This window comes from Pelobates fuscus, chromosome 1, assembly GCF_036172605.1.
Source record: "Pelobates fuscus isolate aPelFus1 chromosome 1, aPelFus1.pri, whole genome shotgun sequence".
NCBI classification, from domain to species: Eukaryota; Metazoa; Chordata; class Amphibia; order Anura; family Pelobatidae; genus Pelobates; species Pelobates fuscus.
In genome coordinates, this window is record NC_086317.1 from 284,934,180 (window position 1) to 285,065,293 (window position 131,114).

The following is a 131,114-nucleotide window of genomic DNA, read 5'->3' on the forward strand; positions in this document are numbered from 1 at the left end:
GGGCCGCCGGCCGCAAGGTGAGTAATCACCTCAGAGTGTGCCTCCGGACTGGCCACCCGGCGGCACTGACATGCGGCCGGCGGCCACGATTTTATTAAAATATAGAGAGCAGGGCTCCCTCTCTCTCTCCAGACCCCAGGTGCCGCGGCCCACTGGGAAATTTCCCGGTATCCCGTTGTTGTGACTCTGTCCTCTCTTGGTTTTCCTCCTATCTCTCCCAACGCTCATTTAGTGTCTCCTTTTCCAAGGATACCTCCTCCCCTCGCCCTGTCTCGGTTGGAGTTCCCCAAGGCTCTGTCCTTGGTCCCCTTCTATTTTCTCTTTATACTGCCTCTCTTGGAAAACTTATTGCCTCTTTTGGATTCAACTACCACCTGTACGCTGATGACACTCAGATATACCTCTCCTCACCGGACCTCTCCCCGGCCGTCCTGCAACGTGTCACTGCTTGCCTCTCTTCCATCTCTGACTGGATGTCGTCACGCTTTCTCAAACTTAACCTCTCTAAAACTGAACTCCTTGTCTTTCCTCCTCCTAATACTGATCCTCCTCTCTCACTCTCCCTTCAAGTCAGTGATATCCACATAAGTCCATCCCTACAAGCGCGCTGTCTTGGCGTCATACTTGACTCTGGTCTCACCTTTGAGTCTCACATCCAGTTTGTTGCCAAGTCCTGTAGGTTCCAACTCAAAAACATAGCCCGCATCCGCCCCTTTCTTACGCAAGATGCTACCAAGGAGCTTGTCCATGCTCTAGTAATTTCCCGCATGGATTACTGTAACCCTCTCCTGATTGGTCTCCCCAAAAGCCGTACTGCCCCGCTACAGTCTGTAATGAATGCTGCAGCTAGACTGATTTTCCTATCCAGTCGGTCCTCTCACACCTCGCCCCTCTGCCAGTCCTTACATTGGCTCCCTGTATCCTATAGGAGTAAATTCAAAGTGCTAACCCATACATTTAAAGCACTGAACAATTCCAGCCCCTCTTATATCTCTTCACTGATCCAGAGGTATGCCCCTCCTCGTACCCTCCGCTCTGCCCGCGACCACCTCCTGACCGCTGCTCGCACCCGTACGGCCAACTCACGCTTGCAGGACTTCTCACGGGCTGCTCCTCTCCTATGGAATAACTTGCCTACTGCCATCAGACTCTCCCCTAGTCTTCAATCATTTAAGAAGGGCCTTAAATCCCATCTCTTCAGGAAAGCGTATGGCCTCCCAGAGTAATCTCTCCCTTACATACCTGTCCCTATGGAATAGTGCTTTGCTCTCTCCTCCAGCTCTGCTTCACTCCTACTTGATATTTCCTATCCTAATGTTTCTAATACCCCACCTCCTATAGACTGTAAGCTCATTTGAGCAGGGTCCTCTTCAACCTATTATTCCTGTCAGTTTTCTTGTAATTGTCTTTATTGTTACATCCCCCCCCTCTCAAAATATTGTAAAGCGCTACGGAATCTGTTGGCGCTATACAAATGGCAATAATAATAATAATAATAATAATAATGGGGCCGCCGGCCGCAAGGTGAGTAATCACCTCAGAGTGTGCCTCCGGACTGGCCACCCGGCGGCACTGACATGCGGCCGGCGGCCACGATTTTATTAAAATATAGAGAGCAGGGCTCCCTCTCTCTCTCCAGACCCCAGGTGCCGCGGCCCACTGGGAAATTTCCCGGTATCCCGTTGTTGTGGTCGTGACTTAAATATGAATATTAATCTCTTAATACATAATAATTAAGCAATATGGAACAACATTAATATTTTTATAGTTCATGGTATTATGGTCGAATATGTGGATAGAAAATACACAAAACTTTGTAATATTAAATGTATATTTAATATAACTATAATAAATAAACAGATGCTAGCAGAATATCAATTTACCACACTAATTATACAATACAATACTACACAAAACGCTATTGGTTGCTAAATGTTATACAAAAGGCTATTACAGTTGCTATCTATTACAGTGGATTCATATTACTTACTAGGCCCCAGCCCTTTGGCTGGGGTTAAGTCAGAGCTGCTTATACTCGAGTCAATTGTCTGTATTATGGCAATTTACATTGCCATAATACAGACTGGGGGCTGTGGGGGCTGGCAGCGAGCGCTTACCTCTCTTGCAGCTCCTGTCAGCTCCCTCCTCCTCTGCGCTGGTCCGTTCAGCACCTCTGTCAGCTCCCAGTGTAAGTCTTGCGAGAGCCGCGGGGTCATAGTGCGGCTCTCGCGAGACTTACAGTGTGAGCTGGCAGAGGTGCTGAACGGACCGGCGCGGAGGAGAAGGGAGCTGACAGGAGCTGCAAGAGAGGTAAGCGCTCTCTGCCAGCCCCCCCCCCACTGAACTGCCAATGCCACTGGACCACCAGGGAGTGAGAGCCCCCTTCCTGCCATGTATCAAGCAGGGAGGGGGGGACGAAAAAAAATAAAATAAAATAAAATATTAAAAATAATATAATAATATAAAAAAAAATAATAAAAAAAATCATATAACGAAAAAAAATATTATAATAATTAAAAAAATAATAATAAAAATGCCCACCCCCCACCAAGGCTCTACATCACACTCTGCATCAAACACACTGCACTCATATACACGCACTCACACACACACACACACACACTGCACTCCAACACACACACACACACACACACACTGCATTCCAACACACACACACTGCACTCCAACACACTGCACACACACACTGCACTCATACACACACACTGCATTCATTATATACACACACTGTAAATAAATATTCAATTAACATAATTTTTTTTAGGATCTAATTTTATTTAGAAATTTACCAGTAGCTGCTGCATTTCCCACCCTAGTCTTATACTCGAGTCAATAAGTTTTCCCAGTTTTTTGGGGTAAAATTAGGGGCCTCGGCTTATATTCGGGTCGGCTTATACTCGAGTATATACGGTAGTTAAAATAATTTTACTCTGACATCATGACTGCATTCTAGAAGTTCGCAACCAGTGCATTTAAACGTTAACGCACTAATGTAGGATATGTAAATGAGACAAAGTAGAACTGTCTCCATATTGCTTGATTAACTGAAGCCTACAGCTTTTAGAGTTAGCCGGTTGCTTAAAGGGACACTCTAAGCGCCAAAACAACATTGACTTAATTAAGTAGTTTTGGTGGATAGATCATGCCCCTGCAGTCTTACTTCTCAATTCTCTTACTCAAATTCAGTGCAGTCAATAGATATTATAAGAAAAAGTAGGGGCTATTTTGTCTTGTTTTTCCTACACATGACAAACCTTGACAAAAGCCAGAGCTGCCACTGTCAGGTTTTGTGACTTCCCCTTGCCATCACTACTAATGGCTGTGAAGAAAAAGGCATTGTCTATGGAGGCTCCAGCAGTCTCTCGGGAATGTCCATAGACAGCAGTGTTGTACAACGCCGATATGGACTCCTGACAAAAGAAGGGCATCATGATGGCTGGCTGCACATTGAGTGGGCTCCCAGCCTGACTCATACACTCTGCCTGAATTACAGACAGACAGCTCACTACAAAGCCTAACATACTGCTACTTGATGCCCCGTGGGAAGTTTCTGCAACTCTGAATGACTTACCTGCTAGATTTTCCCATGGAGTCCCCATTGCTGCCTACCATCGTTGCCGGGCGTGTGAAATGGCCGATCGCCTACCCTGCGCGACGCTGCAACACGTGAGGTCTGACACATACCTCGTTCCCCCTCCTCTGGACCGGTGGGGGATAACTTGGTCCCCACTGGGGCACGCTCACTCTCTCGCATCGACCTGCAGGCTAACTTGGGACCTACGCGGCACAGCTCACACTTGCCTGTCCCCAATGTTTCCTCTTCTTCAGAGCCGGGGTCCCAACTGGAGGTAACCCCCACTGCCATCTATGTACCCAGGGGCCAACCGGATCCTGGAAACCCATGGGCCAATGATCATGCTGAAGGGATCAATGGACTTTAGGCATGGGCTCCCACCAAGGCCTTGGGCCAAAAATACAGGGGACGGAGACCTTGTGGACCCATATCCCATCTGCAGGAAATGGAACCCGGCCCCCACAGACCCAGAAGGTGGAAGGGTGAAGAGGGATCAAGTGTGCCTTACCCATTATGGCGTGACTTACCCAAATACCTGAGGGGACTGCCATATACCGGAGTCAACTGACAGCTGGGCTTCCCCTGAAGGATGTCATACAGATTGGCTGAGTCACAGTTTCATCTGCTAACTCCATCTGATTAGCATACGTATTGTTTTATTTTATTTAGGCCTGTTGCCCACCTATTTTAATTAGACACCTCATTGATAACATTTTGCCAACATGACACATTCCTAGTTGGGCTCTCTGATGCAGTCTAGAGCCTGTAGATGCCAACACCAAGCGGTTCCACTAGCCTCAGAGTCTACCCACTTCCTCTCTATGTCACACTATTAGCCATACTCCATATAGCCATGCGCACTATCACTCACAGAGAGCACTTTACATGTCTGCCTAACTGTCCTCTAACAAGTAACCAGAGTTTAGAATCTATTCTGTCTTTTCTTTCTTTAAAAATGTGATAAAATATTGAAATGCAATGTAGCCACCTCGCACTGTCATAATGTGCTTGCTCTAGCTGTCATGGCATTGCAAGCGTGCTTGGGAATTTACTGCACAACAAAAATAAAGATTTTCAAAAAAAACAAAGAAGCGCCAGAAGCTGAAAAAAAATGTCTGTCAGTGTGTCTGTATGTGTCTGTCTGTGAGTGTGTGTGTGTGTCTGTCTGTGAGTATGTGTGTGTGTGTCTGTCTGTGAGTGTGTGTGTCTGCCAGTGTGTGTGTGTGTCTGTGTGTGAGTATGTGTGTCTGTCTGTCAGTGTGTGTCAGTCTGTGAGTGTGTGTGTCTGTCAGCAAGTATGTGTAAGTATGTCCGTGTGTGTGTCTGGCAGTGTGTGTCTGTCAGTGTGTCTGTCTGTCTGTGTGTGTCTGTCTTTGAGTGTGTGTGTGTGTCTTGCAGTGAGTATGTGTGTGTCTGGCAGTGAGTATGTGTGTGTGTCTGTATGTGTGTGTTTGTCACTGAGTATGTGTGTGTGTCTGTCAGTGAGTATGTGTGTGTGTCTGTCTGTCAGTGAGTATGTGTGTGTGTGTGTGCAGCCCACATAAACTTAAACCTTGTTTATGTGGCCCGTGCCACACTTTGAGTTTGACATGATTGTAGGGAGTCTGTGTGAGTCACCGCCAGGGAGGTGTGGCTAGGGATACATAAACAAAGGGATTTAACATCTAAATGACAGAAAATTGAGCAATGAAACTGCGAGGGCATGATTTAGACATAAAAACCACTTAATTGAGCTAATTTTGATCTGGTGATTAGAGTGTCCATTTAATATTGGGTTTTTTTAGGGGACACCTAGTCCAAGCATACAGGGAGTGCAGAATTATTAGGCAAGTTGTATTTTTGAGGATTAATTTTATTATTGAACAACAACCATGTTCTCAATGAACCCAAAAAACTCATTAATATCAAAGCTGAATATTTTTGGAAGTAGTTTTTAGTTTGGTTTTAGTTATAGTTATTTTAGGGGGATATCTGTGTGTGCAGGTGACTATTACTGTGCATAATTATTAGGCAACGTAACAAAAAACAAATATATACCCATTTCAATTATTTATTTTTACCAGTGAAACCAATATAACATCTCAACATTCACAAATATACATTTCTGACATTCAAAAACATAACAAAAACAAATCAGTGACCAATATAGCCACCTTTCTTTGCAAGGACACTCAAAAGCCTGCCATCCATGGATTCTGTCAGTGTTTTGATCTGTTCACCATCAACATTGCGTGCAGCAGCAACCACAGCCTCCCAGACACTGTTTAGAGAGGTGTACTGTTTTCCCTCCTTGTAAATCTCACATTTGATGATGGACCACAGGTTCTCAATGGGGTTCAGATCAGGTGAACAAGGAGGCCATGTCATTAGATTTCTTTTATACCCTTTCTTGCCAGCCACGCTGTGGAGTACTTGGACGCGTGTGATGGAGCATTGTCCTGCATGAAAATCATGTTTTTCTTGAAGGATGCAGACTTCTTCCTGTACCACTGCTTGAAGAAGGTGTCTTCCAGAAACTGGCAGTAGGACTGGGAGTTGAGCTTGACTCCATCCTCAACCCGAAAAGGCCCCACAAGTTCATCTTTGATGATACCAGCCCAAACCAGTACTCCACCTCCACCTTGCTGGCGTCTGAGTCGGACTGGAGCTCTCTGCCCTTTACCAATCCAGCCACGGGCCCATCCATCTGGCCCATCAAGACTCACTCTCATTTCATCAGTCCATAAAACCTTAGAAAAATCAGTCTTGAGATATTTCTTGGCCCAGTCTTGACGTTTCAGCTTGTGTGTCTTGTTCAGTGGTGGTCGTCTTTCAGCCTTTCTTACCTTGGCCATGTCTCTGAGTATTGCACACCTTGTGCTTTTGGGCACTCCAGTGATTTTGCAGCTCTGAAATATGGCCAAACTGGTGGCAAGTGGCATCTTGGCAGCTGCACGCTTGACTTTTCTCAGTTCATGGGCAGTTATTTTGCGCCTTGGTTTCTCCACACGCTTCTTGCGACCCTGTTGACTATTTTGAATGAAACGCTTGATTGTTCGATGAGCACGCTTCAGAAGCTTTGCAATTTTAAGAGTGCTGCATCCCTCTGCAAGATATCTCACTATTTTTGACTTTTCTGAGCCTGTCAAGTCCTTCTTTTGACCCATTTTGCCAAAGGAAAGGAAGTTGCCTAATAATTATGCACACCTGATATAGGGTGTTGATGTCATTAGACCACACCCCTTCTCATTACAGAGATGCACATCACCTAATATGCTTAATTGGTAGTAGGCTTTCGAGCCTATACAGCTTGGAGTAAGACAACATGCATAAAGAGGATGATGTGGTCAAAATACTCATTTGCCTAATAATTCTGCACTCCCTGTATGTTTACAAAAAAACATAGATAAGACATTTCAGGAGAAATTAACACGTTGGGTTACTAAGGAGTGATAACACATGTTAATGAGGGGGTGCCTCTAACTGACTATAACCGACTTTTTATATCCATGTAACCTTTAAATGTTAATGGAAATGTTTATATTATCAGAACATTTACCACTTTGCTAACAAATGTTATGAACTATAACTGAGCTGCTAAAGACCCAAAAGGGTTAAAATAAAGTCAGAGAAAGATTAACCTTCTGATGATATGATTTATTCACAGAATTCTCCTGTAACAACATACATCACCCGTAATTCATTTCTCACGTCAAGCAAACATTCTGAACTAACTCCCAAATTGAGCTTTTTTTTTTTTTACGTGAACTCATTACAGGTGAACAAACAGAGAAAATCAGAATGCAAAGTGAGGGGAAAAGTCCCTATTGCAGTCTGTCGCGCTCTTAAGATCAAGATGGTAAAAATACGTAAGTAAATGAATTCATTATGATCATTAAGACTGATTGATATTTTTTATATATATAACCATTCCTGCATAGCAATGTTCCAATGTGTTGGGCAATATTACAAATGACAAGTGGAAATGTATGTTGCTATCAATTTTCTCTGTGTATGCACAATCCAAAATGCATCTCCTAGCATTTAAACACAGTAATTTTATCTGATCAGACATAGAGGCTGCATAAGACTTTTGCCAACTTTGCATTTTTTTTCATACCATTTTACATAAATATAAATCACTAGAGTTTACCTAAGCTTTAAAAGAGTTAATTTTAAAAGACTCCAAACAACTGGAAAAGATTTAAAAAAACAAAACAAAACAAAAAAAGTTATCTGAATCCAAAAATGCATTGAAATGCAAAAGTTAATAAAACTAACAAAATCTAATAAGAAAAAAAGCTTTTTGGTTATCTCATCTAAAGATGAGTCATTAGTACAAGGGACAGGACTGGGAAAATAACTCCAGGAAGCGACTCTATCAGAAGCAAGAGTACATCGGAATATTACAGCCTGGCAGGAACATTAAAGGATTGTGTTAATTTTAGCTTAAGTCCAGTTTAATTAAGATTCTTTACTGGGTCTTTGAAACCTGGGGCTATTAGGAAGTGACCTTGGCGTGTGAAATGGCATATGTATGCTATGTAAAAAAAACATGTTTTTAAAATACTGTGCAGTTTTTGCTTTGGCGACACAATTCTTTTCAACAGTCAGATCTTCTTTTTATCTTCTGACCAAAATTTTGTTTCATCATCCTTGGCAAATAATGCAAAACACACTTATACAAAGCAATATGGGGTTATACAACTTCCTTTAAAATGACAAATAAATCGTGTCACTTTATTTTTCCATTTGCTTTGCTTTGCTGTCTGCTCTGCTAGGGTCAATCTAAGAAAACATAATTCTTACATCTATTCAGCATCTTACTCTGCTGGGATTTTTTTCCTTCTTTAAAAAGTAATGTTAGGTTATAAAAATATAAATACAAATGCTATTTTTGTAATTTCTGTTCTATTTCTGTTAGTGTGGATTACTGAAAAAACTATTCAGTGCTGTGCTAATATTGGCATGTGAATCATCTAAGGATGAGTTTACTGTGCCTTATCATGTCTATTAATGACCTTGATTTAATATTTTTGGATAAACATGTATAACGATTTAGTACTTTAGTATTTAGTCATTTTTTTCTAAACTGTCCCCATGAAATATTTGTTGGTCTTCTCTAGATGGAACAGACACCAAATGCTAATTTTATTCATAGATCTCAAGACACATCCCGTGGTCGTGGACAAGATGTTAGTCTGTTTGAGAATGGTCAAATCATTGGCATTCATCAAGCAGAGAAAACATCTAAGGAGATTGCAGAAACTACTAGAATTGGGTCAAGAACTATCCAACGCATTATTAAGAACTGGAAGGATAGTGGGGAACCATCGTCTTCGAGGAAGAAATGTGGACGGAAAAATAGATTTTCCTGAAATGATTGCATGATTGAAATTAAATGCCACATGGACAAATTTCAAACTACCTGAAAAATATATTTTATCAGCCAAACCAAAACATTTTTTTGTGTATAAATATACAAGAAACTACATATTAAATTGCCACTGCCTTTCCAATGCAATTGGGAACCTTGAGACACTGCTAAAGGTCTAATGAGGTACTTGAGTTTGCATTTAGAATTTATTAAATTCATTAAATAATAGATCACTGAACTCATTTTTCTGTTGGATAAATGACTGTCAAACTAATCACATTCAAATTATTTGAGTCCCTGTCAAAAAATATTAACGTGATTATTTACTAAAGTTAAAACTGTCAAGAATTCAAAGATAATTCAAGGTGAATTTCAAACTCCAGGAATGCTAGATCAAAATTGCTAAACTGAATGCAGAACTGACTGATAATTATTCCAATTCTATTTTGGCCTTACACCGTTGGTGTTCTACAAGAATCAGCGAAGGCTTCCTTCGCTCACTTGAAAGAATCTCTACTAGGCTTCCTTCGCTCACCTTCCCTTCACAGTCTCAGAACATTATTCCCTTTACAGTAGCATGCCATCTGTCTCGTGATGAAACATTTCCTTATCGTTTACCATCCTCCATGTCTCATCATTTATGGCACAAACTCTCTACATTAGCTATATTAACATCTTTCTAGCTCTTTACGAAAATCAACCTCTCAGATAATTGTTCTATAATGACATTAATACTAGTTTTATTTTTTTCACTAGCAGGACCATCAAGTAGCATAAGCAATTTAATAAACGTTGGGTTAAAGTTATAATATGTGCATAGCTGACGGTATTTTAAGTTTTGATAATAGTTTGATAAAACCATTTGCTAGAGTACACATCCAGTTATTGGAAAATAAAGAAAAAATCGAAATCAGATCAAATGTGTTAATTAGGATCTGCTTCGGAATGTATATATATAATGTTAAATTACAGTATCTGATGTTTGTAATAGTTGCTAATAGTTAATTTATTCTTAATTTATTTTTAGCTTTTTTTCTGTTCCAAATAAATATGCTAGATAGAACTAATTGCATTAAAGAGCCATAACCTAACCTTCTTATGCTCCATGTGAGCCAAATATTGCACCCCATGCACCTGGATGATAACATCTCGAATTAAAAATTAATTTTAGTGCCTATGTAAGATGTACTGATCAAGTGGAAGAGATCCTAGTTATGAATCTCAATTAAGGATGGCAAGAACAGTTCATATTGGTCCACTGACTACATCAGTCATTTGTTAACTTTAGTCCACTTTCTTGCTGAGGATTCCAAAAGAAAATCTTGCAGCACCATCTAGTGGCAGATTTGAGAATTGTTAGAACAAAATTCCATGTGCTATAAAGCATAAATTTGACCTCTGTGGAAAGCCACATAATCATTAATGGGATGTGGGTGCACTAGTCACTGTAAATATACACGTTGCCTTACATGGCAAGTTATGCTATAACAATGGAGACTGAACAACGTGAAACAATTTATATAACACTACTCCCTGTTACATTTCCTCTCTAAACCACAATATGACCTTCTCTTGTCCTGTGTTTGATACACCTCTGCTAATTCTCTCCTACAGGACTTTTCGTTTGATGCATTATTTCTGTGGAATGCTCTACCCCAGGGTTGCCCAAAAGGTACATCCCAAGATGTTGTAGAACAGGGGTCCTCAAACTCCGGCCCCCCCAGATGTTGCTGAACTACAACTCCCATGATTCTTTAAATTACATAAATAGCCAGAGAATCATAGGAGTTGTAGTTCATCAACATCTGGGGGGCCGGAGTTTCATCAACTCCCATGATGCTTTATATGCCTTTAGAATGCTTTAAAATGGCAAAGAATCATGGAAGCTGTAGTTTTAAAACCTCTGGGGATCTACCTTTCGGGCACCCCTGTTCTTCCCTGTCCTATTAGACTTTCTTCTGGAATCCAGTGCTTTAAGAAATCACAAAAAAAAACATTAATTTTCCAATTCATCAGAATTTAGGCTGATTAGCAGGCTGTTCGAAGTCCAGTCATTTGAGTTCCATCATTAGTATCATATATTCAATAAATATATAAATGTATATATATATTTTTGTTTACCTATGAACCTATCTCTATACTGCAAATTATATACATAATATTTTTATTTTCCAGTACACTGACTAGCCCATTTCCATGCCTTTTTGGATTGTCTAAATATTTTTCACAAATATTTTTGCATGAACAATATTTGAGCAATCTGAACCTCCACATGGACAACTATCAAAATTCATCAATGGTGACTGGTCATCTGCAATGACGTTAGGACATCATTAGGATATGAACGTGTCCTAATCTTGTTATAAAAGGGACAGAGCTATAGCATCTGGTAAAGGTGTCTGAGGGCGTATAACTGATGAGGCAAGGGTACCAGATAAGTGGCACAGCGCAAGGGAAAGCAAAACTAATAATAGAGAAAATTAACAATTCATTGTTTTTTCTTTAAGGCATGAATGATCATTAGACTCTCCTAGAATTACTCAAAATTAAACCTTATGTGCAAGTACACACATATATGGAAATTTAAACTATAGACTACAGTAGGATAATATTGTATAGTAAGCTGGGAAAGAGCATTTGTGGACTGTCCATAAAGGCAGGGAAGACTCAACAAATAAAGGAGTTGACTGTGCATTCAGACAAACATAAAAATGTGCAATAATATTGCTGGTGATTTCTCTGTAACATGTCAACCACTGTAATTCTTGCTGAATATGTTATATCCAAAGTTGTTAAATATTGTTTTATTCACAATTAATTGATATCTCAATACTGTGCTCAGTTCACGTAACCTGCTTATTGTTAAAGACACTTCAGGGTAAGATTGTGGAATGTTCAGAATAAAGACATAATGTAGCACTTTTGCAGGAGGCTTAGATCTGTCACAAAATATGAAGGTCTTGTTTGTCACTTGTTTGTGAGAATTTTCAATAGAGGGGACAGCTGAATATCTCTTTATATGGTGAATTGATTAGCATTTTAACCCGGATGCCAAATAAGGTGATTGCCAAAGATTGTGTTATACTGCACACTCTGTGAAGCCATTTTGTCTGTTGCTCTGATCTGGACTACGTTAATCATGATTAATATTTCTGGCTCATTGTTCATGCTCTTGTAGTTTCTCACATTGGTTACTGCAATTCTGACCTAGTTAGTCTTCCTAGTTCATGGGTCCTCAAATTCAGCCCTCCCCCCCTCTCCCCCCCAGATGTTGCGGAACTACAACTCCCATGATTCTCTGGCTATCTATGTAATTCAAAGAATCATGGGATTTGTAGTTCAGCAACATCTTGGGGGCCGGAGTTTAAGGACCCATGTGGTCTTACCTCACTACAGCTCCTAATGAATGCTGCTGCCTGAATGCAGCTCCTCTCACACCTAGCCCCTCTGTCAAGCCTTACACTGGCTTCCTGTACCCAATAGCACTCCATTCAAAATACCAATCCTTATGGTTTGACAACTTACCTGGGTCCCACCTAAATGAGAAGACCGAACGTTGGGGCTGCAGCTTAATATATCCAAATTATTAAAATAATCGTCATCATTATAACTTCAGAGTTTAACAAATTTCCTTCAATTTTGATTGTTCAGAACAAGTCCTTTAAACGCTTTAACTTTTCTCCTAGTTTGGATGATACATACTAACGATATTTAATTATCCTTATAAAGATTCAATTTAGCATATATATTTTTAATTTTATAAAAGGAAAAATATTTCACTTGTGTTGAGTTCTTGTGCCAGTTGTGTTGGGTTTAGTAAGGGCAATGGTTTAATTATGCCCTGAACACTTTAATCAATAGTATTAGCAGTGTATTACATTTTTTTTCAACATACATGAGAATCCCTTGAAAGAATATTGATTGCACAGTATCAATATTCTGCTATTGAACTTTTATATATCGTATCTGTATCTTTAAATCTTAATTGTGTGACACATGATTTGCTTTTCTAACCTCACACATCTTGACTCACTGTTTATTTACTATGAAGTGAATTAGGTTTATTGCTATGAATTTTTCCACATTTGTTGCTCTGCATGTTAATAATTATTTGGAAAGATTCTGCTGTTGGACATGTTCCTTCCTGCTCCTGCTACTGTATCCTGACACTTACATTTTCCTTTTTTTGAATGTTATTATAACCTTGAGGCTTCGTAATGCTTCAGACACTTTTCACCTTTTGATTGATTGTGTGTGCCTTGATTCATTTGTTATTGCTTATCCCGATGAATACTTATACTTGTACTAAATAGGGTTTAGATTTTCTCCCATTTTTACCATATATAATCCATTTTATTAGGACCACAAGCCAGGCTCATACAATTCTTACAACTCTATATGAAACATGTAAAGGCTATTAATTAAAGTGTGAATTTCAAATTGTAAAGGAAAATATCTGAACTAGAAGCATAGTTTAGGAACTTAGCTAGTTTGGCTTTAAATTTAAAATACACTTTGAATTCTCTATTTTGTGAATAGCCCTTTTACATCTTATGTCATCCTCCATCTTTTGCAATTAAAGATCGCTCGTTCTAGAAGGGTATGCCAATCTTCAGGCTATAGCAGCTATTGTTTAAAGGGACACTATAGTCACCAGAACAACTACAGCTTATTGAATTTGTTCTGGTGAGTAGAATCATTACCTTTAGACTTTTTGCTGTAAGCACTGTCTTTTCAGAGAAAATGCAGTGTTTACATTGCAGCCTAGTGATAACTTCACTGGCCACTCCTCAGGTGGCTGTTAGAGATCCTTCCTGGGTCATGGCTGCCTAAAATGCATCCAAACATCCAGTGTCTCCTCCCTCTGCATGCAGACACTGAACTTTCCTCATAGAGATTCATTGATTCAATCCATTTCTATGAGGAGATGCTGATTGGCCAGGACTGTGTTGAAGTACACACATAGTACACATTTCCCACCAGTTGGTTCACAAATCAAGTGAGAAAAAATAACCAATAGAAAGAGGAGCATAAATAAAGTCTATATTTATTTATTAAATAAATAATCTATATATGCACTGAACAAAATTATAAACGCAACACTTTTGTTTTTGCCCCCATTTTTCATGAGCTGAACTCAAAGATCTAAGACTTTTTCTATGTACACAAAATACCTATTTCTCTCAAATATTGTTCACAAATCTGTCTAGATCTGTCTAAATCTGTGTTAGTGAGCACTTCTCATTTGCCAAAATAATCCATCCACCTCAGAGGTGTGGCATATCAACATACTGATTAGATAGCATGAATATTGTACAGGTGTGCCTTAGGCTGGCCACAATGAAAAAGGCCACTCTAAAATGTGCAGTTTTACTGCACCCCGGGGGGGGGGGGGGGGGGGGGTCCAAAAACCAGTCAGTATCTGGTGTGACAACCATTTGCCTCACACAGTGCAACACATCTCCTTCGCATAGAGTTGATCAGGTTGTTGATTATGGCCTGTTGAATGTTGGTTCACTCCTCTTCAATGGTTGTGCGAAGTTGCTGGATATTGGCAGGACCTGGAACACGCTGACGTATACACAGATCCAGAGCATCCCAAACATGCTCAATGGGTGATATGTCCGGTGAGTATGCTGGCCATGCAAGAACTGAGATGTTTTCAGTTTCCAGGAATTGTGTACAGATCCTTACAACATGGGGCCATATATTATAATGCTGCAACATGAGGTGATGGTCGTGGATGAATGGCACAACAATGGGCCTCAGGATCTTGTCATGGTATGATGGTATAAATGCACCTGTGTTCGTTGTCCATAACATACGCCTGCCCATACCATAACCCCACCACCACTATGTTGACATCAGCAAACAACTCACCCACACAATGCCATATACGCTGTCTGCCATATGCCCTGTACAGTGAAAACCGGGATTTATCCGTGTGAAGAAAACACCTCTCAAAAGTGCCAAACGCAATCGACTGTAAGCATTTGCCCACTCAAGTTGATTACGACCAGGGCCGGCCTTAGGGGTGTGCGAGCTGTGCGGCCGCACAGGGCGCCATGGAGCAGGGGGCGCCGTGCGGCCGCACAGCCGGCCGGGATTTAAAAAAAAAAAATAATAATAATTTTTATTTTTTTTTAATTTGCAGCGGGGGCGGAGCTTACCGAGCGGCGGGGGCGGAGCTAAAAGCGCCGGAAAACTGCTGCAGGGGAAGCAGGAAGGAGTCCCTGCTTCCCCACCAAACAGTCACCAGGAGCTGCACTGCCTCCACAATGAACTCCACAGGTAACTGTGGGATTGTCAGGTGAGTGTGACTCTCTGCCTGTGTTTATTACTGTCTGTGTGTGTATGACTGTCTGCCTCTGTGTGTCTGTGTGTATGACTGTCTGCCTGTGTGTGTGTGTCTGTGTATGACTGTCTGCCTGTGTGTGTCTGTGTGTGTGTCTATGACTGTCTGCCTCTGTGTGTGCCTGTGTGTATGACTGTGTGTGTCTGTGTGTATTACTGTCTGCCTCTGTGTGTGTCTGTGTGTATTACTGTCTGTGTCTGTGTGTATGACTGACTGTCTGCCTGTGTGTGTCTGTGTGTGTGAGACTGTCTGCCTGTGTGTGTGTGTGTATATATGACTGTCTGCCACTGTGTGTCTGTGTGTATTACTGTCTGCCTCTGTGTGTGTGTCTGTGTGTATGACTGTCTGCCTCTGTGTGTCTGTGTGTATGACTGTCTGCCTCTGTGTGTCTGTGTGTATGACTGTCTGCCTCTGTGTGTCTGTGTGTGTGTGTATGACTGTCTGCCACTGTGTGTCTGTGTGTATTACTGTCTACATCTGTGTGTGTGATTGTGTGTATGACTGCTTCTGTGTGTATGACTGCCTCTGTGTGTATGTCTGTCTGCCTCTGTGTGTATGGCTGTCTGCCTCTGTGTGTCTGTGTGTATGGCTGTCTGCCTGTGTGTGTCTGTGTGTATGACTGTCTGCGTGTTTGTGTGTATGACTGTCTGCGTGTGTGTGTGTGTATGACTGTGTGTGTCTGTGTGTATTACTGTCTGTGTCTGTGTGTATGACTGACTGTCTGCCTTTGTGTGTCTGTGTGTGTGTGTATGACTGTCTGCCTGTGTGTGTGTGTGGATGTCTTCCTGTGTGTGTGTATGGCCGTCTGACTCTGTGTGTGTGTGTGTGTCACATACAACCAATACACGCATATCACACACTGTTAATACACCCATTACAAATATCACACATAGCATACATATCACACACAGTCATCACACCTACTATCACATACACAGACAACACAAACATTACAGCATACATGGATGACGGAGGGGAGGGGGGGCGCTGTAAAGATTTTTCGCACAGGGCGTCTAACTGCCTAAGGCCGGCCCTGATTACGATGATAAACTGCAGTCAGGTTGAGACCCCGATGAGGACGACGAGCATGCAGATGAGCTTCCCTGAGATGGTTTCTGACAGTTTGTGCAGAAATTCTTTGGTTATGCAAACCGATTGTTGCAGCAGCTGTCCGGGTGGCTGGTCTCAGACGATCTTGGAGGTGAAGATGTGGAGGTCCTGGGCTGATGTGGTTACACGTGGTCTGCAGTTGTGAGGCCGGTTGGATGTACTGCCAAATTCTCTGAAACGCCTTTGGAGATGGCTTATGGTAGAGAAATAAACATTCAATTCACGGGCAACAGCTTTGGTGGACATTCCTGCAGTCAGCATGACAATTGCACGCTCCCACAAAACTTGCAACATCTGTGGCATTGTGCTGTGTGATAAAAACATTTAGAGTGGCCTTTTATTGTAGCCAGCCTACGGCACACCTGTGCAATAATCATGCTGTCTAATCAGCATCTTGATATACCACACCTGTGAGGTGCAGGGCCAGATTAAGAGCCCAGTGGGCCTGGTGCTGACAATTATGATGGGCCTAATTACAGAATCATATTGACCAAAAACAGTAAAACACTCCCAAGCGTCATGTATCTGATGGAGATGGTGCTGGAGAGAAAGAAAACAGCAGCTATAAGAAAACACATACCCTATGCTAATCTCTCACTTATTTATGTTTTCATCTTTCAAGTAAATCCATAACCCCTAACAGCAGTGTCCAGTCAAGCAGGAAGTCAATGGGCACGGTAAAAGGGTGTGCCATTGACACAAATCATGTAACCTGCCAAAAGGGGCGAACATGCCCAAAAAGAAGACATGTCTGCCCAAAGAATTAGAAGACCAGCCTGGCATGAATGCATGTCAGGCTGCCTGCCAATCATTCAGCTGGCCAATTAAGGGCATACTATGCAGACAGCACCCTGAGCTTGGCATAAATGCATCTAATGATGCGCTCGCTCAACGCTTTCTAAGGACTGTCCCCTAGCACTCACTGGTCCACTTACCTTCTTACTAGCAGGCAGAAGGTCCTGGTATATAGTCTGGGACAGAGAAAAGCTGTATGTAGTGAGTGTAGAAGAAAGGGAACATGCCACAGTGTTAGAGAGACCAAAGTCAGCATTACCTTAAAGGATCACTAAAGGGTCAGGAACAAAAACATGAACTCATGACCCTATAGTGTTAACACCACTATCTAGCCCCCTTGGGCCCCTCATGCCTCCATAAATATAGCAAAATCTTACTGTATTCAAGCCTGAAGCTGTAACTCTGCATGCTGTTAGACTCAGAAAAACAAGCAGTCTGCTGACATCATTAGAAGTGGTGGCATGATCCAATCACAGTGCTTCCCCATAGGATTGGCTGAGACTGACAAAGAGGCAGATCAGGGGCAGAGCCAGCATGATTCAAACACAGCCCTGGCCAATCAGCATCTCCTCATAGAGATGAATTGAATCAATGAATCTCTTTGAGGAATGGTCAGTGTCTGCATGCAGAGGGAGGAGACACGGAATGTTTGGATGCATTTTAGGTAGCCATGACCCAGGAAGAATCTCTAACAGCCATCTGAGGAGTGGCCAGTGAAGTTATCACTAGGCTGTAATGTAAACACTGCATTTTCTCTGAAAAGACCGTGTTTACAGCAAAAAGCCTGAAGGTAATGAGTCTACTCACCAGAACAAACTCAATAAGCTGTAGTTGTTCTGGTGACTATAGTGTCCCTTTAACCATATTCATTGTCAGCCAGTTCACACAAGTTTTGTTCCCATACATCCCTCTTAAGTTTCCATACTTAAGTAAGAGTATGTGAAAAGTAGTTAGGGTTGCAACATTTCTTGGAAAAACATACCGGCCTTGCTAATTTGCATAATTTAATATGTATGGATGACATCACATTATGTAAATCACAAGGAGTGACATAAGAGAAAATGCTGTAAAATCACAAAAACACTACTTAGTTTGATTCTGCTGTATAGATGGATTCCTGTGTCCCCATGTGTCTGTCATAATGTCTCCCAATGTCCCTTAGTGTCTCAGTGTATGTCTCCTTGCAGCCTTTCCCCCCATCCCTTACTTCCCTGAGCTGTAGGCTGTCTCTGCAGGGTGGGAGCTGCTGTCTGGACTCTCTGTAGCAGCACCCCTGCAGATCAGTGAGTAAAGATAGGCAGGGAGGGATATGCTGGAACTTCCTATCCCTGCCTGTCTCATACACAGTGACCCCTACTGGCCAGTGCTGGTATTGCATAGTATTCTCTTGTTTATACTGAGAAAAATACCAGCATTTGTATTGCCAGTATCACTGCAATATTGGCACCAGCCAGGCAGCCTCAAATACTGGCTGTGCCAATAAAATAAAAGCCAGGTGGAATCCCTAAGAGTAGTGTGTGGGGAAAAAAAAAATGTAAAAAAAAAAAAAGTAATTTTTTTTTTTTTTTTAAATCAATGGGCCTATTCCATGGGCCTGGGCCTGGAGCTGCAGCTCCATCAGCCCCTATGTTAATCCGGCCCTGGTGAGGTGGATGGATTATCTCTGCAAAGAAGAAGTGCTCACTAACACAGATTTAGACAGTTTTGTGAACAATATTTGAGAGAAATTGTCCCTTTGTGTACATAGAACAAGTCTTAGATCTTTGAGTTCAGCTCATGAAAAATGACTGCAAAAACAAAAGTGTTGAGTTTATAATTGTGATTAGTGTATATACAGCAGAACGCCCAACTGAAAACCACTCCCAAGTTTTGAGTGGCTTAAAGTGCCACTCCAGACTATATCGCTCTGGGAAGATCAGACCTGTTGTGTACCCTGGATCCTAACTCTCATTAACCACATCTAAACTGAATAAACCTCCACCAGCCTCCAGAATCAAAACCTTTCATTACAGCACTTATGCCACATTTAAAAACAAGTGCTCGTTTTTTAATGTACATGCTTCCACTTGAGGTATGGCGAATGAGGGCATTGGGGAGGTGTTGGGGTCATATTGACCTGCACAAGCTTTTCTTCTCACTGTCTGCTCGTTCAAAAAGCCAAAAAGTGCATTGTTTCACAGCTTTTGATTGAGGATCATGTCCTCGGTAAATGGTATGGAATCATAGGATACCATCATTTTAATGGAAAGTATATGATCGATTTTCAATAATCAATAATATTCCATCTGATATATATCGGCTCCTAATAAGCTTTTAAAGGCATTACAGGTATTATGTCATTCTGAACCGATAAACGTCTTATGGAGAGCCGTTAAATTGCCAACACATGTATTTGGCTAATAATTAAGGCCATGGTTTAAGCTTCAAAATAAGGACATTTCCATGGTATATAGCATATTTAAGAAGTATAATATAACACTGTGTTCTTCAAATCACTTCTCAGAAATCACCAGGAGTTTGGAACTTTGTGATAGCTCTTCTTTAGCACAGGAAAGTTTATACATTTTTGTTCATTCTTTGTATTCTCTTATAGCTTGTTTTGGTGGATGAGAACACTATACCAAAACAAGGTGTTATTGTTATTTGTTCTGAAGAACAGATTTAGTCTACTTTGTCCATCACTTTGGGTATTTCCGTCCTTTCTTTTGCCATTATGTGCTGCTACTCATACTATAATAACAGAAAATTATATTAAAATCATACAGGCAAAACAGACAAGTAAAAAAAAAAAAAAAAAAATAAAGTGTGGTAGGCCTAATTGTTAATTGTTTATTTAACATATCTTTATGTATATCAATAGAAAAGTCCAGAATCCTATGGACTTTTAAAGTTGTCTGTTACCTTTATAATAATTTGTTACACTGACATTTTATTAAAAAGGCTTTAAAAGCAAACAGAGTCTTCAGAGTGTTAACAGTGCGGGAATGCACACTTTTGTTAAAGGAAAACAGTTTGCATATTCAGGATTTCACAGAGAACTTTTTCTATATTTTTTTTCTGCTTGCTTATAAACGGTCTACAAATCTACTATAATTAAGTGATATAGCGGGACTATCAGTGAGTGCTAAATGAGCTGGCAGGAGACAGGGCATGCCACTGATGAGACAGGATGCATACACTATAGGGGGCAAAAGGAGAAATCAATTTGTTTTTCTCATTATAGAAAAAAATATTTCTAATCTAAAACTGCTCATCTAGTAAAATGATTTCCAGCTGAGATGCTCAGGACCTGGGCATAGACCTGTCACATGGATATTTTGGAAATATGATGAGGCAGATAAAGTTTCCAATGCAAAATAGTGTAATACTAATAATTTATTTCACAATATAACCGAAAAAAGGTTGCATTCATAGCCTAGCTAAGGAAATATTACCAACGTCGTAAACCTGACTCACTTTAAAATGTTCACATAATTATAAGGAAGATATACCGTATGTTATGTTTCAAATTGATTTGCACTATACATTTTTTTTTTTTAGGTCAGTGGTGAGATAGGTCTCATTAGGTGAGCATTAGGTGAGCACATGTACCAGGGTCAAAATGATCACCATTATGACTGGGCGGGGTCTGCATGTTAAAAGGGGCCCAGGTCAAACCATTGCAAAACCATTTTTTAGTATGTTGCGGATTAGGCAAAGTACTAAATAGCTATTAAATGCCTTGCTGTAGGGTGTAGGGGTGCAATGCAGAGCCATGAATTTTTATACAGTAGCACAGTTTACATAGAAAATAGTGCCCTACTTCCACTCCCGGCCAAGACTAACTGTGCAGAAAGCAACATGGTACCAATAGCACAGAGGTTTGGGGGCTTGTAGTGCAGGGCCCGTCACTCCTCCCAGCTATCACTGAGAGCCCGCACGGGAGGAAGCAGAACAGCCTGAGCCACCACTGGACCCGAGGGAAAGTCACCCTCCTGCACCTAAAAGGTAGGAAACAGGAGGGTGACTTAAATATTATGTGTGTGTGTGTTTGTTTGTATGTATGTGTCTGTGTCTGTCTGTCTGTATGTATGTGTGCCTGTCTGTCTGTCTGTATGTGTGCCTGTCTGTATGTATGTGTCGTGTGTGTATGTATGTGTCTGTATGTATCTGCCTGTGTGTGTCTCTGTATGTATGTATGTGTGTGTCTGTTGGGGGTGTTAGAGGGGGGAGATGGAGGGGGGGATCAGTTTCGCACCGGGGCCCTATGGGTTATGTGTACGCCACTGTATAGAAGGAAAGGCTTGTGACTGTTCCCCCAGCAAAACGTGTCTGCCTGCATTCACTTTCCACCCTCTCCAAAGAAAACAGGCAGGGAAGCTTCGAATAAATACTTTATAGCTACAGTGCACCTGTATGTGTATACCTTTTTCTATATCCTGCGTGTGTGTATTCTATCTGCGTCTATTTATATTTCATGTGCATGTGTATACCTGCATGTGCCTGTCTGTGTATGCTTGAGTCTATTTGTGTGCCTGTGTCTGCCTGTATGCGTCTGACAGACCCTAGCGAAGTCCATGTATAGAGAGAGCTTTAAGCACTCCTCGCTTTCAGAAAAGATTTAGAGTGCTGCCACCAGGTTACACGACATGTTCAATCAATGAGCCACGGACCCAATAGTGCATTTAATGTAGCCTGCGCCCACTAGAGGCTCAGACCACATGCTCCTCCCTACAGAAAGGTAAGCACACTCATTGCAATCATGTCTGTTGCTTAGGGCGGGTTGCATGGAGTGATGATGAAGGGTTCCATGCTTGTATTCTTGCACTGGGGCCCAGTGGTTACTAGTTACACCCCTGCACTAAATGTAGCATTTCCACAGAAAAAAATAAATCCTTTGTACTTTGGTGAATCAACATGACAATGTTTATGTATAGATAAATTCAACATCCATTGCTTCATATCTTCAGAATTATTTTTTTGTTTTACACTAGACACATTTAAAATGGAAATTTTATACTTCTACTGTACGGCATAGTAGCATACCTGTAAGGAACAAATAAAATTATACCAAATTACAGCTTTTACCAAGAGCTAAAGGACATTGACAAATGCCAATTTGGTAGGAAAAACATATGCATTTATTTCTGTCTAGATTCCCACAGTTCAGTTTTCAAGGTTGCCAGTGTGAAATCTTTGTAACAAAAAAGCTGATCATCAACATAAAACAGTTTTGAACTGTAACATACTGGTGTTAAAAGGACCACCCTAGCCACCATAACAAATTGAATCAAAATTAAGTTATTACAGAGCAAAATAAGGGCCACCAGGAGAGCAAATCTGGGTGATTTCTGAATGCTGCCAGACGCCTTAACCCAGATGACACATTGCGGCCTACAGCTGGAGGCGAACGCGGGAGACGTGGCCAATCTCCCTGCTGACTGATCCGCTGGAAAACGCTGCTGTGGTCGGGATCCCCATTTCCTCCCCCCCTCCCCCACGGGTACGGGTTATCCCGGCAAATTCAAGCAGTCTATCCCACGAAACTGTAAGTGGAATCGAGTGCCCTAACACCATCTCAAATGGTCTTCAAGTTGCACTACCTGATCCAAGATGGTAGAGGCTAAGATTGCTGCAGATACACAAAGCCGACTAAAGACGCTCGAGCAGCGTCTGGAGGATCTCTTCGATAAATTCTGTCAAAAGCTGCAGAACAGAAGGGTCCAATCTCTGAGGGAGCAGCAAATGCTCACTAAGCAGAGATGCCCACCCCCTGAAAATTCGTACCCTGTAGCTGGCGGGAGATGGAGACCATACACAGCGCCTAGGACAAGATGACCAGCGACAAAGAAGCTACAGTCCACTTAGCCCAATGCTCGCTACTGCCTTCCTGGTAGAATACCCAAAGAGGTAACACCCTGAAGCCTACCCCACATATCCAGACGGTCCACTTCCAACTGCCCGATACCTCGCTTGCGGAGCTGACAGCGACCGGAGCGGTGGGAACCTGCGGCAGGGGGAGGGGCAAAAATGGGACTAACGAGACACCGACACTGTACGCCACCAAGCTAGTCAGCACAGGTATCAGGTAACAGTCTGGGACATTGGGGCAGGAGCCACTTAAACCTTCTTCCCTCGCATGACACTCACCATCAGAGAACAGTAGCCGTAAACCCTGCCAATCGTAGAGTACAACATTACCGTAGTAACCAATACTTGTTATGCCGCATGTAATCCCCAGGCATAAAAGGGTTAAACCGCCGTTTAGTAGATCTTCCCTTCCAGAGACACAGGCACAGCTACTGTAGACACCAATCCACCGAACCGGAGAAGCATGCCGTAAACAGCTGAACCGGAACCATACGAATGCTGTAAACAGCCGAATATGAAAAACCATACGAATAGGTTTACACTCCTAGCAATGAAACTGGAACAGCATACAATAAATCCCCCCAAGAACGAAACAAGGCTCCGTTTTGAGGGTCAAGCAGGAACAGACAGAGCTGTGGGGTTATTGTTCTTATAAAGACATTCTTACACATTAGTACCACCCACAAGGTTTTGGAAAACAACCGATAAACACGTACAATACACTCAGACACTCCCACACAAAATCCTCCCCTCTGCCTGTGATACAATTACCTTACACAATGGGTAATGTAATTATCACAGGCAGAGAAATACAGTTTTCCACATTATTCATAACTTTAAAAGTATGCATCACATTCACATTACATTTTCAGAATCAGCATACTCCAAATACATATTTTAACATATGTCAAAATCATCCAAATTGGTCCATTGGTTCAAAAGATAGATCGAAGTCCTTTGTGACCAAATGAAGCATGGCTTTTCTGCCCAAAACCAGTTCCACAGAGTCTTCTATCCTGGAGATAATTGAGAAGTAATCCAATTACCTCCAAGGACAGAGGCAAAACTCCATTAGCCACATGGTAGCAAAATACAGTAAAATACAATAAAATATACAAGGTTACATTTATTACATAAAATACAGACATGCATACATATCCCCAGATAGCTTAGGCCTGAGCGCACATTATTACTGAATGGCGCTCAGACCACACACATACAGTTCAATTGCCATGGAGCCAAAGTCTTTTATTACACGAATAGGCTCCATGGCATAGCTATCTGGGTTAAATTAGTTCATTCAGTAAATCCGAGAATCTACCGAACGCCAGAGCAGAAATACATGAATAGACATTTCTGCATAGGAAAATAAAGTAATTAAATGCCGGTCCATAGTCAAAAGGCAGCAGGCAGGCAACCAGGCTCCTCCAATGCACAGTGGCCAGATTGGTCTCGTCACACCGCAGTTTTCATAAATTATTTTTTGTTATTATGCTTTTTGATAGCTCTATAAGCAGCCATCAGTGAAATTACTTTCTTATAGCAATATGTCTATAATTTACAGCATGTTCCTTTGACTGTAAACCTATTCTTTACATAAGCAAAGCCAGTGTAGTTGCTCTCATATAAGTCAACACAAATTGCTTAGCATGTACTGCATCAAGGGATAAGGGACAGGGCCCAATGCTATGATAACCGTCTAGACCATTGGTTTATTTAGCTCACTAAGTAGCCTGTTCTGGGTATAGAGGCAATGCAAGCCTGTTAGGAAACCCATGTGCAGCTTGGTCTTGCTTATCTTTAAACGCTATGTTATGGGCACTGTTCTCTTCTTAATGTCCAGCACACTGATATGATTTGTTGCTCCAACTATGGGATTTTCAGTGCTGGAAGCCACGAGTTTAAACACATCGTTAAACATGCTTGACTAGTTTGTGTCTCTTGCTATATTTCTCTAACAAAAAAAATGAGGCAGTCCTCCTTAGGAGTTTATGTGATTGTAAATTATCAAATTATCACTACTACCTTGCAATGTTTATGATCGATGTGACTCCTTATTTTTCTTTCTATAATGTGACTTCAATGCCTTAATAAAAAGACAAAAGTTGACAAAAAAAGAAAATAAATCAAGTTATTATGGTTCGAGGAGGTCCCAGGTGCTGACTTACCTAAAAGGGTTAAACAGTTAACGAATGGTTAACTTCAAGCCTGGGACATCGGAGGAATTGCAGGGGCAAAATTATCAGGTCCTGGGTTGCAGATGTTCAGATTAAACTGTTCAATAACGTGTTAACCTCTTCATGTAAAATGGCACCCAGGACATCATGGCACCATAACAACTTAATTGCAATTGGTGCCTAGAGTGTTACTCTTAAGCACTATTAGGGAACATTGTTTAGTGCTGTTTTAAGACTGCTTGCTTTATACGACTGCTGTGCTAACAATCGAAGCCTAAATCCCCAAAAGGAGTCTCCAGTAGTTAGAAACTATTAACCCCATAATGAAAGGAGTAAACAAAACATCCTTTAATATGTTGAAAGTGCAACAGGAAATCACGCCAGCTAGACCTCCCTACAGCAGGAGAGAGTCAAGACGCTGTTCATTAAGATCATGGACAATACCACAGATCGCCACAGAGCTCAGGCGTAGGGGGGATACCGTTCCTGCCAGAAAGGCAGAGTTATACAGGATAATGATGACCAGTACAGATAATGCTCAGCCAGGGTCCAGTTCTCAAGAGCATATCATTCACACTCTTACAGGGATTCAGACCACAATGACAGCCATGCTGGTATCCATCAACAGTTTAAACCAAAGAGTGAATACATTGGAAGCTACAGCACCAGCTACTGTGTGTCCCCCAGATATCCCTCCTACACAAGTTATCGACTAAACCGTCTCACAGGGCAATCTCACAGGTACCCAGAGTGCACAGGGTTCTGATACACATATCACACCAGCACACATGGTACCGCCCAATATCAAGAAAGACATATTGGAGGGGAAAGATGTAAACCTCATGTCCTTACTGATCACATCACAAGACATAGTGGAAAACAAGACGTACAACTATGGTGACCTGTCAGTAGTACTCAAAGCCAAGGAGCCTAGGCTAGGTAAAAAGCTGTCCATACCAGACTTTGTACTAGCCTTCGGGTTGTATAGGGACGAAATATGCTTGCATTTTTCCCAACGTAGAGAGAAACTAGACTTGTACATGCACAAGTTGGTAGATCTGGGAAACAAGTACGGTGGTACCAATTTTTATGATTATCACGAATCATTTTCAGCTAAGGCAGCGGCAACCTTTAAGCAATTCAATATCAGAATAGATTGGAGTCATATGGACACTGAATTGTTCTGGCGCCACTTTACCACCAGCTTGTGCCCCAAGGCTATATATTTTTTCTATTATATTACATTGCATTGAACAATAGGGAGCCTACTCCCCCTAGTCCCTCCCTCTTCCTCTCCTCCCGCATATATATTTTTAGTAGGGGGATCCCAATATTCTCATGAGCTATGCTTTAATCAGATATGTATAAATCAATGAATTAATGGTTTATGACTTTAAGAGAGAATAGCTCTTGACTTATAATTAATATTAATGGGATCTGTTTACAGTTCTTGGATACATCTATATTCTGAACAAATATGGCCGTATTTAAACAGAGGTCAATTCTTTGTAATTACGTATTGGGACTGTCTCTTTAAGAGAAAATAGTTTTTTCACTTTTAAGTCTGTCCCCGTGCGATCAGTTTGAAAGATCTGTCTACAGCCCCTAAATGTGCTTACTTTCAGAATAAGTATGAATAAATATGCCTGTATTTAGCCGGGCATTTACTTTCTGCAACAATGTATTGAGACTGTAACTTTTTTTTTCTTGGTATCCTCTGATTTTGATCCGGCGCTTTGCAGGTTAATTGGGAGTGGCAGTCGGTCTCTAATCCCCTCCCATAATTCTGATGAGCATTTGGCTTCACCAATGGGAGTGAGTCAATTAAAAGATACTCCCACTTAACATTTGATATGTCCTCATTTAAACACTCATGGGAACACTTAACACTTAGCTCTTGACAAAGGCGTATCCTTACGCCGAAATGCGCGTCGAGTGCTTTAGGTGCCGATGTTCTACATTTGATTTTAGGTTCTGTGAGAGTTAGTCTGCAAGAGGTTGTTTTATTTGACGTGGAAGTGGGGTTTACTAGGCAGGCTGCCTTGAAGCATCTACAGGAGATAGGGGCTTTGGGTATCGACCTAGCAGACTGCCTTAGAGTAGCATCAGGAGATAGGGGTTTTTGGAATCACCAACGGGTTAGTAACAGCCAGCGACTGTGTGACCGGATATTGGTATTAAACAAACTCCTATAACTTCTGTAATTTAACAATTTAGCAGTTAGTACTTTGAAGCATTTGATGCTTACGTAACAGCTACAATATACAAGCTGTATAGTCACTTGTGTGTAGTGATTCTAACACTTCAGCCCATTTTGGCGGTACTGCTCCTAAATGCACTGTTGTTAGACAAGCCCTTTTTTTTTTTTTTTTTTTTTTTCAACCATCCCCTCCTCTACTTTGTTTTTAGTTGGGTACATCGTGTCCATGCCATAGTGAACCCTTTGATTAATATGGTCTAATTAAGGGATGGACAAGAATACCTATACTTTATAAACTGTGTATAAAGTCCACTTAGCACACTATCTAATTAGAACAACTATGTATCCATTAGTGTGCGGTGGCTAACAGACTCCATTCTACTGGAAGTTAGGTATCAATTCAAACGTGATACAGTGTATATCACTGTCTATTGTTGATTTGTTTGTCTGACCATATTCAGTTTATTCCTTAGTTTTGGTTCAATTTTGTACAACCTCTACACACTATAGCCACTAATTATTTGTACCTTGATACTCTGGAGGTATCGACTTACTGAACTATTAGATTACTCAAATTTGAGAATACTTATAATAGCTATTAAAATCCTCTTACTACTTGAAGTGGCCTTTGAGACTACTTTACCCAGAATTTTAAAGGTGTATTATCACTCTGTTTATTCACAATGTCACATTTGTTTGGATTTTTTTTCACATAAAACCTGCTGTTCTAGTTAGGCTCTTTATATTTTAATATCCTAATATTCGGCTTTAATAAAGGTTTATACCCCCTATACGAATTTTTACTTTTAAGGAACTTCTTTTGGTGGAGTGGGAGTCCGCAAACTTTAAGTGGGCGGTCGTCCCATCCTGCTTTTTTTCCCTCTATACCAAAGGCTTATACTATATTTATGGATACTTAATTAGTTTAGAGGTTCTCGTTTATGGAGTAGGGATTCCCCAAATATTTGTGAGGAGTTATCCTGACTCCATTTAGTAGTTTTTGTTCAATTTACTTTGGGTGATGCCCTTGAGTTCCTCTGTAACCGATTAAGAGGCACCAGTGCTGACTAGTGTAGCCCTGTTGCCTCTTCTTGTGTGGCTGAAGATTGATAATCGACTTGTCTGCTCCACATTCTGTTGTCATACCTAGTCTAAACTCATTGATCCCATCTGAGGAATTTTCATTACAGTATGCCACAGTAGACAACGCCGTACATACAATCTTGAAGGCTGGGGTAGCAATGGGGTACCAATGCCTTCAAGTTGCTTCCTATACATCTGTCACTCTGGCATCTGCATGGAATAAGATGGAAGTGACTATTATTTCACCAACCGGTTAACTTTCGGGGTCAAGAGTAGCCCCAAACTTTTCAACCTTTTTGCTGAAACACTGTGCTGGCTACTGTTGCCCGTCACCAGTTGTCCAGTTGTAGTACATTACCTGGACAACTTTCTGAAAGTAGAACACCCCAATACCACACCACAGAGCATTGCAAAGACATTAGCACTATTTTCCACATTAGGGGTACCGGTAGCTGCTGAGAAGGCAGTAGGTCCCACTACCAAACTGACGTTTCCAGGGATATGCCTATACTCAGTGTTAATGCAAGCGAGTCTTCCATGCGACAAGGTTCAGAGAATCAAGGCAGAGGTCGAAGGGTTCCTCACCAGAGGGACCACTTCTCAGAAAGACCTGCAATCTCTCCTGGGTTCTCTGAACTTTGCCATAAGGATAATCCCACAGGGTCGTGCAATAATTTCAAGACTACTTAGTCTATTACCTAACATACCTCACAATGACAGTATAATCACACTGGACGGACAGGCTAGGGCAGATTTGTCCATGTGGAGCCAATTCTTGAAACACTGGAATGGGGTAAACGTATTCATCCCACCTTTGACAGGAAACTCCCCGGTGTTATGGACAGACGCAGCATCACACTCAGTGTTTGCAGCCATTGTGGCGACGAAAGGTTCAGAAATAAATGGCCAATAGAAACAACAACTCTGCCATCATTCAACACTACTTCTGCCCTATTTGAAATACTGTATACCCAATAGTGGCAGCAGCTCTAGTGTGGGGCCACCAGTTGAAAGAAAAGACCATAAAATGCCTTACTGACAACACGGCAGCATGCAATATCATTAACAAAGGCAGGTCCTCTTCCTTGACAATCATTAATCTAGTTATGAGGCTCACATGGTTAGCAGCAACACAACATTTCCACCTGATCTGTGAACACATACCGGACAAGCACAACACTTTCTAGTTGCAATCTACAGGTTTTCTTTCAAGAAAATCCCAAACAGACCATTGCTATTCCAGGAACTCATCCTGGACTAGCAATACTAATGGCACACGGGAGAATGCTGGCACAAACAGCACTATCGGCTAACACTAGACAATCATACAACCGAGCTCTCACTTAATTCAACAGATTCACCACAGAATACCGAATACAAAACCTGTTCAAGTTAGATACTATGGTGGCCTTTACCTCTTTTTGCCACCTAAATCTAAAACTCGCACATAATACCATAAAACTCTAACAGGCATACATTACTACGTCATGAAAACATACCCCAGTCACAGTACCTTCCTGTCATCAAACCCAATAAGAACATTTTAAAAGGCATCCTACAGTTAGAAAGTCCCAAAACCTTAAAATGACAACCAATAGATGGGGAAAAGTTCAGAGCTTTATCCGACGTATTAGACACACAGCCTTTCAAAACAGAAACAAACAATACCATCAAAACCGCTATGTTTCTGGCGTTCTATGGGTTTCTATGGCCTTGACAGTGGGGAAAACACTACCAATATGCTCATAATGGAAGACCTCAACAAAGGGGACCACTACGTATTGACCCCACACGTCCAAAACAAATCAAATGGGACCGCCTGTCAATATACCGCTATTCCCTACAGGCAACAAATGGAGTCCTGTTCACTTGCTTGGCCAATTGCTTTCGACCTACACAGGTCAAGACAAAATCGCTCCCCTTCTGAGCTTACACGGTAACCCATTGACAACATCGAAATTCATGGCATACGTTAAAACTTTAATTACAAAAATAGGGAGCGATCCAGCAGCCTTCACGCACCATTTATTTCCAATAGGAGCAGCAACCACTGTCTCAAGCCGAAACATACCGGTACACATAATCAAAAGACTGGGACGAAGGAAATCGTCGGCTTACAACCGGTACATATCACAACCAGAAAAATAACTAAGACAAGCTTTTCAAGAGTTAGCTAGTTAAGTTATACTGTCGCATCTGCATAATTGTTATTACGATTTCATACGTATTAAAGTGGCATTGTTATATCTCCTCTTTGCCCTTTTTATTTACAGGCCTGTCTGAACGTCAGTTTCAGCACACCTCAGCCGACTTTAGTAAATATATAATGTTTAACACTTATACGGCTTTTTCCCTGACCACAAATGGGAAGAGAGAGCCTGGAGTTGTGGGAGGGGTGGATCCGGCCTATAAAAACACAAACCTACCTCCATACCGGGCTGACGTCGACTGGTAACCTCACCCACCACTCCCTCTATACAATCACATCTCGGTGGGCCCTCTTTATTTACAGGCCCACACGAACTTCTGTTTCAGCACACCTCAACTGACTTTAGTAAATATATAATGTTTAACACTTATACAGCTTTTTTCCCTGACCACAAATATATATATATATATATATATATATATATACACACACATAGTTTTTTAAAAACATAGTTTTTTTTTTTATTATTTTTACAGTTTATTTTTAATAAATGATTTCTTTTTTATAATACAGGGAGTGCAGAATTATTAGGCAAGTTGTATTTTTGAGGATTAATTTTATTATTGAACAACAACCATGTTCTCAATGAACCCAAAAAACTCATTAATATCAAAGCTGAATATTTTTGGAAGTAGTTTTTAGTTTGTTTTTAGTTATAGCTATTTTAGAGGGATATCTGTGTGTGCAGGTGACTATTACTGTGCATAATTATTAGGCAACTTAACAAAAAACAAATATATACCCATTTCAATTATTTATTTTTACCAGTGAAACCAATATAACATCTCAACATTCACAAATATACATTTCTGACATTCAAAAACAAATCAGTGACCAATATAGCCACCTTTCTTTGCAAGGACACTCAAAAGCCTGCCATCCATGGATGCTGTCAGTGTTTTGATCTGTTCACCATCAACATTGCGTGCAGAAGCAACCACAGCCTCCCAGACACTGTTCAAAGAGGTGTACTGTTTTCCCTCCTTGTAAATCTCACATTTGATGATGGACCACAGGTTCTCAATGGGGTTCAGATCAGGTGAACAAGGAGGCCATGTCATTAGATTTTCTTCTTTTATACCCTTTCTTGCCAGCCATGCTGTGGAGTACTTGGACGCGTGTGATGGAGCATTGTCCTGCATGAAAATCATGTTTTTCTTGAAGGATGCAGACTTCTTCCTTTACCACTGCTTGAAGCAGGTGTTTTCCAGAAACTGGCAGTAGGACTGGGAGTTGAGCTTGACTCCATCCTCAACCCGAAAAGGCCCCACAAGCTCATCTTTGATGATACCAGCCCAAACCAGTACTCCACCTCCACCTTGCTGGCGTCTGAGTCGGACTGGAACTCTCTGTCCTTTACCAATCCAGCCACGGGCCCATCCATCTGGCCCATCAAGACTCACTCTCATTTCATCAGTCCATAAAACCTTAGAAAAATCAGTCTTGTGATATTTCTTGGCCCAGTCTTGACGTTTCAGCTTGTGTGTCTTGTTCAGTGGTGGTCGTCTTTCAGCCTTTCTTACCTTGGCCATGTCTCTGAGTATTGCACACCTTGTGCTTTTGGGCACTCCAGTGATGTTGCAGCTCTGAAATATGGCCAAACTGGTGGCAAGTGGCATCTTGGCAGCTGCACGCTTGACTTTTCTCAGTTCATGGGCAGTTATTTTGCGCCTTGGTGTTTCCACACGCTTCTTGCGACCCTGTTGACTATTTTGAATGAAACGCTTGATTGTTCGATGATCACGCTTCAGAAGCTTTGCAATTTTAAGAGTGCTGCATCCCTCTGCAAGATATCTCACTATTTTTGACTTTTCTGAGCCTGTCAAGTCCTTCTTTTGACCCATTTTGCCAAAGGAAAGGAAGTTGCCTAATAATTATGCACACCTGATATAGGGTGTTGATGTCATTAGACCACACCCCTTCTCATTACAGAGATGCACATCACCTAATATGCTTAATTGGTAGTAGGCTTTCGAGCCTATACAGCTTGGAGTAAGACAACATGCATAAAGAGGATGATGTGGTCAAAATACTCATTTTCCTAATAATTCTGCACTCCCTGTATATATATATATATAAACACACACAATATATATAGTTATTATATTATATATATACACACACGTGTGTAATTTTACTCTAAGTGTATATTTTTTTGTCAATCTTTGTTTTATTGAGACAAATTGGTTAACACATGCATTGTTTTTGTTTTTTTAAACAGATGCTCTTGCATGCCCCAATAGCGTAACAAGAGTTATGAAATACAAACTATGCATATTTCAGGGTATGCGATAGTCTTGCATAATTTTTACGGGGAGATAGTGGTACTCTTGGATAGTCACAGCTAAACAGTCAGGTATACATATAAGCACATTGTTTGCTAGGCAAGATGGAATGTCGGGTTGGTGTGAGTGGGCGATAGGGTTTAGTTTGCCAGTGTAGTTGTGTGGTTGCTAAGTCATGTGTAAAGGTCAAGTGTTGTTCATCCACAACGGCCTAAGCAGACCGGGAAGCATTGAGTCCTGCAAAATTACTTAGCCCACGCCAGCGGCCGGTATATGGTTGTCTCCCAAGGCAGCTGTGGAGTGCAGGAGTCCGGTAGAGTGCTGTAGAGGTCCCGGAGTGTTCTCATGTGTGCTTAGTCCCTTTGTCTCTTGGTCGGGAAACTCGTGCCTCGGTTCAGCTTGTGCCGGTCTCTTTTCAGCCAGCCCAGGGATGCGTCTTTGCTGTCTGCGCCGCCGGGATTGTACCCTCCGGATCATTGTGGCTGCAGGTCGAGCCTGGTGATGTCGCAAAGTCCCAGTATGTACGTAGTTTTTTTTGCTTCCGCTGCTCCTTATGGCGTCGGGTGGGAGTTGCGGCGGCAGCCTGTCGCGGGGAGTTGTGGCTCATTATCTGGCCCTGTTTCTCCGAGCGGCATGCCTTTTTGCTGCGTGCTGGATCCTGATAAGGCTGCTGAGGTGAGTCCTCGGGCGGTTGTGGTGAGTCAGGATGGGTGGGTGTCAGCAGGTGGTCCTGTGCTGCGCTCGAGGGTTTCTCTGTCGGCTCCCACTCACCCACTCCCCGAAGGTTTTGCCGCCTTGTTGCTGCACGGTTCTGCAGTTTCTCCCAGAACCTTGTGAGTATATCATCCAGGCATTTCCCGTAATCTCTGTTGTCAGCGTGTTGCCTTGGGGTTGCGGGCTGGTTCCGCTGTCGTATTTGGCGCTCTTCCGCCATTTTGCTTGTGCCTCGTGTGTTGCCGGCCCAGTAGCTTGTACACATTTGAGGTGTCGCTTTAATGGTCCCAGGGGTACATAGAGTCCGGTGGGTTGCAGGCTGTGTTATGGGGACCGGGATGACCCCCACCAGTACAGAGGGGGTGGTAGCAGAGCTGTTTCAGGCGTGTGAGCGTGCCCCCCGCCGGGAGATCGGCCGTCTCCCCCAGGCTTCAGGCTCCGCTTTGGCTTAGGCCGCATGGCCGGTTCAGGCGATTTTGTCTCATTTTGGATCGGGACAGGTATCATCCTGTTCCCCGGTTTTTCCTTAGTCGTTTTCTGGTCACCGTGGGTCGGTAGTGTCGGTAGTTTATCCATGATTGGCGTTTATTAGCCCACCGGTGCTGGAGCTCTTAGAAAACACGGCCGGCCATCTTGGCTGTCAGGCTCCGCCAACAGATGCATTGTTCAGTACGTAAACTGTGAGGTAACAGAGTTGCAAGATAAAACATTCAACCTTAAAATGCCTAATTAAAAAAAAATTTCTTCGTGTGTGTCAGTGGGGATGTATGGTATGATTGGTAATGTATAGTCGTGGTGTGTGTGGGTACCTCTGGGGTGGGTAGTGTGTTGTGATAATTGTCGCTGTGGTTCCGTGAGGTATCGGATCCTTGTGTTTGTCGTGTTTCGGTACATGTAGGTTTGGTATTGTAGTGAGTGACACTATCGTCAGGTCGGTGTGTGTGGTACCAGTTGCTTTGCTTAGTTGGTGCCATGCCCCTAACCAAGGAAGCATACGGGGCTGGCGTCGTGCTTAGCTGTGTATGTTTGGGCATTTTAGTGGTGGGGGGTCGTCTATGTGGGTAGTGACTGTGGGATTAGCTGAGGTTTATGTAGTCAGTTGATGTTCCACAGTGTGTGTGGTGTTTTTATAAGGCTTAGGTGTGGTGAATCAACTGTTGTAATGGTAAACAGTGTTGAAATTAACTTTAGAGAAAGATAGTAACAGCTGTAGGTTTCATAGGGGCTCAGGTCTCGTCTGGTTTCTCTCCCTCGTCAGACGTGCGGAGCGTCCGTCTAGTCGGTGTCCGGGGTTGCTTGTCGGTGGGGTCATTAGGTGCCTCCAAGTGCATGCTTAGTCCCAATGTTTGGAGGAATGCTGCTGCGTCGGTTGTGGAGGTGAGTCTTAGGGTCCTACCATCCGCTGTTGTGGCTGTGAGAGCTCTCGGCAATAGCCAACGGTATTCCACTCCGGCTGCCCGTAGGTGGCTTGTGATTGTGTCTAGTGATTTCCGCCATTGCAGGGTATTCCTGGAAAGGTCTTGGAAAAATGTCAGTGTGGATGATTCAAAATCCATGGGGGTTTTGCCTTTCACGGCTGCCAGAAGCCGGTTCCTGTCTGACACGGAGTGGCAGCGTACTATTATGTCGTGCGTGGCTTCACTAGGGGCCTGTCTGGATTTGTTGATCCTGTAGCAGCCGTCAAGCTGGAGTTTCTTAGCTTGTGAGTGTGGAACGATCGTTTCTACCAGTCGTCGTAAGTAGTGCGGCAGTTCCGCCTGGCTGATTGAATCCGGGACACCTCGGACCTTGATGTTAGGGAGTCTATTGCGGTCTTCGGAGATGTCGACCCGCTGTGTCAGGGAGGTATCCGAGTGCTGTAGGATGTTAATTTTGTCTCTCAGGTCTCGTACCTCTAGTTGGAGCTCCAGAACTGTATTTTCTGTGGCTTGTGTGCGAGCCTCCACCGCCTTTACATCGGTGCAGACCGTGTCTATGTCGGCCACCGACATTTGTCGCAGTTCCCTTAAGAGGTTGGCGATGTCTTGTTTTGTGGCGGGGGCGTGTGGATCTTGTTCCGACAGTGCCTCTAGGAAGGTTGTAGGGGCTTCAGCGTCACCAGTTATGTGAGCATTGGTTGCAGGTTTAGCTCTTTGCACGCCCGTGTCCAGCTGGACCACCATCTTGGGTGCCATTGGGCGTTGTAGCATCTCCCCTATATCTTGGGAGTCCCTGCTGGGGCCAGCCTGAGCTTTCTGAGTTCTGCACCCCATGTTGTCTGTGTGTTGTGCGGCGTAGTCAGGTAGCCAGGGAGAGCTGTAGAGCTCTTCCAGTTCAGCCTCCAAGTCTCGTGCGGCTGACCGCGTGGTCTTGTACCCCTGATAGGCCCCGGACTTGCGGCGAGCTTTCCCGCTCGATTTCGGGTACAAAAAAGGCATGTGCCCGTAGCTCACCCCCTCCTGGATCTGGTGAGTGCTGTCCGGTGCTCCGATGGCCACGGGATATCCCGCAGTTTACTGGATATTGCGGCCGGTGCTCGGAGCTCTCGGCAGTTGCGTCCGACCGCGTTAGGCGCTAAGCCCCACCCCCTAAGTGTATTTTTATAGTAATATATGTATATATTAATAAAAAAATACACTTAGTATGATGTTATATATAAGATATATATACATATTATATGTAGATATAATATATCTATATATATCTATATTTTTAATGTATTAATTTTATTCTTTTTTATTAACTTTCTCACCAGCAGGGGGACTGTCAGTTCAGGCAGTCCCCCCGCTGGCAGCACTGTGGACACCTATGGGGGCCATGTGACCGCTCTTTTAAATTGGAGAGGGTGGACTGTCTGGACTTAGCAGACCGATCGCCGGCGGGGTAACACCGGCGATTGGCAAGTACATGGGTAGGGTAGGGGTTAATTTTTTTTAAATGTACATTTTATTTATTATTTTTTTTGCTATTACTGAGTGCCTCGACTCCTCCAGGCACTCAGTACAGGCAGAGCATCGGAAGCCTGCCTGAAGGCTTCCGATGCTCTGCTCCACACTGCCGGGCGCCACGTGCGGCCAACCCGGAAGTGATCGAACCGTTTTTTGTCGGACGTACCTCATACGTCTGGGGTCCTTAAGGGGTTAATGATGAAGCCCAAAAATTCTCCACACTCTATTTCAAATATGCATTTCTCCATTTTTGTATACAGATTGTTTTTTCATAAACGTTTCAACACTTTATTCTTGATGGTGATGTAATTGACACCTCTATAGTCCACAAAGGGTCGCAGCCTTCCATCCTTTATCCCAGCAAAGAAAATCCCGGCTCCAGGCGGGGAAGTGGATGGCCTAATGAATCCTTTTTTTCAGATTTTCTTGTATATACTTGTAACGGAACTCCCCATACTCCGACCGAGAACCTTCCGTTGATGGACGCTTCCTAGCTTGCGCCGAGGACCACAAGCACCGCAGCGGACACCACAACCACTGCAGACTCCACAACCGCCGTGGCTTAACTGGAGTCTCGCCGTCTTCCTTCCACCCTAGATCAGCTTCTGTCCTCCAAGACCGTGTGGTAAAGACCTCTCCTCCAGGAGAGCGTATCAGGAACAAGCTCTTACAAGAGCTTAGTAGTGATTTAGCAAGGGAGTATGACAAGCATAGCAATCCCTTGTAGCAGATTCCCCCAATAAGAGACAGCACTCCACAGGGTGAAGTAGAACTGACTGTACTGGCACATACAGCCTCTTTTATTCACATTCTACAAACATAGTACTGCCCACTGGGTTTTGAAGAACAACCAATCAACACATTACAACACAGCTAACACTCCCATTCATTACATCAGAAATCCTCCCCTCTGTCTGTGATACAATTATCTCAACACAATAGACTTACTTAATTATCACCAGCAGGAAAATACAGTATTATAAAACATATCACAGGGGCCTCAAATCATGCAATAACCCCATAAAAATCGGAACCGGGGGATCTGGGTGAACCACATATCCAAAATTCACCCAGATCCGTTCAGTAGTTTGGAAGATACGGTTTAATGCAGATTCCGCAGAACATATACAGGCTATATGAAAAATAATTACTGTTAAATGTGTCCCCTGTTCTGTAGTTTAAAGCTACTGAACAATGTCTTTGTGCACCAAATAGCGGCAAGATGGCACCATGTAGAAAAGACAAAACAGTTAAAATGGCTGCCATCCATTGTTCTCACCATGTGCTTCATCCATTGTTCTCACCATATGCCTCTGATACATGAAATGGTGGCCACCCAGTAACTCCACAGTTTGTCTGGTAGTCTATCCAGCCGAACCAACAGATGAAACACATGGGGAACAGTGCAACAAACAAAGGGAATCATAAAAAATATGGAAAATAGTCATATTTGTGCACAATCTCCAGTTTTGTCACAGGGCACACATAGTGTTTTCAAATGACATATATCCCAGGGTCATAGTCAGAAGGTAGGAGGCGGGCAAGCAGCCCCCTCCAAGAACACGTGGCGAGGTCTGTTCAGTCACAATACTCCTTATGGATTAGTAGTTCTTTTTCAGGTAGAGGGTATATCCTACCAAAAGGGATGGAGGCTACTGGCAATAAATCAATAGGACAGTTGTATTTTCTGCGGGGAGGTAAAGATTCTACTCCCCTTTTATCAAATACATCTCGATATATATGTGTCACGTTCTGTTACAGTCTGCGGATTATTTCTGGCCTTGGCTTCTGGTATCTAGTACTCTTTTTACAATTCTTGTTTAGTTTTTCTGGTTATCTATTCTATGTTTGGTTTTCTTTATGCTGGGTTTTATGGGTTCATTCCTGTATTCCATTCCTGGAATTCCCAGTCTCCTGGATTCCTTTAAATGTTAGTTTTTTTTGTTGCTACACCCGTACCATTGCCATTTATCCTTTTGTTTCAGAGTTTCTGCTAGCAGTGGTTTAATTCCTCTGCTCCTTTCCTTGCAGGTAAGTACTGTGTGTGTTTTATTGTTGTACTTTTACAGCATATCTAAGCAGTTAGGACCCACCGTAATTCAAGTACTTTGGCGCAGTGGTGGGTTGCATACTTCTTGGCCATTTATGTATGTCTAAATCTCCAATGTTTATTACATAAATAGTACTTAGTTATGTCTCCTCTTGTTTTGTCTTGTATCTCTTATCTTGTCTTGTATTCCCAGTACATGTACAGTCCTGTCCTGTTCATGTTTCCCTCATGTATTGTGTACATATTCTGGGTTCTGCTTTCTGTACTGCTCCGGTTCTGGGTTCTTCTAGTCTTGTCTTGTTTTTTTGTTTGGTGCCTGTTCTAGTCTTGCCTTGTTTCTAGTACTGGATACATATATGCTTAATATCAGCTTCTGGCATCCGCTAAGCTGCACCAGGGCTCTGGTATGTGGCCGCACAAACCCTGGTGCTCAACACAAGGGGGCGTGTGGTTACCCTGCACCAAACCCTGATTGTCCATTTCCACGCTGAGACTCCCATCATTCTCGTCAGGCACACAGGGGTCCTGGTCTTCGGACCGCCACCCATGACATATGGCCATAGGCCCACTTGGAGTTTGTGGAGTGGACTCTACAGCTTTCCTTACCTGCTCTGTCTGTATCCTGTACTGCCTGGGTTATTCTGCATGCAAGAGATCTTTTATCTAGACCAGTCTGCAGGAGATTTCTTCCTCATTCCTGTTCAGTTTGTCTGATTTCTGTCCTGGAGGTGGTCGATCTGCTAAGTAGATCGGTGGTCTCTACAGGTGTTTCCTTGTGATGCTTTGTTCCTGGCTCTGGTTCCTGTTTTGTGGCATTTCTCCTATTCTGGAGTGGATCTTCATTCCTGGCTGGTGGTTCCTTTGCAGGAGACCTCTCCGGCGGGGGATCCTTGCCTCCGAGAAGTCAAGAGGATGTTGCAGGATCCTTGGCTTGCGTATAATTATTCCTCATCTCTATTTTCCCCGACCTCAGCTGGTACTCTGACTATTCTTTATTGTATAACCAGACCATTCTAAGGATCGGCATTACAATATTCTGGTTTGTGATTCTGTCTGTGTGTTCTGGTTCCCGGATTCCTGACAGATTTATCCTCCACATCTAAGGAAAAATGTTTTCCTGTTCAGAAAAAACTTCTCAGCTTGATGCATAGAGAATGGAAAAATGCAAAAAGGAGAGCCTTTATCTCCGAACACGTCAAAGACCTTTTTAAGTTTCAAGGTGAAGAAAAGTGGGAGGATCTATCTAAAGTAGACATACAGTTAGCTCAGCTTTTAAAAAAGACATCTATTCCAATTGATGAAGTATCCGGTCTGAAAGACCCTATGGACAAACTGACAGAAATAACTTGTAGAAGAACGTTTCAGTCAGCCGGTTTTCAGTGTAATGCAGCATTAGCAGAGACATCTGTCACTTGAGACCAAAATGTTTGGATACCATCCTTGGAGGTTTGTTTGGTAAGTGACACTGACAAGGATTTATCCCACATCATGAATAACTTGAAATTATCAAATGAATATATGAGTTGTATGTCAGAAGAAATCCTTAAATTAGAAGCACTTATCATGGATTTATCCTCTGTAGTCAGGAGAGCATTATTGTTAAGATCTTGGATGGCTGACACTGCTTCTAAATCGGTGTTGTGTGAATTACCTTTAGAAAGAACAAAATTATTTGGTTCACCATTGGAAAAAATTATCAGGCAAATGCCTGAAACTAAACTTCCACAAGATAAAAAATTATCTCGGAAACCTGGTTATAAAAATTTCCAGTTTCGCACACACAATAATTATGGGTATCAAGACCAGGGCCGGCCTTAGGGGTGTGCGAGCTGTGCGGCCGCACAGGGCGCCATGGAGCAGGGGGCGCCGTGCGGCCGCACAGCCGGCCGGAATGAAAAAAAAATAAATAAATAAATTTAACATTTCCGGCGGGGGCGGAGCTTACCGTGCGGCAGGGGCGGAGCTAAAAGCGCCGGAAAACTGCTGCAGGGGAAGCAGGAAGGAGTCCCTGCTTCCCCACCAAACAGTCACCAGGAGCTGCACTGCCTCCACAATGAGTGATTGTCAGGTGAGTGTGACTCTCTGCCTGTGTGTATTACTGTCTATGTGTGTGTATGACTGTCTGCCTCTGTGTGTCTGTGTGTATGACTGTCTGCCTGTGTGTATTACTGTCTGTGTGTGTGTGTGTGTGTATGACTGTCTGCCTGTGTGTATTACTGTCTGTGTGTGTGTGTGTGTGTGTGACTGTCTGCCTGTGTGTATTACTGTGTGTGTGTGTGTATGACTGTCTGCCTCTGTGTGTCTGTGTGTATGACTGTCTGCCTGTGTGTGTCTTTGTGTATGTCTGTGTGTGTGTGTGACTGTCTGCCTTTGTGTGTCTGTGTGTGTGTGTATGACTGTCTGCCTGTGTGTATTACTGTCTGTCTGTGTGTGTGTGTGTGTGTGTATGACTGTCTGTCTGTGTGTATTACTGTCTGTGTGTGTGTGTGTATGACTGTCTGCCTCTGTGTGTCTGTGTGTTTGACTGTCTGCCTGTGTGTGTCTTTGTGTATGTCTGTGTGTGTGTGTGACTGTCTGCCTTTGTGTGTCTGTGTGTGTGTGTATGACTGTCTGCCTGGGTGTGTGGATGTCTTCCTGTGTGTGTGTATGGCTGTCTGACTCTGTGTGTGTGTGTGTGTGTGTGTCACATACAACCAATACACGCATATCACACACTGTTAATACACCCATTACAAATATCACACATAGCATACATATCACACACAGTCATCACACCTACTATCACATACACAGACAACACAAACATTACAGCATACATGGATGATGGGGGGGGGGGGGGGGCGCTGTGAAGATTTTTCGCACAGGGCGTCTAAATGCCTAAGGCCGGCCCTGATCAAGACTGATTCAAAACATTTTGAAGCTACCAGGAGGATACCAGATTTGATAAATAGCAGAGCAGATCAATCAGATAAAAAGAGGAGGTTCTGACATCAGAAGAGTGGGAGGCAGGCTGCAATACTTTTAGCAGGAATGGGAGCAGTCCACAAAAAATCTGTGGGTGTTGAGTATCATTGCAGAAGGTTACAATATCAAATTCACAGAAAAGCCAAGACAGAGTATTGTAATATCTTTCTACCCATCAAAAGAAAAAACAGAAGCACTTCTAGTAGAAGCTCTCTACTCAGAAAAGGAGACATAGAGAAAGTACCAAGAAGGCAGGAATTCAAAGGCGTATTTTCTCATCTTTTTCTAGTTCCAAAACAGGATAATCCGGTTTGTCTGATTCTGGAGCTACAAAAGTTAAACAAGATCATTCCATACCAAAAAATTCCATATGGAGGCCATCTTATCAGCTGCACATAGCCTGCAAAAAGGGAACTTCATGGCTGCATTGTACCTCAAAGACGTGTATTTGCACGTCACAAAGGCTCCTAAAATTTGCAATAGAAGTAGGAAGAAACACCCACCATTTTTAGTTCAAAGCTTTGCCCTTCGGTTTAAACTCAGCACCAAGAATGTTCACAAAGATCCTCGCTCGGATTACTGCAACCTTAAGGGAAAAAGGAATAGCCACCATCCCTTAGACGACTGGCTACTAAAAGCCAAGTCAAAAGAACATGTTCAGACCACAATTCAATTCCTGGAACAACACGGTTGGATCACCAGTTGGAAGAAATCACATCTTCATCCTTCAACGAAAGTTAAATTCCTAAGTTTTCTTATAAATTAAACAAACTCTCTCTTTACATCTGACTCCAGAGAAGAAGAGAAAGATAAAAAAGGAAGTATTCTTTTTACAATGAGAGCGGAGTTCTGAGAAAATGGTCAATAAGAGAAGATCTGGACTTAGAAATTGTACTTTCTTCTCAGGGCTGAAATCAGCTCAACCGATGCAAAGAATCGAGCTACCTATTAAGAGGTCTGTCGTTTAAGCAAAAAGATTGGCTAATTTTAACTAAAGACACCTCTCCGCTAGGTTGGGGAGGATGCCAAGGTATCTGGTCTGCAAAAGACTCTCAACGATCATCAGATTTCAGAGAATTGAAAGCAGTTCTTAACGCCCTGCAGCATTTCAAAACATGGATTTCACGCAAAGCTGTAAGAATTCAGTCAGACAACAGCACAACAGTCTCATATCTGAAAAGACAAAGGAGGAGGAGAATCAAAAGCCTCCATCTGCTCTTTTCAGAAATATTTTTATGGGCACAGAGAGAACTGGAAGATTTGGCTTCTACGCACATAAGGAGAAAGGAAAACATAGTTGCAGACGATTTTATCAGAGCAAAATAGTCCCAAGCAGAGTGGGATCTCCCTACAGACCTGTTTGCAATTCTCATCAGAAGATTTGGAGCTCCAGATATATGTCTTATGGCCAGCAGAGTGAATAGCAAACTATTGATATTCGCATCTCTTTACAGACAAGATCAACCGCAATTTCTAGATAGAATGTCCATCAAGTGGAATTTCAGTCTGGCGTACGTGTTCCCTGCGGTAGCATTAATTCCCACGGTCATCCAGAAAATCAGGTGAAAAAAGGCTCAGGTTCTGGCAATTGGCAGTAACATTCTGAGAAGTGCCAACTGACATTCCCCTGTTCGAGAACAAACAGCTTCCCCTCGAGACAATTCTTATGTTCAGATTGATAGCATTATGGCATTCAAGAAAGTACATTTGATCTTTTGATGGGCTCTACTAGAAAGACAACATCTAAAATATATTTAAGAATTTGGAAACGATGCCTTCATTGGTGTCAAGACCATAACTGCCTGTGAGTTTCACCATCTATAGACACCATTATACCTTTTCTACAGGATAGCTTTTTATCAGGCCTTGGCTCCTCTACTTTGAAAGTACATTTGTCAGCTTTAACCCCTTAAGGACACATGACATGTCTGACATGTCATGATTCCCTTTTATTCCAGAAGTTTGGTCCTTAAGGGGTTAAACCATTTCCTCGTGCTAGAATTTCCTTCTTATTTGTTAATTAGGCTATTTTTCAAAGCTATTCTACTCCTGAGGCCTCCTCGTAAATCCTTTGTTCCCTCTCGGGATTTGTCTTTAGTTCTGAAGGCTCTATGTGAACCACCGTGTGTGGTTTCTCTTTTTCAAAATGGTGTTCTTGGCCATTACTCTGGCCATTTTTCATCAGGATAAAGTTATCCTATATCCTAAACATTCTTTCTTGCCTAAGGTCATCTCTAACAGAGGAATTAGTCTATTATCTTCCTTCTTTAGGTAACTCTACCTCAACTCCTCAAGAACACAAATGGCATACGTTGGATGTCAAACGAGCCTTGCAAACACACCTTCCCAGATCAGCTTCTTTCACAAAATTGGACCATCTGGGTTTCAAGGAAGATCATCAGACAAAGAAGTCACTAAAAATACCATCGCCAGGTGGCTTACTGAGACAGTCAAGTTATCGTATAAGTATAGTGGTCTTCAATCTCCGGTCTCTATTAAAGCTCATTCTATTAGAGATATGGCCACATCATGGGCTGAACGTGTTAATGCGTCTCCTTAAGATATCTGCTGAGGTGCTACACGGTGAACGTTTCACACATTTATAAAGCACTACAGGATAGACATCTTCTCATCCTCAGAGGCTAGCAAAAGGTGCTCCAAGCCAAAGTTTCATGAATTCTCACCCTTTTTTGGATGATTGTGACCTTGCTATATCCCATTTGTGTACTGCCACCATAAGCCAAGAAAAACTGATTTTGTTTACTTACTGCAAATTCTTTTTTCCTTAATATGGTGGCAGTACAATATTTATCCTTTTGTTTTGGTATAATAAATTTCTTGGTATTAACTGGGCTAGTGGCTAACTCATAAGGTTATATAGGGTGAGTGGGAGAAGATTTTAAATGTTTTATTTCTTTCAGACTACTAGTTCCAGCATAGGGGAGTACAGCCCATTTGTGTACTGCCACCATATTAAGGCAAAAATTAAGTAAACATTTGTTTTTCTTTTTTTAAAAAAAAAGGTAATCTCCAAGGTTCTTAGATGCTTTAAACTGAATTCTGAAAATAATGGAATTGGGAAGGATTAAATCCCATAATTAAATGGTAGTCACATTTGGATTCTCATTTTTCTTGGGAAGTATGGCTGTCTGGAATGAAATGACTCTCTCAAAATATCCACTGTATTTATACATTAGAACTACACTACACAATAATCTATAGATGGTATTTATTTAGTTCCTACAAGAGTTAAAAAGCTTGCAAGTAATCTCTCTGACATTTGTTGGAGATGACAAGCTGAGAAAGAAAAATCGATTGCATATTTGGTGTGAATTTGCCAGTTTAGATTCAATTAAATCTCAAAAGCATATTTTCTTAATCTCTTTTCCTGTACGACCCTTACTCCATGTTCTTGTGGAAAATCGATTATCCAAATTGAAAAAAAAATCAAGAATACTTGATAATGGCGGCACGTAATTGAAAATCACCCTTCATAAATTGGTCCAACATATGCAACCAAATTACGTACCAATACAAAATAGAATGAGGCTTTTATAGTGAGAGAGATTCATTGGAGAAATTTGAGGATAAGATGGTAATTTTTGGAGTGCTCTTTCAAAAAGTAAATTTTTGAAACACTATTTAGAGTTGGTATGATTTTAAAGTTGCTGCCAGAACACACTCTAGTCGTGATACCCTCAAACACACAAATTGTACATAGAAAAAAAGAGGTAATTGAGAGTGGAGCAGTATATAACAAATAACCATTTGGGTGATGTACCCCAAATATGTATAGAGTGTGAGGGAGGCAATTCAAGAATAATACTTAATATTCAGAAGATGGCCTCCATATAGTAATTCATCAGCACATATAGGAGAAAATACATAAGAAGCACATAATGGTGTAGACCATGGTTCGTCAACCTGGTCCCTACCGCCCACTAGTGGGCGTTTCAGGATTCCAGGTGGGCGGTAGGGATTTCCAGGTTGATCGGGCGGGCGGGTGCGAGCCGGCGGTACCCGTGCGACTGGGTACCGCTGTGACCATTTGCGGCTCCGGCCCGCCCGGTAAACCGCCGGGGCCGCCTTCCAAAGTGTCCATCGGGTGGCCCATGCTGTCAGGGCCACCCGATGGATGCGGATTGTAAGGGGGCCCGGTCAGCGCTGGGCGCTTTAACAGCGCGACCGGGCCCCCTGTGATGACATCAGAGCTGGGAGGAAGTGATTCCCCGGTCACTCCTCCCAGCTAAAACTGAGAGCCGCGCGGGAGGAACACCAGGGAGTCAGAGTGGGAACTCTGACTCCCATCCACCTGAGCCACCACTGGACCCCAGGGAAAGTCACCCTCCTGCACCTTAAAGGTAGGAAACAGGAGGGTGACTTAAATATAATGTGTGTGTCTGTCTGTATGTGTCTTTGTATGTATGTCTTGTGTGTGTGTGTATGTGTCTGTCTGTGTATATATGTGTGTGTGTGTCTGTCTGTATGTATGTCTTGTCTTTGTATGTATGTGTCATTGTATGTGTGTCTTGTGTGTGTGTCTATGTATGTCTGCATGTGTGTGTGCATGTCTGTGTGTGTCTGTTTGTATGTGTGCCTGTCTGTTTGTATGTATGTGTCTTGTGTGTATGTGTGCCTGTGTGTGTGTATGTATGTGTGCCTGTCTGTGTCTGTATGTATGTCTTGTATGTCTGTGTGTGTGTCGTATGTGTCTGTATGTATATATATGTGTGTGTGTGTGTGTGTCTGTATGTATGTATGTCTTGTCTTTGTATGTATGTGTCATTGTATGTGTGTCTGCATGTCTGTGTGTCTATGTATGTCTTATGTGTGTGTCTGCATGTCTGTGTGTATGTGTGCCTGTCTGTTATAGTGGATTATAGTAAGTGGGCTACCTAGCTCAGCCTTCCTACTGGGCATTGCTATAAGGACGGTTAAAAAATAGAAAAAAGGGGGAAAAAAGGTGGGGAGGGGAATTGAGGAGGGAGAGGAGATGAGCTGACGCACAAATGAGAAATCATATTATGCGCAAACAGAGAAGTCGTCTGAATATCACTGAAAGAGACCTTCGTTTGTTCCTTACGAAAATCGAACCAGATATCAAATATTTAGTGTCGCAGCATCAACCTCAAGGATCTCATTAATCACTAGTAAAGGTAATTTCAATTTACTTTATTGTTTTCTCATTAAACGTTATAAAGTTAAAAACCTTATAAACCTGCATTAAGTAGAAATAAAAAGATAAATGTACGTACATTTATTTTTTTTAAAAAACACCCTCCTTTCTTAAAAATATTCCACATTTGCGCGAAAACTGGTGGGCGGTAAGGAAATTTTTTCAACCAAAAAGATGCATTAGTGGGCGGTAGGTAGAAAAAGGTTGACTACCACTGGTGTAGACTGTACAGAAAGTTATTCAAATATGAGTGTACCCCAATAGTGGGCTCAGGAAATATACTCATACAATGAGTTAGCTCAAATGAAATTTGAAAATGGTGGTACCCTTGGAAGAAATATTTAGACCACCTAAAGTTGACAACATATTGAATGTTTAATTTATTGTCATCTCAACTCCCTAAACATTAAAACAATTTTATTTACGCTCTATATGGCTATTAACGTCTTACTATATTGAAATATAAAACACCTCTAGATCACTCCACCTCAATGGCCTCATTTGCTCCCTACCGTCCCTTTTTTTTTTTTTGATGCGTGTTTGGATGAAAAGTATGAATGATTGTTTTATATATTGTATGCTCATGGTTAAAATATATACAAAAAAAATGCGTCTGATATTTAATAATGTAATTTTACAATTCATATATCTGCAATTTGAATTCAGAAATGTAATTAATGTGACTTATCTGTAAATTAAAATTTTGAAAAGTCTCAAAGAAGATTAAAGTAAAATGTTAATGATGGCACCCCACAATGCTGAACAAAGGCTGAAAAAAAAGAAAGCACGATCATGAGCACATCAGTTGGGCACATATATGCACGTGTGTTTCATTGGATATATTTCTTCATTCTTCACCAAGTGTTGAAAACACAAAGGTTAATGGTCAAAACAATCAATAACATATCTATACATTCGCTTGCCCTTAAATTTTTGATTGGCCTTACTTATGCGGCATGCTTCTGTGATGAGGAGCACTATGAAATTTTTTTTCAAAAAATAACAACTTACAGGTGATACTCGAAAAATTCGAATATCGTGCAAAAGTTCATTTATTTCAGTAATGCAACGTAACAGGGGAAACGAATATATGAGATAGACGCATTACATGCAAAGCAAGATCGTTCAAGTCGTGATTTGTCATAAGCACAAAGATTATGTCTTACAGCTCATGAAAACCCCAAATCCACAATCTCAGTAAATTAGAATATTACATGCAATCAATAAAACAAGGAGTGTACATAGAACAATATCGGACTTCTGAAAAGTATAAGCATGCATATGGACTCAGTACTTGGTTTGGGCCCCTTTTGCAGCAAATCCTGCCTCAGTGCGGCGTGGCATGGAAGCTGTCAGCCTGTGGCACTGCTGAGGTGTTATGGAAGACCAGGATGCTTCAATAGCGGCCTTCAGCTGTCTCTCTTGGTAATGCCTCATTCTCTATGGGGTTCAGGTCAGGCGAGTTTGCTGGCAAATCAAGCACAGTAATCCCACGGTCATTGAACCCGGCTTTGGTGCTTTTGGCAGTGTGGGCAGGTGCAAAGTCCTGCTGGAAAATGAAGTCAGCATCCCCATTAAGCTCGTCTGCAGAAGGAAGTCTGCAGAATGAAGTGCTCCAAAATCTCCTGGTATACGGCTGCCTTGACCCTGGACTTAATGAAGCCCATTGGACCAACACCATCAGATGACATGGCTCCCCAAATCAACACAGACTGTGGAAACATCACACTGGACTTTAAGCATCTTGCAGTGTGCGTGTCTCCATTCTTCCTCCAGACTCTGGGTCCTTGGTTTCCAAATGAAATGCAAAAGTTGCTCTCATCAGAAAAGAGGACTTTGGACCACTGAGCAACAGACCAGGTCTGTTTTTCTTTAGCCCAGGTAAGACGCTTCTGACGTTGTTTGTTGTGCAGGAGCGGCTTAACAAGAGGAATCCGACATCTGAAGCCCATGTCCAGGATCCGTCTGTGTGTGGTGGCTCTTGATGCACTGACTCCAGCCTCAGTCCACTCTTTGTGAAAGTCCCCAACAATTTTGAATGGCCTTTTCCTGACAATCCTCTCCAGGCTGCGGTCATCCCTGCTGCTTGTGCACCTTTTTCTTCCACACTTTTCCCTTCCACATAACTCTCTCTATTAATGTTGGCCAATCAAGCATTTTAAGAACATCCAACTTCCTTTGCAATTACCTTCTGAGGTTTTCCCTCCTTATGGAGGGTGTCAATGATGGTTTTCTGCACAACTGTCAGGTCAGCAGTCTTCCCCATGATTGTGATTCCTACTGAACCAGACTGAGAGACCATTTAAAGGCTCAGAAACCCTTTGCAGGTGTTCTGGCTTACTTAGCTGATTAGAGTGGGACACTGTGAGCCTAGAATATTGCACCTTTTCACAATATTCTAATTTACGGAGATTGTGGATTTGGGGTTTTCATGAGCTGTAAGCCATAATCATCGCACTTATGACAAATCACGGCTTGAACTATCTTGATTTGCATGTAATACGTCTATCTTATATATAAGTTTCCCGTTTTACGTTGCATTACTGAAATAAATTAACTTTTGCATTATATTCTAATTTTTCGAGTATCACCTGTATATTTAGTTATTCTTGAGTGCACCACAATGCACTAATACACACAGAAATACTCAATTCAATACATTTTGTGTAAAGCATCTATATATTGCACAAAGAGATAAATAAACGACCTATTTCCTGCTGGACTCCATACACACAACTCAAATCTCTGCTCACTCAGTACTGGTATTTTTTCCATCCACTTATTTTTTGTTAAAGGACCACTCTAGGCACCCAGACCACTTCAGCTTAATTAAGTGGTCTGGGTGCCAGGTCCAGCTAGGGTTAACCCATTTTTTTTATAAACATAGCAGTTTCAGAGAAAACCACAGTGAGAGCACACAAGCGTCCATAGGAAAGCATTGTAAATGCTTTCCTATGCGACCGGCTGAATGCCGCGCGTGCACATTCAGCCGACGGCGCAGAACGGAGGAGGATCGGAGGCAGAGATCTCCCGCCCAGCGCTGGAAAAAGGTAAGTTTTACCCCTTTTTCCCTTTCCAGAGCCGGGCGGGAGGGGGACCCTGAGGGTGGGGGCACCCTCAGGGCACTCTAGTGCCAGGAAAACAAGTATGTTTTCCTGGCACTAGAGTGGTCCTTTAATGCAAGTCTCTCTACAGTTTCTACAAGCATTTAAAAAATGTCTAACACTCAATATTCATCTGAAGCTAAAAACAGACACTAGATACCCATTAAGGTTACCCGTCCTAACTGCAATGTGTGATTTAATTTCTACTTTTCTTTTAATTTGCTGAAAAACTATACTATAGATTATGAGACACGTAAGCATTGGGATCTTTTTTGTAAGAGAGTAAATTCAGAATAAATTCAAAAATATATACGTTTCATTTGGGGCAGCAAAAAAAAGGCTATAAATCATCAATTGTAACATTTGAATTAAACAAACAGTATTGGAATATATGCAATTTTATTATTTAATTTAGAAAGCATGTTCACATAGAACAATAATATAAAATGTATAGTCCTGTCCGGAGTCTTTTGAATGCTATTAATTTAGTGAAGGACATCTAGGAGGGTGATGGTTGTTTATCAGTCTCATCTTTGGGTATTGGTTCCTGTTGAGCTTCTTCCAACATAGCTTTGATGTTTATATCTAGTACTGGATTATGACTTGTTGTCACCGGTAATTGCTGATGCTGCATCTAGAAGATGACATAACTTAACATGAATTTTTGGTTACTTGGACAATAAAAGAATGGCAAGCAGATGATGAACTTGTTCAATAAAGACAGGACTTTACTTACAAACAAGGGGAAAATGACTTATATTGTATTACCAGTATATAGAATGGGAGACACCTGTTTGTTTGTTTTTATTTTGACAATCTTTGTTTATTAGAATTTTCAAGTTTGGTTAGGATTACAGAAATATGAGAAGACAATGTAACAGGTGTTGAAACAGTACAGTATCGTGAACAAACATTCCCAAAATGGGATACACAAAATGCAATATTCACAAGATGTTAGTTAGGTCAGGTTCGAGGCACGGAAAAAAGATACGGTACATGCATTCACATATTCTTCTTCTTGCGGAATCAAACAGTGCGTTTCACATTGCATAAGTATCGTATAAGTGGTACTATGTATTAGTGCTGAAACAATTTATGAGGAACTTTCAGAGTAATAGTTCGGTAGCCTGCATTTGTGTTTTTCAGGCGATAATTCAGGGACCACTGCATAGAGCTTTTAACATAGTAGCCTGGCTCAAATTCCTTAGAGTTTACTTACTACAATGAAAGCTAGCCACATAAACCTGTTTCACCAGGTACTCAGCACCCACCACCACCCGACGACCCCATCGACAGCCTTCGGCCCGGCTATCGTGTGGCGGAGCGCGCCCTATGCTGAACAGTGCTCCTGAGATAACGCTTTCCTGACTTTTACCAATCTGTACACTCTAGAAAGCGTAGTATCCCCAGGGACGACACCCAAGTATATCGCCAATTGTATAGTCTAGTCTTGCGTTACAGGTTTCGCATTCCAGGGAGTAGCTTAGCGTATCTATCTGTATTCCTTTGTGGCCCATGGGCGAAGGGTCATGTTTTCTATTGTCCTTGACTATATATATATATATTCTTATCTTTATTATCATTAAAGCTGCGGACAATTTTTACCCATAACCCTAAGCATCAGTGTCTTGGGTGGGTTGGGTTCAAGTCATATATCCCTCCCCCTGCCCATATGGCGACTATGCACCTGTCAAGTAACCACCAGGCACAGCTAGCCGATTAGTCGCTGCAGTCTAACAGCTTGTGATGTAGTTACAGCTATAGGTCTGTCTGCAGCAGCACTCAAGCATAACAGTTGTTTCAAAAAAAGCCTCCGCATCCCTCAATTCAATGACTGATCTTACCCCAGACATTCCTTTTCTTCTTAAAATAATCCCTTCAGCCAGAAGTGCTTTGCCTGTTTCTTCAAATAGCTTATCTTCTTCTTGTTCTAGTTTCTGAAGTTCAATATATTTCTCTACAAACCTGTGCAGTGACCAATGCAGCCGTTAACATAAATCTTACAAAACCCACAGTAAAACGAACTACATTTCATATAACTAGAATTTTATTGCATCAACAAATAAGGCTTTCTGCTACATCACAACCAGTGTTAAATTTGGCGGCAAGTTTTAATTTAGTCATAGTGTTTTGACTAAAAAGCCATTTTAGTTTTAGTAATCTAAATTGTTTTGTTTTAAGTCTACTTTTAGTAGACTAAATCTCCAGTAGATTTTATTCAACTAAATCTCCAGTAGATTCTAGTAGACTAAATCTAATGGAGATTTTAGTCAACACAACTAAAATCTAATGGGTTTAAGTAAAGCCTCTGTCTCTTTGGCCTCTTCCCCAGCACCTCTATGTCTCTTTGTACCCTCCCAGCCAGGGCCGGATTGGCCCACCGGGATACCGGGAAATTTCATGATAGGCCGTGGCACCTGGGGCCGGGCTGTCAGCCCAAATCATTAGGCTAATTTCATTGAAATTATTTTCCCCTCGGTATGTGCCAGGCTATGTCAGTCCGAGGGGAGTTAAGAGGGAGGAGCTGGGGGTTGGTTCGGCCGCAATTAGGCTGCTGGCGGCCGGAGAGAGACCTGTCAGTCTCCCTTCAAAATTTACAGCAATTTCAGCCGCATGCCCCGCCTCCGCACGCAAGCTCCGCACCCACACACGTTGCTGACCTCGCTGGAAGGAAGAGGCCACAATATGGCAACTTCACCTACCAGTGCCAGGTAAGCTTGTGTGTTCCTGCTAGTGAGTGAGCTTGTGTGTGTGTTCCTGCTAGTGAGTTAACAAGTGTGTGTGGCTGAGTGCATGGCCAACTTGTCTCCCCTGTCCCCTGGCTGGGTCTCCAGGGGCATGGTTAGGAGAGTACGAGTTAGCTCTCTATGTTTTCATGTAACAGACTCTGTATGTATCACAGTATTTCTCTGCTGACCTTGTTATCACTAGATCTAAACCCAACATATTTCCATATACCACCTTTTGTAAAGTAGTATTTTTTTAAGTAAAGTTTAGACGGTGATAGTCACACTCTAATGTACTGTACTAGTGCACACCATAACAACTAGTTGCGTGTCACCGAACTCAGGTCTATATCGTTGTCTGAAAGTGTATTTAACCCGGCTCCGTTTCATTGCCAGGCGATGCAGCCCTGCAGAAAACTATGCTGGCTTAGATTGAACGGGCCTTAGGTTGTTGGTGGCTTAGATTGATGCTGGTTTAGACTGATGTTGGCTTAGATTGATGCTTGCTCAGTGTGATGCTGGCTTAGACTGTGTGTGTGTCTGCTAGTGAGTGAGATGCGTGTGTGTGTGGCTGCTAGTGAGTAGGTTTAGTGTGTGGGTGCCTGATAGTGAGTGAACTTGTGCGTGTGTGTATGACTGCGAATGAGCTTGTATGCGTGTGGCTGCTAGTGAGTGAGCTTGTGTGTGTGTGTGTGTGTCGCTGCTAGTGAGGGAGCTTGTATGTGTGTGGCTGCTAGTGAGTGAGCTTGTGTGTGTGTGTGCCTGCTTTTGAGTGAGTGTATGTGTGTGGCTGCTAGTGAGTGAGCTTGTGTGTGTGTGTGCGCCTGCTTTTGAGTGAGTGTATGTGTGTGGCTGCTCCTGAGTGAGTTGGTGTGTGTGCCTGCTCCTGATTGAGCTTGTGTGTGTCTGTAGTGAGCAAGTGTGTGTGTGTGTGACAGTGAGCTTGTCTGTAGTAAACTTGTGCGTGTCAGTTTGTCTGTACTAAATTTTTTTGTGTACCAATAAGCTTGTCTGTGTGTGTCAGTGAGATTGTCTGTTTGTGTGCATCAGTAAGCTTGTGTTTTTATGTCAATGAGCGTATGTATATCAATAAGATTGTCTGTCTGTGAGTCTGTGCATCAATGAGCTGGTGTCCGTGAGTGTGTATGCATACTGTATAATTAAATGTTTTACTCTGAAAGGACCAATATTTTGAATAAGAAAAATATATATACCAATAATATGTAAGGCTTTGTTTTGCCACCCCAGATGATAGATAGAGATATATCTATCATATGGGGTGGCAAAACATAAGCCTTACATATTATTGGTATATTTATTTTTCGAATTCAAAATGTTGGTCCTTTCAGAGTGTGTGTAATTAATATATGACTTATGGGGCTGGCATAGATTTTTATTTTTTTTAAAACAGGGCTGCTTTGTATCTGCCAGTCCGGTCCTGCTCCCAGCCCCTTGAGGTGTCTCTCACTTTTGCCCCTTCCGCAGCCCCTGTGTGCAGTGTCAAATTTGTTAGACTATGAGAAAAACTTAATTTCAATTTCGTTTTAGTCATAGTCTTTTGACTAAAATGCCATTTTAGTTTTAGTCGTATTTTAGTCATCTGAATTGTTTTAGTTTTAGTCGGCTAAATGTAAAAAAATTGTAGTCAACGAAAATTGTTAGTCAACTAAATTAACACTGCTCACAACAAGGTGTTATACCAATACCTTTATATCAATTTGTCAATAGGGGCAAGCCTTTTCTAAAGGACTTAAATCAGTCTGATATACAACTGAACAACAACTGAATAAAAAAAAGAAAAATTGTTTGGATACTTGATCACACAGTAATGTATATTGTTTTGCTATTAACATTATTAAAAGAACACAATAGAATAAATATTCTTAGTGCTATAGTGCCCTAGTCATCATTTATGTCACCGGGTCCCTTCTGCAGGGGTTAAAAAGTAGAGTTTACTGGTCTTCTTGGCGAAGACTAGCCTCTTTGGCTGAGAACGATTATTTTTGCCAATCCAATTATTTCCCACAGGAAAGCATTGGGAGGCTAGTGCGCATGTCTAGGAAAACACAGCACTGTCCCAATCAGATTGTGTCTCTTACACCTTCTGATTGAAATAGTGCAGTTTTACTCCACTATTTTGTGGAAGCGCCTCTAGTGACTGTCAGTATGATAGCTACTAGAGGCAGGTTAGCCTAGAATGGAAAATATTGCTGTTCATTGACATGAAGTGGTCTGACTGCCAATAGAGTTTTTTTGTGAAAAAACAAAAAACTATCCATATAGCCTAAGGGCATATGGAAAAGGAGTAACTGGGAGAGGCACAAGACAAAGATCTTAGTCACATGGCTTTAAACATGTTTAAAGAAACACACAGATATCAGTGTTGACTAGGAACACAAAATATTTAATGTCACACATCACTTATCACTTCTGTGTTATAATTGCACAGGTTGCAAATTTGCCATTAATATTTCAATGTCAGCATACAGCTTTCAAGACAACAAAAGTTAAAACCGTCAGCAACATAAAACAGCTTCGTTTCAGAGGCAGTATTTAGAAAATGGTTAAGACATTTATGGACTGTGATGGTGCTGAAAACAAACACACAATACTGGCCGATGTTCAGAAAGAGTTATCACATAAAAAGCAAATGAAGGATTGTCATGGAGGGCTATCTTTGAAATATTCTTTATAACTTACCTCTGGCATGTGGATCTAAAATTGGTTTGTCTCAATTCAAAAACTCTTGGCCCATTGCCATATGCTTCATAGAACTTTCTGTTGTGTGTGAGAAAATAAAAGCAAAAGAAGAAGAAAATAATATATTGTGTGTTTGTTCGGTACAAAATACAAAGATATAAAGCATTTTCTTGTCCCTAGACGAGAGAACAAATAAAGGGTCTCTTTAAGCACAAGAACACAACTAAAGTACATTTATCTGTCTCACAGATGTGAGTCTTAAAGAAAAGAAAAAAAAAAAAACTTCCTTTGTTCAACTTGTTCCCTTTGAATGGGTTTGTTCACTAAAAATTGATTCGAAAAACAAATGGTAAAATTAATTTCTTAAATTTACTGATTGATAACCAAACCCCAGTATGAATTAGAAGTGTTACCCATCATAAAAAAACGGCAAATGATCAGAGAATTATTCAAACCTGGGACTATAGGAAATCAAGTGGGGGAAAAGTACAATCTAAAATAAATTAAGGTGGTTTGGCTATTTTGGAATTCACTAATGAATTCCGGTCAATTCTTGAAAGTAATGTCAGAGAGGCAGTTAAATGTTTCTTCCAACTTTTACCTATTTAATAGCATATAAAAGAATGCTATGTTCATGCGAGCAGCACATGGAATTTCTGTATCATAATTTCCAAAATATTATTCTCTGGGCTAGAACAAAAACACGAAAAATTAGGCAATGACAATGATTAATTTATTTACTCACGCTCTAATTAAATCCTCTTGATAGAAAATGGCAGGCACATTGTCTTCGACTTTTCGACTCGTAGATGGTTTTTCATACAATGGCTCTCTTTTTGGTGGGAAAGCAGTATACACATCAAACCAGACTGGTTTATTTTTTGGTTTAATAACTCCTGAACGCAATAGATCCCGTACTCTATGGGAAAATAAGCGAAATCAAATTACATTTATAATAGACAACTAGGTATCTTATTATCAGAAAGAAATTTAAACAAAATATATTTTAATAGAATGTAATAAACCTATCTAGGGCAAGCAAAATGTTTACATTTTTGTTGTGTTTGCACAACGTTAAAGGGACACTATAGTCACCCAGACTACTTTCTCTCATTGAAGTGGTATTGGTGCAGTGTCCCAGTCCCACTTAGTCCTGCAATGTAAATCATTGCAGTTTTAGAGAAACTCCAATAATTACATTGCAGAACTAAGACTGTCAGACAGCCACTATGGGCACTTCCTGCTCGCTAACTGAATTTTGGTTGCCTAACTGACTCTAGACATCCTCACGCTCTGCATGAGGACATCCAGCAGCAGTAAAATCACCATAGGAAAGCACTGCTATCCTATGGGGAGAGCCTAATGAACTTGCAGCGTTTCCACGCATTAGCCCCAGATTTGCATTCCTAACATTACAGAGTCCCTTTAATTTCCCTCTTACTCGTGTTGTACACATACCTTTATTACACACACGTAGGGCTATATTTTTATACCCTATGTAAATAGCTCCTCATTTAGTATGGAGAAAATTGAAAATGTTGATAATTTGTAGAAAAACAGTGCAGCAATAGAAAAGTATGTAAAAAAAATAGATTGCTTAATTAGTCTGACCTGATTTTCAAAATACCCCATACCTAGGATTTTTACATATAGATCACAGTTTCAAGTCATACAGCAAAAGGAGTGCATTCCTGTTTGAAAGCCAGAAATTCTGGAATTTAACTGAATTAAATAGAATATATTTAAGCCTTTTTAAGGGCCTTTCACACCCTGCTACCTACTCCCAGACTCCCTCCTTCTGCACTGGAAGAACACATCACTTTATTACCCAAACCAGGCAAAGATCCCACAATCTGAGGGAACTACCGCCCTATTTCTATAATAAACCTAGACCTTAAACTACTCACCAAAATTTTAGCCACTCTCCTACGCCCATTCATGCAGACACTAGCCCACCCTGATCAGGCCGGTTTCATGCCGGGCAGGCAAGCTAAAAATTACACCACCAAGTTATGGAATTTGATCAATTTATCCACATCATCTACACAACAGAGCTTATTGCTCTCAATTGATCCCGAGAAGGATTTTGACAGGGTGGACTGGTCAATGCTTTTCACTACACTACAGGCCATGGGATTTGGACAAAATTGGTTATGGTGGTTGGGGGCAATATATTCGGAACCCACTGCAAACTAAACATTAATGGCCAACTGTCGGCTCCAGTGCATATTAGAAACAGCAATGTCGGATCAACATTTTAAAAATGAATGCCCTTCCGCCTCTGCCATACCTCCTGCAAGCGCTACCCATTTTCATTCCCAAAATCTTTTTTTCCCAAGAGGAGACCTCATTCATATGGGCATCCAAACACCCTAGGATACCATTTGACATGTTGTCAAGACCCAAGGCTCTGGGAGGCTTAGGCCTGCCGAACATTGAAGTCTACCAAAAAGCAGTTTTCCCAATGAGAAATTTTGAATGGTCCAACCCAAACACGATGAAACAATGGGTAGATATCGAGGCGACTATGTTTCGGTTGTCTCTATATACAATCCCGTGGCACAAACTATCCCAGATAGCTGCTGGAGATGTCAACAGCCACAAAGCACACTAACACATATATATATGGTGGTCGTGCCCCATTAGCCAAAGATTCTGAGAGAAAATCACGAAACTCATTAAGATAATCACAGTAGTACCTCTGCCCTTAGACCCCAAAGCCCTCTTATTCGGGCTCATTGAGGTTCAGAGACACAAACCCACCAATATACTGTTTTTCCACCTGCTGACGGCAGCAGATCTACTGATACCCCTTGTGACGCAGATCCCTGTACCTCGGCTGGGTACCTCCGCGAAGGACCACTTCCTAGCTGGAATAGGGGACAAACCACAGTACTGCTGCCCACAGTCGCCGTGGTTTGACTTGGGCCCTGGAACCACATGAGGAACTCGCTCCAGAAACCCCCAGGCACTGGACAACACTCAGTCCTGGGAGCTCTAGTCCTTACAAGGGCTTTCCCCCATGAATCCTCCACACTGGAACAGTGATTAAAGAATAGCCCTTTCCCCTCCCAGTAACCAGATGACACATAGTTCTGGGAGTACAAGCTGGAACACTTTAATGGTAGCCACAACTGGTCTTATATGCATGTCCCCATGCAAGGGGCACTCGCCCCTGGACCTGAGAGTAAACCACAGTAAAAACTAAGGATCGACCAATATTGATTTTTTAGAGCCGATACCCATACCGATATTCTGTGAACTTTCAGGCCGATAGCCGATAGAATTTGCAGATATTCTGTACATTTACCATTTTGGAAAATAAAAACTATTTCTAAAAGGTAAATGCACAAAATATACATGCCACGTATAGTGGATGCAGTGTGTTTAGACAGGGGAGCTGTGTGTGTTTGTGTAGTGTGTGTGTGATGGATGCAGTGTGTGTGTAGTGAATGCAGTGTGTGTGTTGTGGATGCAGTGTGTGTTTGTGTAGTGGGTGTGTGTGTGTTTTTGTGTAGTGGGTGTGTGTTTGTGTAGTGTGTATGTTGTGGATGCAGTGTGTGCTTGTGTAGTGTGTTGTGGATGCAGTGTGTGCTTGAATAGTGTGTATGTTGTGGATGCAGTGTGTATTTGTCTAGTGTGTGTAGTGGATGCAGTGTGTATTAGTGTAGTGTGTATATATAATGAAAGCAGAGTGTTTGTGTAGTGTGTGGGTAGTGTGCGTAAAGTGAATGCAGTGTGTGTGTATAGTGAATGTAGTGTGTTTATATAATGCAAAGTGTGTGTATTTGTGTAGTGTGTTCATATAATGCAGAGTGTGTTTGTATAGTGTGCATTATATAAACACACCGCATTACAAACACACTGCATTATATACACACACTATACAAACACACTGCATTATATACACACACTATACAAACACACACTGCATTATATACACACACACACACTATACAAACACTGCATTTTATATACACACACACTATACAAACACTGCATTATATACACACACTATACAAACACACTGCATTATATACACACACTGCATTATATACACTGTGTGTTTGAGTAGTGTATGTGTATATAATGGAGTGTGTGAGGGCATTTTTTATTAAATTATTTTATTTTTTTATATTTAATTATTATTATTTTTGTTGTCCCGCCTCCCTGCTTGTTGTCTGGCCAGGGAGGGGGGATATAGCAGTCCCTGGTGGTCCAGTGGCATTGGCTGAGCTGTGGGGGGCGGGCAGCAAGCTGTTACATACCTTTACAGCAGCTCCTCCAGCTCCCCAGTGTAACTCTCGTGGTCAGCGTGCCGCGTTACCACAGTAACCCATGGCAACGCTCTGACGGCCGCATGTCCCGCGAGAGTTACACTGGGGAGCTGGAGGAGCTACTGGGAGGTAAGTAAACCCTTGCTGCCCCCTCCCCCCCAGGCTTGCTGCCCCCTCCCCCCCAGCCTAGGAGGTAATATCGGCAATATCGATATTGGCCAATACCGATATTGCCGAAAATACCAAATATCGGCTGATTATATCGGTAAAACCGATAATCGGTCGATCCCTAGTAAAATCAGATACACAATTACATTGGCTCTCAAGTCCAGGACACTCCCACACAAAATCATATAATCCCCTCTGGGCCTGGGAGTTACTTGGATCAGGAACTGTAATCTAATCCAGTTATCTCCAAGCACAGAAAAAACATACACACTTTTTCCCCAAACACCACAAAAGTACCCTAACAATACATACATAGAAACATAGAATGTGACAGCAGATAAGAACCATTCGGTTCCCCACTGGTAACCTTGCTTCGAATTTACTCAGTTGACTACAACCCTCTGTTGCCTGTCATTTAGGCAGCTGCCTAACCCATTCAACAATATTGAAATCCAAACTTAGAGATTGCAGTTTATTGATGAGCCTTCTATGTGGAACAGTGTCAAAAGAATTACTGAAATCTAGGTAAGCAATGTCTACTGCACCACCCTGATCTATTATTTTAGTTACCCAATCAAGAAAAACAATAAGATTAGTTTGGCATGATCTCTGTGAAGTAAACCCATGTGGTCTCTGATCTTGAAATACATGTGATTTTAGATGTTCAACAGTCCTATCCTTTAACATGGTTTCCATTACTTTCCCCACTACTATAGGCTTACTGGCCTATAGTTGCCAGACTCCTCCCTACTACCTTTCTTGTGAAAGGGTACAACATTCGCTAATTTCCAATCTTCTGGGACTACTCCTGTTAACAATGATTGGTTAAATAAATCTGTTAATGGTTTTGATAGTACACCACTATTCTTTTAATAACTTTGGGTGTATTCTATCAGGCCCCATTGACTTATTTGTCTGTGCTTTTGACAGTTGAAATAGAAACTCTTCCTCTGTAAACTCACATGTAGAAAATTAGTAATTTGTCCTTTTTCCTCACTGAGGCCCCTTTTCTTTCATTTTCATCTGTAAATACTGAACAAAAATATTTATTGAGGCAATCAGCTAGACCTTTATCCTCATTTACATACATTCCCTCTTGCTTTTAAGCTAACTAATCCTTGTTTTACTTTCCTTTTCTCATTTATGTATCTAAAAAATGTTTTCTCTCCCTTTTTTACTGACTGTGCTATTTTCTCTTCTGTGTGTGATTTGGAAGCTCTTATAACTTGCTTAGCCTCTTTCTGCCTAATCTTATAGATCTGTCTGTCTTCCTCACTCTGGTTATTTTTTATAATTATTAAATGCTAACTTTTTGTTTTTTACTATTTTGGCCACATCTGCAGAGTACCACAGTGGTTTCTTAAATGTTTTGCTTTTACCGACAAGTTTAATGCAATTTTCTGCTGCCTTCAGGAGCGCAACTTTTAAATAATCCCACTTGTCCTGGACTCCATTTAAACTGCTCCAGTCTGACAAGGACTCCTTACATAAAACCCCACAAAGATTACATATCCCGATGGCCCTGATCTGGGTGACCAACATATCCAAAAATCACCCAGATCAGTTCAGGAATTTCCTGGAAGGCATTTATTTGACCGACCGCATGCATGGTCCCATGCCCTAAACAGTTCCATAGAATCAAGGCTTGCGGTCGGTCTAGTTCGGTAGTTTAAAAAAGTTATCAAACTACTGAACAGAATCCATAGTTCTATCCTGGAGCTTGTTCACCTTATTCAGATGAATGATTCCACCAAACAGTGTCTTCCTAAGTGTTATAAAACCGAACACAGGCGATCATGGAAGTCCAGCGGTGTTCGGGAGTTTCAGTATCCGAAAATAGTTCCATGAACTCGACGAGCAAACACCGCTGCCTGTGTTCATTTGAACAAGATGGCCGCCACCTCATAGTCGTCCATAGGAATTGCGGCAAACCCAGCCGAACAATTAGAACACTGAGGTGGAAATTGCTACAAAGTAGCAGTTAGGCTTAACAAGCTCCAGGGTGGTCTCCGGTTTGTGCGGCTGTTCGGTTCCCGAATCATATAGTCTACATGAACGGAGACTTTTATATCGCAGTTTACAGCAGGCCTCCCTAAACTCCGGCCCTCCAGATGTTGCTGAACTGCAACTCCCATGATTCTATGAATAAAATAGATAGGCTGAGAATCATGGGAGTTGTAGCTCAGAAACAACTGGAGGGCCGGAGTTTGGGGAAGCCTGGTTTACAGGGTCCATAGTCTCCAGGCAGGAGGCTGGCAAGCAGGCTCCTCCAGGAACTCGTGGCAAACTCACTTGAAAAGGGGAGTTTGTCACACCCCTATTCTGGTAAACACAAGCAGCTCCTTCTATAAGAGAATGGATTCTCAAAGTGGAATCAGTGAGAGTCATAGAGGAACTAAACTTATCTATTGTACATAAATATACACTTTACCTGGGTATTTGGAAACCATGGTTGAAATTCCATCAAAACCGCAAAGAGTTAACCCACATCTGGTAATGACTGCTAAAAGAGAGAAACAAGGATCCTATCCCTTGTAGGGAACGGCCCCTACCCACCACTTTCCGGCTGGTAGCGAGGTCTATACAAGCACAACTTGCCTGCAGAACAATACACACTGGAGGCACTGGTTACAGCTTATACCAGATACTGAACCCGAGGTTACATTATACACCGGTTATGAATTGGTAGCATTAAAGCCATACTAGTACAATACTGCTGCCTGTCTAATGTACTGCTGATCCCACTCCTAGCCTTCAGTCCCAATAAAGGTCCCAATAAGCAAGTTACTGTCTTGGGGGCAATCAACTGTTTCTGGATGGGCCAAGGATGTCTTAAGCCAGTGTAAAAAGTGACATTGGGACAGTTAGAAGTTTATGTTGTATTATATATATGAATATATCTATGTGTTACATAGACAAGGTATTGATACTACATGTACCATTGTGTATCTCTCATTGTTTGGTAATTTACTATGTCTATACCGTGCATCTGTTGTAACCTGAATAATATGCAAATAAAAAAAAATGTATTTTTTATGTGCTGCCTATCAGCATGCAGTGATAAATGTCCATGGACATATTATATCTGCTAGCCAATGGGGGATTCAAACATCTGCTCGGTCTGTCACTGCTGTCTGGGAGGTAATTGGATCAGGAACTGTACTGATGTAATGCCATTCTCTCCAGGCACAGGGTTACATACCGTGTGTAGGCTGTGCCCAGTTTCTCCAGCCTGCTCCCTGCCATGGTGCTGTCTCAGGATGCTCAATCCAGGCTGGCAGTGTCGCCGCTTGATGACGTCTATGAATGCTGAGGACCGTCAGACATTTTTGAACCTGGCAAAAGTCTAACTCTCTGGCATCTCCCCAGCGAGATTCTCCATGTTATATGGTTCATCAGCGTAGACGAGTTTCTATTTTCATGTTTTATTTATTTTGGAATACAGTTTACATTGTTACAGTCCACACTCACGCTCCGATTCCGGGGGGCAAACTAGAAAACAATGTCTGACTGAGGAGGAGCGAGGCGTCCTCTCAGCCATTGTTGTCGATCGCCGAGCTGCCGAGCGCCCTTCACTGGGTGTCACGTGACCCCGCCTCACCTTCCTCCAGCCGGTGTTGATGCCCTGTCCGTTACCCGCGCTCCCTGTGTGAGCTATTGCCGTGTGTTACCCGCGGTCACAGCCAGGCTAGCGGGCTGCTTTAGCACCCTGCAGCCTCCCAGCACCCGCAGCCAACCAGCGAGACCGACTGGCGCGCCGGTGACGTCACTAAACTTTTGTCCAATAGTATCGCGAGTTGGGCTGAGTTGCTGTTTTTGAATTGCTATCCCCGGGATCGCTCCTGCAGGCATGTCGAAGCGCAGACTGGGAGAAGACCGGCGGCGGCGGGACAGGCACAGCGAGGTAACATGGCACGGGCACCGCCGATATTCTCTATCCGATCAGTGGGGGCAGCACTTTGTATGTTTCAAGCTGAACTGTCTTTTCTCTGGAAGTCCAATCCTTGCTGTGTATTAAAGTTATTTTTGGCACCACATCAAAGCTAAAGCTTCCCGACTGATTCCTCTTCTGCAATTGTCACTAGTCTAATACTATCCTTACCTTTCTGTGTCATTTTACCCCACTCCCTCTAGCATGTAGCTCATTGAGCAGGGCCCTAAACCCCTCTGTTCCTGTGTGTCCAACTTGTCTGGTTACAACTACATGTCTGTTCGTCCACCCACCCATTGTAAAGCGCTGCGGAATTTGTTGGCGCTATATAAATATTAACATAATACATTTAGACCGTGTTGAGCATGCGCAGCTGGAAGACTTTGCGACATCATCAGTGATGTTGCAGATCCCAGCTGTGAATGTGTATATTCGCAATGTGACTTTCCCACTAGTCACAGGGGACAACAAGCAGTTAGAGAAAAATGTATGCACTTTAAACAAACTACGCTTGTGTGGTGTATATAGATTTAAAGAAACACAATAGGCACCCAGACCACTTCGCTCATTGAAGTGGTTTAGGTGCAATGCCTCTTTCCCACTTAGTCCTGCAATATAAAACATGTCTACCAAACGGCCACTAGAGGCACTTTCAGGATTAAACTGGATTTTAGGTTGCCTAATTGATGCTGGATGTCCTCACACTCTGCATGAGGACATCTAGCGTCATTAACATCCTCATAGGAAATAATTGATTCAGTGCGCATTAGGTCTCCCTGTTGGAGGTGACGGAGCACCAACCCAACATTGATGGACATCGGCGCTGGAATTGGTTGAGTAAATAATGTTTTCTTCAGCCCTTTTACATGCCGGGGGGCTGCAAGGACGGTGGGGACCAGAGGGCACTAGAGTGTTAGTAATACAACTTTGTGTTCTCAACACTATAGAATTTCTTTCAATGAAAGCCGAATACAAGGGGTTGAATGGTGTAATGCAATGCATGCCGTCTCCATGGCGAAGGATAGTAAAGTGCTTTGCAGGTTGCATTGTATGAACTGGGTTAATGTAGTGACATTGCAGACTTTCTGTTTGGAAGCTAAATGGTTTGTGGGGTGATGTGTTGTAGGCAGTCTGGAAAGTATAGGGTTACTGGAGTGACACTCTTGGATTGTGAACTTTAAGCTGTAGCAGAGATGTAACATTTCCAGAAATATTGAAGCCATGGAAAAAAGCAGATCATTTTCCAGATTTTTTTTTTTCCTGGGGGAAGAAAAAGTGGCATACTCTTACAAATAAGTATATAAGTATGTAAGTATATAATTTTTTTTAACCCTGCAAGTGAAAACATTGTAGTTTTGCATAACAGTACTGTTAGACCATCAGATTAGTGCAGCGTGGTGTTTTGCTGCCCATGCGCACTAGCCTCCCGATGCTTTCTCATGGGGGAAAAAAAGGTGAAAAGAAGGCAGCAAACCAGAAAAAAACTGAATCCCTCTCAAACCCTTCAATATATCTGTGGAAGAAACAAAGATCTTTGTTTCACATGGGAAAGCATTGGATTGACTGAGATCACCTTTCTCAATAATCTCAGCCAAGGAGGCGGAACGGCAATGCGGAGACTGGCTCTGCAAGTGACGGCGCCATGCGGATACTCACCTCTGAAAGAGCGATCACATGGCAAGCATAGCTACCTGCAGGGGGAATGCATGGGCTGTCAGTCCGTCCCCCTAATGGTCAGAGGAGGAAAACATAATGTTAGTGCAGCAATCCGAACAAAAGGCAGCAAGTCCAGAGAATTTAAGTTGCAAGTCATATGTTTAACCCTGTAACTTTCCAAAACACCATAAAACCTGTACATGGGGGTACTGTTGTACTTGGGAGACTTAACCCCTTAAGGACCAAACTTCTGTAATAAAAGGGAATCATGACATGTCACACATGTCGTGTGTCCTTAAGGGGTTAAAGAACCACTATAGGCACCCAGACCACTTCAGCTTAATGAAGTGGTCTGGGTGCCAGGTCCATCTAGGGTTAACCCTCCAGCTGTAAACATAGCAGTTTCAGAGAAACTGCTATGTTTACATATGGGTTAATCCAACCTCTAGTGGCTGTCTCATTGACAACCGCTAGAGGTCACTATTGCCAGGGTTTGTGACTAAGTGGCTCGCTAACTATGATCAGGGTTTGTGACTAAGTGGCTATTAAAAAGATAGGACATATACCCAGGGACGTATTAGCCACGAGGCAAACAAGGCATTTGCCTTGGGCGGCATTTTCCAGGGGGCGGCAAAAAAGCCGCCCCCAAATGCCCAGGGCAAATCTCTTGTTCTCCTGAACAAAATGATATATGTGTGGGTACACTTAATATGAAAGAGGTGAATTATGTTTGAACATGTAGCGCAAATTCCAGGTTTTGTTTGTTTTGTGTTGATTAAAACGTGTACAATTGCCTCCGTCCTTAAGGGGTTAAAAGCTTTATATTGGCTTTGTTACTGATTTTCTTCACTTTTGTTTCTTTTCTTTTGATATTTTATTTTTTTCAGTCATGCCTCTGTTACACAATTTAATTTTTTTTTGTATTTCTGTACACTAGGATTTTGATAGGAATCCTCGTTCTGATTTGAACTCTCCCTTTCAATCAAGTTTTAATATAGTGGATTCTCTAGACCGAAATGAAAAGATTTTTCAAAAGAAGATGAAAGAGATTTTTGAAAAGGTAGATCTGTGCATTTTCTGCTAATTTATATGCATCTATTTTACAATATTTTATTTTCATGAGTTATAAGATGGTTTGAAACACTTTTTAATTAAATAATATAACGTTTAGTTTTATTTGAAAAAGAAAAAAGTATTTTCTAATGGCCAAATTGATATTGCTTAAAAGAGAACTCCAAGCACAATAACCACTACACAGGGATGTGGAATTTATATCCCATAATGCTTGAGACATTTGGTATGGGCATATAGCAGAGGACAGTATTTGGGGCAGGGAGGGTGATCTCTAAAATTGCAGACTTCTCACTTCTCACTTCTAGTGAGTAAGAGCGCATAGCAAACTCCCAGCATGCACTCTTGGTTAGTGAGTGCCGGTACCGCGAAGAGTAATCTGACCCCGATTTGACATGAGGGTTAGTGAGAGTAGGAGATCCAGCACACACCAGACACACACCGTATACAGCCAGCACAGTGGTTATGGCACTCATGCCATTATATCACTTTGTAGTGGTTATGATGCTTGAAGTGTTCCTTTTAATAATCACCTAATTAGGCCCTTCAGAACTATCAGCTTAACCCCGTCCTGTATAAAAGTCATTATTAATTTAGTTATGAATGTACTGTTTTTGTACTTTTCTTCGGTGAAATACTCTATTTGCAATTCATATTCAGAGATTTATTTTTTTCTTAATACAGTACAACAAGCCATTTAAAGAAGACATTCTTTTAACTTTAGAAGATCTGTCTTGTATTGATGAAAACGGTAAGAATACTAGGGTGGTACATGTAGGTTCAGTGACATATCTGGGCACACCTGGGATTTACACAATGCTGTTTTATACAGATAATTGATAATAAAGCCTCTGAACTTAGATAGGAAACACACCAGATGAGCCATTTGGCTTTAATGTTCTATAAATGTTGTCTCTATTTGTGCTGCATATATGGGAAATGTTTAACCAGATTATTATTGTGAAATATATAACTTTTATAGAACTGGGTAGCTTGAAAGGCATATTCCAGGCTTTAGTTGAACTCTCATGTAGAGTATGTGGCTTGTGTGCAGGACTGTCGAGAATGCTTGCTGAATGCAGCCAGCTGAACTCCCACATTAATTGCCCTGAGCTGTAACAATGGAGACAGATCTCACATTTCCCATTAAATAACAGAGACAGAAGAAAGGCAGGCAAAATGGTGGGGCTGAGAAAGTGACATAACGATACATAACTGATACATTGAAGAGTGAAAGTAAGATGGAGGGGTACAGTAGTTAGGTCTGAGATAATATGGGCAGAAAGAAGACAAGCCCACAGGTTATCTCTGTAAAAAAATACGAGCTATGTTATAGCAATTGATAGTACCTGTCTCTATTTATTTTTTTATTGTTATTTTATTAAGGAGCTACACAACATGTTGATGACATGGTCTTCTTTACATAGATATACAAATCATCTGTACATTATGCTGACGAAACAGCCTGTAGAAGAGGTCTGCTTCCTCCAAAATGGCTTCTGAAATAAATGTGGGAAATGCACTTAACTAAAATGTTATGTTATGGCTCTCTCAAAGCCTAGGAAATAGTGTGTGGGCTGGGATATATGTGCATGAATTGAAAACTGTATTTATTGATTTCTGATGTAGGGACATGGAATGTCAATTCTAAATATGGACAAAAGAATACCATTCCCCAAAGAGATGTACAGAATAAGGTCTGTTATCCTCAGTATTTTTTATTTATTTTTTTTAAAATAAACTTATTTTCTTTTTTCTTTTCTCACAAATGAATATTATTTTACGCTTTTAAGGCCTCAGTAATTCTACTTCTACACATTCCATTTAGTATATTTTGTATATGAACTTTGGGAGGAAATTTGTTCTCTATACACATAAGAGACACACTGATTGTAAAGCCTCTGTGTCTTTCTGTTGGTTGCTAGATGGATACACAAAAGCTCATTTAAGTAGCTTAACAATGATGTATCATCTGCATTTAAGTTCTCATGTGTAATTCATATTTAATGGTTTAAAGGGTTACTCCTGCCTCCATGACCACCTCTGCTTCCAGAAAAAAATATTTTTTTTGTGCCAGGGACTAGTTACCCCTGGCATACGTGACTTAGGCCTGTGGAGTCTAATTTAGTGAAAAAATTGTGTGTTGCCAGCACACAGTGTGCTGGTGACAAACATAGTCCGTTTCAAAGTGGAAGCCTAGATTTCCTCTCCCTCGATGTGCTCCTTCCCCACTTCCCTTCAGCGTGAGTTATTTATTTATGTGGATTGAAGCAGTGTGACCTAGGATGTTTTTTGAGAACCTCGGCCAGCGCTGTATTTTATCATTTATAGTACAGTTTGTTTGTTTTTTACTTGAAAAGGGGGAGTGGACACTCTTAGTGCCCAATAGGGCATTAAAAAACGAAATATTTACGTCTTAAAAGAACATTTTGTCCTATGTTTTAAAAAGAAGTCGAAAATAAATTAAAAAATAAGAACAGATTTTGAAAGAGGAATAGAAGAGGAAACAGTAGGTGAAAGATAAGTTTGAGGTGGCAGTGCTACTTTTAAAAATAAACAGTAGCGCTATTAGGACAACCTTTTTATGAAGTTTAATGAGGAGATAATGATATTATGATACTGCTACGTGTTGTGAGAATAAAATATTATAGATGTGGATTGTTGTTCTGCTGTAATTGAGAATGTATGGAATATATGTGTGTGTGTAGAGCAGACATACGCAACTTGCGGGCCGCCAAAGGATTTCAGGTGGCCTGTGAGGAACTACCACTGGTGCAGCCACTGCACTGCACCGAGGCCCACTCAATCAGGTGGCACATGAACTTAGGCCCACATGGATGGCATGTGTCGGCAGCCAGCTGGTAGGAAGTGAGTGCCACAAGTCACTTCCTCACAGAGCCGCGTGGGAGGGAGAGGTGGGGGCCAGGCCGGGAGTGTCAGGAGCTGCCTAAGGGGTGCTCAGAGGAGAAGGCAGTAGAGGATGGGGTGCAGCCTGCAAGAACCAGCCCCTAACTCCTGACATCCTGAGTTTGCAGATTGGACACAAATGAAGCCACCTTCCAGCACCCAAAAGGTAGGATCCTGGAGGGTGGCTATAAAAGTGTATATTTTGGCCTGTATGAGTGTGTATGTGTGTCTGTATGTCTGTCAGTGTGCATGTGATGGGCACTAAACACCTTTTTGTGGCCTGAAGAAGCTAAGCTTCTATTTAAATTTGGCCCCTACCTATTACCAAGGTGTGCAGGTCTGGTGTAGAGCACCTCTGCAGGGTCAGATTAACACATGGAGCTAATTGAACTGAAGCTCCAGTCCAATGCCTATTGAATAGGCTCATTGATACCTTCAAAAAGCAACTAGCTTCTTCCTATGTCTCTAGCCTAACACTGTTTAATGTAATTTTATCATACTCTATACCCTTTCCCTTCATATGTTCCTTTTCTATATTTAAGATTTCTTATATTCCCCACTTTGCTTACTGTGTAAGACTTATCCATCCCTGACTACCATAGTTAAAGGGAAACTATAGTGACTAAAAGTAGTCTAAGAACCCGGAAATCCCTCTTGTGGCTGTCTGGTAGACAGCCACTAGAGAAGGAGTTAACCCTAGCAGGTAATTATTGCAGTTTATAAAAGCTGCAATAATTACATGTTAAGGGTGATGGGAGTTGGCACTCAGACCACTTCAATGGGCTTAAGTGGTCTGGGTGCCTACAGTCTCCCTTTAATGTAATCTTGCCCAAGAACATTTTTAACTGTTAACTTTTATCTGTAGTCTAAGGCACAGCAACTTTTGTTTTCTTCTTCTTATTATTATTATTATTATTTATTATTACTATTCATAAAGCGCCAACAGATTCCACAGCGCTGTACAATTAGTGGAGAAACGTACAATATACACAGACCAATACAAGAGGTAGAGTATCCATGTGTTCTATACTATTGAAAAGTTTAGCAACCAAATTCTATCACCCAAAATATTAATAACTGACTTCATGAAATATTGGTCAGAAACATTAAATGACTATAGTACATACTGCATGCACAGAATATTACAAAGTACAGGTAAAATGGTTTCACATCTATAGTAATACATGATAATGTTAGCAATCTAGGAATACAGGAGGTGGAGTATCTTCCAGCTTCAGTTTTGTCTGTGTATATTGTATGTTTCTCCACTAATTGTACAGCGCTGCGGAATCTGTTGGTGCTTTATAAATAATAATAATAATAAAGACAGAGATGATAGGGTCAAAACAGGACTGCACTATAGACATTGTTCAGCCTTTGCAAACTCTAACTTTATGTAGTGTTAAGGTACAAATTCTTTGTTTTGTGTTCATGTGTCCCAGGTACAGAAGCTTAAAGAGAATAACAACCTGAGTATTGTGGGAACAGTTGTCCATGGTAAGAAAGAGCTTTATTTCGGTATTTGGCAGTACGGTTCGTTTTGCAGAGTATCATGTTGATGCTTGAAGATATGTTTTATTTAAGTTATATTTTAATCCAAAGGGATTAGTTATGTAACATACACTCCAAGTCTATGTACACATAATCAACACCTTTTAATTTAAGCTCTTCTCTAAATATGAGTGATTAACCCATTGCATTGTAGACTGTTCACCTTGCAATAATTTCATCATTACCTATGTATTTATGATATATAACTAAATAAGTTCTGAACGGTTAGAGTGAAAAGTTATTAGTCTAGATAATAAATCATCATCTGGTTGCAAATAGTAAAGCTTAAAGATCTTACTGACTAGTGGTTTAAATCAAATTGGCCTTGCTTTATACCACCAGCTGACACATCCAGTTACTGGTTTTCATATTTAGAATTTTTCTCTAACCACATTGTAAAGGACCGCCTGGCACCCAGACCAGGTGCCTCCGTCAGTCGCTGCTTCCCAGTACTTGCGAGCACCATAAGCACTGCACTGGAACACCATAACCAGCATAAACCCCACAAACCGCTGCAGCTTGGTTGGGTTCTCGCTGTCCACCTACCCTGGACCCAAGACCAGGAGCCAGCTTCCAGTGGGTAGACCGCTCCTAGTCCAGAGAGCGAAGCAGGCTGCTCTTACAAGAGCAATCGTTGTGATCCAAGGGAGTATAGTGATTATAGCAATCCCCAGAGTGAATATAGCTCTCCAATCCCCCAAACTTGAGCCAAGACTTCATGAAGGGGTAAACTGTTCTGTTTAATGGCATCCACAACTGGCCTTTTATGACAGTCCACATGCAAGGGGCACTCCCCTCCCCCCCCCCCCCCCCCCCCTACCCCTGGTGCTGAGAGTAGACTACAGTAAAAACATACACACAATTGCATTGGATCTCAGGTCCAGGATACTCCCATACAAAACAAGACAATCCCTCCCGTATGCCTAAGAGATAATTGAGTCAGAAACTGAACTAACTCAATTATCTCCAGGCACAAAAAACACAACTATTAACAACACCCCGAAAGTACCCCCAAAACCCATGGAAACCCCACAAAAGTTACATCCCCGATAGCCCGATCTGGGTGACCAACATATGCAAAAATCACCCAGATTGGTTCAGGGCTTCGGGATTTCCATGGAAGTCCTAATTTTGACCGACCATGCACATGGTCCCATGCCCAAAACAGTTCCAGGGAATCCAGGCTAACGGTCAGACTCTGTCTGGAGCACAAAAGTACATAACTCACATGAACAGAGCCTTTTAAAGTGCAGTGGGCAAGGTATATTGCAGAGCCCATAGTCCTGAGGCAAGAGGCTGGCCAGCAGGCCCCTCAAAGAACCTGTGACGAGGTTCAGTTCGTCACACACATGTACTATATTTGTCTTCTACTTGCAGTCAACAAATCTCCCACCAGAATGAAAGACGGACAATATTAATCCTTTAGGATTTAAGATAACCAAACCTGCTCAGTAGACATTAATTACCCTATGTCTCATGACACACAGTGCAGTAAACTTCTTCATTATCAGAAACATAGTGTATAGATAATTTTAATCCGTGTTAAAATGTAAAGGGTATTCACTTGGTGACACTTTCTTCATTTTTAATGTTGCCGTGGTGAGCTGTTCAACACTTAAAAATCTTAATCTGGCAATTCATCCTCATTAGACTCTTACAAATGTTGAATCGTTTAATTTGCACTATGGAAGTCAAAGCTGCTACCGTAAGTAATTAATTGTGGTTCCCATTAAAGGGACACTATAGTCACCAGAACAACTACAGCTTAATGCATTTATTCTGGTGAGTATAATCATTCCCTGCAGACATTTTGCTGTAAAGACTGCAAAGAAAGTGCAGTGTTTACATTACAGCCTAGTGATAACTCCACTGGCCACTCCTCAGATGGCTACTAGATGTGCTTCCTGGGGCAGTGCTGCACAGTGAGCAGCACTGCCATTCAGTGTCCCCACCCTCTGCATGCAGACACTGAATTTTCCTCATAGAGATGCATTGATTCAATTCATCTCTATGAGGAGATGTTGTTTGGCTTGTGCTGGCTCTACCCCTGATCTGCCTTCTTGACATTCTCAGCCAACCCTATCACTTCTGATGATGTCAGCAGACAGCAGAAAAGTCAGAGGCAGACAGGAGCAGAGCCAGCAGCTGCAGACTTGAATACAAGTAAGGATTTACTATATTTAGGGAGGCAAGGGGGCTAGATGGTGGTTTTAACACTATAGGGTTAGGAATACATGTTTTTGTTCCTGACCCTATAGTGCTCAAATAGCTTGATATTGAACCACTGTTTAAATTCTTAATATTCCAAACAGCCAGGGAGGTTTGCAGACTCCTTCCCATTATCTCCCCTTAACTAACAGAAGTGGCAGGCACGCTCAGTTTTAGCGTGCCTGTCTCCCCATGCCCCAGACCTCAGAGCGGACATGTGTGCGCGTTCACCAATTCGAGGCTTCTCATTGAGAAGCCTCTGGTTATTTTCCTGTGAAGAGACTACAAGTCTCTTTTGGGGAAAAAGAGGAGGGCTTGCTAAGGATCTAGTTCATAAGAAGGATAGGATATTCCCCCAATGAATACAGGGTATATCGTATAGGAAATACCCCCCAATGAAAATTCATGTATGTATTTATTGGGGGTATATCTACTAAACAGTGATTTCTTTTTTTCCCCTCTGTGGGAAATGGGGTGATCGTTTAAGATTTTCTGCAAAATGAACATGACATGGTAGTTAACTGTTTTTTTTTTTTTTTTTTTTGTTTCTGGTTTTTCCTAGGCGATAGTGGATGCTATATGGATACTACTGTTAACATCCCATTGAAATATTCTAAGGTAACCATTGATTTGATACAATATATTAGAATATTATGAATGACGATTTCATAGTAAACTACAAATTCAAGTTGTGTTTAATTGTGTATTATAACTAACATTTTAAAGTGAACAAAACATTGAAAATCACTTTTTCCTTGCAATGTTTTGTATTCTATTATGTGTCCAGGTTTGATCTACTGAATTTGCACTTGTGTACTGGGGGCTTGCTATGCTCTGTTTCAGGCTGCCTAATTTTAAATATGTGCAAAAAAGATGTCTGTTGGTGAAAGATATAATGGGCTTCTACCCTTGCTCCCTCTCTTTTAGGTCCTTCCAACAGTCCCTGCCTCTTTACATTTCTTAATATGTGTCTACACATAGGTTTACTTCTTATATTACAGGTTTATAATGAAGAGGGGGCATATCACTAATTCTACGTTTAAAATAAAATACAAAAAGCATTTAAAAGGGTGGAGTAACCCTTTAAACCACAAACAACAATTTAGTTAGATGAAGTGGTAATGGAAAGTGATGGTTCCTCTTTAAAACAGATTTCACAAAACCCCTTGCACTCTCCTCCCAGTAGTATCAATGGGGTCTCTAATACACTAGAGTGGGAAGGGCTTCTACCGTAAACAAGTTTTTCTGGGTAACGGCTCCATCTCAATGAAGTGGTTATAGTGTCTACTGTCCCATGGTGCTGTCCTTCCATTCAGCATTACATTGTTTGTAATGTCTTAGTCCCCAGCAACCAATCCCCTATGTGCTGTTTAACCCCTTAAGGACACATGACATGTGTGACATGTCATGACTCCCTTTTATTCCAGAAGTTTGGTCCTTAAGGGGTTAAGCTAGTGAGGAAGCATTATCCGTGTGGCTAAGAGTGTCTGCTGACCTCGTTGAGTTTAACACAAGGCCATTGCAGGTAGGAGTTGGTAGGGCTACATGAAAGTATGTAATCCCTTCCTTAGCCATATCTCTAGTGGGGTGGGGCTCTGGGAAGCCAGGTACCCTTATTCAGTGTTTGAAAATGGTTTAACACTGAAAGAAGGGATATTCCCTGGGAACCCCAGATATTCTAACCAATCCAATGAGATGAACTAGTTATAAGGCCTACAGTGTCCTATTATAAAATTGCAATAAGAAAAATATAAAGGCAATATTTTCATTTCAGATCTGTTCAGTTATTCCCTATGCTTTATCTTTGTGCAACATTCCATTACTTCATTTTCTAGAAAAGTTTTTAATCAGGCAAAAACTACCACCCACTGACAAATTTACATATTGAAGGTTTTGCTATATAAACTGAGACCTGGTCAAGGTATGTAGTAGACATGGTATTATTTATATGAAGTCAAAGCTTCAGTGGACAATGCGTATGGCTTATACCAAAATAAAGGTTACAGCACTTATGATTATTAACAGGCTCAATTGGAGTAATATACACACAGAATCGGTGTGGAATTCTACATATATTTTCTCCAAAACAAAGTCAACAAATCACTTGACCTTGGATTATACGTTGTTAGATCAATTCAGGCGCATTCATTTTTTTATTTTTTTTCTCTCTCTGATAATTTACAGCTCCAATAGAATACAATTATAATCAAACTTACACAACTGACAAAAAGAAGTTAATCTTATCTTCCTCCTATGTTCAGAATGTGGTAAATTTAGTGCTGTTCAATAATAAAAGACAAATATGCACACAACCAATAAACACGTGATAGCAACATTTGATGTAGTGCCAATCTGCTTTTGTTAAACCCCTTATTTTTGGAATGTTTTATTTATTTTATTTTTTCTTTGCTTATAATTGTTTTGTGCTGACTCGGAGCTATGTGCTTATTGTTCATTTAAATGCAAGCTATTTACTTTTAGGTGCTGAATGCCAACTGCAATGGAACCTATATCCTACCTGGTAAGTATATGACTTGTAATTGAGTTTAAAGAAATTAAACAAATTTACATTAAAATAACATTTTATCTGCTATTAAAGGGACACTATAGTCACCTGAACAAGTTTAGCTTAATGAAGCAGTTTTGGTGTATAGAACATGCCCCTGCAGCCTCACTGCTCAATCCTCTGCCATTTAGGAGTTTAACCCTTTGTTTATGAACCCTAGTCACACCTCCCTGCATGTGACTTGCACAGCCTTTCATAAACACTTCCTGTAAAGAGAGCCCTATTTAGGCTTTCTTTATTGCAAGTCCCCTGCTATGTTAATAGCTTGCTAGACCCTGCAAGAGCCTCCTGTATGTGATCAAAGTTCAGTTTAGAGATTGAGATACAATTATTTAAGGTAAATTACATCTGTTTGAAAGTGAAACCAGATTTCTTTTTCATGCAGGCTCTGTCAATCATAGCCAGGGGAGGTGTGGCTAGGGCTGCATAAACAGAAACAAAGTGATTTAACTCCTAAATGACAGTGAATTTAGCAGTGAAATTGCAGGGGAATGATCGATACACTAAAACTGCTTTATTTAGCTAAAGTAATTTAGGTGACTATAGTGTTCCTTTAATTTGTACTTTTTGCCTTTCCATTAACTCTAGATGACGAGAATGATAAGTCTATTGAACTTCATTCTGAAGAAGAAACTAATGGTCCATTGGATGTAAAAAAGGTAAATATGGGTTAAATAACTGTATGCACTGAAATTACGCAACTAAAAGAAAGTGATCACAAACAATAGGCAGAGGCCTGTGTTACCATGGTTCCATAAAGAAAAAAATGTTGTCAAAAATATATTGGTGCTGCTACCCATCTCCATGGGGCTCCAACAGTGCATATGACAATGGATGCAATAAAAACAAGTGCCATCCTACCACCCAATTTGAACAAAATTACACGTGTGTGTGTGTGTGTATATAAAGCGCACCAAGTGCAATAAATAAATTCATTTTAAACACATTGATTAAAAACACAAAAGTTATGTCCCTTTAAACAGTTACCTGGGCACCGAGAGACAATTACTATAGAGAATAAACCGAAAAAGAGAAACTCATAGCACAGCAAATATATGTATAATTCTAGCTGGGAAGAAGTAATAGAACCACTAAGGTAATATAGAGCAGTGCACAAAGGTGCCCCCTCCTTGGGCCACAAACAATCTGTTACATAACTTATGAAGATATGTGATAGGTGGAAGCCAATTAAGGACCATATGAAACAGGACATTAGTGAGAACTTAAGCACCTTGAGAAAGGTCATAGATTGGCCTATTTCTGTCATTTTGGGGGCTGGCCAGTAGTAAAAACACTCTGTGTTTGTTTTTTATTAATTTTTTAAATTTGAATTTGAATAATCTATATAACCGGGGCATGACTCTCTATTATGTGAGTGATTCCATTCACTGCTTTCCATTTACAACGATGCATATATTTGCTGCACTGTGAGTTTCTCTTTTTCTGTTCTCTGTAGGAATTATTTCTGTTACCCTATAACTGTTTAAAGAGGTATCATTTGGTTTTATCACTGTGTAAAAATGATTTCTTTTTTGCACTTTGCACACTTTATCTGTGTACATATGCAGTATTTAGCCAGTGGGCAGGTTGTAAAATATTAATTCAAAGAAAAGGCTCTTGCCACCCTTTTACATCTTAGGAAGGAACAGGAAATGTGGTCCTTCTCAACTCACTATGGGCAGCAGGATGAGGGTTTTGAAGGTTTTGCTAAATAAACTGAGACCTGGTCAAGGTATGTAGTAGACATAGTATTATTTATATGAAGTCAAAGCTTCAGTGGACAATGCGTATGGCTTATACTAAAATAAAGGTTACAGCACTTATGATTATTAACAGGCTCAATTGGAGTAATATACACAAAGAATTGGTGTGGAATTTTACATATATTTTCTCCAAAACAAAGTCAACAAATCACTTGACCTTGGATTATACGTTGTTAGATCAGTTCAGGCGCATTCATTTTTTAATTTTTTCTCTCTGATAATTTACAGCTCCAATAGAATACAATTATAATCAAACTTACACAACTGACAAAAAAGTTATTCTTTGCTTCCTCCTATGTTCAGAATGTGGTAAATTTAGTGCTGTTCAATAATAAAAGACAAATATGCACACAACCAATAAACACGTGATAGCAACATTTGATGTAGTGCCAATCTGCCTTTGTTAAACCCCTTATTTTTGGAATGTTTTATTTATTTAATTTTTTCTTTGCTTATAATTGTTTTGTGCTGACTGGGAGCTATGTGCTTATTGTTAATTTAAATGCAAGCTATTTACTTTTTTTTTTTTTTTAATTCTTTATTTTTGTTGAGGCATGTGATTATATGGATACAGAAAAAAAAGAGGGAGACGTTCAAGAGTTGTACATGTTAGGGTCGTCATAACATATCATCAAAATCTCCTATGATTTTCAACCTCATTTTATATATAATAAAGTTTAGACAGTACGCTAAGTCTAGGCGCTCTACAATCATGCACGCTATGGCTAATAAAAGTGCATTCAAGCTTAGTTAAACATTCTGTGCGTTACAACAGGTTAATAGCAGGCGTAATGCAATGCTAGTGGGAGTAGCTAGTTCCATACCATGTTTTGTATAATGTTATTGCTTATCTCGGAGTACTTTTATATTGTTCTACAAGAGAACTAGGATGTGGGCAGTTAGGGCAGTTGAGGGAGCATGATATAGTAACCTTACATAAGAAGCAATAGCTCCGCCAAAAGGGATTCTAAACGCAAAGCTATTTACTTTTAGGTGCTGAATACCAACTGCAATGAAACCTATATCCTATCTGGTAAGTATATGACTTGTAATTGAGTTTAAAGAAATTAAACAAATTTACATTAAAATAACATTTTATCTGCTATTAATTTGTACTTTTTGCCTTTCCATTAACTCTAGATGACGAGAATGATAAGTCTATTGAACTTCATTCTGAAGAAGAAACTAATGGTCCATTGGATGTAAAAAAGGTAAATATGGGTTAAATAACAGTTTGCACTGAAATGAAGCAACAAAAAGAAAGTGATCACAAACAATAGGCAGAGGCCTGTGTTACCATGGTTCCATAAAGAAAAAAATGTTTTCAAAAATATATTGGTGCTGCTACCCATCTCCATGTGGCTCCAACAGTGCATATGACAATGGATGCAATAAAAACAAGTGCCATCCTACCACCCAATTTGAACAAAATTACACGTGTGTGTGTGTGTGTGTGTATATATAAAGCGCACCAAGTGCAATAAATAAATTAATTTTAAACACATTGATTAAAAACACAAAAGTTATGTCCCTTTAAACAGTTACCTGGGCACCAAGAGACAATTACTATAGAGAATAAACCGAAAAAGAGAAACTCATAGCACAGCAAATATATGTATAATTCTAGCTGGGAAGAAGTAATAGAACCACTAAGGTAATATAGAGCAGTGCACAAAGGTGCCCCCTTCTTGGGCCACAAACAATCTGTTATAAAACTTATGAAGATATGTGATAGGTGGAAGCCAATTGTGGACCATATGAAACAGGACATTAGTGAGAACTTAAGCACCTTGAGAAAGGTCATAGATTGGCCTATTTCTGTCATTTTGGGGGCTGGCCAGTAGTAAAAACACTCTGTGTTTGTTTTTTATTAATTTTTTAAATTTGAATAATCTATATAGCCGGGGCATGACTCTCTATTATGTGAGTGATTCCATTCACTGCTTTCCATTTACAACGATACATATATTTGCTGCACTGTGAGTTTCTCTTTTTCTGTTCTCTGTAGGAATTATTTCTGTTACCCTATAATTGTTTAAAGAGGTATCATTTGGTTTTATCACTGTGTAAAAATGATTGATTTCTTTTTTGCACTTTGCACACTTTATCTGTGTACATATGCAGTATTTAGCCAGTGGGCAGGTTGTAAAATATTAATTCAAAGAAAAGGCTCTTGCCACCCTTTTACATCTTAGGAAGGAACAGGAAATGTGGTCCTTCTCAACTCACTATGGGCAGCAGGATGAGGGTTAATAGCACAGGTGGCTAGCACTCTTATTTACCCTTACACCGCCTGTGTGTTTATTTACTGTTTATCTATTTGCTCTTTGTGCTGTGCACTGTTTGATAGCTGACAATAATTGTGAAATATTACTTTTTTTCTAATTAATTTTGGTTTATAGTAGCTTCTATTTCATTAAATGCCGCACTGATCCCCTGCAAATTTGTAAACAGATTTTAGAATTTGGTTCTGAATTACAGTTTTTATAAACATTTAATTCAGCACTAATTTTGCTAATATCAGAAACTGATATATTTTGTGACTAAATCCAAGGTTTGTGGCTTCCAGTCACCCTGGATTGCCTTAATCACTGGTTTCCCCAGTTTTGGTTAGGCTACATACACACTTTAATGAATAATCATATTAGTATCTTATTGCTACTTGTATTTATATGTCAGAATTTAATTTGGTTTGCATCTAAATACTAATATATTTCATGTTTTCCCTATTTTCCGATATCATCTGGAGAAAAATTTGTGAAAGTACGTTTTGATGACTGTCGAAATTTTTTTTTAGTTCATTTAAAACACATCCTGCTACTATATCCTTCTCAATCCACATATCTTTTTTTTTTTTCTCTCCATAGAGTCTTATACCATTAGTGCATCTTTCGGACACAAGATGTGGCAAAATGTATATTGCAGATACTGATATGCTTCTTGATTTGGATGAAAGTGTGTCATCTTCAAAGATTATTGTAAGTATGGTGGCTTTGCTGTCAACATTCCATAGATTGGTCTATTAAGGATTAACCCCTTAAGGACACATGACATGTGTGACATGTCATGATTCCCTTTTATTCCAGAAGTTTGGTCCTTAAGGGGTTAAGCAGGATTTTTAGATTTATTTTAGTTTTTACAATTTATTGTATTTTTCTAAAATACAGTTGTGCTTAAAAGTTTGCATACCCTTGGAGAATTGGTAATATATGTACCATTTTTAAAGAAAACCTGAGTGAGCAGACAAAACACATTTCTTTTATTTCTTATGGGATTCAAATTCAACTGTAGGTTAAACCCAAATAGCACAATCCTAAAACAAAACATGGCAACAAATAAAAAAAATTAAATGACCTCTGTTCAAAAGTCTGCATACCCTTAGTTTTTTTTTTTTTGTTTTTTTTAATTCTTTATTTTCGTAGTGCATAATACAAGCTTGTTATGTTACGACAACTGTGACAAGCATTATTGAGTATACATCTAGATACGGTGTCATAGCATGTGAGAACATTGTACGTTTTTGTGGGATTAATACACAGGTGAAACTAAGCACTTTTTTTTGTTCTTAAAAGTTAGACAGGTTAGGTAACACGCCCAGGGTTGTGCTATTTCTGACAGGTGTGGTGGGTTGTGTGTTGGTTCCCTGGGATACTCCAGGTTTGGGTGTCTCTGAATGCTCTTTGGTGCTAAGTGTAGCTTTAGTTGGTAAACTAAGAGCAAATATATGCTTGTTACAGGTTTGGGTCAAGGCTTGTGGTGACAGATGTCAGTGGGTACCTGCCCATGGGCCCCCGTTGGTTTTTGGTTCGTGTTTCATCAGGTGTGGGTGAGGCTCCCTGTTGCAGGGTACTACCTGTGGCATCTTAACTAATTCCCCTTACCGTGGTGGGTGGCAGGGGGGAACGGAGGGATGTGTCTAAGGTGGGGCACCATCAATTTGTCTGTTGTGTAGGTCTGTTTGGTACCGTTGGGTGCCTCATGTATTTAGTGGTAGAGTTTATGAGCAGGATTATACATGTAGTAACAGGGAAATAACAGGTATTAATATGAGCATACACATCACATGAGGAGGAAGGGGTGCCTGCGGGATGTTATGCACGGGTATAGGCACGTAAGGAGTACGTAAGAAGTACTGAGTATCGGTAATAAATGCATATAATAAATGCATAAAAGAACAACAACGTAGTTAAATAATAAAATAAGTAACATAAGGCTATAGGCCTTCCGTGGTTGTATAAGAGTTCAGGTTGTCAGCCTGGCTGCTATGAGCAGGAGTATCGTGGTTGTGACGAGGCAGGTACATCCAGTTCAGGTGTTCTGAGGTCGTTGGTTTTTCGTCGCTTGGTCGGTTGAGGTGCTGGCTGGTGTTGCCCATGAGGTGATTTGGGCGTCGTCTGCAGTGTGCGGTTGTTCCAGGTGAAGTCCCAGTGCTGACAAGAATGCCGGAGCCCCCATCGGAGAGGTGAGGTTGTGGGTGGTCGCTGCGTGATGTACAAGTAAGGAGCCGGTGTTACCCCATCTATATGGTATGTTGGCTTTGCGCAGGGCGGCCGTCACTGGACCAAAAGATTTGCGTCTGATTAGAGTGGCCCTAGTTAAGTCTTGGAAAAACAAGAGTTGGGTGTTCTCAAATTCTAGTGGTGTTTTGCCTTTCATGGCAGTCATTATTAGTATTTTGTCGGGTGTGGTGGCGCATCTCAAGATAACGTCTCTGGAGGTGCTAGGTGAGATGCGGGCTGAGCTGGTTACACGGTATATACCATCAAGTGTAATTCTTTTGGCCACTGGGTGCGTCAGGATCGCTGACAGGAGGCGCCGCGTGTAGTGCGGCAATTCTTCGGTGGTGATGGTGTTAGGTATGCCGCGGATCTTAATGTGCGTGTGGCGTTGTTTGTCTTCCAGGGACATTAATTGTGCTGCCAGTACATGTTGTTCTGTTTGCAGCTGCTGGACTGAGTCTTGCAAGGTGGTTATGGTGTTGTGGACTTGTCATGTCCAATTCAGTATTAGTGTCTGTGATCTGTTGCATATCCCTTTTAATCAGGGCAACGTCAGCGGCCAAAAGTTTTTGGATGTCCGCCAAAAGCACCTTTAAGTCCCCTTTAGTGGTGGGGGCTGAGTCCTCTGGTGAGGTAGGGGCTATGGCTGGACCTTCCTGTGGGTCCTGTATGTTTGGGGTCCCCCTTCCCTCTGTTTCTGGGGTGGGGGCCATGTTTGGAGGGGGGTCTGGTTGTTGTGGTGTGGCCAGCCCCGGTTTTATCAGCATTTCCCCAATGTCCCTACCTTGGGAGCTGGCTCTGGTTGTAGGCTTTGGTGTGCGGCGGCCCATGCTTAGTGGATCCGGCGGAGGGTGTGCCTTGTGGTCACGGCTATCCCCTTGTCTGCCGAATAGGGCCTCTAGATTGAGGATTGGCGTCGCGTGGTAGGCCGCGGTTTTACGCCGCTGCCTAGGATGCTTGGGGGCTTGAAAGAAGGGCATCGGCCTGTTTGTCCCGTCACTGTGGGTCCGGGTGTGTGGTTTATTGGGGCAGATGGTCTCCCTGTCGGGAGATATTTGCCGGATTGCGGGCGGCGGACCGGGAGCTTAGGAAGATGGCGTCCGTGCAGGTTAGTCGGCAAGCTCTGCCCCCCCCATACCCTTAGTTCTTAATACTGTGTATTGCCCCATGTAGCATCAATGACAGTGTGCAGGCTTCTTTCTGGCAACTCGACCATGCAGCTAATTTTTTTCAAGTATCGTCGTTTTGTGCTCCTTGAAACAACCACGCCATATTTTTCCAGTTCAGCCTGTATTTCTCCTGAGGTTACTTGTGAGTTTTTCTTTGTATCCCAAACAATTATTCTTGCAGTTGTCTGAAATCTTTCTTTGTCTACCTGACCTTGGTTTGGTATCAAGAGATCCCTGAATATTCCACTTCCTAATAAGTGATTGAACAGTACTGACTGGCATTTTCAAGGCTTTGGATATCTTTTTATATCCTTTTCCATCTTTATAAAGTTCCATTACCTTGTTATGCAGGTCTTTTGACGGTTCTTTTGCTCTCACCATGGCTCAGTATCTAGCCTGCTCAATGCACCCACATTGACTATTTATACACAGACACTAATTGCAATTTAAAAAGCCACATGTGTTGAAATTAACCTTTTAATTGACTTTCAAAGTTATGTAAATTTTTGATCAGGGCCATTTGGGTGATTTCTGTTATCATTGTGATTTTAAAAAGGAGCCAAACAACTACGTGATAATAAATGGCTTCATATGATCACTAACCTTCAGTAAAAGACATTTTTTTAAATGATCTGTTATATATTTTCAAAATCAATGCTAACATTTCTGCCAAGGTATGCAAACTTTTGAGCACAACTGTATATTAAGGCTTTTGATTTATAGGTTTATTTACCACCAAGTATTAATTGTAAAGTAAATCTTTCACCAAAAAGGTGAAAATGTATCATCTTGAAGAGACTAATAACTATAGTATAACTTTATTCAGGGACAATTTATTTATTTTTTGTATGTATCTTGCTAAACCACTGTAACAATATTGTATTCTAGATAAAACGCAAAGAAGGCAGAAGTTTTTCAGTGAAATATTCTCCAATCAAGATTAGAAGGGATTCAAATGTCGACGGTAGTAAAATTATAAATTTACATTTTACCTTTTTTATTTTTATTTATTATATACCGTATATACTCGAGTATAAGCCGACCCGAATATAAGCCGAGGCCCCTAATTTTACCCCAAAAAACTGGGAAAACTTATTGACTCGAGTATAAGACTAGGGTGGGAAATGCAGCAGCTACTGGTAAATTTCAAAATAAAATTAGATCCTAAAAAAATTATATTAATTGAATATTTATTTACAGTGTGCGTATGAATGCAGTGTATGAGTGCAGTGTATGAATGCAGTGTATGAATGCAGTGTGCGTGTATGAATGCAGTGTGCGTGTATGAATGCAGTGTGCGTGTATGAATGCAGTGTGCGTGTATGAATGCAGTGTGCGTGTATGAATGCAGTGTGCGTGTATGAATGCAGTGTGCGTGTATGAATGCAGTGTGTGCGTGTATGAATGCAGTGTGTGCGTGTATGAATGCAGTGTGTGTGTGTATGAGTGCAGTGTGTGTGTATGAGTGCAGTGTGAGTGCAGTGTGTGTGCGTATGAGTGCAGTGTGTGTGTATATATTAATTGAATATTTATTTCCAGTGTGTGTGTGAGTGCAGTGTGTGTGTGTGTGTGTGTGTGTGTGTGTGTGTGTGTGCAGTGTGTGTATATGAATGAAGTGTGTGTGTGTGATGCAGTGTGTGTTTGTGTATGTGTTGGTGGGGGTGGGCATTTTGATATATTATTAATTATTTTATTTTTTAATATTATATATTTTTTTATTATTATTTAATTGAATTATTAATTTTTTTTTTTTATATTTTTTTTTTCGTCCCCCCTCCCTGCTTGATACATAGCAGGGAGGGGGGCTCCTTCCCTGGTGGTCCAGTGTCATTGGTAGTTCAGTGGGGGGGGGAGGGGAGCTGGCAGAGCTGTACTTACCTGTCCTGCAGCTCCTGTCAGCTCTCTCCTCCTCCGCGCGGTCTGTGCAGCTCCCTCTGTCAGCTCTCAGTGTAAGTCTCGCGAGACTTACACTGGGAGCTGACCGAGGTGCTGAACGGACGGCGCGGAGGAGAGAGCTGACAGGAGCTGCAGGAGAGGTAAGTACAGCTCTGCCAGCCCCCCTCCCCTCCCAGTCTGTATTATGGCAATGCAAATTGCCATAATACAGACTCTGACTCGAGTATAAGCCGAGTTGGGGTTTTTCAGCACAAAAAATGTGCTGAAAAACTCGGCTTATACTCGAGTATATACGGTACTTATTGTATTAATTTTACAATTCACTTGTCAGCGGTTGCTCATGGAATTATGACCTCTGGTGGGGGGTGGGTTGTTTGATTGTTTGTTTATTTTTTTCTTATGCGTTTAATTGAAGGAGTTTTTCGCTCTCATCCTGTACTATGTATTATTGGATATCTAAATATATATATATATATATATATATATATATTTATTTTTTTTAATTCTGTTTACGTTTTAGGCAGTAGAAGAGAGATTTGTCAGAAATATATTGAAAACGACTACTGCAGGAGCCTTGATAAGTCTACATTAGAAGAGTCTTTTTTCATGCAAGTAAAAAAGTTTATTGGCAGGCACAATAATGCCAGTATGTTAAATGGTACTCTTTCAGTTCAGGAGAAGAATGGATGTGAAACAATAGATGAATTTGCAGATGATGATGCACTGAACTCCTCTGACTTGGGCAATGTAAGTCTTGCTGACTATTACCCAAATATGATTGAGTGTCTCAGCAGACTAATGGACTTCCCAAGGAAAGAAATGGCTGCTGCAAATATAATTCGATATTATAGACATCATTTTTGGTTTGCTAATAAACACAAACTGGATATCACAAAGGCAAAAAGAACAATGTTTAGAGCCAGGAATTTAAAGCTGACGATTGGATCAAATCCTAAAGATACTCCATACACTAGTTACGCCAAAACTAGTAGTATAGGCCCCATGGTCATGGATGACTTCAATAAATCTGGTATCATAGAATACAGGAAACAGAATGTTTCCACTAGATATCCAGATGGAACAAAAATTCTTGACCTTTCAAAATCACATGTGAAGAGTCCGGTTGTGTTAGAAACATTTATTTTTAATAATGATAAAACTTCCAAATTTGGTGAAAATAGATATACTGTCCCTGAAAATGTGAAGCAAAGAAATGAATTGTGTACAGGTTTATCACATCCATCCTCTTTATTGGTAAGGAACTGCATGGTAGAAAAGTCTCCTTCAAAATTGATCCCTGAAGCCTGGGTGAAAATGAATCATCAAATGAAAGTGGCTTCAAAGTCAAGTGTTCTGTTTTCTCCAGACAAATGCAGACTTCTTAAGCAGCCCCATCAAGTTCAATGTACTCTTAAAAGAAGACACTCCTTTTCCACTCTTCCTAGTCAGCAGGTATCAGTTGGAATGCCTCTAAATGAGTCAACTGCTTTTGAAACTTTGTACAAGAAGCTGGTTATGCAAGATTCCTACCCCAAGTTTTTACCCACACATGCTAGACACCACCTATCAGAGACTGTAAATGCACTCATTAATTCGCCTGGGTCAATTAGAGGTAAACGATTAGCAAATGAAGATTTCTCGGTATCAAACTTTAAGAGGTTTCGCATGTCTGGATCTTTTGAACCCATTGTTACAAACTCACAATACCACTTTAGTCGGAATTGGAATAGCAAGCCCAGCTTTTCTCCCCAGATGAAGAATGGATCAGACCTAGGGGAGTATCAAGACTCCACAAGGCTAAATAAGAATCTGGTAAGTAAAACTGTGCTTTTAGTGAATATTGCTTCCTATCATCGCATTGGGAAAAGCTTAGATCCTTCACTGCCATCAGCAATTAGATTTTTTTTCTTTTTTTCACTTTCATATCTAGTTTTACATTTTGACTTAAATCACATGCTTGACATTTAACTATTCAACTACTCGTGTACTTTTTTTAAATTCTGACAAATACCAGAATATATATATATATATATATATATATATATATATATATATATATATAATCTCTTCATGTTGTGGTATTTGTCAGAATCTTAAAAAGCTACTCTGTCGTCCATAAACTGATCGCTGTACAAAGTTTTTACTATCCAATTGGGTAGTTACTTTATTTGCAACACTAGCTAGCCATTCATTCATGTGCATGTTCATTTAGCCACCCTTGCTTACAAATACACATATGTATACAGTCACAAAAACATGCACACTAATCCACCCATAAATACATGGATACACATGCAAAATGTAAACAGCCATTCACATACATGCAGGCAATCAGACACCTGAAATTACAATCAAGGGTAACTTAAAGAGGGATTCTTAGCACCATAACCAGTACAGCACTCTAGTATTTATGGGGCATACTACACAGATTTGCAAGCAGTTTGACACTTATCTGGGTCTCCTAGATGCCTGCAGCCTGACAAACTTCTTTATATATGACTAGTGTGTATGTTCCCCATCTGCATTAGATATACCAATTTTGGCCCTATTTGTATGGAAAGGCCTGGATGAGCCAAGCATGTGTCAAATAGTTTTACTGTTTACCCTGGCATGACTCCAAGAGATTATTTGCACAACACTCACAACACATTGTGGCAGGTATGGTGCTTAAAATGTCCCTTTAAGCACCTTATTCACTACAGCTCAATGTAATAGTTGTGATGCAGAGAGTATGTGTGTGTTGTGCCCCCTTGTGCTGTGTCAAACCATTCTTTATTAGTTTGAAAAGAACAAGGCCACTATTTGCACTTATAAAGCACTTGAATGATGTATAAGTACAGCTTCTTTATTGGTCCAATTTTAGATGGCATTGATAGGCTTTGAGTGTCAATGAATTATAGTGTTTAGCGACTGGTAACTTTTTAATTCTGTATATCCTCTCCCTGTAGCTCGCCAGTGTTGAAGGATGATATGAGAAAGGACATAGGGAGTTGTTGCATTCTGTTCCTGGTCTTAGAAGGAAACTAGCTGTATATGCATGTTGTTTCATGTAACTAAGATGGTCTCAGGGCTTCCATGCATTTCTGCATGGTGTTTTGTATTCCACTACTCTGTCGTTGAGTTTGGGGATGAACAGCGGAGACCTTTTCATCTCCACTGAGCATAAACAAATTCTTCACTCCATACTTTATTTTGCCGCCATAGATAAACCGTGCACACCTAAATTGAAATATTAGTTAAAGGCACAATATAGGCACCAGAACAACTTTAACCTAATGAAACATATTGGTAAATCTATATAAAATGTAAAGTTGACTAGGCCAACTTGTATGAGCTGTCACCCATAAAGATCTATAACAAGCACAAGAAAATGTTAATACAGGTTTATGTATTTGTGCAAAGATAAGATTTGCATACTCAATTCACCCATGTGTATCCCCGTAGGAGCATTCATGAGGTTTCATGTATAAAGGCAATGAAAGCAAACATATACTAAAATCATATTTAACCCCTTCAGGACACATGACATGTCTGACATGTCATGATTCCCTTTTATTCCAGAAGTTTGGTCCTTAAGGGGTTAAGGGGTTAAACACATATACAATATGCATTAAAGTCATTTTTAGAAAATCTAGTTTTAGGTTCTTCTAGTCTGTCTTAGAGAAGTGCTATATATTTTCACATTATCGGTAGTTTGATCAAGTGGAAAGAAGAATTAAACACCTTTCCTGAAGACCTATTCTAATTGTGATGATTTGTATAATTCTTTAATAGTAAGCCTGCACTTTATTTATTGTTGTCAACTTCTTCATGTGTATGATTTTGGTTTGCAGGGTGTTCGTTCTTTTTCGCCAAGGATTATGCAGTCTCGCAGTTCACCTTTATCTGGTTAGTAATTCTGCTATTCTGAAAATATATTAAACATTTACATGGAAAATTAGTGAACCGCATGTTGTAAAAGGACACTCCATGCAACCTGACCTATTCTACTTGACTAAGGATTCAAGCCCCAAGTATCTTTACAAATTGTAATACATATGGGAATCTGCCCAAATATATTAAAAGAACACTATACTGCTGGGAATACAAACCTTTATTAATTTCTCTACAGTGTCCCTATATCTAACAATCTAGGCAAGATATATATCAGAATATATTAATGAGGATCCTACAGCAAGAGATATGCAAAAGACGCGCAGATACCTTTTAATTTGATGACTCAAGACAAGGTGCTACAGCAATTAAAATGAATGTAAATAAAGCTCAGGGGCCTGACGGTATTCACCCACGAGTACTTAAAGAGCTAAGTGGGGAAATAAGTGAACCTCTGTATTTCATCTTTCAAGATTCTTTTGTTTCAGGTATTGTACCGGAGGATTGGAGGAAGGCTAATGTCGTTCCTATATTTTAAAAGGGTTCAAAATCCTTGCCTGTGAGCTTAATTTCTGTGACTGGGAAAACATTTGAAGGGCTATTAAATAATTATTTTGGATATATGAGAGAGGCTGAACTCGATGGACGCAAGTCTCTTTTTAGCTATGTAACTATGGAAATGGAAAAAGTGTAACTAGTTAGTTACATAGTCTGAACTTGATGGACACTTCTCTCTTTCCAGCCTTCCTCACATTTGTTTTTGCTGTTGATCCAAAAGAAGGCAAAAAAATAAATAAAGTTTAAAGCACTTCCAATTTTGCAACAAACTAGGAAAAAAATTCCTTCTTGACCCCAGAATTGCAGTCAGATTTTATCATTTGATCAAGAAGCTATTACCCTACATTGAAAAATTATATCCTTGAATATTGTTTTTGCAAGTTTGCATCTAGTTGCTGTTTAAACATCTGCATGTACTCTGATAAAACCACTTCTTCAGGCAGAGATTTTTATATCCTAATTGTTTTTATGGTAAAAAAACCTTTCCTTTGCCTTAGACGAAATCTTCTTTCTTCCAGTCTAAACGCACTACCTTGTGTCCTATGTAAAGTCCGGTTTGTGAATAGATTTCCACACGATGGTTTGTATTGGCACTGGATCTATTTGTATAATGTTATCATATCCTCTCTCTGAGGTGAAATTTTTCCAAACTAAAGAGGTTTAAATTTGTTAACCTTTCTTCATAGCTAAAATGTTCCATTCCTTTTATTACTTTCGTAGCCTGCCTCTGCACTCCTTTTAGTGCCATAATATCCTTCTTTAGAACAGGTGCCCAAAATTGCACAGCATATTCAAGATGTGGTCTTGCCATCGATTTATAAAGAGGCAAAATTATATTCTCATCCTGAGAATGAATGCCCTTTTTCATGCATGACAATACCTTACTGGCATTAGCCACTGCTGATTGACATTGCTGCATAGTTTGTTGTCTAAAACAAATCCCAAGTCCTTCTCGTGTGTTGTCTTCCCTAATTCGCTTCCATTGATGATATACGTTGCTTGTGCATTTTTTATGCTGAAGTGCATAACTTCAATTTTTTTTTTCTATCACTGGACATTTATATGAGGCCTAGACAATTAAAATAAAAACAATAATAATAATAAGGCAGCACAGTCATGCAACTCAGATTCAATCAACAGTGGGCTAATGTTAATTTGAGAATTAAAGAGAAAAATGTAAAAAAAATGATAAAAGAAGCCCAGGCTTTGCGCTACTTGGTACTTGGTAATGCCATGCTCAGTCAACCGATGCCGCTTATCGGTCTTTTGCCGGGTTCCAGCTGCTCCGCTATCCTGCTATGGTGTTTCCAGCCGCTCTGTACACAGCAGGAGGTTTTTGTGACTGCGGGATCCGTGCCCCATTCCGGTAGGGCGGGCTTGCTAGCTTAAGGGGGGCCTTGTGAGGCGATGTTCAGCGGGTGGTGGTGTCTCCTCCGGGGTATACCCGGGTGAGGGTCTGCTGATGGTTAGTGTTGGCTGAAGAGATCCCTCAGCCGTGTCCGGTCCTGGGTTGATTCAAGGTGCCGCAGCCCTTTCCCAGGTAGGTTTAGTTTCACCTGGTGCTTGCGTGGGTGGGTTGCCGCCTTTGGTGGTTGTAGTCTCTTGGCTTTTCTGGTTCTTCCTTTTTGCCGCCCCTGGCGCCGTTTACATGCTTCCTTTACAAGCAGGCTTGTACGCTTGCGTCGGGGGTCCACTGGCACCATGGTGGCAATCCTGTGTATCTTGGCCCGTTGCTCCCGGATTCTTCCTCCAAAACCTGGCGAATAGCTCATCTAGTCTGGCTTCAAGTTCGGTTTTCTCTGTCTTGAGCACACGTGGTGGCAGCCATTTTGCCTTGCTGCGTCGCCTCTCGCTGCTCATTAGATTCTACCCCAGAGGCCCGGGCAGGGAGGTTGCCCCTCAGGGCCGGACCGGGATGACCCCCGCCGGTCCAGGGGGGAAGCAGGGCATCAATGGGTCTGTGCCTCCAGTGTTTGGGCGAGGAGAGCAGCCGTCTCTCCTCGGTTTCGCCTTCAGTAGGCCGCAGCTATCCATCTTGGGCTCTCGGTCGCCAACACACTCGATTCTGGTATCGGGCTAATCACCAGGTCACCCCTGACAAAGGCAGTGCACCCCGGTTTATTTGGTTTCTCTAGTTTGGCAAGTGTTTGTAAGAAATCAGCAACTAAAGCAGGAGCCCAGCTTTCATGCGTCCTCTCAGCTTGCTGGCTTGGCCCCGCCCCCATAACTTCAAATTTTTGTACATTTCATCTGCCATTTGAGGCCCCAGTCCTCCAGTCTATGTAAATCCATCTGCAGCAAAGTAATAGCTTGCTCACATTGTATTCTTTTACAGTGTGTTTTGTGTCATCTGCATACACTGAAACATGACTTTCAATGCTGTCTTCAAGATCCTTTATAAACATTAACCCCTTAAGGACCAAACTTCTGGAATAAAAAGGAATCATGACGTGTCACACACGTCATGTGTCCTTAAGGGGTTAAATAGATGGGGTCCCATGACAGAACCCTGAGGGACACCAATTGCCACCTCTGTCCAGATTGAAAATGTACCATTAATGACAACTCTTTGTGCTCTATTTTAAGCCAGTGTTCTACCCAAGAACAAGAATTTTCATCTAGACTGATTTCTTTGAGTTTGAACACTACTCTATTGTGTGGAACTTTATTTAACACCTTGGCAAAATCTAAATAGATCACGTCCACTGCAACACCCTGATCTATACTTCTACTTACTTCTTCGTAGAATGCAATTAAATTAGTTTAACATGACCTGTGCTTCATAAAACCATGCTGATGTTTGCTGATAACCATGCTGTTCTCAAGGAATTCTTGAATATTATCCCTTAATTACCTTTTAAATACTTTCACGGCAACAAAAGGTGCATTTAATATAAAGGAACGTTGAAATGAAGTGGCCTGGGTGACTTTAGTGATCTTTTAAGACATTTGTTGAAAATGCATTGTTGTATTTAATTTGTAAATATCTTGAGAAGGAAGTTTTACAGGATAATAAATATAATCCTTTACATAAGTACTGTTAAACTGGGGGTGGGGAAGGTGGGCAATTTTGATGGGGGCCCATCTCTACCCTCCCCAAGTTCCTGACAGCCTGATAAATATCATGCTGATGGTTGCCACCATGCAGAGGCATGTTACCACCACCAGGCAAGGGAGGTGCAAACCACCAATGGAACACTCATTTAACTTTACTGTGTTATTAAATCAAAAGCAAAAATAGAGATGGAATTTTAAAAGAATATAAGGTGCATGATATAAAATTGTTTAAAAACGATCCTAAAATTTGCAGGAATTCTACAGATCACATCTCATAGAGCATGGATGGGGGAACCTTTTTTCTGCCACGGGCCATTTGGATATTTATAACATTATTCGGGGGCCATACAAAATTATCAACTTAAAAATTAGCCTGCTATATTTGGTCAAACATTTAATTCACACACCCCTAATGTGATGGCTGGAACTGCTTCTCTTTGGTGAGGTGTGTATTGTTAGCTGATATTGATGTTGCTACTCGCAACTGGTTTTCCAGGTTTGTGTCGGTCAATCTGGAGTGCAATCGCCTCTTTGCGATGGTAAGTTTTGAAAAAAACTGCTTGCTGCAGTAAGTTGCTGCAAACACAGATATATATTTTAATGCATGTCTTCTCAAAGTGGGGAATTCATCATTACTTCAAGCAGTAGGAGGTTGTTATACCTAGCTTTCAGCACATCATCGCTTTGCAGCTGAATTGTTTCGTGTTGTAGGTTATCAGGCACATCAGCTGGTTCCACATGGAATTGAACATCTTTGCTACACCTTTCGATTTGTTTAATTTTACGTCCTTGAATCTTTCACTAAATGCCTCAATTAGTTTCGCACATTGTCCTTCCAGAGTGGGGCAATGCACTGTTATTCTTCTCGAGTTTCACTTTCAACAGCTCTGCAGCTTGACGTTCAGCTCTGAGAGGTACTTGGTAATGTCCACAATGAATGCTAGATCACACACCCATTTGCTATCATTGTATTCCATGACAGGTTTTCCCTTCATCTCCATGAATTGCTTGACTTCATCCTGCAGTTCGTAAAACCTCCTGAGCATGTTCCCGCGACTCAGCCACCGCACTTCAAGTCAAGATCACTCTTTAAACTGTTAAGCCCTCTGGTTTTGATAAAATTTGTGCATGACACTACTGTTGACATCACATTATTGAGCCGTAACGACTGTGCACAGATACTTTCTTGGTGTATGATGCACTGGCATACAAATAAATCATTTGGATCAAGATTGAGACGATTCAGTTCTTACTTGACAAACGCAACTAACCCTTTTTGTGAGCCAACCATGGCTGGAGCTCCATCTGTAGTAAGGCCACTTTATCTTTTAAAATTTTAGCTCAAGTTTATTTCATTGATAAAATAAGTCTCTCAAACAAGTCCTCGCCTCTTGTAATGTCATGCATGTCTTCCAGTGAAAGCAGTTCCTCTCGTGTGTCAAACTCTGCAGTTATCCCACAAACAAAAACAGCCAGTTGAGCAGTATTTGTTATGTCCGTTGTCTCGTCACAAGTGTATTTTCAATATCTTGTTCTAAGTCACTAATCCGATCTGAGACTGTTCTCCGTGACAAACGAACACTGAAATTATTTTACTTTGGCTGGTGCTAACAACTCTGCAGCAGCAACCATGCACTCTTTCACAAACTCTCCCTCTACATGAGGCCTAAACTAGCTCACTCACTACATAACTCGTCTATATAAAGTTGTCTCTGTCACAACGAGGTCTAGTGAAACTGGCTTTTTGTGATTCCAAACTCTGTTGAAGAGCATTGATTTTATCCAGGCGCAATTGGCACCCCAAAATGCATGCCAGCCATATATGTTATTGTGTCATGGTAGATACAAAAGGACAAGCTCATTGATACACATGCTCACTACAGACAAGCTCATTGGCACACATATGCTCATTACACAGTCTACAATCCTCACAATACAATCTGCAATCCCCAAAACACAATCTGCAATCCCTAACACGCCCCCACCCCCCCACCCCCCCCCCCCCCCCCACCCCCACCAAAAGCAAGTGGTGGGGCAAATTTAGAGTTAGGGGGTGCCCGAATTTAGTCGTGCCTAGGGCAGCACAAATAAAGAATAAACCACTGTCTGTAATTCCACAATACTAGAATTCCCCACCCCCACACAACACAATCCACAATCCCCACAAGACAATCTGCAACCCACTCCCCAGTCTACAAAACTCTTACCCTGCCCCATTTTAAAAAGCATTTCAAATAGGAAAGTCAAGCGGAGTAACTCACAATATTTGATTAGAGCAGAGCTCTTAAATGTTCGCTGCTGACAGGCTTCTCGTGCTCCTTAAGATTTCCGCTGCTGACAGGTAACCGCCTCACTCAGACCCACTCCAGTCAGAGCAGATCCTTCTGCGCCTTCAGGAAACACTGAAGGTGGAGCACGTTGGTATGTGCCGCTGCGTGCCTTCACGGTCCTCCTCCACATAATAAAATAGGGCAGCTGCCCGAAATTAAAGGACCACTCTAGTGCCAGGAAAACACTCGTTTTCCTGGCACTAGAGTGCCCTGAGGGTGCCCCCACCCTCAGGGTCCCCCTCCCGCTCGGCTCTGGAAAGGGGAAAAGGGTTAAAACGTACCTTTTTCAAGCGCTGGGCGGGGAGCTCTCGCTCTCCTCTCCGCCTCCGTTCTGCCCCGTCGGCTGAATGCGCACGCGCAGCAAGAGCTGCGCGCGCATTCAGCTGGTCGCATAGGAAAGCATTTACAATGCTTTCCTATGGACGCTTGCGTGCTCTCACTGTGATTTTCACAGTGAGAATCACGCAAGCGCCTCTAGCGGCTGTCAATGAGACAGCCACTAGAGGCTTTGGGGGAAGGCTTAACCAATTTATAAACATAGCAGTTTCTCTGAAACTATGTTTAAAAAAAATTGGGTTAACCCTATCTGGACCTGGCACCCAGACCACTTAATTAAGCTGAAGTGGTCTGGGTGCCTAGAGTGGTCCTTTAATTGCCTGCAGTACCATGTCGGACCAAATGATTTCCCTCCTCCCCTGTCATAATGGATACAAGTTTTTCTTTGACTTATGTAATCATTGACCATTGGAAACATTGCATAAACATTACACTAGTTCAGTTACAAACTGAATAGTTTACTGTGTTGCGGAGGGCTCTCTATTGTGCAACAATTCAATAGATCCACTATGAGATTAGGCTTTAGAGAGCCAATAAAGTTTGTCTACCTGTTGCTTGTTTTGTTTGGTAAGATAGTGAATACTGAGTTTACTACATATGTAAGAGTAATATTTAACCATTTCCTCTGTCTTTGAATAAGCATTTTTTTCCTTTCTTTCTTTGCTTTAAGAACTGTACAGAGGAAGCTCAAAAAGTTTGAAGATGAGCAGTCCGTCTAAATCAGTGAATGGTATCCGCAAAAGGTAATGTGATCTCATCAGAATAAAACATTGTTGGTTGAGCTTCTTATGAAAGATTATCATAAACCGTAGACTTAAAGGGACACTATAGGCACTAAAACGGCTTTAGCTTAATAAAACCATTTTGTCATGCCCCTGCAGTCTCACTTTCCTAACTCGCTGCCATTTAGGAGTTGAATCACATTTGTTTATCCAGCCCTAGCCACACCTCCCAAGCCTGTGAGACACACAGCCTGCATAAAAAAATGGTTTTATTTTCAATCAAATGTAACTTACATTAGAAGTTTGTATCTCCTGCTCTGTAAATTGACTTTAAATCCTGCACTGGAGGCTCTTGCAGGGTCTCTAAGGCTATTATCAGAGCAGGAGATAACACATACTGTGTAATAAAGGAAGTTTAAACACTAGATCTTAGTTTACAGTAAGTGTTTAGGAAGCTATGCAAATCACATGGAGGGAGGTGTGACTAGGTATATATAAGCAAAGTTATTTAACTCCCAAATGGCAGAAAATTGAGCCGTGAGACTACATGGGCAGGATGTATACACCAAAACCACTTAAGTAAGCTAAAGATGTTTTGGTGACTATAGTGTCTCTTTAACCCTTTCCTGACCTCGGACGTGCAGGGTACAACCGACAAAAAGAACGTCAGTTAATGACCGCGGATGTACCATGCACGTCTGCGGCTAAAATGACCCGGCTATCTGCCCGAGATCCCAGCAGTCCCCCTGCAGCAGTTCCGGCCCTTCAGGGCCATGTGATCACCATGATCACATGGCCACAATGGAAGTCTATGGAGCTGCCAGCAGGGGGACTGTCTGAGCAATTAGGCAGTCCCCCAGCCACCTAAAACTTATAATGTAATACATATATAGGAAATAAAAACACACATATATGTATGTGTGAGAAACAAGGGGGCTGGCTGCACTCACCTGAACATGCATAAATAGGGTGCTGCTGGGAGCCAATTTAATTTAATTAGAACGCTAACTTTGGCTACTAGAAAAAACTGGACATACCCTATTTGCAATACCTTGGGTTGTCTACTTCTGAAAATTTCAATGAAAAAATGAATAGGGCAAGCCTTATATTTGACCCTGTAACTTTCTATATATGTTGGATAGTTTTATTGGTTTTGTTTTTTTAATGATTTCTATCCAACTGTTATTTTTCATCTTGGGCATGGAAAACTCAGCTCTTAACATATTCTGGACAGCAGTAATTGGCAGAGGTTATCCCAGCTCTCTCAGCCTCTCCATGCTGCTCAGGTTTTAACAAAATGACCATTGATAATGCAGAAGAGTACATTCCACATTTTCCATGTTGCTTGAGGAATAAGGGCAGTCTCGGTCTTCCTGAGAGAAACATTTGAGGGAATGGTACCCAGAGATTACCCCCATGCTGTAGCAGTTATGTTTAATAGAATCTCTATATCAGTTTAGAGTTTCTTTAAGTTAACACTAGGATCTGTAAATGAATCCATTTCTATCTTTATTATATATTGTTAAATAATAATACCCAGGCATTTTCTATCGGATGTTAACTTGCATTGTTTGTGTGTGTGTGTATATATATATTATGGGAAGTGGGAGAATTCTAATACGTTATCTCTTATTTTAGTGTCCACAGAAAGCTGAATTACACATATGATTGCGGCTCTACTGCTGGGGATGACACTGTTTTTTTCTAGTTTAGCGTATTGCTGAAATTTTATTTTATTTGAAGTAGGACGGCACTTATTATATATTTTTTAAAAAAATGTTTTACAGACCATACTTCACATATTGCCACCTGTGTATTATTTTATTATAAAAGTTTTTCTTTTGAAGATCCTAGATTTAAAATTTTTACATTTGTTAATATGCGTTGGTATGTACTACAATATCAGAATAATTACTCATTTGATTGTGTTAAACCAAGAGATTAACAAAAGAATGTCAAAAAAATCATTGTCAGAGGCAACTTGAGCTTAAAACACTCGTGTGTGTGTGTGTGTATATATATATATTTCAAAAAAATAGGTTTGGCACACTACCTATATACAATATATACAAAAATACGTACCAGGGTGCAAACTAGCGATTTGTATATAGAAAAATTACTTGGTTTATTGTGCAGAAAAATCTAAGTTCAGTGGATTCACTGAACTTTGATTTTTCTGCACAATAAACCAAGTAATTTTTCAAATCCAGGAGTCCACCTTACTATTTTATATATATATATATATATATATATATATATATATATATATATATATATATATATATATATATATATATATATATATATATATATATGTGTGTATGTGTAGAGATTGTAGCCGTATTAGTCATTAGTCCAGAAAATATTAATCCAAAAAAGGTATTACATGATAAGAGTTTTATCTATATTTGAATATGTATGTTATACAGTTTTTGCCTGTGTTCAGTCTGTTTATAGAAAATCATCAGCGCTCAAAGCCCAGCCTATTAAATCACAATGTTATTCAACATTTACATGCAATATATAAACTAGGAAGAAAAGAAAAACAACATTTTTAAGGTCCATATAGAGGGCATTGTGCTTGATATCTGATACTTATGTGATATCCGCTCCTTTGCCTGTGGGGGAAGGGAAAACTATATTTACATAATAGACATCTAATTTGCTAAATAATTTGAAGATGGTTAATTGTAGTCTTACGTTTATTCATTCAGCTGGGAAATGGGAATAATTTAACATGGGTTTTATTGCTATTTTAGCCTAAATTTAACATTTTCAGTTTTCTTGTAAATTCTCAGCACTATAGAGTTAATCCATTTGCTTCTGTTCTGTAAACATGTTTTATACTGTGTAAAGTTTATATATTTTTTTACAGTCAATCAGTTGTACAGAGAACTTGTGTCGATTTCCGATATACAGTATCTGTCTATATAAACAATGTTGTTAATGTTTATTGTTTCTTTAAATCACCTATTTAATTCTCAGAAATTGCATATGTTTTATAAATTAATCTGTAATCTTGGACTAGTTTATCATTTATTTTCTTGTATTAATTTTAGTATGATTATACTGTAAAGATGTGTAACACATTACTTTTACAGTGCCGCACAAATATAAAGAGAACAATGAGAAACATGTAAACTCCGCAGGCTTGTCCAACCTGCGCCCCCCCCCCCCCAGATGTTGCTGAACTACAACTCCCATGATTCTTTAAATGAAACAGATAGCCAGGGAATCATGTGAGTTCAGCAACATCTGGGGGGCCGCAGGTTGGACAGCCCATTGTAAACAGTCTGTTTGGTAGAGCAGTTTCTTACACTGGATGTGAAAGTCGCCTGTTTTCACACAAATTCATTATAGGAGATCTTGTCAGGAATGCAATGTGAATTTTTAAATTCATTTTGAATTCCCTACAATTTACAGTTTACTAATTAACATTTCTAGTTCAAGTACCTTTTGTTGATTTGATAACTTGCCAAGATGACCTACCTGTCTGCTTAATAGCACTGTAGAAAATTAATTTTGCTTGTATAAAAGTGGAAAGTATTTTCTTAGTTTTAGTAGTGTGAATCTGACATGTGTAAGCTAAATATGTATGAGCCTCAATGCTAACTTGTATTTATTGTTTTATATTCACATTTTAAATGTAATGTTCTTTTAGACTCCTGTGCTATTAAACATTTTGTTTATTAATTAGATTTTTGAACATCATTTAATCTTTTGTTCTGGTTAAATGAGCAGAGTGCCGTTTGTAGTTTTAAATAAGTACAGAGAATAAAACCGCTACAAATCATCAATGAATTAATTTCCGTAATTACAGAAAATAAATGCAGGTGAGAAATTTTTAAAGGACCAGTCCAGGCACTATAGCAACTTAATTGAGATGATGTTGTTAAGGTGTCTGCAAGTCTTTGTTGATTAATTTATAAGGGGGTAAACTGTTTACAAACGGCTTAACCTCAAAGTTGTCCAAATAGCGTGGCCTTTTTTTTTTTTTTTTTCTTCAGTCCCTGGCTTCAATGAGGATTCCTTGGACTAGGTATTGTGATAGGCTGATAGTGTCAGCCGATCCACTTAGCCAGTACCTGACTTATACTTGAGAAAAATGCACAAAAAAGTATTTAATTGATGTAAATGCACAAAAATCGTATTTGAAAAGAAAATGAGACTAGTATAAAGTGGTAATAGAGCTTCTACTGAGAGAGCTCATCAACCCAGGGTTATCAACAATATTTAAAATACCTCAAGGACCAATGACAAACTTATTGATTTTCTTAAAGACCCATGATGGAAAAATTCCATCATATGTTATTTTTAGTGGGGGCTGTTTCCCTGCAGGTAACTGGGGAACTGCAGATATTATTTGAAACCTTGGGTCCCATTCTAAATGATGAACTGTATGCAGTGCTCAAAGTGAGCAATGGATATAGCTCTTTAAATGGTGTTTAAATTCTCTGCAGTTATAACGTAAATCCCTGTTCACACTAAGGATACTGGGGCACCATTCTGTCAGCTGGGGCCATGTTTTTTGGTCCCATACTGACAGATGAGTTGTGTGCAGATCCCAGCCTCTGAAAAGACCCTGACAGGGTCTCTTCCTCTCTACTGGTTGTGATTGGTATTGGCAGCATCCCAGTACCTATCACAGTGTGATCGACTCAGCTGGCGCTTCAGCAGTATAGGGAGACTGATTTTTATGTTCTGTTGGAACAGCCATTAGATGTCTTTCCTATGGGGAAATGAGCGACGCTGGAGGTCCTCACACAGCGTGAGGACGTCCAGCGACGCTCTAGCACAGGTTTCCTGTGCTATGAAGGAGGAAGTGACCTCTAGTGGCTGTCTAGTAGACAGCCACTAGAGGTGGAGTTAACCCTGCAAGGTAATTATTGCAGTTTATAGCAAACTGCAATAATTACACTTGCAGGGTTAGGAGTAGTATTAAGGCCACGGAGAAAGATATCCAAGGCACCCAAACCGCTGTGTCCAACTTTAGCAGCTCGGTACCCAGCAGTGCAACCTCTCACAACGGGTGACTAACCTGGAGAATCAACAACGCCGCAATAATATCAAAATTAGGGGCGTCCCTGCCGGGATAACAGCGGAGGCTGCTAGCCACTATCATGCCACCCGCGGTGGCCAAGAGACTCACCCTAGAAGGGATATACCGCATCCCCGGTTCCGGAACCACCAACACGCCACGGGATGTTATAGTTTGCTGCACCTCAGCCACCAAATAGTCCCACATCATGGCTGCTATATGCGGGAAGACGCCCCTACAGTTCGAGGACTCTTAGCTACACGTTTCCAAGTTCTCTCCAAGGCAATACTTCAGTGGCATATGTCACTGGGGGCAGTAACCACTCACCTTCGGTCCTCTGAGGTGCAGTATCGCTGGGGTCTGGCGGGCTCCCTAGTGGCAAAAAGCAATGCAGCTACACACACGCTTCGCACGCCTGATGACACAACAGTATTTCTTGAAGCGATAGGACTGCCACTACCTGCAACAGGAGCACCCATTGACGCCCCTGACAGACATGAAAGATCCTGGGATCTAGACAACATTGAGTTCTTCGTCCCCAGAGACTCTGACACTCAAGGGACTTGACTATCCAGAGCCCAAACAGGACTCATGCTGCCAAGCTGGACCAGAGAACATGGCTCTGTGCGGAAGTTAAAAGAAGACCCAGTAGCCCACTGGGCGCCTAGGGCACGGGGCGGGACTTCTACGGCTCTGGAGACCGGCGGGTTGGGCCCGCGTCCTCCTCCCCCCCCCCCCTCTCCTTCCCTCCTCCGCGGCTTCCTCCGTCGTGCCTCCACGCCCCGTCTTGTCTCTTCTCTTTACCTTTCTTCTCTGTTCTTTCTACTTACACTCTTTGTATCAGCACCAGGAATTTCTCCTATAAGGACTGGTGCTGATGACGCTTACGGTACAGCGAACCTTACATATGCTGTATGAATTAGCATACCCTATGTCTTAATTAGAGAGAGGAATAAGGGATTGTAACCCACAGGTTCATGTTTAAAATGTTGTTTTTCATTCTATACATGTGCTACGCTACTAAAGGAATGTCCTTGTGCTGTAATGTGACATACAAAATATGTTTTTCACTTGTCAAATTGTGATAATGACGCATAACAAAAATAAAGAATAAAAAAAAAAAAAGACCCAGTGTTATGCCTTAATCTTATGTTTTAATCTGTTATGCCTTCATTTTATGTTATTTTTAATTCGGTTATGTATGACTTCAACGCTGACCACCCAGTCGCTCCTCCTAATCAACACTAACAACCATGAGCACTGACTGGAACAGGGCACCATTCAAGTATAGTTACACTACCACACTCACACACCTTTCCAGGTGGGATATCACCCCATCTGCCACCCCCCTCCCCACCCCCCATCCCAACACCCCTAGGTCAGGGGCACAATACTCAGCAAGGCGAGTGGCAGACAAGCCTGGCAATGAAACCACCTGGTGTTCACAACCTTGTAACTCGCTATGTCTTGCGCTACAGTACATTGCCACTTCATTATTATTATTATTTTTTTATTTATATAGCGCCAACAAATTCCACAGCGATATCAGACCACTGGACGAACAGGAACAGAGGGGGTTGAGGGCCCTGCTCAATGAGCTAACATGCTAGAGGGAGTGGGGTATAGTGACACAAAGGGTTAAAGTAGGGGAATTAAATAGTTTGTTAGAGAAGGGTTTATTGAGTGCTTGGTAGGTCATTTTTGACAGTTGCAGGAAAGGAGTCATGGGGTGGGGGATGAGAAGCCTGCTGACAGTATCAATTGATACGCTTTAATGAAGAAGTGAGTTTTCAAAGATTTTTTGAAGGAGTGGAGGCTGGGTGAAAGTCTGAGGATGGAAGGGAGTTCCACAGAATAGGTGCAGCCCTAGAGAAGTCTTGAAGGCGAGCGTCGGAGGTGGGGATCCGAGCAGAGGATAGGCGTAGGTCTTGGTATGAGCGCAGGGGTCTCGACGGGACATATTGTGTATGAGGGAGGATAGGTATGTTGGAGCAGCATTATGTAGGGATTTGTAAGCAAGCGCCAGAATTTTGAATTTGGCCCTATATCTAACTGGAAGCCAATGCAGGGACTGACAGAGCGTGGAGACGTGGGAGGTGCGACCGGACAGGAAAATAAGCCTCGCAGCCGCATTCACCTAGTCCCTGTGAAGTACAAACAAGCATGCATGATATAACTTAGGAAAAAAAAAAGTATGGACAGAAGTCCAAAGGAAAGGATAGCCGAAAGGAGGAAGCCCTACCTTTAATAGTACTAAGGATAGAAAATAATAATTATAAAAGAAGCATATACCAAAAAGGCTGCAAATAGTCATAGAAAAATAGAATGTGACGGCAGATAAGAACCATTTCAGTACATTTAAACTGCTAATAAGGCTACCGAGGTACTGCAATAAGGTCAGCCTGCTCACACTGGTAAGTAAGGCTAGATGGGGTGATGTAGAGAAAAAATCTCACAAGCAAAAATGGGAGAGAGCCCCCACCCCCTCCCCTCCTGCAAGAATCCCCAAAGCCAAATATAAGCAGAGAAGCCAGGCTGACCCTGAATTACCTTGGCACAGTGGAACATCCACTAAGGCCTACCAAAGCCACTATCCCTACCTCCACTAAGAAAAAACACACACTTAACTAACTAAAATTCGTGCATAGTGTTTCCTAGTGAATAAGGTGAAAAAAATAAACAAATAGCTCGACGTGCGTTTCGGCGTGTCAGCACCCCGTCGTCAGGAGCATTAAATGTAGTCTGGGTGAACCAGAGAATATATACCCCTCCTTAATTACCAAAGTTACCACTGCTGTGTAATTAGGATTTGTCCTCCAGTCATGTGACTCAAAAACCCAAATTAAAGTATTACCGTCACCAACAGGGGAAAGAGGGGACAAGGAATATATAAACCACCAAGTGATGACCAAAGTATATACAACTATTTACAATCCCTAGTAAGGAAAAATGTCTTCCTAATGCTAAACAGTAAGTTATAAGAAGGCTGAGAAGGAAAAACCTTCATTAAGTCCCTGAGGAGACAGGGTTTGTAGCTTGTAAATCCAATAGGATTCACGCTGTTTTAATCTCCTATCCCAATCGCCTTTGCGTTGTGTTTGTGAAATATGTTCAATCCCCATAAATCTTATGTGATTGGGAGAGTTTGCATGATGGAGCTTTAAATGATGTGAGATAGGTGTTTCAAGAGGTCTTCTCACTGAATTCACATGCTCCCTGATTCGAAGTTTGAATGGACGAAAGGTTTTACCAACATATTTCATTCCACATGAACAGCTTAATAGGTATATTACTCCTTCAGTTCTACAATTGAAAAAAAGCACCTCCAGGAAAGATCTCTTCTCCATTACTGCTACTAAATAGTTTAGTTTTAAGTAATGAAAGCACAGGCACTGCAGTGCCCACACTTAAAAGTTCCCTTTGGTAGATATATTTGGGATGGTCTTTTAAAGGGTGCCAAATGACTCTGCACCAAAGTGACTTTGAGATTCTTTCCTTTTCGTGCCGTTATCGAGGGGAATGTGGTGATCACATCTTTAATATGTGTATCTGAAGTTAGGATTGACCAATAACATCTAAGCATTTCCATCATATATGTCCAACCAGCGTCGTAAATGGCGATACAACGTATAAGGTTAGGGTTAGATCTTTGGTGTTATCTGAAAGGAGTGCATCTCTATCTGATAGAACTGCTCTAGAATATGCTTTCCTTAACACCCTATTAGGGTAGCCCTTTTCCTTAAAAGATTTTCTGAGGTCCCAAGCTTTAACCTTGAAATCCTCAATATTGGAGCAATTTTGTCTAAGCCTCAGGTATTGGCCCGTGGGTATGCCTGTTCTCAAAGCTTTAGGATGGTAACCTTGCCAATTTAACAATCCATTTGTGGCTGTTTTTTTACGGAACAGAGACGTTAGCACTCCTCCTCCATGCTGTAGTGAAATAGTTAGATCTAGAAAGTTCAAATACCTGCCCCCCATCTCGCTGGTAAATGTCAAGTTCAAATTATTTTCATTCAAATGGTGTACAAAGTCCTCAAAATCCTTTGTTGATCCTAACCAAATAATAAACACGTTGTCTATGTATCTCTTCCAACAGAATGCTAGACTGCAAAATGTTTTGTAATTTAGCATCTGCCATTATGCCCTTCTCCCGTGCTGTAGATACAGGTTTGCATAGAAGGGGGCACAAGATGTACCCATGGCAGTCCCTCTTACCTGATGATAGATGGTACCATTAAACAGAAATATATTTTTGGTTAGGATCAGTTTGAGTAATGTTATCAGAAAATGAATGTATTCCACAGGAACTTTCAGTTCTTCTTTTAGGGTTAGTCTGATCGTTGCTAAGGGATTCGACATCTAAGTGTCAAGATTACTGTTTGATCCAACACGTAGAACTGTATAGCACGGATGACAAATAAGTAACGTATTACCGGTCCTTAGAATGGCCGGATTTAACGTACATAGAATAGTCAAAATACTAGCCGAGGTCAGGGAACACAGAAAGGGACGCAGCGATGAGGAAAGCCAGGAGTCAGGTTACCAGAATATAGAGAAGTCAATAAACAAAGCCAAAGTCAAAAACCAGGTAGAAAACTAATAACAGGAACGCGCTCTCGGACATCCACAAGGGAAACCACGACAGGGAACTGAGCAGGATGAGAACTGGGCCTAAATACCCCTCCTTTTGTTCTGATAGGCTGTAACCGGCCTTTGACCCCAAAGTCAGTTACCAGGCTTCATTTGCATAATTGTTGCTCAGCATTAACCCTTCTGTGGATTAGGTTGCTGCTTGGCACAACTTTTCCTATGTGGACAGTAAATGTCATTAACCACATTTCTATAAGCGGATGAATACGTGACACTAAGCTACACAACACAGCTTGTTCTGGTACATGAATTTCTTTAAGGACATTGAGCATTTGTTTAGTATCCCTAATATGGGACGGTAGTCGGGACACTATGGGGGCCATGATTTTGTCCAAAAAAATACTTAAATTCTGTGTGATGTTTCCACAACTAGACACGATAGGCCTCCCTGATGGGTTATCAAGCGACTTATGAACCTTCGGGAGGCTGTAAAAAGTTGAGAGTACCGGTTGTTTGATTAGTAGGAAGTCATATTCGTTCCTAGTAATCAGCTTTTTTTCAAACGCCTAATTAAGAGTGGACTTAATCTCTTGCAAATATTGTGGGGTTGGGTCACTAACTAGAGCACGGTATGTGTTACTGTCTAAATTATTAAAACGCACGTCGAGCTATTTGTTTATTTGGTAGGCATTAGTGGATGTTCCACTGTGCCGAGGTAATTCAGGGTCAGCCTGGCTTCTCTGCTTAAATTTGGCTTTGAGGATTCTTGCAGGAGGGGGGGGGCTCTCTCCCATTTTTGCTTGTGATATTTTTTCTCTACATCACCCCATCTAGCCTTACTTACCAGTGCGAGCAGGCTGACATTATTGCAGTACCTCTGTAGCCTTATTAGCAGTTTAAATTTACTGACTAATTGCAGCCTTTTTGGGCTGTTCCCTTCCACTTTTTGGTATATGCTTCTTTTATAATTATTTTTTTTTATCCTTAGTACTATTAAAGGTAGGGCTTCTTCCTTTCTGTTATCCTCTCCTTTGGACTTCTGTCCGTACGTTTCTTTTTTCTTGTGTTCTTATAGTGGGTCATTCCCACATTAGAGGATAATAAGTGGGTTTTCTGTGGAATTACCCGATCTATCCCTTATTTGTAGGGATCGACTGGTATTCTTCCATTTGTTCTCTCTATTAGCTCCTAATGATCTAACTTAAGGCTAAGAACACCACCTGTTTCCCATACTACGCTACACATAGCATACCTATACCTCACTCTATACTCCCCGGAGAACACATCTCTTGACGGAACACCAAACCTTTAATGCAACCCTCCACCTAGCCTAGAGATACAAGAGCTTGTAAAATAAAAATAGTGCAGACTAGCAAGCATGACCACTGTTATTAATGTGAAAAAGCAATGTATAATATTTTTATTTCATGCTGACAACTGTTTCTGTCAAACGCAACTGCACTCCAAAAATAAAGAATTATAAAAAAAGAACCGGAGAAAATAACTTCTAAAGTGAATACACACTGGTCCATGAATTGTATATTTTCCTTTCAGATTAGAGGCAGTGCTTATACCACAGGGATATCCAATCTGGAGGGAAAAAACAGGCAGGCAAATCTCCAAACATTTTAATCCCTCCCCTAATTACCTCCTTTCCCATAAGTAGCAGCTCCTCCTGAACATCCCCAGTTCTTTGCCTGCCTTCGGCAGGGGAGGTTAGACAGGAAGGTTCTCCAGGAAGTAGGTGAGAAGGGCTGAGGCTCTGGAGGCTCTGCTTCCTTGATGTCCGGTAAGTAGCGTTCAACACGCCGGCCGGCGTGGTCACTCGAAATTTATGTTGCCGTCTTTTGCCGTGCCAGGTGCCGGTATGACGAAGGACGCAGGCGTGCGTCGGCTGGGAGGTCCTGTCGGTGGAACGCACACACAGGTTGCGTTGCGTTCCACCAGGGAGTCGCAGAGCGCTATGCACATGCGCAATGCGAACCTGGATTCAGGCGCCAAATTCGAACTGGACGTTTTCGTTTGGTTACAGGACTTATATGAGCATGTACCAGCAGCAACCTCTGTTTGCCAGGAGCTCTCAGATCGGTTGTGAAGTGTGTTTCTCACCTGCCCTCCAACACACTCTCAGGCCATTTAAGGTAAGACTGTTAAGTTTTCATTTTAAATGGTTCTTAGCCTGAATCCGTATGGAGAAAATTTTGATTATTTTCCCCTTTTTTGTTTTCTTGTTTCCCAGTATGTCTAATCCGGAAAGTATGGATAAAGTTGCTGAGAAAGGGAAATGTGCATCTAAAACCAAGCATTTAATGTGCTCTGTGTGTGGCCAACCTATGCCTGATGGTTGTAAAAAGAAACTTTGCTCAGTGTGTTCAAAAGAAGCTTCAGAGGAAGCAAAGAGAACAGAAATGTCCACTTTTCTCAGCTGGTTGCAGCAAAGTATGCAGCAAACATTTGTGGATATGCAGTCAGCTGCATTACATTCAGTCCAGGCTTCTGTTGCCCAGGATTCTCAGATGGTAAAGCATGCTAAGAAAAGACTGAGATCTTGGGAAACTTCTGATACTAGTTCGGGAACTAGTGGTTCTGAGTATGAAGATAATTCAGGCAGTGATTCCTCAGATGAGGAATTTGCCTTCCCAGATGAAGCCATTGGGAAATTGATTAAAGAAGTGCAGTGCATCTTTGATTTTGGGGAAACGGGGAAAAAGTCCAAAGTGTTTCCTTTTCACCCACAGACTAAGGAATTGATTTTGAAAGAATGGAAGTTCCCTAGTCACAAGCCGTTTATGTCTAAGCATTTTAAAACTCTTTTTTCCATAGAATCAGTGCAAGACTGCAAGCTGGATACGGTCCCTGTAGTGGACGTCCCTATTGCTCAAATAGGTAAAAAGACTACTTTACCAATTGGAGATTCAAGCGGGCTCAAGGATGTCATGGATAAACGCATGGACTCCTCTTTAAAGAAGTTGTTCATCTCTTCTGCAGCCCAAGCTAAAGCCTTGATTACGGGGTCATCCGTTGCCAAGGCCCAAAAACTTTGGTTGGAAGAACTAGAAAAGGTATATACGGGAGAAGCTAAGGAAGACCCGTTAAAGCTATTAAAAAATATCAAGATGGCGTCTGATTTTTTAGTGGATGCTTCTACAGAAAGCCTGAAATTGTCGGCCAAGAATATAGGTATCTCAACAGTCGCCAGGAGAGCGCTTTGGCTTAGAAATTGGTCTGCAGATGCGGCATCTAAAAATTCTCTGTGTGAACTACCTTTTGAACCAGGAAGACTTTTCGGTTCTAAACTGGATGAGCTGTTGAGACAGATGAAGGAAGGAAGGAAAGAAAGCTTTACCAGTATCATATAGGAAGCAGTCTAGAAGCCGTCACGCAGAGACACGTCCTTCATTCAGAAGTTCCTTTCGTAGAAACTATTTCAGGGGTCAACAGCAAAGAGCCTTTGATTATAGGAAAAAGGAAAGGTTTACTGCCAGGAGAAATAAAAAATTATGACGCCAGGCCGGTGGGTGGAAGGTTGAGTCACTTCCTAGAGCACTGGAAAGAGACATCAGATCGCTGGGTCCTTACAGTGATAGAGCACGGATACGCTCTAGAATTATCACAAGCCCCTATAAACATGTTTCTATGTTCCAGGGTTCAGTCTCTAGATATGGAACTCTCTCTGATGCGAGAAGTGTCGACTCTGTTACTAAAAAGAGTGGTGGAAGAAGTTCCTATAAAGGAAAGACATCAGGGCACCTATTCAAGACTTTTCTTGGTGCCAAAACCGGATGGTTCGTTCAGACCTATTCTAGATCTAAAAGCCGTAAACAAGCAGATTATCAAAAAGAAATTCCTCATGGAATCAGTAAAATCAGCGGCTCTGCTTATTCACCCAAAGAGTTGGTTTGCGTCCCTGGATTTGAAAGATGCCTATCTTCATGTACCCATAGCGGAATCCAGCAAAAGTTTTCTACGGTTTGCGGTGTGCTGCCAATCGGTAACCAAACATTACCAATTCAGAGCACTGCCTTTCGGCCTATCATCAGCGCCCAGAGTTTTCACAAAGCTTCTAGTAGTCGTTTCAGCTTTTCTAAGAGGTATGGGCATCGCTGTCATTCCATATTTGGACGACTGGCTGTTGATTGCAGGGTCCCAGGTTCAACTACAGTTAGATCTGGGGACAGCCATCAAATCGCTGGAAAAGCATGGCTGGCTAATAAATTTCAACAAATCGGAACTAGTGCCAGTTCAAAGGATCCAGTTCTTGGGTCTAATTTTGGATTCTATCGCAATGAAGTTATTTCTGCCAGAAGAAAAGAAACTAAAGATCAAGCGGTTAATCCGGAATCTCAGAGTAAAAAGTGTGTTTTCAATCAGAGAAGCCATGTGCTTGCTGGGTCTGTTTACAGCCTCAATTCCGGCAGTCGGTTGGGCAAAAGCCAGAATGAGACCTCTGCAAAGAAACATTCTGCTAGTCTGGAATCGACAGGAACTCGGCCTAGATGGGCTGATGAGGTTCAACAATCTAACTTTGAAAAGTCTGCAGTGGTGGACATCTTCTCGTTTCCTCCACGAGGGTCTGTCATTCCGGATGAAGTCCTTCACTATCATAACAACAGACGCCTCTGCGCTGGGCTGGGGGGCCCATCTGGGAGACATAAAGAAGCAGGGGTCCTGGCAAGAGAAGGATATGAGAAGTTCCTCGAACTTCAGGGAATTAAAGGCCGTATGGATGGCACTCTTGGCGTTTCAGTTTCTCATCAAAAATCGACATATTCAAATTCGTTCAGACAATCGTACGACAGTGGCATATTTGAACAAACAGGGAGGTACGAGATCAACAAGATTAGAAAGCCTGTGTTCAATGATCATGCTGTGGGCAGAAGTGCACCTTATGTCCATCTCTGCAGTTCACATTTTAGGAAAATTCAATGTGGTGGCAGATGCCCTGAGCAGGCATCATTTGAAACAAGCAGATTGGTCCCTGTCATACGGAACTTTCAATTTCATCACAGACCGCTTCGGTGTTCCAGAGATAGACCTGATGGCATCCAGAATGAACAGGAAAACAAGACGATTTGCGTCCCTAAATCCAGCAGACAGGCCGGATTTCATAGATGCCCTGTCAGTTCCATGGAAGTTCAACCTGGCTTATATCTTTCCGCCAGTAGTACTTATTCCCAGAATACTTCAAAAAGTAAGGCTGGAAAATGTAAGAATTATCCTAATCCTTCCATGGTGGCCGAGAAGAAGTTGGTTCTCGGTTCTCCTGAACTTTCCGGGGGCCACCTTTTGGAAGTTGCCGCTTTCAGGAGAAATTCTAGAGGACGCCATGGTGCCTCTTCCGACCCTTCGGAAATTCCAGTTGACTGCTTGGTTTCTGAATTCCAGATTTTAGAGAGCAAAGGTCTGGATCCGGAAGTGATTAAGAACCTGTTGGCAACTAACAAGGAATCGACGTCTAAGATCTACACTAGAATTTGGAAGATATTTTGTCAGTGGTGTTGTAGGTTTAAAGTCAACCCGGTTTCCGCGTCCATTCAGAAGATCCTAAGTTTCCTTCAGATGGGATTTGCAAAAGGCCTTAAACCTGCATCGTTGAAATTACAAGTTTCTGCTATCAGTTTCTTCTCCCTCAGATGCCTGGCCTCAAATGTTCTGATTTCTAGGTTCTTCAGAGCTCTGACTCGTTTGGTGCCCTATGTTAGGGAAACCTGTCCTCCCTGGGATCTAAACTTAGTCCTTTCCGCGCTTTGTGAGCCGCCCTTTGAACCATTGGAGGAAGCTTCCCTAAAGCTCATTTCATTGAAAACTGTTTTTTTTGGTGGCTATTACATCTGCTAAAAGAGTATGTGAGATCCAAGCTCTTCGGGCAAATTTTCCTTTTTTAGTTTTTCATCAGGACAAGGTGGTTCTAAAGCTCGATCCTTCATTCAGCCCGAAAGTTTTTTCTGTTTCGAATGTTAACCAGGAAGTGGTCTTACCAACTTTTTGTCAGAATCCATCTAATGCCTTGGAAAGCAAATTTCACTGCCTAGACGTAAAGAGATGTCTTTTGCAATATCTAAAAGCAACAGAATCCTTCAGGAAGGATAACAGTCTTTTTGTATTATTCAAGGGCCCAAGAAAAGGCATGAAGGTTTCGAAAAGTTCTCTGGCTAGATGGCTGAAGGATTGTATTCAGTTGGCGTATTCCAAGAATGGCATGGATCATGCAGGTCCGTTAAAGGCCCATTCTACTAGATCTGTTGCGACGTCCTGGGCTCTGCGAGCAGCTGCTTCTCCTTCTCAGATTTGTTCAGCGGCTACGTGGTCCTCTCTCCATACTTTCTCAAGACACTACAAGTTGGACATACTGGCCTCGGAGGATGCAGCTTTTGGGCGCAAGGTGCTTCAAGCAGTAGTGAAATGAACCCGCCCTCTGGATCTGCTTTATTATATCCCTGTGGTATAAGCACTGCCTCTAATCTGAAAGGAAAAACATAAATTTTACTTACCGAAAATTTCTTTTTCCTGAAGATTAGAGGCAGTGCTACAATTCCCGCCCCTTTTTTCTAATAAACTAAGTAATTTTGCAGCTATTTGGCTTATGTATTGTCTGGGGATGTTCAGGAGGAGCTGCTACTTATGGGAAAGGAGGTAATTAGGGGAGGGATTAAAATGTTTGGAGATTTGCCTGCCTGTTTTTTCCCTCCAGATTGGATATCCCTGTGGTATAAGCACTGCCTCTAATCTTCAGGAAAAAGAAATTTTCGGTAAGTAAAATTTATGTTATTTGTGTTACAATACCGTGTTCATGTATTCTTTACATAGTTACATAGCTGAAAAGAGACTTGCATCCATCACGTTCAGCATTCTGATGCAACAACTTTTATGTATATATCTTATGTGTTATATACAGTTCTGGCTGTAGGTGGTGCTGTCATAATAAAAACTGCATGGCAATCTGCAACCATGTTTCTTCTTGTTTGTCATAAAAACTGCATGGCAATCTGCAGCCATGTTTTTGAGGAGATAAGACTGTACACGCTTTATTGCAGTTTTTCAGAATATCCAACCGATTATAGGCCCAGTTAAGGCCTGCTACAGTAAATAAATGCCAGATACAACAACAGATAAATACTGCAACAGGACAAACATAAAAATGCCAAGTAACACAGCTTCAACAAAACTTTCATTTGCAAATCTGACAAACCAGAACTGGATATTTAGGATGCAGATTCTGCTAATAAGAAAAGGTACATGGACATGTGTAAATTATGACAGACCTGCATAACTCAGAGAGGAATGGATAGAGACAGGGTCGGCGCTACCATAAAGCGGCCGCCTTAGGGCGCACCGTCTGGGGGGCTCAAATGTCCGGGTGACTAGCAGGAGGGAAGCACACAGCACTCCTCTCCTGCCGGTCTCTTTATGTAGCGTGGCCAAGCTCAAGGCATGGCGCACGGGGCTGACAGAGGAGATCAAGGGATCTCCTTGTCCAGCCTCTAGTAGACCAACGCTTATCTAGCGCCGGCCCGAGAGGATGTTTATCTATGGCTGCCCAGAGACGGTATTTCTCCCTCTTACTGTAAGAGCGTTGCCCCGGTATTGTGCGGCAACGCTCTGTTACTTCCCAGATGGCAGCTGGAAGAAGCTGGTGACAAAGTAGTCTCCCACTGGACCAGCAGGGAACAGGGTTACCCCTCTCCCTTGCCAAAGGTAAGCCTCAGGGAGGGGGGAATAGACTTAACTCTTTTTTTCACATATTTCCTCCTTTTCAGCCCCTATCTCCACTATGTCAGCCCCAATCCCACCCGTGTAAGCCCTACCTCCCCCTTCTCAGCCCAAATCCCCTACCTCCCCATCTCAGCCCCTATTTCCCCAATAAGCCCAATTTCCGCACGCATCTCAGCCCCAATCCCCTACCTCCCCCATCCCAACCCCCCATCTCCGCCTCTATCTTCCCTATAAGCCCCATCTCAGCCCGAATGCCCCATTCCAACCCCTACCTCCCCCCATCTCAGCCCCTACTTCCCCAATCTCGTCCCAATTCCCCCATCTCAGCCCTTACCTCCCCCATACCATCCCACCTCAGCCCCAATCCCCCTACCTCAGCCCTTACTTCCCCCATTTCAGCCCCAATCCCCCATCTCAGCCCCTACTTCCCAAATGTCAGCCCCTATAAACCATATTTCAGACCCTTTCTTAGTCTCTACCCAATCTCACCCCAAGCCCCCATCTCAGCCCCTACATTCCCCATCTCAACTCCTACCTCCCCATCTAATTTCCTACCTTCCCAATCTCAGTCCATACCTACCCATCACAGCCCCTATCTCCCACATAACTGCCCCTATTTCCCCATCACAGCCATTAATTCTCAGTAAATTCCCTCTACAGTTCCTACCCCCCACTACGGCCCCTAATCCTATCACTGCCCTTATTATCCCATCACAACCACTACCCCTATCACAGCCCCTAATTCCCCACTCTAGTTATACCCTCCCTCACAATGCAACAATTATCCCCTACATATACTGCTGCTTAAATATTAATTTGTGATGTGGCTAGGCTACTAAATATGATCTACAGATCAAAGCTAGACACCATGATTCTTAGGAACCTTATTGCACAGGGCTAGAATGTAGGTATGTAATTGTGATGACGTGTATAACTTCGTATGACTGCGTCTGCGTGATTGTCTTTATGTCTATACGACTCTTTGCCGGTCTGTTGCTGTATGCCCATATGTCTGTGTTTGTATGACAGTGTACCTGTTTGACTGTGTGCCTTTTATGACTCTGTCTGTATATCTTTTTGACTGTGTGCCAGAATCACTAGATCTATGTGCTGTATGGTTGCATATCTGTCTGTGCCTTTGCATTTATGTAGATGAGCAAAGGATCTATTTCTTCATTTATCCTGCATTTTTCCGGCATCAGCAGTACTATTCAGCGGTTTGAGATTTCTACGTCCCTCCGGTTTCATTATTCTTTGTACAGCTCCAAGAAAGAATTTGCTATCATTACAGCTGCTTCAACGGAAGGGTAACTCAACTGCTTAACTGTTTGTTACTGGACTATTTTAGTGGTCACGTTTTAACCACTTTTTTATTTGTGCTTTTATATTTTTTATCAAGACTAAGACATTCTTTTATTTGTATAAATAAACTGTGTTTGATGATATCCCGGTTACAATGATTTTTTTTTTTTTTTTTTGCTAAATCACAATTGCAATACTAAGCTGTGGATTATCAACGCCACTTTATCATCTACGAGAACAACAAGTATCCTGTGAATTAATTCCACCACAACATACTCATCACTGTGTAGGTGCATCTGCACTATACCCACAACAACCTGTGGCTTTATTTGATACATTTTTCCTTTAATTAATTATTAAGGATAGATTTTCATGAAGCGCTGACACGTTCAACTCCAATTTATGTATTTTTGCCTCTATATGTATGTCTATATGGAAGAGACAAAGAAATGGGCAGGAGGCAGGGGGGGGGGGGGGGGAGAGTAAGAGATACACAAGTGGGTGTAAAACATGCTAAAGGGGGCATATAAAACACTAAAGGTGGTGTAGGACACAAAAGGGGTAAGACATTCAAGAGAGGGGAAACACAAAAGGGGGTAAGAAATTCTGAAGGTGGGTTACGAGACACAGAAGTGAAGATGCATGTAGGGGTGGCAAAATGCATCTTCGCCTGTATAGCCAAAAATCCTTGCACCAGCCCTGGATAGAGATGGATCTGAAAGCTCAGAGCACTATCTCCTTTTGCATAGATGATGATCAAATAATAGATATATTCAATTGTGAATCTACTAAAGAAATGTGGGAAGAACTACAAAAGGTGCAAGAGATAAGCTCAGTAATAAACTGTGTTTAATTAGAACGTTAGAGCAGACCAAGCCAATGAAAGACCAGGATGTGCAAACTTATATAAGACATATATTGGAAGTGGTTGACCAACTGAGAGGTATAGGAGAAGAAATAACATTTTCATGTTGCAGTGGTTACTTAGTGGTTTATCTAAAAGTTTTGAAAAACTAGTTACAGCACTTGATGCATGTTCAGATGATGAACTGACATTGGAATATGTTAAAGGCAAGCTTGTGGATGAATATAAGCACAAAACAGAAAGCATTAAAGGAACACTATAGTCACCTAAATTACTTTAGCTAAATAAAGCAGTTTTAGTGTATAGATCATTCCCCTGCAATTTCACTGCTCAATTCACTGTCATTTAGGAGTTAAATCACTTTGTTTCTGTTTATGCAGCCCTAGCCACACCTCCCCTGGCTATGATTGACAGAGCCTGCATGAAAAAGAAATCTGGTTTCACTTTCAAACAGATGTAATTTACCTTAAATAATTGTATCTCAATCTCTAAGCTGTTCAGGTGACTATAGTGTCCCTTTAACTATGAAAGGGCTTCCAGTACAGAATCTGCATTAAAGGGATCCTATAGAGCCAGGAAAACAAACCCGTTTTCCTGGCACTATAGGCTCTTGGAGTGCCCCCCTTCCTCAGCGTTGAATGGGTTAAAACCCCTTCAGCTACTTACCTTAATCCAGCGTCGGGCTTCCTCAGCGCTGGTGACTTCTTCTCTCCCGCCGACGTCAGCTCCGAGTGTAGCCGCATGCGCGGCCAGAGGCGTGCGCGCATTCAAAGTCGCCCATAGGAAAGAATTACTCATTGCTTTCCTATGGGGATCTTATTTGACGCTGGAGGTCCGTGAGGACTTCCAGCATCAAATAAGTGCAATTTACTCAGTGTAAATCGTGGAAGCGCCTCTAGTAGCTGTCAGAGAAACAGCCACTCCAGACCACTTCATTGAGCTGAAGTAGTGTGGGTGCCTATAGTGGTCCTTTAAAGATGGAAATGTATGAATAAAAATAGCAATATGCAGCTAGTAGCATAAATGATTTGTGTGCAAGAAATCAAGTCACTTAAAGGCAGATTGCACAATTTGAAAAGCCAAAATGCAAAAACAAGTCAATTGCAGAAGGCCAAAAGTGTGAAAGAAGAAACAGATGAAACTGAAAATGTTTTTCAATACAAATGTGGCAAAATAGAACAAATCGCCACAGCTAATTGGCAATTAATGTAATCAGAAGGAATAGGAGATGGTTTTCTTTACTGCCTTATCTCCCAAAGTATCACCAGAAAGATACTCTTGGAAACAAAGTGAAATGTACCAGCTGCATTAAAGAAGAAATTACAAGAAAAGTGTTTTCAAAGCAAAGCAACAACAGAACTCAAAAGCCTCTGGACTTCATTAATTCAGACCTTTGTGGTCCAATAGACTCCAGGAAATAAGAGGTATTTTCTCACTTTCATTGATGATTACTCTAGGTATATTAAACTGTATTTAAGTACAAGAGACATGTGAACAATATCTGGCTCAAGTAAATAATACATTTGGCAAAGTGCTAGGTATATTGCATAGAGACAACGGAACTGAATATACAAGTGGTATCACACAAGCTATTCTGAGAAAGCACAGAATTATGTTCCAAACTACAGTTTCATACAACCCAGAACAATATGGGATTGCAGAGAGAATGAACCATACTCCTTCTGAGGATGGACGGAGTATGCTTTTTATTGCGGATATTCCAGCCACATACTGGAGAGAGGCTAATATGCCAGCATGCTATATCCAAAATTGCTTGCCTGATAAAGAAACAGAGAAAACCCTATGTGAACTGTGGAATGGAAAAGCACCGGATTTGAGACATATCAACCTTTTTGGAAGCAAAGCCAATGTGCATATCCAAAGGATAAACTTACAAAATGTGATGCTTGTGCAAAAGACGGTGTACTTGTGCGTTACAGTGAGTCCCAAAAGGAATACAGAATTTTACACTAAGATACAAATAAGGTAACAGTCAGCAGAAGTGTGATTGTTGATGAAACCTCTATGTGTTCAAAGTTATAAAAACTGACACACAACTATGCAAACCGAGGGAAATTCCATATAGACAGGAAGACAAGGAACAAAGTGACACAGAAATGGAAATTAACACTGACAATCCAAATGCTAAAGATGAAGAAACTGAGCCACAAGTGACTTCAGTTAGGAAATCCACCAGAAGTAAAGGTATCCCAGCCAAACATCTGTCTTATATGGCTCGCTTAGAGTTACAGCCAAAATCAGGTTCATGGGACGACATGCAAAGACATACAAACCAGTGAGAAACAAAAGTGAAATAAAGCTGTTGATGAAGAGATGACATATTTTACTGTTCACTGTTTCTTGTGGTATCTTCTAATTTGTCATAGTCAAACTGCATGGCAATCTACAGCCAGGTTTTTAGGAGATGAGACTGTACACACTTTATTGCTGTAGAACTTCTCAGAATATCCAACAATTTGAATCATAAATATAAAGTACCCAATACAACTATGAATGGGGTGAGGGGAAGACACACGGCCTAATAACTGACCTTAGATGGATCCAAGAGCCTGATGAGATGGATATAAGCTTGTGTGTGGAGATGTGGCATGAGTAACCTGTTATGTTCTGACAGCTACTAATTTGTTTAAGCATAGCTTTAGGTAAAAATTTCAAGCTTTTATGCTTAATTAAAGGAGCAATCTAAATACCAAAACAACTTGAGTTTTAACTTAGGAAGACTCCAAAGAAATAAAACACTTCAAATATAAATAACAATAAAGATCACACTTAAACTGTGTATAGCATCTTCAAATAATATTCTATAAATAATAACATAAACACAAAGTGCAGACCACCTGGTATAAACATATATACAAAATATAAAGTGCAGGGAATGTCTGGAATAAAACTCACATTTACCAGAGCCATTTCAACCCTGGCTCTGGGATTAAAGAAAGCAGCTTGAGAGGGATAATCATAATCATCCCACAACAGGATAATTGTACAGGATGAGTATACCCAATTAAAAGGTTCATTCAGCCATATATGGTTTTTCTATAGATCTAGGAGACCAACAGAGAGACTAGGAACCCAAACTGAACTGTATCCAAATCTTTATTACAATAAAAATGGTTAATAACGCCTACATAAGTAGTGGTGCGTATTGCCAGCAAGGTACCCTACTACCCACAACTAGACATGTAAAGCAAACACATGCCAATATCCAGCAGTCACTTCTGGGTTCCTCCAACACCCGATCACATAGGGCTCCCTGGTCCACCTCTTCATGTTGTCCTTCGTGGCACATTCCGCCTGCATTCTCGGGCTTAATCCAACAACATTACAGTCTCCTCCTCTGCCTTTTAAACTGTAAACACCACCTCCACTGTCTCACAATTGGTCTGGGGGTGCGGTTATAGTCTCTTTACCGTTCCATCCTCTGAATGATCATAATTATTCAATGTCATAATTGTAAATTTTGCATTTTTGACTGTAGTCCATAAACATCTCAAAAATACCATCTGTATGTATAAAATATATTCCGCAGGCGGAGCCTAACCGACGACCAAGATGGACGTGTAGTCCCCGAGCTCTCTCACCCCTGAGCTTAACATCGGCCTACATCAGCAAACCCCAAACGCCATCCACCCCAGAAAAAGAGCAAGAAATACTGCCGTCACTGACCTCGACCAAAATCAACCATGGGAGGCAGCAAAAAACGGAGGGAACACACTCCGTCGCTGGCCACGCTGTTTCGCGCCTCGGAGCAGGGGCGGCCATCTTCGGCCCAGAATACAGGATAGTACAACTAGAAGATGGCCTAGAAGATCTTAACAATCGATCGCGTAGGAAAAATATCAGAATCCGTGGCCTACCTGAATCGGTCTCACCAGAGGCCGTCTTCACCACCGTCCAAAAGATCTTTCTCAATATACTGCCAGAAGTCTCTGCCCAAGACCTCGCAATAGAGAGAGCACACAGGGCACTGCGGCCCCCTCTGCCTAATCCCGCTATGTCAAGAGATGTGATAGCGAAATTACTCCTATTCACCACCAAAGAAAAGCTGATGGCTGCGGCCTGTACAAATCCACCGAAATATCAGGAATACCAGCTGCAATTCTTTCAAGACCTGGCACCAGCGACCTTGCGTAAAAGAAGGGAGCTGAAACCCCTAACTACAGCACTGATACAGCACGGCTGGAAATACACCTGGGGCCGTTCAAGCTAATGGCCCGGAAGGACAACCGAGCCTACACCCTCCATTACCCTGCAGACATGGCAGACTTCGCTAAACACATCGGAGTCCCACTACTCCAAGCACCTGCACCCACCGACAGAGGCCCACTACGCCCAAGCCGCGCATCACAAAAGGACGACACAGCATCCCAACGTCTACCCCAGAGGAACAGACCACAGCAGATGCCAACAAAATCCACATAAAAGAACACACATGAACAATGAACTGAGGCGCAGATCGCACTGGCTGGACTTACCCATATATCGGACGGCTGATCAGGTTTCATCTACACCGCATCCCCCCTCTTTGTTTTATTTTTTTGTTTTTTTGAGGCCGCTATACCCCCCCCCCCCCCCACTAACCCCAGAGGTACCTGGAGAGTAAAACCAGAGGGACACATCTCACCCACTGGGAGGGACAGGGGTCGGGCCGGGTCGCCCCCCTCCTGCGGGACACGCTCATATCAGCCACCTGGGGATGATCTCCATGCCTTGGGGGGGCCCCGCCCGCTTAGTCCCGGGCGGGGCCCCCCCAACCACCTTCGGGACCGGGAGGGGCTCACGCACAGCCATCTGTATGAGGACCCAGGTTCCCCTCTTGGCCCAGTTGTACACAGAGGGTACACACTCACAAGGGCCCACATACCATCCCGGTACGACCCCCTCTCTTAGTAACCACCTACCTAAGCACTGGCCGGGACGTGGGCATCCCCTAAGGGATTACATATAAGGCGGATATTCTAAACAGAACAGACTCCCAAACGACCAATGCAGCAGACACACGGCCTAAAGGCCGGTATTGAGAGCCACACCAAAGGTGACCCACGGGAGATTGGCACTTTAATCCCTTTGAACACCCGCATCAAATTCACCCGTTCATAGGCAACATTAACGGCACGAGCTGCAAACGCTCTGAAGCAGAGGGGTTGAATTATACGAGCGCTGGCCGCAGGGCATTGGGGCAGGGCTATATGTTTCAATCAAGAGGCACCCACAAATTCCATTATACACTCGCCCAGACTCCCTTCTAGGGCCCTTCACCAAGGTTAAATGAAATATGTAATACAAAGCAAACGATATTGAAAGCGCACAGGCGCATTTCCTCCCATGGCATTAACCACGGGACGTAGGGAGCACCTGGGAGCGAGCCTGACACATACTGATGGAAGACAGAGGGGTATCGGATGGGGACGACCTAACCCCACCCCTGGATGATTCCTCACCCCCGACGTCTACGCCCCAACTGATGCTACCCAGAACCTAGCCCACGGACAAGGAGGACTCCCCACCAAGGGGCACTGTCCTCACCCCCCCACAACAACTCTACCTATAGACCGCACCCTCAGGTATTGAACCCCGAGAGAACCTCAGGAAACTAACACCTCCACCTAGACAATCCCAGCAGACTGCTATCACTCAACCGACACCTCACACGCACCATTACTAATCACCGACACCGACACAGGGACTTAGACACAACAATAGCACCCGCTCCCAAGTTGCTCAATGGTATGCAAAATGCAAGGTGATTGTTAATGTGATTGTTAATGTCAAACTTATCGTCTAAAACACTGGAAATATTGTAACTCAATGAACAATGTATAGTGTAATGTAATTATTACTACTTGACTGTAGCTTAAAGAACGTTTAACATGGTAATGTGTATCCCATAGACACTTGGTAGCTCCAGGTATTCGCCATCCACCAGGCTCCACATAACCCCACCCCACACCACGGCTAACGGGGGAGAACCCCACACACTCCCCCACTTGACCGGGACAGACAGCGGTACCTCACCCCCACCTCACAAAACCTGAAACCCCCTCATACGCTAGAGACAGCAGGGCACTCATAAGCCTCAAGTATAACCACACGGGGACGAAAAGGGATCTTATATCCATAGAGGACAAGGCAATAAAGCTCCCCTTCCGGACCCCAACCTTACAACATAGCGTCCCTGGCACGCTTCGACCCTCCAGAAAACCCGCCTTAGTTCCACCGACAGACTAAATACGCAACAAGCCATGTCAGGGAACACAGAAGAAACCAGATAGCACAGGACCTCAAGAGGAGGAGACAACCTAGAGAAAAGACAGCCGTCCAACTACTAGCTTGAATTCAACCAGCGATAGGTGACAGTGCTCAAAACACATCAAACCCAACACACGAGATATGAGCATACTGTAGACACATAGGCTCGGGGGGAGACCTGGGACATACCGGCCTTCCCGATCCCACCACTACACACCCCTCTCTCCACATCTCACGCCCGAACTCTCTTTGCCCCCCGCAGTACAGTGGGACAAAGCTCCGCTTCCGATCTACCTGGCTATTAACTAGTAAGACCAGGCTTTACTGACACACTACACAAACACACCTACACTAGACACTACACCACACACCAAAACCAACCCACCTTCCCCTCACCCCCTCAGTCCCTACCGACCACCCACCCGGTCTCCCTTTACGCCACATGGTGGAACCGCAACCTGAAGAGGGACGCAAGGGGGGGAGATCCATGGCCTCCTCAATGACATGCACATCCATTAACTGCAAAGGCCTCAACAGCCCTCTCAAGTGCCACCAAACCATGCGCTGGGCAAATAGAACACACGCGCAAATTATATTCTTACAAGAAACACACTTCCAACACAACAGAACTTTCCCCCTACAAAACAGAAATTTTAACAGACACTTCCTGGCTAGCTCACCGGCAGGCAAACAAAATGGGGTAGCGATACTACTACATAAAGCATGCCCGCTCACAGTGACAAAAACTCTCGCAGACCCACAAGGAAGATATGTCACGGTAGCGGGGACAATAGGTACTCAAAAATACGCTTTTACATCAATCTATGCACCAAATGCCCCTTCCGCCTCCTTTTGGCAGGCACTGCAAGCGCATCTCGCATTGTTTGCCTCGCACCATCTAATAATAGGGGGAGACTACAATGCCACCCCATCCCCGGCGATAGATAGGCAAAGGACGGGACGCCACTCGACATCCGGTAGCCACACTTCACAATCTGACAAACTCCTCCAATCCTTCCTCACAAGAACGCACCTAATAGACACATGGAGGGCACAGCACCCAGCCTCCCGGGACTACACATTCTACTCCCACCCTCACCAATCCCACTCACGTATAGATTTATTCCTAACCTCCCCCTCAGTACTACCAATGATCGAATCCACAACCATAGGATCAATTACGTGGTTGGACCACGCAGAAATTTCACTCACCCTCAACCCACCGACTATGACTCATCCATGGCACTGGCGCCTGATCCCTACCCTCTTACATAATCCAGCTATCAGAGAGTCTATTGCCGAGGCCATCACAGACTACTTCTCACTGAATCAACACTCAGTCACCTCACAAGGTATACTACGGGCAGCGCACAAGGCAGTAATTAGAGGTACCCTAATAAGCCAGGCCACCCATCACAAAAAACAACGCCTAGCAACCCTCGAAACGAATCTAAAAGAACTCCGCCTACTGGAATTCACTTTCAAAAAACAACCCACGCCAGACCTAAACACTAAAATACAACAACACCAGGCAGCCATAAAAGACTTCATGTCCACAGATACAATCAAGGCCCTTCAATGGACCCGACAGCTCTTCTATGAAAAGTCTAATAAGGCGGACACCTTATTAACACGTAAACTTAACCGCAGAGCCACACACTCAAAAATCACTAAAATCCATTCGAGAGATGGAAAACCACAGGACTCACCAGACCAAATTGCGCAGGTCTTTGAAGACTATTTCTCAGAGCTCTACGATCATAGCCCCCATCACAGACGTGACCCCACGCAATTAACCAACAAAATCAACGAATACCTCAACTCCGTCACCCTTCCCTCGCTAACACCCGAAGGTGCTAGCCGCCTATCAGAAGAAATCTCAATAGAGGAAATAGCAAAAGCACTCAAAACACTGAAACCAAACAAATGCCCGGGCCCAGACGTTTTTTCCGGCCTATACTACAAAACATTCGCGCCGATCCTACTCCCACAACTCAGCACACTCTAGAACTCACTGCTAAAAGGAGACCCCCTACCCCCGGACATGCTGCGGGCGAACATATGCCTCCTACCGAAACCCGGCAAGACTCACCTCGACCCATTCAGACCAATATCCCTCCTAAACGTAGACGTCAAGCTGTTCACGAAAGTGATGGCAGAAAGACTCAACCCCCTCCTTCCCCGACTCATCCACCCAGACCAAGTAGGGTTTATCCCAAACAGACAAGCCAGCGATAATACTAGACGCACCTACGACCTTATATGGCATGCCAACCACAGACGAACCCCGACCCTGATAGTATCCCTTGACACTGAAAAGGCATTCGACAGATTGCTATGGCCCTTCCTATTCGCAACATTACAAAAAATTGGTTTCCCTTCAACCTTCTTAGACGCCATGAGAACCCTCTACTCCTCGCCCACAGCTACCCTACTCCTCCATTCGACAATACCCCCATCTTTCCCAATTAAGAACGGCACACGACAGGGATGCCCACTCTCCCCCATCTTATTCGCCCTTTCCCTAGAACCACTACTTCAAGTCCTACGAAACCACGACGGCATACATGGAGTTCGCATTCGGGACGACACATATAAGATCGCGGCGTATGCAGACAACGTCCTTTTAACAATCGTAGATCCACTGAACTCCCTACCACCTTTAACGGCGGAGTTACAGAAATACGCACATATCTCAGACTACAAACTTAACCTAGGAAAAACCGAGGCACTCCCGATCCAAGTGGATCAACTAACTCTCCAAACTCTACAAACAAGACACCGTTCACGTACCAGACTTAAGCTATTAAATATCTGGGTATCACTCTCCCAGCGGACCTGACACAAACATACAGATTAAACTACACACCTCTACTTGCAACAGCTACACCAGATCTAGAAAAATGGAAAGACATGTCAATTTCATGGATAGGCCGAACAACCTCGATAAAAATGAACCTCCTTCCGAGGTTCCTATACCTTTTCCAAACCCTACCAATCCCGATAATAGCCTCCGACTTTAAAAAACTACAGACCAAAATAGATAAGTTTATATGGGCTGGGAAAAGAGCACGGATCGCCCGACGAACACTATACATACCAAATAGACGGGGTGGTCTGGGACTTCCCAACTTCACCCAATATTTCCACGCAGCACAAATAACACAAACAATACAACTCCACGCTGACCCCGGCATAAAGAGATGGTTAGACCTAGAGCACGATATCTTCGGATCAGACTTCCCCTCCCTCTTCATCTGGCTCCCAAAGGACGCCAGGCCACCGACTCCTACCACCTCCCCGGCACTCCTCACCACGATCAAAATTTGGGACAAACTCATGAACAAACACGATCTCATTTCCCATCCCTCCCCGCTAATGCCCATCCTACAGAACACCAAATTCACACTAGGAATGTCCCCGAAAGATTTCACCCGCTACGAAGACAACGATCTGACCCGTATCTACCACTTCTATAAAAATCAAAGCATTATACCCTTCGTGGAACTTCCCCAACAGACCCCGTTCACGACCCGCGACTTCTTTTGGTACCTACAGATCCGTAGCTATGTAGATAACCCAACCCTACAGAAAGCATGCACAACCCCCCTCACACAGATAGAAAGAGCATGCAGTAAACACCCACTCTGCAGGGGCCAAATATCAATAATATACGCCCTACTGAGCGCAAACTCACGGGACGGATCTATGCCCTACGTAGCCGCCTGGGAGAGAGACCTAGGCCCCATAGAGGACCAAGGCGACTGGGCAGACATCTGGGAAGCCACGGCAACAGTATCGATATGTGTCAACCACAAAGAGCAAGCCTATAAGACCCTCCTCAGATGGTACATCACTCCACTACGCCTGAAACAAATGAAACAATCAGATAACGATCTCTGCTGGAAGGGGTGTGGGCACAGAGGAACATATACACATATGTGGTGGGAGTGCCCCGGGTAACCACACTTTGGCAACACATAGCACAACTAGCGACACAGGCACTACACACCACAATCCCACTTGACCCCTGGTTGTGGCTCCTATCCAGACCCCTCAAAAACACCCCAAGGGCACAAAACAAACTCCTAGCCAAATTAGCGCTAGCCACCAGGCGAGCAATCGCAGAGAAATGGGGAAGCCCAGACACCCCGTCAATCACCACTATAAAACAGAAAATGAATGAAGCCATGCAAATGGATAAACTGACAGCCATGATACATGACACCACCAAACATTTTGACAAAATATGGGAGCCATGGATCTTCGAATTCCCAACCCTACCTAACGCCCCACAAAGAGGGTATGACCAGGTGGGTGGGAGCCCCTAGGGAGTAACCACACAGAGGCAACACCCAGTCCTATCATCAAACCAACTGGGCCACCAGATACTCACCTCCTCCACACCCCTAAAAAGAGTCATCTCCAACTCTCAAGGCAACAACGCTGAACTACAACACCCACGCCACCACACACCAACGGACCCAACAACTCAAAAAGAGGCTTGAACCCGAGCAAAGACACCCCAGTCCACGACGCCAAGCAGACCCAAGAGCACACACTCCATAGGGGTGGCAATCAGAGCATCTAGTAAACAGGACGCAACCTCACAACACCCTGGGTACGGACAAGGCCATAGGAACAAACCGAACTGACCACACACCAGGGATCTGACAGAGGTAGACCCCTAGCCATGACAGGAGGTATCCGACCTATACAAAGTAACTACGACCATTACATCCCACCTTATAAAAAGCAGCCCACACCAGAATATACGAAGAACCCACAGACAGGGCAATAGCCAACTCAAACCCATCACCACCCAACCCCAGACAACACAACCATGGGGTATACCCAAAACCATAAGGAGGACATTACACTCCCTCAGGCCCACGAACAGGAATTAACGGCCAACTATATGACCAGACCACCCCCCCGACACTCCGGATGGAGACTCACAAATACACACCACCCGCCATATGAAACAACGAACACACCACGTACACAATGACATGGAACACAACCCTACAGTAACTGGAGGGAAGACACTGTAAATAGTTATGCGTTGTAATATAGTTCACCCCCCAGGAGTAACACCCTGGAATCCCCTCCCCACCAGAAACAGTGTAAAACAATAGCAGCTATAAACAACTGCAGCAACCAGAACCAACGAAACACATAGAATACCACTACAGCATGGCCCAGGCACCACAGGACACAAAGACAATGTACGCAAGAAAGATGAACTCTGTGAACCCAAACTTATACCCAAGTTCCCCTCTCTGTACCCCGCCCCGATTTATATGTCAAGAAGCTCTATGAAAACGAGACCAGCAACGTAGCACCACAAGGTACACATACTGTAAAACGATCTGTCCTGCCTACTATTTGAAATGTACAATATGAATGTAATCATATACCATGCCAAAGAATGATACTTCTTCTGAAATAATAAGGATGGTATAAATGCCTGGTCTTAAGACCCTGTTATCCCCCCCCCCCCCAGACCCTTCTTCTTTTCTGTACCCCTACCTCCCTTCTTAAATAATTGAAAAACAATAAAAACCTTGAATTTAAAAAAATATATATATTCCGCATAGTATAGTTCATTGTGCAATTCATAATAACTTTGAGCATACTCATGAGGGATTATCACCTACAGGGCCGCCATCAGGGGGTGAAAACCATAACGGTTGTCACGGGCCCGGAGGTCCTGGGGGGCCCGGACTGCTTTGGCAGTCCAGGGCCCCACAATTACTCTCTGCACCTATATATAGCGATGATCGTTATATATATGAGCAGCAGCGGGCCCCTGGCTCCCGGTATTTGCAGAGGGGGCCAAGCGGACTGCAGCTGTACTGTACAGCATTTCCCTCGCTCTAACTCCCGCGAGACATGCGGCCATTAGAGTTAGGGGTTACCATGGCAACGCTCCGCGCGGCGTGCACACCACGTCTCGCGGGAGTTAGAGAGAGGGAAATGCTGTAAAGTACAGCTGCAGTTCGCTGGGCCCCCTCTGCAAATACAGGGAGCCGGGGGGCCCCACAATGCCACCGGACCACCAGGGATCATGGAATCTCTCGCCTCACTGGACCAGGTAAGAAACAGGGAGGGGGAATAACAGATTACATTTACATTATTGCATTACATGCATAAACTAGTAAACACACACACACACACACACACACTCTGCATTCACTACACTAACACACACTCTGCATTAACTACACTAACACACACACTGCATTCACTACACTGACACACACTGCATTCAGTACACTGACACACACTGCATTCAGTACACTAACACACACACTGCATTAGCTACACTGACACACACTGCATTCATTACACTAACACCCACACTGCATTAGCTACACTGACACACACTGCATTCACTACACTAACACACACTCTGCATTCACTACACTAACACACACACTGCATTCACTACACTGACACACACTCTGCATTCATTGCACTAACACACACTGCATTCACTACATACACACACACACACACACACACACACACTCTGCATTCACTACACTAACACACACTCTGCCCTCACTACACTGACACACACTCTGCATTCACTACACTAACACACACTGCATTCACTACACTAACACACGCACTGCATTCATTACACTAACACACACACTGCATTCACTACACTAACACACACTGCATTCATTACACTAACACACACACTGCATTCATTGCACTAACACACAGTCTGCATTCATTACACTGACAGTCTGCATTCATTGCACTGACACACACACTGCATTCATTGCACTAACACATACAATGCATTCATTACACTAACACACACACTGCATTCATTGCCCTAACACACACTCTGCATTCATTACACTAACACACACTCTGCATTCATTGCACTGACACACACTCTGCATTCATTACACTAACACACACTGCATTCATTGTATTGTACATAATTGTACACTGCATTCATTGTATGGGGGGGCCCAGACCTGGTGGTGGTCCTAATCACCTAAATACAGTTTCAGAAGTCAAACTTTAATAGAAAAAGCAAACACATTAATTCCATAGATTATCTCATAAAGTAAATATAAATCAGACATATAGAAAATAAACAAATATATTCAAGAAAGGATCACCCATCAAATATATAATCATAAATCGAAATAGATTCACATCAAGGAAAATATTCACTAAATGTGTAAACATAATTTCTTAAATTCAAATAATAATCAATATCATATATAATACTATTTCATAGTCTATAAAGGCTCAATGATAAGAATATACCTGGTGGAGTCATCAATATTGTTTAATATACCAACAAGGTATTATCACCTACATAAAACCATACAAATTCAGATCATAAAAATGTATTATAATATACAGTAAAAATAATAATATAACAATGAGACATATCTCTATATCTCAAAAACTAAAGTGACTAAATCTATACCTAAAATCACAAAAGAAGAATGAAAGATCAGACAAAAAAAAAACATATTAAATAAACCATTATTATAAAAAGTGGCAGATTTCAAACTCCCCATTCAGACCTCTAGGCAATAGGTTTGAACATCCATCTCATTTCTTGCTGTGATAATTTCTTATCCAGATCTTCCCTCCTCCAATTCCTGTCAACTTTTTCTATCCTGAAAAAAATCTAATTGCATGGGATCTCCATTATGTTCCTTTGAAACATGTAGGAACAAGAGATGCTCCTTAAAACCTGTCATCATATTTCTGAAATGCTCTTCAATATGAATATGTATTTGTCTAGTGGTTTTCCCTACGTATTGAAATATATGCAATTCGTAGTGTGGCAAGTTAATAATTGTTTAATTACCTACCTCTTGCTCAAAACACCGCCCTGAAAGTCCTTCTTTACTATCTTCTGCGCCCCTGTCTTCTACATGCTAAACAATACCCACATTTAAAAGAAACCCTTCTCATTATTGAAAAAAATATATACTTTCCATTCTTATTATTAAAAGTACTTACACTCAACTTGTTTTAATACTGGGTATTTTTCTATAAACAATATTTTTTTAGGCACAATAGGTTGTAAGAGGGATCTCCTGCTAAAACAAACCAATATTTCTTTATAATCTTCCTTAACCCCTTAAGGACCAAGCTTCTGGAATGAAAGGGAATCATGACATGTCACACATGTCATGTGTCCTTAAGGGGTTAAACAAATACTTCTACCAGAATAGAAAAAAAACTAAAGGGACTTCATCAGTATTTTTTTATCAATCTGATGGACTCTCTAAAATTATTTTTTTTCAAAAGATCTTTTCTATTCAATGTATGTAGCCTTAAAATCTTCAATAAGTTTCTTAGCCTGATCTTCATACATTCCCAGTTCTGTGCAGTTCCTCCTTATCCTGATAAGTTGACCCTTGGGGATGTTACTCAACCGTAGACCATCAAACAGCGAACAAAAATTAAACTTTTATGTCAACCTTTTAAAAGTAGTTTTTCGTATGGATCTTACCACATAAAACAAAAATATTAGAATTTAAAAAATGGACACTACTGTCACTATTGTCCATGGTCAATTTAACAACCCCAGGAATTGTAATTAAGGTGTTCAATGAAGATGCATAAATCCTCTTTGGATTCCCTCCAGATCCAAAACAGATCATGAATGAAATAGAGATAGGTGACCAGATTATGTGCTCAACCTAACCCACCATAAATGTTTCCTCCCAAAAGGACATAAAGTGATTGGCATAACTGGGTCCAAACCTAGTCCCCATCACTGTCCCCAGGATCTGGCGACAAAAATTATTCATAAAATGAAAATAATTGTTTTTGAGGATCAATTGATCCCTCCAATGAACCTCTGATGAGCCGGAGTTGAATTAGAGGAAGTCAAAAAAATAAACTGCTTGGATACCTATCTCATGTGGAATAGTAGAGTACAGGGATGAGACATGTCCTGTTACTAGGATGTCTCCCTCCCTCCACTCTACCTCCTCAAGAATTCAGGGAATGTGTTCTTTATCACACAAGTAGGATTTGCTCTTAACAATGGGTTGGAGAAAGTTGTCTATATGTTCCCACAAGGGCACGGAAGACAAAGTAATTATTGAGATGATGGATCTCCCTGATGGTCCAGTTTTTTGTTTTTGTTTGTTTTTTGCAGAAAATAATACACCATTTTTGTGTGTATTACTGTTAAATAATCTGCCTTAGTCAATATATCTGTCAATAACCCTTTACTTAGATATTCCAATTTTTTTTTTATTTCTTTTGTAGGTTCTCCCTTCAGTTTTTTATAGGTGTCCAGCTGTCTAAAGGATTCTTCTATAAAATACTCCTTATACATGATGACAATGGACACCCCCCTTGTTGGCTAGTTTTATAATAATCTCATTATTATTATCATTATTTTATTCATTATTTTTATC

General features: G+C 41.7%; 2 protein-coding genes across 2 annotated transcripts; one reads left to right on the top strand and one right to left on the bottom strand.

Moving 5' to 3' along the window:
* Positions 1–50,329: 50,329 nt before the first annotated feature.
* MRPS23 (mitochondrial ribosomal protein S23) lies at positions 50,330–63,177 on the bottom strand. The gene is made up of 5 exons (XM_063457464.1): positions 63,021–63,177; positions 56,119–56,292; positions 55,374–55,451; positions 51,792–51,912; positions 50,330–50,581 (listed from the first exon to the last, which is right to left on the bottom strand). The coding sequence occupies exons 1-5, from the start codon at positions 63,062–63,064 to the stop codon at positions 50,447–50,449; spliced, it is 552 nt and encodes a 183-aa protein (XP_063313534.1). The 5' UTR covers positions 63,065–63,177; the 3' UTR covers positions 50,330–50,446.
* Positions 63,178–63,336: 159 nt separating this feature from the next.
* LOC134613830 (uncharacterized) lies at positions 63,337–97,715 on the top strand. Its single transcript, XM_063457463.1, has 14 exons — positions 63,337–63,722; positions 66,343–66,465; positions 67,161–67,227; positions 68,106–68,173; positions 70,826–70,880; positions 73,705–73,760; positions 78,465–78,504; positions 78,612–78,682; positions 80,339–80,449; positions 84,028–84,103; positions 85,556–86,847; positions 88,869–88,923; positions 95,860–95,932; positions 97,550–97,715. The coding sequence occupies exons 1-14, from the start codon at positions 63,669–63,671 to the stop codon at positions 97,617–97,619; spliced, it is 2,211 nt and encodes a 736-aa protein (XP_063313533.1). The 5' UTR covers positions 63,337–63,668; the 3' UTR covers positions 97,620–97,715.
* The last annotated feature ends 33,399 nt before the right edge of the window (positions 97,716–131,114 follow it).

Coding starts and splice junctions, on each gene's coding strand:
- MRPS23 (XM_063457464.1), bottom strand. CDS start 63,064: ATGGCAGGGAGCAGGCTGGAGAAACTGGGCACAGCCTACACACG. Junction 56,293..63,020: donor CTGGGCACAGCCTACACACG/GTATGTAACCCT, acceptor ATTTTCCCATAG/AGTACGGGATCTATTGCGTT. Junction 51,913..55,373: donor TTTAGATCCACATGCCAGAG/GTAAGTTATAAA, acceptor GTCACTGCACAG/GTTTGTAGAGAAATATATTG.
- LOC134613830 (XM_063457463.1), top strand. CDS start 63,669: ATGTCGAAGCGCAGACTGGGAGAAGACCGGCGGCGGCGGGACAGGCAC. Junction 84,104..85,555: donor AAGGGATTCAAATGTCGACG/GTAGTAAAATTA, acceptor TTTACGTTTTAG/GCAGTAGAAGAGAGATTTGT. Junction 95,933..97,549: donor GTGAATGGTATCCGCAAAAG/GTAATGTGATCT, acceptor CTCTTATTTTAG/TGTCCACAGAAAGCTGAATT.